This window comes from Salvelinus namaycush, chromosome 37 (genome assembly GCF_016432855.1).
Source record: "Salvelinus namaycush isolate Seneca chromosome 37, SaNama_1.0, whole genome shotgun sequence".
Classification (NCBI taxonomy): Eukaryota; Metazoa; Chordata; class Actinopteri; order Salmoniformes; family Salmonidae; genus Salvelinus; species Salvelinus namaycush.
The window spans coordinates 21,245,517-21,389,695 of record NC_052343.1 but is presented as its reverse complement, the minus strand read 5'-3'; the positions used below and the strand labels follow the sequence as shown (position 1 = coordinate 21,389,695).

Here is a 144,179-nt window from a genome sequence, read left to right as displayed (position 1 = left end):
GCTGCCCAGACTTCATCATGGCTGCCTGGGCTACTGGAGCACATGGGAATCACATGGAGGATATCTGGATAATCCATGTCTTGCTTGTTCCTGAATTAGTGTGTGTGTCATGATGGCATGCTGGAGAGTTGTGTTCAGGGGGAGGGAAGAGGCCTGTCATGGGATAAACATGTCAACATATACAGTATGACACATTGAAAAACAAAAAACAAAAGGAAGGGTAAAATACATAACGTTGGTTTATGGTGTTGGACGTTGGTGTTTATGTCAGTGTGTGTGTGTGTGTGTGTGTGTGCTTGGGTGCGTGCGTGCGCGGGTGCGTGCGTGCGTGTGTGTGGGTGTGTGTGTGTGTGTGTGTCTGTGTGAGCATGTGCATGTGGGCCCTGTGTGTTAGTTCTAGTACTGACAGGCAGTCATAAAGATGTGTGTCCCTGCTCCCTTCTTGTGACTGATATGCTCCTAGCAGAGGCCACATAGCCCTGGTGTGTTTGACATCATTACAGACACTCTGTCTGAGTGTCAGGTTTCTGTCAGCCACAGGGTGACCTGTCCGCTTTTCTGGGAGAGGAGGGTGGGGGGCGGCAGGGCCCAGCCCGGACCCAGGACCGAGAGCTCAGGGTGGGGAGACTGTGGTGGGAGGACAGGGGAACACGGAGACTGCTGAGGTGTTACAAGCTGTAAATTATGGAAGGCTAGTGGGGACCACACAAACCTAACCACAGGGATGTGAGACTCAGTCCGACTTCCTGGGGAGAGGATGTCATCGTGCAGGTGGAAGGAGGGGCTATACGATGGTGCTAGTGGGGGGTAATATCCTTTGACCCCCTGCTCCACTACATCTTTATTTCATGGCTGACAGAGCGCATGCCAACGTGGCGTATGGAATTCTGCCTCTCTGCTGTGATTTATGAGCTTCAGCTGTTTCAAGCCAGCTGGCCCTCAGATGGGCCTCGGACTGAAAGAGGGAGAGAGAGAAGGAAGGAAGGAGAGAGGGACAGAGGGAAAAAGAGGAAGGGAGGGATAAAGAGAAAGATAGATAGAGAGAGGGAAAGAAGGAGAGAGAGGGAATGAGAGATACACTCTTTGAAAAAAGGGTTCCAAAAGGGTTCTTCAGCTGTCCCCATAGGAGAACCCATTTTGGTTCCAGGTAGAATCCTTTTTGGTTCTAGGTGGAACCCCTTTGGGTTCCATGTAGAACCATCTGTGGAAAGGGTTCTTCATAGAACCCAAAAGGGTTTTATTTGGAACCAATAATGGTTCTTCAAAGGGTTCTCCTATGCGGACAGCTGAAGAAACCTTTTAGGTTTTAGATAGCACCTTTTTTTCTAAGTGTGTAAGGAGAGGGAAAGAGGGAGAGAGAGAGAGCTAGAGAGAGAGTGTGAGAGAGAGAGGGAGGGAGAGATGGAGAAAGAGAGAAGGATAAGGAGAGATGGAGGGAGAGAGAAAGATTTGGAGAGAAAGAGAGAGGGAGAGGGAAGGAGAGAGGGAAAGGGAGAATAAAGGAAATTAATAGAGAAACAAGATGAGGAGAGGAGTGCAATAGGAGGCGTAGAGAGAGAGGGATAGAGGAGGGAGAGAAAAACTGCTTGTTAAGAAAGTCATCTGCATTCAGCTCCCATACTCTTCATTGGTCCAAGTGTTGTGTAGGAAACCAAAATGTTTGGCTTGTTTTAGCCTATTAGCTGAGTGAGAGAGCCTATTGTGGGAGCGCTATTGAGCGGCCCTCAGCTCAAAGTGCTTATTGTCGGGCCGCTCACAGCTCAAGAATCAATGGCAGGCTTGGGATCAGATTAGCCAGGTAATCGATGCTGTGCAGTAATATATTAACAGGGTAATTATAGACACTCACAGGGAGGTAAGGATGGAGGGAGGGGGAATACTAATTGTAATTCTATGCTATATAGAAGTTACACTGCAAGTTACAGTATGTGAGGGAAAGACAGTGAGACGGAGAGACACAGACACAGAGAGGGAAAGAGGAAGAGAAAGAAACAGGAGGTTGAAACAACATTAGTTGAGGACAGATAAATGAATCAGTGAGAGAAGCAAATACACATTGAGAGATTTGGCCATAGACTTCTCCATATTTACTAAATATTGACAGAACGCGTTCTCCGCCAACAAGGCATTGTCTTGGAGAGAGAGAGAGATAATGAGTAGAAAGAGAGAATGAATGAGAAGAAGAGCTGCAACTGAGAAAGCACACATGGTCACACACACACACACACACACACACACACACACACACACACACACACACACACACACACACACACACACACACACACACACACACACACACACACACACACACACCCTCTTCCCCCTACCCTACCCCAGCCCGGCTCACCCAGCCCACCCCCTGTTGAGAAGGTGTTAATCACATTACTAATGATAACACTTCACACTCTTGTCATAAAGACATATGCAGCAGTCAGGCTTTACTTCTTAAATCTCTCCCCAGCAATTACTCAATGTTCAGCCACTGTGTGTGTGTGTGTGTGTGTGTGTGTGTGTGTGTGTGTGTGTGTGTGTGTGTGTGTGTGTGTGTGTGTGTGTGTGTGTGTGTGTGTGTGTGTGTGTGTGTGTGTGTGTGTGTGTGTGTGTGTGTGTGTGTGTGTGTGTGTGTGTGTGTGTAGCTTGTAGTACACACACACTGTATGTAGACGACTAGGAGGGAAAAACATTTCCATCTGAAAATGACATTTCTCTGTATCAGCATGGAGTTTAGTCGCACTTCAGTTGGTTTTCAGGCTCTTACCAACAACAACAGGTTTAAGATTCATTTCAGCTTGTTTCATTTCAATCTCACAAAGTGATAATGACTTACCCTCCAAGGGAAGTTACATGAGACACAGAACGAAGGGAAGAGAGTGAGAGAGAATGAGTGCAGAACAACATAAAAAAATATATGTATTTCACCTTTATTTAAGCAGATAGGCCAGTTGAGAACAGGTTCTCATTTACAACTGCGACCTGGCCAAGACAAAGCAAAGCAGTGCGGCAAAAACAACAACACGGGGTTACATATGGGATAAACAAACGTACAGTCAATAACACAATAGAAAAATCGGTATACAGTGTGTGCAAATGAAGTAAGGAGGTAAGGCAATAAATAGGCCAATAGTGGCGAAGTATTTACAATTTAGCAATTTACACTGGAGTGATAGATGTGCAGATGAGGATGTGCAAGTAGAAATACTGCTGTGCAAAAGAGCAGAAAAACAAAAACAAATATGGGGATGAGGTAGGTAGTTGGTTGGATGGGCTATTTACAAAATGGGCACAGTATATTTGCAGGGAGTTCATCTTGTCAATTTTCTCCCTTCAATGGAGTGGGAGTCAGCAGGAGAAGCTGAATGATCTCTGAAAGGTTTTGTGAAGCAAAGCATTCTCAAACACTGATGGTCCAACTCGTCCGACTCCTGTTAACTGGTTAAAGGCTCCCAGATCCTTTGAAGGCCCTGTGTCTTTTGTCCGTGGGTGGGGATGGGCTTAGCGGAGCAGGGACGGCTTTGTATTCTCTCTGAGGCTTTGTGCCTTTGGCCGCCATATGGGAGAGAGAAAACAGCCATATAAGTACTTAAGCAAAGTTTATATTTGCCCAGGAATTTTCGCGGCTTTGCTTTACTTTAGTGGAAAAACAATAACGAGAGGCTGAGGAAGCGATGCTAGCTAACATTATAAGCACTTATGCAAAGTTCATATTAGCAATGGAAATTTCAACCTTGGCAGGAAAGCCCATCCACCATCCAAGAGGCTGTACATAATACACCGTTGGTTTAGAAATCTGCCCTTTTTGTTATTTTCTTTGAGGGTCTTAGAAAAGCGGGTGTTTTGACATTTGGAAATGAGTGCAACGGACGGATGCGAAGCGAAAGAAACACAACAAACCATAATGACGGTTTTCATCTCTTCATCCAGACTTCTGTTTGCTGTTATTTATTTGTCTGTTCTTTCCTCTCAGACAGTAAATAAGTCTGTCCTCATGATGCTTCAGGAAAAGCCTGTGTTTAAGAGGCATATCAAAGAGGCATAGCACAGATTTACAGTATATGCGGTTTATGTATTGGTTGTTGGGAATATATTGAGAATCTGAGATTATTCGGTACACTACACATTGATAAGAATGTATAACAACTTTCATGAAGCTTTTATAAATACTTATCAATGCGTATAAAAGTATTGAGATATGTAGTAGATGTGATTGCATCAGAGCGGACACACTAAGTGCTGTGATGAGTTGGGTAACGTTTTGCTCTCTGATTTCTGCCCTCCTTCCTGACTCTGAGATTGTTGGTGGGCTTTGATTTGTGACTCTGGCATCTCTCTTACCCAGACTGATATACACATCAACAACGATCCATGAAGGGCTTGAAAAACAAACCAACAGCTGAAGTGGGCTGTAAATACGTATAGCATCCTAATAGTAAAGACATTCCTTTTTTCATGTTAGGTAACAATTAATCTTTCTGAAATGTGTGCTTTAACTAAACATCAAGGCCAAAATATAGTTTACTGTACAATGACATCAATGACAAAATGCAGCTTACTGTACAATGACATCAATGACAAAATGCCGCTTACTGTACAATGACATCAATGACAAAATGCAGCTTACTGTACAATGACATCAATGACAAAATGCAGCTTACTGTACAATGACATCAATGACAAAATGCAGCTTACTGTACAATGACATCAATGACAAACCTTAAGTAGTTAGACTGAAACTCTGTAACTTGGAAATGTGGTTGCTGGAAATGTAGTTTTTTGGTACACAACGGTTCCCAACGGTTCCCAACTATAGCGGTTGTTTAAAACATCACCACAGAGACAGACATATTCCCAACCCTGCACTATGATGTCCTATATAATGTCCTATTTACTATCACTTTATTCTCTTTCACATTAGTGGAGTTATTGAAGCTCTTCAAACAAATGCTTGTTGTCTGTGTACTGAACCATCTGTCTGGCACCAGAGCAGAGAAAAGAGAGATAAAGAGAAAGAGAGAGATGACGATGAAGAAAGAGAGATAGAGATCAAGAGAGAGATATATAGAGAGAGAGACACATCCATGGCCTTCCTCCCTCCCTGCCAGCTATAACTATTCATGCAGCTTAACCAGCCGTGAGATGGGCCTGGAATACCAAGTATGCAACCTGGAATACAAGTATTACTCTCCTCCTCTCCTCTCCCCCTATCCATCCTTCTCTGCATCTCTTCCCTGAGTAAACCCAAGGGTCTCATCCCCCCTCCCCCTCACACTCTGCCCATGGGGACCTAGCTAGCTCAGACAGGTTGGTTTCCAGGGCGATGCTGTAGGAGGTCAGAGGGCCTATGGGAGTGGTGAGGGGGGATACAAAGGGACGGGCGATGGGTCCATCTGGACAAGTGACCTGACATAATTAGATATCAATCCTACTCCAAGGGAAGGGGAGGAGGGAGGGCTGAGAGAGAAGGGGGCAGAAGGGGATAGAAAGAGAGAGAAAGTGTAGTTGATTGGGGCTGATAGATATGGGGGAGGGGGGAGAAAGGGGAGAGGGAGAGATTGAATGGAAAGAGAGGAAGAGAGAGAGAGCGAGAGGGAGATGTAGAAAGAAGGGTGTGGGGGGAAAGGGGGGAGAGAGAGTCAGTTTTAAATGCTAAGCTGATTAGCAAAGCATGTGTTTGCTGTTGAGCTGAGGTGTGTGTGTGTGTGTGTGTGTGTGTGTGTGTGTGTGTGTGTGTGTGTGTGTGTGTGTGTGTGTGTGTGTGTGTGTGTGTGTGTGTGTGTGTGTGTGTGTGTGTGTGTGTGTGTGTGTGTGCGCGTGTACATGTGCATGTGTTTGTGTGTATGGGATTAATCTGTCTGCCTGTCTCATATTGACATTTATTGGCCAGGAGATGATTGGAGAGGAGGATGAGGATGAGGAAGAGAGGGAAGAAGAAGAGGAGACAGATGGCATTGGCCTGTTGGCTCTGTGCCAGCATGGCACACTGGTGTCCATCAACACATTTTAAAATACAGGTGTCTTTAACTCTGGTTACATGAAATATGCATAATAAGCAATACGGACGCCTGACTGATATTGACTTACAATCATAATTATCTCTGTCAAAATACTGTACCTCCTCACACTTCTCTTAAGCTCATTGGTGGTGGTGGCATGATGTTTCAAGTAAAGAGTGAAGACATTTTAAGCACTGATGGTCTCATTCAGTCAATATATGATACCATGGAGACTGTCCTCATTTCCCTCAGTTTGATGAGCTGATTTAAGCTATGTCATCCAATTTGGTGACCTGTGAGCCGAGGCCATGTGTGTGTTGTGGTTATGAGAGCGACAACAGGTTGTCTCTATGGGGGATTCAACTATTCATTCACTCTGTCTGGACATTGATGGAGTCGTGCTGCTTTGTTGCTAGTTCCAAACTATGAGACAGTGATAGTCTACTGAAGGTGATGTGTAAGATATATTTAGTGTTGTATGTATCTATATGTGGGGGAAGGGGTGCAAGTGTAGCATAGATGGTTGGGAGCCGTGCCTGTGTGACACAGGAAGTTGGTGCCAGTTTAATTAGGGAGGATGCAGCGGAATTAGTGGAATGGTATCAAATACATCAAACTGTGTGTGATGTGTGATGAGTAACCTTGCATTTGCACCCAGAGCTAATACCAAGGCTTTAGCTCAGCCGGTTAACAGTCTTGTGGCACAGCATACCTGAGTTCGGACATGTTAGCTCATGAACATACAATCTTACATAGATTAAACACTCTTCTCTTGCATAGATTTATAGAGAAGGAGACGCAGAGGAGAGAAAATGAGGCAACGTAACGGGCGAGAGGAGAGAAAAGGCAAGTGTTTTTGTGTTGGTTTGTTGGAGGCTTGTTTTGATGGAAATGAAATGTGTAATTATCAGGAGGAAAAGAGCCAGAGGCGCCTGTGGAACAATGCAGGGCTCTATGCAGGGAGGTAGTGTGAGTTAAGCACTCCCAGCTGTGCTCACACTGTCAGCATGTTTACCCCGCATTCACAACCTGAGCCTGGCCACCTCTCTCTCTCTTTCTCCCTCCCTCCCACTCTCTATCAGTCCCATCTCTCTCTCTCTCTCTCTCCCTCCCACTCTCTATCAGTCCCCCCCTCTCTCTCTCCATCCCACTCTCTATCAGTCCCCCCCCTCTCTCTCTCCATCCCACTCTCTATCAGTCCCCCCTCTCTCTCTCTCCATCCCACTCTCTATCAGTCCCCCCCTCTCTCTCTCCCTCCCACTCTCTATCAGTCCCCTCATCTCTCTCTCCCTCCCACTCTCTATCAGTCCCCCCCCCTCTCTCTCTTTCCCCCTCCCTCCCACTCTCTATCAGTCCCCCCCTCTCTCTCTCTCCCCCCTCCCACTCTCTATCAGCCCCCCCATCTCTCTCTCCCTCCCACTCTCTATCAGTCCCCCCCTCTCTCTCTCTTTCCCCCTCCCTCCCACTCTCTATCAGTCCCTCCTCTCTCTCTCTGAGATACAGTATGTGATGTGTGGGAGCAGGAGTGTGCATATTTACTTTAGAGATAGGTGTTAAATTTCACCTTTACTTGTTAGTAAACACAAGCCATGTACTTATCAGATACTTTATTACCGGCTGACATAATACATATGTCTTCTTTAAGAGAGGGGAGAAGTGATGGGTTGTGAGAAGAGAGGGTGTCTTTAGGGATAGTAGAGATCTATTTAGGATGTGTTTGCTAAGATTAAACACGAAGGTGAGAATCAGACATACCTGAGTGGTCATGTTACTCACTGTGCCGAGGAGAGGTAGGAGAAACTATGATGCCACACGTACGCACACACACACATATGCACACACACTTTTTTTAAATATTGTAAAAGAAGATCCAAACTGGTGACCTAGTCTAGAGCATCTGAGCTGGTTGAACAACACATGCAAGCACTTCCAGCTGCAGACATTTGATGCATTTACATGCAAATGATTTTACATTTGACCCAAACTTATGACCGAACGTTATGTGGGGAATAGCTCCAGTGGGGAATCATTTGAGCTGAGTGGGAGCAGAGGCTACTAAGTGAATCATTATTTTAGTAATTAATCACAGCAGAAGAGGTCCGTGGGGCTCTGTAATGTGGTGAACCATCACAGCTGGAACCGCTGTTTTAGGCTCCCAACTCATGAAGCTTAATTAGCTAGGCTTTAGCCAAGTACAGCAGGCGGCACAGAGCTTCAAGTCAAAGGACTTACAAACACAAAAGGCTTCACAACGTTTCCAGTTAAACAAACAAAAGTTGAAACCAAAGTTTCATTTTTTTTTCTACAGGAATCCAATTCGAAAACTGCTAAGGTCAAACAATTGTCTTTACTGGTTGTGGTCCACCTAGTTCTACCCTCGGCCCTGAGTTATTTTAACGAGACATAATTTACCTGAGGTGATTTGACACAGTACATGGTATCTCTCTCTGTTTTTGAAGGAGAACAGCGGTGTGTGGCGGAGGGAGTGGAGTGGGGGATGGATGATGATATCGTTAGCAGGGTAATTATTAGATCATATGGTCTTTATGAGGGATATCAGAGCCCAGGCACGATCCCCTTCACACAACTGGGTCTGATCCAAATACATTAATTAGCCGAAAGTGTTGAATTCAAGAAAAATATATAAAAGGTTAAGCCTATCTGCTATCCTACTGGACTGATTATTAGTGTTCACTATTTCATGTAAATAATATCTTTAATCACTCGTTGTTGGTCATTAATGAGAACACTGTCAAGGAAAAATAACTGATGGTGTAATTTTAGACTAAGTCCTCGAAACAAAAGGATAATTAAGGTAAAATAAAATAATAAATAATAAAAGGTAAAAATAACGTTTTTATGCTGCAAATGAAAGAAACATGAACATAAAACTTTCACTTGTCATGTTGGATATTTTAATAGCCTTTAATTGTCCACGCCACATCTAAGACTAATGAAGACATAACAGTGGGTAGTAGGGGTGCTGAGGGTGCTGCAGCACCCCTGATAAATTCCCACCAAATTAGTTCACTAAGCCTTTATTACTCCTGTATGAGCGGAGAAAAATACTCGTCAGACAATCTGTAGTTTCACAGTGTGTACAGTGCCTTGAAAAAGTATTCATCCCCCTTGGCGTTTTTCCTATTTTGTTGCGTTACAACCTGTAATTTAAATTGATTTTTATTTGGATTTCATGTAATGGACATACACAAAATAGTCAAAATTGGTGAAGTGAAATGAAATGACTTGCTTCAAAAATATCAAATAAAATGTAATAAATGGAAAGAGTGCATATGTATTCACCCCTCTGCTATGAAGCCCCTAAATAAGATCTGGTGCAACCAATCACCTTCAGAAGTCACATAATTAGTTAAACATAGTCTACCTGTGTGCAATCTAAGTGTCACATGATCTATCACATGATCTCAGTATATATACACCTGTTCTGAAAGGACCCAGAGTCTACAACACCACTAAGCAAGGGGCGCCACCAAGAAAGCGGCACCATGAAGACCAAGGAGCTCTCCAAACAGGTCAGGGACAACATTGTGGAGAAGTACAGATCAGGGTTGGGTTATAAAAAAATATCAGAAACTTTGAACACGGAGCACCATTCAATCCATGATAAAAAAATTTAAAGAATATGGCACCACAACAGACCTGCCAAGAGAGGGCCGCCCACCAAAACTCATGGACCAGGCAAGGAGGGCATTAATCAAAGAGGCAACAAAGAGACCAAAGATAACCCTGAAGGAGCTGCAAAGCTCCACAGCGGAGATTGGAGTATCTGTCCATAGGACCACTTTAAGCCATACACTCCACAGAGCTGGGCTTTACGGAAGAGTGGCCAGAAAAAGCCATTGCTTAAAGAAAAAATAAGCAAACACGTTTGGTGTTCACCAAAAGGCAAGTAGGGAGACTACCCAACCATATGGAAGAAGGTACTCTGGTCGAAAGAGACAAAAATTTAGATTTTTGGCCATCAAGGAAAACGCTATGTCTGGGGCAAACCCAACACCTCTCATCACCCACGAGAACACCATCCCTACAGTGAAGCATGGTGGTGGCAGCATCATACTGTGAGGATGTTTTTCATCGGCAGGGACTGGGAAGCTGGTCAGAATTGAAGGAATGATGGATGGCGCTAAATACAGAGAAATTCTTGAGGGAAACCTGTTTCAGTTTTACAGAGATTTGAGAGGTTCACCTTCCAGCAGGACAATGACCCTAAGCATACTGCTAAAGCAACACTCGAGTGGCTTATTTAAATGTCTTGGAATGAATGTCTTGGAATGGCCTAGTCAAAGCCCAGACCTCAATCCAATTGAGAATCTGTACACCAGCGGAACCCATCCAACTTGAAGGAGCTGGAGCAGTTTTGCCTTGAAGAATGGGCAAAAATCCCAATGGGTAGATGTGCCAAGTTTATAGAGACATACCCGAAGAGACTTGCAGCTGTAATTGCTGCAAATGGTGGCTCTACAAAGTATTGACTTCTGGGGGGTGAACGTTATGCACACTCAAGTTTTAAATTTTTTGGTCTTATTTCTTGTTTGTTAAAAAATAAATAATTGCATCTTCAAAGTGGTAGGCATGTTGTGTAATACAAATGATACAACCCCCCCAAAAATCAATTTTAATTCCAGGTTGTAAGGCAACAAAATAGGAAAAATGCCAAGGCGGTGAATACTTTCGCAAGCCACTGTATGTGTGTGCGTGCATTTGTGCTTTATTGTGTGTGTGTGTATTTGTGTTCATTTATGCATGTGTGTGTGTGTGCACGTGCGTACATGTGTTTGTGTGTGTCTCACAGTATGTGCTTTATCATCCAGTCCCTCCACCGAGTTAGTTATTGTAGCTGCTAAATGCACCATTAAGCAGAGCTGAGTATATCCCAGCACCTGTAAAAGGCTGTTAGACATGACCAACGTGCATAACTGGTGTTCAATACTAATTTCAATCTCACCAAAGACATTGTACAGCCAAAAAACACTCGCTATATGAACACAGACATAGACACATACACAAGTGCACACACACACACACACACACACACACACACACACACACACACACACACACACACACACACACACACACACACACACACACACACACACACACACACACACACACACACAGAAAAATAAGGTACATTAAAGATAGGATCATGTGTCATCAGAGGATAGAGGAAGCTTACAGCAGTGAGTGACATCTCTCATCTCCACAGAGCCAGCAGACAAAAGCCTGGGTTATAGGGATTAGGACAAAACAAAACAGTTTATTCAACTCATCACACACATCCTAAAGGCTACAGACTGTGTGTGTTTGTGTGTGTGTTTATGTATGTGTAAATGTGTGTGTGTGCTTGAATGCGTGTGTGTGTGTTCACCCTTTTTATCTGTCAATCTGGTCTATTAGGCAAAAACAATCTCATGCAATTATACAATGATGAATGTAGACAGAACACAGCAGAAGACCATCCTAACTGCTTTCTGGTGCACTAGTTTGTATCACTCATAACTGTCACATGGCGAGGCTGATGTGATGTGACACATGACAGCAGAAACATCCAACCCCCTGCAGTACCAGAGAGGAGACAGTGTTTGATTCATGTCTGTCTCTTAGAAACATCCAGCCCCCTGCAGTACCAGAGAGGAGAGAGGGCTTGATGCATGTTTGTCTCTTAGAAACATCCAGCCCCCTGCAGTACCAGAAAGGAGAGAGGGCTAGATGCATGTCTGTCTCTTACAAACATCCAGCCCCCTGCACTACCAGAGAGGAGAGAGGGCTTGATGCATGTCTGTCTCTTAGAAACATCCAGCCCCCTGCAGTACCAGAGAGGAGAGAGGGCTAGATGCATGTCTGTCTCTTACAAACATCCAGCCCCCTGCAGTACCAGAGAGGAGAAAGGGCTAGATGCATGTCTGTCTCTTAGAAACATCCAGCCCCCTGCAGTACCAGAGGAGAGAGGGCTAGATGCATGTCTGTCTCTTAGAAACATCCAGCCCCCTGCAGTACCAGAGGAGAGAGGGCTTGATGCATGTCTGTCTCTTAGAAACATCCAGCCCGCTGCAGTATCAGAGAGGAGAGAGGGCTTGATGCATGTCTGTCTCTTAGAAACATCCAGCTCCCTGCAGTACCAGAGGAGAGAGGGCTAGATGCATGTCTGTCTCTTAGAAACATCCAGCCCCCTGCAGTACCAGAGAGGAGAGAGGGCTTGATGCATGTCTGTCTCTTACAAACATCCAGCCCCCTGCAGTACCAGAGAGGAGAGAGGGCTTGATGCATGTCTGTCTCTTAGAAACATCCAGCCCCCTGCAGTACCAGAGAGGAGAGAGGGCTTGATGCATGTCTGTCTCTTACAAACATCCAGCCCCCTGCAGTACCAGAGGAGAGAGGGCTAGATGCATGCCTGTCTCTTACAAACATCCAGCCCCCTGCAGTACCAGAGAGGAGAGAGGGCTAGATGCATGTCTGTCTCTTAGAAACATCCAGCCCCCTGCAGTACCAGAGAGGAGAGAGGGCTTGATGCATGTCTGTCTCTTACAAACATCCAGCCCCCTGCAGTACCAGAGAGGAGAGAGGGCTAGATGCATGTCTGTCTCTTACAAACATCCAGCCCCCTGCAGTACCAGAGAGGAGAGAGGGCTTGATGCATGTCTGTCTCTTAGAAACATCCAGCCCCCTGCAGTACCAGAGAGGAGAGAGGGCTAGATGCATGTCTGTCTCTTAGAAACATCCAGCCCCCTGCAGTACCAGAGAGGAGAGAGGGCTAGATGCATGTCTGTCTCTTAGAAACATCCAGCCCCCTGCAGTACCAGAGAGGAGAGAGGGCTAGATGCATGTCTGTCTCTTAGAAACATCCAGCCCCCTGCAGTACCAGAGAGGAGAGAGGGCTAGATGCATGTCTGTCTCTTAGAAACATCCAGCCCCCTGCAGTACCAGAGAGGAGAGAGGGCTTGATGCATGTCTGTCTCTTAGAAACATCCAGCCCCCTGCAGTACCAGAGAGGAGAGAGGGCTTGATGCATGTCTGTCTCTTAGAAACATCCAGCCCCCTGCAGTACCAGAGGAGAGAGGGCTAGATGCATGTCTGTCTCTTAGAAACATCCAGCCCCCTGCAGTACCAGAGAGGAGAGAGGGCTTGATGCATGTCTGTCTCTTAGAAACATCCAGCCCCCTGCAGTACCAGAGAGGAGAGAGGGCTAGATGTATGTCTGTCTCTTAAATTTGAAGGAGACTTTTACTGCTGCTTCCAGCCCCACTGCAGTTAAACTTCACACCCTTTAAGCACATGTTTTGAAACAGCGGCATGCCCTCAGTGTTTTGACTGACAGGCCCTAGCCCTCCCACTGGTAGACACCAAACATTAGATGTGGAATGGAGTAGGTATGGGGGTCTCAGTTGGTTTAGTCCAACCGAGTCTTTCTCAGGGGGGTGTTTCTGTTCTGTCAGCCCTGGATCCTTACATGGGACATTTCTTCTCTTTCTTTCTGTCTTTATTTTTTCTTTCTTTCCCCCCTCACTCTCTCTCTCTCTCTCCCTCCCCCACTCCCGCTCAGTCTACTAAGATGGACGAGGATTGTCAAGCCAATTAGGACACCGTGACATCACTGGGTCCCTGGAGCCATGGTGAGATGCATTCCTTCCTGGCCTTGGGATTCTGTTTGACTGGTAAATGGAACATGAACATATGAATGTTCATGTTTTTTTTAAAGAAACTTTAACATTCATATGTGACAAGTATGGTTTATTAACAAAGTGAACCTTAATTTCCATTGACATCTATTCATTATAACACTGCCAAACAACACAAATAACCAAAGACATGATTTATCCACACATAAAACCCACATTCTGGATGAATAGAATAGTATGTATGAATGAATGGTAACTGATTAAGTGGGTTGTGGTCAAAGCCATTGGCTGGGCAGTGGAAGGTCATACGTCGCGACTCTGTGAGATGATTCATGGAGAGTTGACCTGGTGTAACCATGAATCCATGTTGGACACGGCCGATCGGCCAATCAGACTGAACACAATCACTTCAAAGGTTCTAGTCAGCCAGCGATCCATCAGAGTCAGGGCACAGGAGAGCCAATGAAACATCCGGACAGGTTTCTGGCTCTGAGAGATCTATCAAAAGAGAAATCTACATTTTTCAGTATTTCTCACTATGCATATCCTCTAGGTCAGGTATTCCCATGTACGCACAATGCCGTCGGGGGTACGCCAAATAAAAATGTGATTAAAAAATACATAAAAATACATTCAAACAGGCTACATTCAAATACATTTTCCAACAGGCTATACATTTGGGTGAGGGTTTTTTTCTCACCTGAGTAGCCTCGTTTCACTGCCCAAAATAAAATTAAACCATCTAGTGTTCAGCGAAATAACAACACAATTGTCAAATACAGCTAGCCTTGTCAAATAATTAACATCCAGTCACATTAACCATTACTCACTCGTGGGAATTCCACTAACGGTCCTTATGTAGCCAAACATAGCTGCTGCTCATTCCATTTCCTTGAAAAAGTATAAATGGTTAAAAAAAAAGTAAGGCCCTCGTCCATAGAGACACATACCAGCTCTACTGGTAGTACTGCTACTACCAGTAGTACTACACCTGCACCTGTCGACAACACAAGTTGTTCTGCTTCCACGAGCACATCCAATGCTAGCATCATTAATTCTACATTTGTTGTTAGCCCAGCTAGCATGGACACTGACAGTTGTGAATCTGATGCAGCCGAAGAGCTACTGCCCCCTTACCTGGGAAAGCACCGAACAACAGACAGGGATGTTGGACCATCGAAGAGGTGCAAATATGATGAGAACTATATTGATTTGGGGTTAATTTATATTGGGAGTAGTGCCTTCCTCAGCCACAGTGTGTTATATGTGCAAAATAACTATCTCACAACTCAATGAAACCTTCACTCTTGCGCAGACATTTAGAAACAAAACATGCCAATTTGAAAAATAAGCCATGGGAGTTTTTTGAGCGAAAATTAAGACGACTTTGAGTAGTAAGACATGTATAAAATCAACAGATACCATTGATAAGAATGGGCTAGAAGCGTCTTATATGGTGAGCTACCGAGTGGCTAGGAAAGGCAAGCCCCATACTATTGTGGCCTTAATTCTTCCGGCTGCCTCGGATATGGCTGGGACAATTCTGGGGGAAAAGGCCAAAAAAACTATTCAGACAATGTCTTCATCAAACAACACTGTTTCACGACGCCTCGGTGACATGGCAGGAGATTACAATTACTGCTTCGCATACAAGCCAGTGAATTCTATGCGTTACAGCTGGATGAGTCAACAGATGTGGCAGGTGTTGCACAGCTCCTGGTATATGTCTGTTACGTTTATGGGGGGAAAATTAAGGATAACATACTCTTCTGCAAACCACTGGAAACCAGGACAACAGGAGAGGATATTTTTAAAGTTCTGGACAGCTTTGTGACATCAAATGGACTTTGGTGGTCAAGATGTGTTGGTATCCGTACTGATGGTGCAAAAGCCATGACAGGGAGACATAGTGGAGTGGTAACACATGTACAAGCAGTTGCTCCTGACGCCACTTGGGTACACTGCAGCATCCACCGAGAGGCTCTTGCTGTTTTCTTTACTGACCATAATTTTCACTTGTCTGACTGCTTGCATGATAACGAGTTTCTCACACGACTGGCCATCTGGGTGATGTTTTTTCTCACCTGAATGATCTGAGTCTAGGATTACAGGGACTCTCCGCAACTATATTCAATGTGCGGGACAAAATTGAGGCTATGATTAAGAAGTTGGAGCGCTTCTCTGTCTGCATTAACAAGGACAACAGGTCTTTCCATCATTGTATGATTTTTTTTGTGTGCAAATGAACTCAAGCTCAAATGTATCACATTTGACAATGTCAAATGTGATACAGCGAAGCACCTGAGTGAGTTGGGTGCGCAATTATGCAGGTACTTTCCCGAAACGGATGACACAAACAGCTGGTTTCGTTATCCCTTTCTTTTAAAATCATTTTTTACCCCTTTTTCTCCCCAATTTCGTGGTATCCAATTGGTAGTTACAGTCTTGTCTCATCACTGCAACTCCCGTACGGACTCGGGAGAGGCGAAGGTCGAGAGCAATGATTCATCTGAAACACAACCCAACCAAGCCATACTGCTTCTTGACACAATGCCCACTTAACCTGGAAGCCAGCCACACCAATGTGTCGGAGGAAACACCGTACACCTGGTGTCCATGTCAGCGTGCACTGCGCCCGGCCCGCCACAGGAGTCGCTAGTGTGCAATGGGACAAGGACATCCCTGCCGGCCAAACCCTCCCCTAACCCGGACGACTCTGGGCCAATTGTGCGCCACCCCATGGGTTTCCCAGTCACAGCCTGCTGCGACAGAGCCTGGACTCAAACCCAGAATCTCTAGTGGCACAACTAGTACTGTGATGCAGTGCCTTAGACCACTGCGCCACTCGGGAGGCCCTCGTTATCCCTTTCATGCCTTGCCTCCAGCCCACTTACCGATATCTGAACATGAGAGCCTCATCGAAATTGCAACAAGCAGTTTTGTGAAAATGTTATTTAATCAGAAGCCACTGCCACTGCCTTGGCAAATCGCGCTGTTAAGACACTGATGCCCTTTGCAACCACGTACCTATGTGAGAGTGGATTCTCAGCCCTCACTAGCTTGAAAACTAAATACAGGCACAGACTGTGTGGGAAATGATTTAAGACTGAGTCTCTCTCCAATACAACCCAACATTGCAGTGTTATGTGCATCATTCCAAGCACACCCTTCTCATTAACCTGTGGTGAGTTATTCACAATTTTCGATGAACAAATAAAGTTTTATATGTAAGATTGCTAAATAAAGAACAAAATTGTAACGAGCCTCCTCCTTCTCTTCATCCGAAGAGGAGTAGCAAGGATTGGACCAACGTGCAGCGGGTTGTGAATACATAATGAACTTTATTAACAAGACGACACTAAACACACGAAGAACACTTGATAATATTACAAAACAACAAAACGAAGTAGACAGACCTGAACGAGAGAACTTACATAAAACATGAAGAACGCACGAACAGGAACAGACTACATATACTAACGACAACGAAACAGTCCCGTGTGGTGCGAACATACACTGACACGGAAGACAATCACCCACAAACAAACAGTGAGAACAACCTACCTTAATATGACTCTCAATCAGAGGAAACGTCAAACACCTGCCTCTAATTGAGAGCCATACCAGGCAACCCAAAACCAACATAGAAACAGAAAACATAGACTGCCCACCCAAAACTCACGCCCTGACCAATAAACACATACCAAACAACAGAAAACAGGTCAGGAACGTGACAGAACCCCCCCCTCAAGGTGCGAACTCCGGGCGCACCCCTACAACTCAAGGGGAGGGTCTGGGTGGGCATCTGTCCGCGGTGGCGGCTCCGGCGGTGGACGAGGACACCACTCCACCACTGTCTTTGTCCCCCTCCTTAGCGTCCTTTGAGTGGCGACCCTCGCCCCCGACCATGGTCCAGGAACCTTCACTAAGGCCCCTCCTACATAGAGGAGACAGCTCAGGACAGAGAGGTAGCTCAGGACAGAGAGGTAGCTCAGGACAGAGAGGTAGCTCAGGACAGAGAGGTAGCTCAGGACAGAGAGGTAGCTCCGGACAGAGAGGTAGCTCCGGACAGAGAGGTAGCTCCGGACAGAGAGGTAGCTCCGGACAGAGAGGTAGCTTAGGACAGAGGGACAACTCTGTACTAATGGCAGCTCCGGACTGAGTGGCAGCTCCGGACTGGGTGGCAGCTCCGGACTGAGTGGCAGCTCCGGACTGAGTGGCAGCTCCGGACTGAGTGGCAGCTCCGGACTGAGTGGCAGCTCATGACTGAGTGGCAGCTCATGACTGAGTGGCAGCTCATGACTGGAGGGCAGCTCATGACTGGAGGGCAGCTCATGACTGGAGGGCAGCTCATGACTGGAGGGCAGCTCATGACTGGAGGGCAGCTCATGACTGGAGGGCAGCTCATGACTGTAGGGCAGCTCATGACTGTAGGGCAGCTCATGACTGTAGGGCAGCTCATGACTGTAGGGCAGCTCATGACTGTAGGGCAGCTCATGACTGAAGGGCAGCTCATGACTGAAGGGCAGCTCATGACTGAAGGGCAGTTCTGGCTGCTTCTGACTGGCTGGCGGCTCTGGCAGCTCCTGACTGGCTGGCGGCTCTGGCGGCTCCTGACTGGCTGGCGGCTCTGGCGGCTCCTGACTGGCTGGCGGCTCTGGCGGCTCCTGACTGGCTGGCGGCTCTGGCGGCTCCTGACTGGCTGGCGGCTCTGGCGGCTCCTGACTGGCTGACGGCTCTAGCGGCTCCTGACTGACGGACGGCTCTAATGGCTCGGGACAGACGGGCGGCTCTAATGGCTCGTGGCAGACGGATGGCTCAGAAGGCGCTGGGCAGACGGATGGCTCAGAAGGCGCTGGGCAGACGGATGGCTCAGAAAGCGCTGGGCAGACGGATGGCTCAGAAAGCGCTGGGCAGACGGATGGCTCAGACGGCGCTGGGCAGACGGATGGCTCAGACGGCGCTGGGCAGACGGATGGCTCAGACGGCGCTGGGCAGACGGATGGCTCAGACGGCGCTGGGCAGACGGATGGCTCAGACGGCGCTGGGCAGACAGATGGCTCAGACGGTGCTGGGCAGACGAGCAGTGCAGGCGGCGTTGGGCAGACAGCCGTCTCTGACCCGCTGAGGCGCACAGTAGGCCTGGTGCGTGGTGCCGGAACTGGTGGTACCGGACTGGAGACACGCACCTCAAGGCTAGTGCGGGGAGCAGGAACAGGGCACACTGGACTCTCGATGCGCACTATAGGCCTGGTGCGTGGTACCGGCACTGGTGGTACCGGGCTGAGGTCACGCACCTCATGGCGAGTGCGGGGAGAAGGAACAGTGCGTACAGGGCTCTGAGGACGCACATGAGGCTTGGTGCGTGGTGCCGGAACTGGAGGCACTGGGCTGGAGACACGCACCACAGGGAGAGTGCGTGGAGGAGGAACAGTGCGTACAGGGCTCTGAGGACGCACATGAGGCTTGGTGCGTGGTGCAGGCACTGGTGGTACTGAGCTGGGGTGGGAAGGTGGCGCCGGATATACCGGACCGTGTAGGCGTACTGGCTCCCTTGAACACTGAACCTGCCCAACCTTACCTGGTTGTATGCTCCCCGTCGCCTGACCAGTGCGGGGAGGTGGAATAACCCGCACCGGGCTATGTAGGCGAACCGGGGACACCATGCGTAAGGCTGGTGCCATGTAAGCCGGCCCAAGGAGACGTACTGGTGGCCAGATATGTAGAGCCGGCTTCATGGCACTTGGCTCAATGCTCAATCTAGCCCTACCAGTGCGAGGAGGTGGAATAACCCGCACCGGGCTATGCACACGTACAGGAGACACCGTGCGCTCTACTGCGTAACACGGTGTCTGCCCGTACTCCCGCTCTCCACGGTTAGCCTGGGAAGTGGGCGCAGGTCTCCTACCTGCCCTAGACCCACTACCTCTTAGCCCCCCCCCCAAGAAATTTTTGGGTTGTACTTGCGGGCTTTTCGGGCTTCCGTGCTAGACGCGTCCCCTCATAACGCCGGTTCCTCTCTCCGGTTTCCTCCGCTCTCCGAGCTGCCTCCAGCTGTTCCCATGGGCGGCGATTCACTTCAACTTTAGCCCATGGTCCTTTTCCTTCTATGATCTCCTCCCAAGACCAGAAATCCTGCTTCGTGCGCTGTCCGTTAACCCGCTGCTTGATCTGGGTTTGGTGGGTGATTCTGTAACGAGCCTCCTCCTTCTCTTCATCCGAAGAGGAGTAGCAAGGATTGGACCAACGTGCAGCGGGTTGTGAATACATAATGAACTTTATTAACAAGACGAAACTAAACACACGAAGAACACTTGATAATATTACAAAACAACAAAACGAAGTAGACAGACCTGAACGAGAGAACTTACATAAAACATGAAGAACGCACGAACAGGAACAGACTACATATACTAACGACAACGAAACAGTCCCGTGTGGTGCGAACATACACTGACACGGAAGACAATCACCCACAAACAAACAGTGAGAACAACCTACCTTAATATGACTCTCAATCAGAGGAAACGTCAAACACCTGCCTCTAATTGAGAGCCATACCAGGCAACCCAAAACCAACATAGAAACAGAAAACATAGACTGCCCACCCAAAACTCACGCCCTGACCAATAAACACATACCAAACAACAGAAAACAGGTCAGGAACGTGACAAAAATGATATATTATTATTATTATATTATTATTTGTGCACTGGTCCTATAAGAGCTCTTTGTCACTTCCCACGAGCTGGGTTGTGACAAAAACAACATTTGAGAATACGCTGACCCTGGTGCTAGAGGGGGTACAGCTGGAGGTTGAATGTTTGAAGGGGTACGGGACTACAAAAAGTTTGGGAACCACTGCTCTAGGTCATGTATTATATTTGTTTCTGATTGTTCCAGTTGGGAAATGTCATTAACATTTTAAAAAGTATTTTTTTAGTTAATACTTGTGAATTTCTGTACTATAAAAAAAAGTGCTACCCAGTTGTCTATATAAATACATTTTAGGTAGATTTACCCAGATTTACAGGTAGAACAGGTTAATCAAATATCAAATGAGGATTCTGCTATCACCCCTTCACTCTGCCACATTAACATCACTGTCAGAAAGGAGACATTGCTCATCAAAATCAGTGAACTGCAATCATAGAAATCCCAGGATTCTATATATAATTATAAGACTACAATGCTCTGTTTACCCATCTAAAGAAACAGTGCTGTCTTCTCATACAGCCACATCTTTCCCCACACTGAAATGTACCCTTCACACATCACCGTCAATGCTTACGATAGTTTGCAAATATCAATGACAGCGTTAGATTGAGAATGACATCGTACAGTCAAAACACATAGCGGAAAAAAGTGATCTGTTTATCACCTTTCACCAGACAAAGACAATGAAGCAATGAGTTTATCCATATTTAGACACTGGCGCAAAGCAGCCGCCAATCTTGGAAATCCACCTCAGTCACTTGGCAGCGTTGCCATGGAAACCCTAGTCTCGGCACTAGCTAGCTGGATCCCATTGCTGATGATGGCACCACACGATCTGATGGGTGCATCGCTAGGCTTTCTGCTAACTGCCTGCTGCTGTATATATTCTACCATATGGCATGGCATGTCTTTGCTGCTCAATAACATACATTAGTCTGTTCAATAGAGGAGAATGAGCCAATGAAGAGGGAAACATAATTTTGTATGGTGATGTTTTCACAGTTTGAATGTTAATTAGTGTAGATCTAGCTCTAGGTTCCATGTCTGTGTCTCTGAGGACCCTTGGCCCTTTGGCCTCTTAGCAAAGGGCCCGAAAGACAGACAGACACCAGACACGCGAAGGGCCATGTTGGGGAGAGAGAGACCCTAAGCTGTCTGTCCAACCTGCACGGTGGAAAATGGAACGCGTGACTCATCAGACCAAACAGGGGATTAGCTGGTAATGATCTGGCTAATGGTTTTGAAATTGTAATTATCTGCCCTGTGCTGCTACGCTTGGATCGGATCTGGGTGGTAGAGACAGAGAGGAGAGAGAGGGGAGTGGGGGATGGGGTGGGAGAGAGAGAGAGAGAGAGAGAGAGAGAGAGAGAGAGAGAGAGAGAGAGAGAGAGAGAGAGAGAGAGAGAGAGAAGGGGCGGAACAGAAAGAAAATGTGGCACATTTGAAGCAGACAAATAAATACCTATTACAATCACTGCTACTTTGCACTTATACTCTCAGGTGTCTCTCCGTCTGTCGTCTCTAGCGGGGAGTTTTTTTGTCCAATCAAGAGCATTTGCAGTCCAAGAGCATCATGTAATTTAGGAGAGGATCATGGGTAATGATATTGCACATGCTGGGTAAAAAGTGTATTCGTGGTGCAAACATGGACATTTGTCCTAATCGGAGATTATAGTATCTGATGAAACCCTCTTAAACCACATTCTCTTTAAGCAACAATGTCTTATGCTATAGGCTTTTACCTGGGAAAATACCTAAAAACAGAACTCAACTGCTTCTTTAGGCCTACACCAAATCAAGTAATCTGCTTTAGCTAAGCCTGACTGAATATTGTCAGAATGTTCAGAACAAGATGTTCATGACAAAAAGGAAAAGGATTTCATAACAACTAGTCAACCATAGTGTCCTGTCACTGTGAGTATCTACTGCCACCTACAGAACACCTTACAGAACAGTGTACCGGTCAACCATAGTGTCCTGTCACTGTGAGTATCTACTGCCACCTACAGAACACCTTACAGAACAGTGTACCAGTCAACCATAGTGTCCTGTCACTGTGAGTATCTACTGCCACCTACAGAACACCTTACAGAACAGTGTACCGGTCAACCATAGTGTCCTGTCACTGTGAGTATCTACTGCCACCTACAGAACACCTTACAGAACAGTGTACCGGTCAACCATAGTGTCCTGTCACTGTGAGTATCTACTGCCACCTACAGAACACCTTACAGAACAGTGTACCGGTCAACCATAGTGTCCTGTCACTGTGAGTATCTACTGCCACCTACAGAACACCTGACAGAACAGTGTACCAGCAGAGAGACTCAGGATCATGGTTACACTGCCACCTACAGAACACTTTACAGAACAGTGTACCAGCAGAGAGACTCAGGCTCATGGTTGTACTGCCACCTACAGAACACCTGACAGAACAGTGTACCAGCAGAGAGACTCAGGATCATGGTTACACTGCCACCTACAGAACACCTGACAGAACAGTGTACCAGCAGAGAGACTCAGGCTCATGGTTACACTGCCACCTACAGAACACCTTACAGAACAGTGTACCAGCAGAGAGACTCAGGATCATGGTTACACTGCCACCTACAGAACACCTGACAGAACAGTGTACCAGCAGAGAGACTCAGGCTCATGGTTACACTGCCACCTACAGAACACTTTACAGAACAGTGTACCAGCAGAGAGACTCAGGCTCATGGTTACACTGCCACCTACAGAACACTTTACAGAACAGTGTACCAGCAGAGAGACTCAGGCTCATGGTTACACTGCCACCTACAGAACACCTGACAGAACAGTGTACCAGCAGAGAGACTCAGGCTCATGGTTACACTGCCACCTACAGAACACTTTACAGAACAGTGTACCAGCAGAGAGACTCAGGCTCATGGTTACACTGCCACCTACAGAACACTTTACAGAACAGTGTACCAGCAGAGAGACTCAGGCTCATGGTTACACTGCCACCTACAGAACACCTGACAGAACAGTGTACCAGCAGAGAGACTCAGGCTCATGGTTACACTGCCACCTACAGAACACTTTACAGAACAGTGTACCAGCAGAGAGACTCAGGCTCATGGTTACACTGCCACCTACAGAACACCTGACAGAACAGTGTACCAGCAGAGAGACTCAGGCTCATGGTTACACTGCCACCTACAGAACACCTTACAGAACAGTGTACCAGCAGAGAGACTCAGGCTCATGGTTACACTGCCACCTACAGAACACCTTACAGAACAGTGTACCAGCAGAGAGACTCAGGCTCATGGTTACACTGCCACCTACAGAACACCTGACAGAACAGTGTACCAGCAGAGAGACTCAGGCTCATGGTTGCACTGCCACCTACAGAACACCTTACAGAACAGTGTACCAGCAGAGAGACTCAGGCTCATGGTTGCACTGCCACCTACAGAACACCTTACAGAACAGTGTACCAGCAGAGAGACTCAGGATCATGGTTACACTGCCACCTACAGAACACCTTACAGAACAGTGTACCAGCAGAGAGACTCAGGCTCATGGTTACACTGCCACCTACAGAACACCTTACAGAACAGTGTACCAGCAGAGAGACTCAGGCTCATGGTTACACTGCCACCTACAGAACACCTTACAGAACAGTGTACCAGCAGAGAGACTCAGGCTCATGGTTACACTGCCACCTACAGAACACTTTACAGAACAGTGTACCAGCAGAGAGACTCAGGCTCATGGTTACACTGCCACCTACAGAACACTTTACAGAACAGTGTACCAGCAGAGAGACTCAGGCTCATGGTTACACTGCCACCTACAGAACACCTGACAGAACAGTGTACCAGCAGAGAGACTCAGGCTCATGGTTGTACTGCCACCTTATGGATTACTATGGCCATACTTTTAATATTAGCCAACTACCATTCCACTGATAAAAAAGTATGCACAGCGTAACTATTTGCTACACTTCTTACCCAAAATGAACAGTCTATTAACTATATACTAAAATGTATTAACTATATAAAACCTGACAAAAGGCACAGCAAGCTTGCATGTGTTTGTGTGTGTGTGTGTGTGTGAGAAGTTGGTTTCGGTTGGCTTGGCCGAGTCTGTCTGTTACCCATCCCATGTCCGTCCTTCCTGAACTCCTGCTGTGTCCAGGTGTTGCTCTCGTCAGCACAAGCTTCCCTCCATTACTGCCCAACTGGCCATTCAGCAGCTCTCTCATGCATCTACCGGATGTGTGTGTGTGTGTGTGTGTGTGTGTGTGTGTGTGTGTGTGTGTGTGTGTGTGTGTGTGTGTGTGTGTGTGTGTGTGTGTGTGTGTGTGTGTGTGTGTGTGTGTGTTTGGAGCTTTGAGCACAACACACCGTGGTCAGTAGTGAATGATTGTATCAGGCTGTTAAGTGATGGGAGCAGCTCACACATTGTTGAAGATGATCAAACACAGGCCTGTTTCCCAGATTAACTTTCTTGCTCATGGTTACCACAATACATTTTTAATCTGAGATTGATTATTATGCATGTTGTTGAATTTCTGACGTACATCAAACCTATAACCCACTGCGCTTTTATTTTGAAGTCACGTGTCAAGAAGAAACTATTCCCCTCTAGGAATCCTCTTAGTGAGATTTGACTAATCAGATTATGTAGGGACGTAGAACTATCCCTGCACTGACGCTGGTTGGTCATATAAATACATTCAAACCGTCTTTTTATATTGTTTTGCAATAGGCCATTGTACCTACAAGGCTCATGTGATACATGGGATAGTCACATTTCTGAATTGTGACAAAATAACTGTAGGCCTATGGACATTATTAACATATTGGGATGTTAAATCATTCCAACGAAGATTCAGAAGAGGACGAGGAGGAGGGAGATGGAGGAAGAGCGAAATATGTTTCTAATGTGACCATTTTTTTCTCTGGTTTCATACCAGGTAGGCTACGTGTACTAAGTTATAATTTAGCATTTTCAAATACTCACATTTATATTGCCAAAAATATACCCTATAAAAACATAAATATGAGTCCTATTTTACCTTTATTTACATCGTCTTCTGAATTTTTCAGAGCGCTTTGTACTGTATCAGAGCGACTGTTGAGATTTATCTTTACACTAGATGGCGCTCTAGGTATTTTGGATACAGTTTTACTTTAAGTGGTTTGACAATTCGTCATCATATTGCGACACCATCTGCAGCCACCGTGGGAATGTAGTTTTTAACAGTGACAACGCCTAATAGGTGTTGATTACATAGTCAAATATTTTTGAACGAACAATGTATTGGAAGTGTCATTTGGTTCGGTCGAGATCTAGGTCACCGGTTATTTCATACGTCTGATATTATGGACATATTTGGGCGTTTTGTTGTGAATTTGCTCTTCCGGGGTGCAAGCCAGTCAGCTAGATAGTTAGCTAAATTACTCAACTAGTGTCACTTCAGGGAAATGTGTTTCTTGTGACACAACGGAAACATAATTTCACAGTGGTTCACACCTCCAAGAGTTGGTCCTTTATTGTCGTGTTAATCGAAGACCCGTCTTATATAGGATTTCTCCGGAATTTGGCCTGCTTTCGAAGAGTCGTGATGCTGAACGTCCCATCCCAGTCGTTCCCTGCAGCCAGCTCTCAGCAGCGTGTTGCTCCGGCCGGTCAGTCCGGCAGGAACAAGGTACTGTACCGGTAGTTGTCGACATGATTGTTGTGTGTGCCTATATATCATACATAATGTTGATGTTCCATCAATGGATTAGACTATTGTGGTCCTACTATGTGAATGTTCTGTAGTCCAATTTTATATTGAGTTAGAAGACCCTGTCTGCAAAGTCAACCTTAAATTGATTGTCATCATGCCACACCCTTTGACACCACTTTACTGAACTGTAAGTGTAAGGCTGTGTTATCATGATACCACCTTTTCTGACTGTGAGGGCTGTTCTTCCATGTTGTTTCAGGTAGCATTGAAGCCTGGCCACAGTCTGATGGACTGGATCCGTGTGGCTAAGAGTGGCCGGGACCTGACAGGGCTGAGAGGTAGACTTATAGACGTCACGGAGGAGGAGCTGCAAAAACACAACACACGTGATGACTGCTGGACCTGCATACGAGGTTACACAAGCTAGCCCTATACTGTACACACACACACAATACTGGTCCTGGTGTTTTTCACGTTTTTGTTTCAGCCCAGTACTAACACGCTCGATTTAACTAATCAAGGGCTCAATGCCTTTCCAGGGCTAGAGTTGGAGAAACTGTGCTATTACTGAAATTGTTCAGGAAAATAAATGTGAAAAGTACACATACACACACAGTAGCCGCATACTATCTGTACACAATTCTGTCTCTTCTCTCCAACTTCCGTAGTCCTAATTGAGTGATTCCTCACGATACCCAGTCAAAACAAATGACATGATTTTGGGGATTTTCATTAAATGTAATCCATAGAATAGTCCTTTCAAGGAAAGATTGTATTTGATATTTGTATCTAAAAGCATAATTGAGAAATAGTTAATCAAAGGTGGCATATTTATTACATTTTGCCTTACCTAGGCCTCCTTTTAATAACCAATAATGTTTAACCTGTAGATGCTGCAATACAACGCAGAAATGTGTTTCATATGAAGCTTTACCACTTGCTCTGTAATATGAGTAGTATTTTGATTTCCCCAAAAAAAATCTTACATTAATTTATGAATATTTAATCATACAACATGAATATAGAAAAAATATAATATAGAAAATATGTTTAAAATATATTGTTGATCATTATATACTCTACGGGCTTATAAAAGTTCCAGACTGGGATCTCTGCTAGTTTTAAAGTTATGGCCCATTTTTTAAATTGGCATAGTTCAGCAATGTAACCAATCACAGCCCTCCTTCTACTTGTATCATTGCACATTCTTCAATTCACCATTTTGAATCAATCTTCACATTCACTCTTTTGTTAATGCTTAAAAATGGGTCATAACTCTTAAAGTAGCAGAGATCCCAGTCTGGAACTTTGCTAAGTCTGTTGAGTATAATATGTTCAATCATATATTAAAACATTTGCCAATTTCAATATCATGTTTATATTTTTCAATATTCATAAGTTCATGTAAAGAAAAAGTTATTCAAATAAAAATACTACTCATATTACAGAGAAGGCAGTATAGCTTCATATGACACCAATGTTTGCTTTGTAGCACCTACAGATGAAACATTCTGGAGTCTTAAAGGAAGCCTAAGTTAGGACAAAATGTCATAATATGCCAACTTTAATAAATCATTTCTCAATTATGGTTTTAAATACAAATGTCAAGTCTATGTCAACAATCCTTCCTCCAAAGAACTATTACGGTGTGTTTTGTTACGTTACAGCCTTATTCTAGAATGGATTACATCGTTTTTTCCCCCCTCATCAATCTACACAAAATGCCCTATAATGACAAAGTGAAAATAGGTTTGTAGAAATGTTTGCAAATGTATTTAAAAAAACAAAAAACAGATCTTATTTACGTAATTATTCAGACCCTTTCCTATGAGTCTCAAAATTGAGCTCGGGTGCATCCTGTTTCCATTGATCATCCTTGAGACGTTTCTACAACTTGATTGGAGTCCACCTGTGGTAAATTCAATTGATTGGACATGATTTGGAAAGGCACACACCTGTCTATATAAGGTCCCACAGTTGACAGTGCATGTCAGAGCAAAAACTAAGCCATGAGGTCGAAAGGAATTGTCTGTGGAGCTCCAAGACAGGATTGTGTCGAGGCACAGATCTGAGGATTGGTACCCAAAAAAATCTGCAGCATTGAAGGTCCCCAAGAGCACAGTGGCCTCCATCATTCTTAAATAGAAGAAGTTTGGAACCACCAAGACTCTTCCTACAGCTGACCGTCCGGCCAAACTAAGCAATCGGAGGAGAAGGGCCTTGGTCAGGGAGATGACAAGAACCTGATGGTCACTCTGAGGAAAACTGGCACCATCCCTATGGTGGTGGCAGCATCATGCTGTGGGGATGTTTTTCAGCGGCAGGGACTGGGAGACTAGTCAGGATCGAGGGAAAGATGAATGGAGCAAAGAGAGATCCTTGATGAAAACCTGCTCCAGAGCGCTCAGGACTTCAGACTGCGGCGAAGGTTGACCTTCCAACAGGACAAAGACCCTAAGCACACAGCCAAGACAATGCAGGCGTGGCTTCGGGACAAGTCTCTGAATGTCCTTGAGTGGCCCAGGCAGAGCCCCGACTTGAACTCGATCGAACATCTCTGGAGAGACCTGAAAATAGCTGTGCATCGTTGCTCCACATCCATCCTGACAGAGCTTGAGAATCCAACCTGCAGAGAATGGGAGAAACTCCCCAAATACAGATGTGCCAAGCTGTAGCGTCATACCCAAGAAGACTCAAGGCTGTAATTGCTGCCAAAGGTGCAACAACAAAGTACTGAGTAAAGGGTCTGAATACTTATGTAAATGTTATATTTCAGTTTTTTATTTGTAATACATTTGCAAACATTTCTACAAACCTGTTTTTGTGTTGTAATTATCTTGTATTGTGTGTAGATTGATTAGGGAAAAAAACATGTAATCCGTTTTAGAATAAGGCTGTAACGTAACAAAATGTGGAAAAAGTCAAGGGGTCTGAATACTTTCCGAAGGCACTATATATGGATTACATAGAGTGAAAATCCTCAATCATGGTATTTTTTTGGTCTGGGTTTCGTGAGGAATCACTTTCGGAAGGAATCTAACACATTTCATCCTCTCGTTTCTACATGTGCGTCATTGAGATTAAATGCACTCATTGGTAGTCATGGAGTGGGTTAATTTGTCCAAGGACATTGAGTAATAAAGCTTAATTGAATTTGCTATGAAGGAAGATTATGCAGGCTTTAGTGTCTAGGACTCTGTCCACTTCTTCTTATTCAGAGCAGAACAGGGGTGCCCTCCCTCCCTTTGTGTGCCTCTCTTTCTCTCTTCCCTCCCTATACCTCTCTCTCTCTTACCCAAACTCATACACTCACATATGCTTGGCACACAGGAAGAACCTTTTTGGACTTAGTTGACAAACAAATAACAGCACCCAGCAGCAGCATTAGGTTGTAGAGAAGAAATGTGGAATTACACAACCGTATGCTGATAACATTATCATCATGTCTCATTATTATTCATGTTTTCAGATTTGTTGATCGCACTCATCAGCACTCCCATAGGGATGTGTGATGAAGGCATTAGCTAACCAATTTAATATCAGTAGGCTATAAGACAGTTATTGGCGATTGTATACACAAATGAAGGTTGCCTGTGGTGTACATACCTTCTCCTCTCATACACAGTGTTTCCTTGCAGCTCTTTCTTTTTTCAGGGTCAGGAAGTCACCCGGCTACAGCGTGGCCATGTCTTTGTGTTGGGAGGATAATGCTGTGTTTGTTGGGATGATGTCTTTGTATTAGGAGGATAATGCTGTGTTTGTTGGGATCCTGTCTGCGTTGGGATGATAATGTTGTATTTGGTGGGATGATGTCTTTGTGTTGGGAGGATAATTTTGTATTTGGTGGGATAATGTCTTTTTGTTGGGAGGATAATGTCGTGTTTGTTGGGATAATGTTTTTGTGTTGGGGGATAATGTTGTGTTTGTTGGGATGATGTCTGTGTTGGGAGGATAATGTTGTATTTGGTGGGATAATGTATTTTGTTGGGAGGATAATGTTGTGTTTGTTGGGATAATGTTTTGTGTTGGGAGGATAATGTTGTGTTTGTTGGGATAATGTGTTTGTGTTGGGAGGATAATGTTGTGTTTGTTGGTATACTGTCTTTGAGTAGGGTATGTCTTTATGTTGTGAGAAGGCTTTCTATAGAAATAATTGGAGGCTGGGCACAGCCTTCAACTCCCCCTCAACACCATACATTACAATGTGTATAGTTCAATCATAGTTTAATCATTCATAACCATTTATTTGAATGTATTGGCTGAATTCACTGTTATATTTGTCGTTGTGAGTGGGCCCACATACATGGAGACTGACTGTACACTGAGTATACAAAACATTATGAACACCTGCTCTTTCCATGACATAGCTTTCACCTGGTCAGTCTATGATCCCTTATGGATGTCACTTGTAAAACCATTTCAATCAGTGTAGATAAAGGGGAGACAGGTTAAAGAAGGATTTTTAAGCCTTGAGACAATTGAGACATGGATTGTCTGTGTGCCATTGAGGGTGAATGGACAAGACAAAAAATGTAAGTGCCTTTGAACGGGTTATGGTAGTTGGTGCCAGGCGCACCGGTTTGTGCCAAGAACTGCAACGCTGCTGGATTTTTCACACTCAACAGTTTCCGTGTGTATCAAGAATGGTCATCCACCCAAAGGACATCCAGCCAACTTGACACAACTGTGGGAAGCATTGGAGTCAACATTGGCCAATATCCCTGTGGAACGTTTTCGACACCTTGTAGACATCATGCCCTGACAAATTGAGGCTGTTCTGAGAGCAAAATGTTGCAACTCAATTTAAGGAAGGTGTTCCTAATGTTTGGTATACTCCGTGTATAAGACTGGACATTAGTTTCTGTCAGCAGAGGGCGCTAACTTGTCACACCTCTTACAGTATTGCATCTTATACTTCAGTTAGGCTATTGGGTGATGACTTTTGGGAGCCACCATCCCTCCAATGCTGGTCATTTCTTACACGAGTTAGCCCTAATATACAGATATTTAATACATTTTTAATTGTGAATTGCTTATATGTATTTATTTATTTTTGTTCCTTTGAGTATTTTGTGAATAAATACTATAATTTCCTGTGTGTGTCTCAGGCATGGTTTATAATGTGAGCCCCTACATGGATTTCCACCCTGGAGGAGAAGAGGAACTGATGAAGGCAGCTGGGAAAGACGGAACAGACCTTTTTGACCAGGTCAGCTCTAATTGAACTTTCCCAAGTTAAAGGACTACCTTGGAAGTTCACATGTTAAAACACACAAGTTCAAAACATTAAAGCACATAATGTGTGTTATGATGCCGTGTGTGTCTAAGCTCTCTTGCTCACTTTCTCCCTGTCTGCCTTTGTCCCTGAATCTGTGGCCATATGAGCAGGTCCACCGGTGGGTGAACTATGAGTCCATGTTAAAGGAGTGTATGGTAGGGAGGATGGCTGTGAAGGCCAGCACTGCTCTCAAAGGTACAGTAACTCACAATCCCTCTGTCTCAGGACTTTAATGCACCGTATTCTCTCTTTCATGCAGGATGTTTTTTGACCCTTTCTAATTTGTCTCCACAGCTCATTCTGTGATAAAGGACAGCATCACTCATTTAAATGGTAATGTACAAAATAACAATAAGAATAGTGCAGAAACAACCCTACGATTGTTCTGTACTGTCTGGTGTTTGTGTGTGGGTGTTCTATATCCTGTGTGGCTGAAATCAGAGTCCTTACTCTTGTCTCTCTCTCTCCTCAGGTCTAGCCCCCCCTCCTCCGCCCACCTCCATGCTCCCTCCTGCTTTCCTCACCCCTCCCTCACCCTCCTCATCACTGCAACCCTCAGCCGCCCCGCCACCAACCCAACCCAAAGACGCTCGGCCCAGGTACGCTCACAAAACAACAAGAACAACTTTTATGATATTGAGAATGGTGACAGACTGGATGATGTGAGGTGTGATAGATGTGAGAAGGTAATGAACATACTGTATCTGTACATTGTTTCTTTTTAGGTATGACTGGTTTCAAACTGATGTCACAGTCAATATTGTGGTTTACACCAAACGGAAGGTAAACATACCCACTTTGCAATTTTAAAATGCAGAGATTTGAGTGAAATGTGAGCCAGAATGGGCAGTAGTTGTTCTTTAACCTCACCCCCCCCTCTTTTCTCTCTCCTCTTTCCCTCTTCTTCCTTTTTTTCTGTCCTCTCTTTTACCCCCTCTCATCTCGCAGCTCCCCAGCTCTGGCTGTACCATAGTTGACCTGCAAGATGGTGTTCTACGGGTGGAAGTTCTTCTGGGGAAAATGTCCTACATACTGCGTCAATGTAAGTCGCAGCTTCCTTTGATACAACATTGTGACTGTCCACTATGCCAGGGAGCTGCTTTCTGACATGAGTTATCGTAGCCGCCTCTTTCAATCTCCTTTCTTTTATCCATCTATTACAGTCAGTCTCTCTCTTTGTCTCTAACCATCCTGTACTACTGGTGTGAACGTTTAAACCAAATTGGCATCGTTAACCGAAAAACTATGTTTATTATTCTATATTTTTCTTATTTCCTCCCATAAAATGTAAATCACAGTGCAGTTATCACAACTAGCACTAACAGGTTGTTAGGGTTGCGAAAGTTCAACTGAGATAGGAACAATAGTACACCTGAACTTGGTTAAAATAATTGTTTAATTCAAAAGTTAATAAATGGCAAATACAATTTCCGTATATACGGGTTCAATGTTTCATCACGCAGGATAAGACAGAGAACTGATTTGTTTCTGACAAAGATATTATATTATACTCTGACAGAGGTTAGTTCCCACTTCCGAGCCGGCCTGTCAGAGTAGAGACTGGGCGTGGTTTAGACTTACCCAGCCTATCGTTGATGTTGGCACACAAGCTGGTCCCAGCTTCTTTGCGCTTTCTGGTGTCCCTTCATTGTTGCTGTGTAGATTACGCTCCTTCACCCCAGAGACTGGGGTCAGACAGTTTTATAACATTGTCTGAGATATTCGCACCTGTATACAATGTCCACTGTTCTCGCTCAAGGCTAACTACAGCTTCCCAGCTTCTTATCTGAGCTAACTGTTACTTCCAGCACACACACACAGACATCCAGGCGCCCAGGCCAACAGGTTGTCAATATCCAATCACATATGATATAGTTGCTAATCACGTTTGTTATAGTATTGGGTTATAGTGCATGACTCAGAACCTCACATATGTTTTTTGTGTGTATAGCTTATCTGTTATTGTCCATTGTACACCTCAGTCAGTAGTCTCATGATTCACCCCCTCCTGTGTCTCTCTAAGATTAGCACAGTCTCGGCCACACAGTACAGCGCCCACACTACTGATACTTTGTTGCATACACACACATATTTCATACAGTACAGCGCTCTCTTTAACACACACACATTTCAGGCTGATATTCATGGTTAGACAGAGCACTGGTAAGAGTAGAGACTAATGGAAAATGCAGGTTCACAAGAGTCAGCAATTCAAACTTTAATGCATAAGAAGCCCTACTAGCTTATAGTTAGTTAAGCATGTCAAAAAACCTTATAAAAACCCCACAATCCCCCGTTTGACACCTAAAAGGTGTCAACATAAACATTTTTGATTAACATAGACATTTTTTATTTTATTTTTGATTCCCCCGTTTGACACCTGTAAGGTGTCACAACCAATAAACATTTCATCCCTTTTTCCATATACTAGGTGGGCTCGTTACCACCCAGGAACTTAAAACCTTCTTAGGGAGAACAGTGTTATTAATAAACCTCCTTTACAGCAAACCATGGGTCATCCTCAGTCAAACCCCTCTGTTCATTGGTCTCGGCATCCTCCCTACTAGCTGCAAGCAGGGGCATCATGCCAGAGGCCTTAGCAGCATCTGCAATAGATTTCTTTGCACAAGGTAAAATGCAAGCAGCGCAACATAGTAGCAAAAGGAACACGACTACTAGGGTCAGAAATCCAGTAACCAACATGGCAGTGTACTCACCAAACCAGCCACCCAGCCAGGAGAACAGTCCACTCTCCTCCACACCTGCAAGACCCTTCATCTCCACAGATAACTTTTCCAACCCACTCAGAGCTTTTGAAATGCTCCCATCCAGACTGGTATTGTTAGGGATAAACGTGCAACATTGTTCTCCAAACATTGTACAAACACCCCCCTGGTTGGCCAGAATCATGTCTAGTGCTAGTCTATTTTGTCTACTAGTTCGAGAGGTGGCATCCAATTGTTCAGCCATCTCTGTAAGTGCTGTGTGGGTGTAGTTAACAAATCATTGTTGATTATAGTAGATATAATTGATCCAGGCATTCTGCTTAGCATCAACAATAGCTGGGCCAATAATGGGCAATAAATGCCACAGGCCATCATTCCTGTTTAATGTCTGGAATTCGTGGGGAACCCCTATTGGGACCCCAACAGGTTGGTGTGGATGTTATCTGTACCCTCGGACCAAGGAGCGTCACGTTTCTGCCGTCTCCTGAGTTGGTCCCGAGCCTCTGTGTCATGTGCAGCTCCCAGGAGGTGGTTAGCTGTAACCTCAATAATAGTCAATGGTGTTATCAGACTGGCCAAAGCACATGTGCCCTGACAGTCTCCTTTCAAAATGGGGGTCAACCGCCTGACAGGTCCACACATCCACCATACATCAGCAACACCTCTAGTTAATAGTGACATTAGTGATGCAGGCAGTAGTAGGGAGCCTCCCATAGTCTATACCCCTACCTGTACCAGTGTTACAGCTGTAATATCCCCCATATGCCTTAACCCCCCATGGTGTCTTCTGGGGAGGGACTTCTGGGAACACAAGACTCAGAGTTTTCCACAGGGTTAAATTTGGCTTATTATAATAAAAACTTTCCAATATGCACATCCAACCTTCCCACTGCTTAGGGCAAATGGGTGAGCAGCCAGAATAGGTCTGGCATGTCCACATACGACACAGTCCTTTCTATTAAGTGTTTTATTAGGCCAACCACATATTCTCCCTTCCCTCATAACCAGTTTCAGTCCCCAATTGGTCACTATCTGAGATGTCTTTCACATTTATTACCTGTACCGGATTGGAGAGCTTAGGTGATGGTGTGGGACTTGGTCTTGAAGTGGTGGAGGAGGCCGGCTGAACCTGGTCTGTTGGAACTGGTGGTGGTTCTGGCAGTACTGTGATGGTAACATCCCCATTGTATCCTAATCAGACAGCTCAGGACTACAAACAGTCCTGTAAAGCCCCACCCTCTCCCAGAGAACACATCATCAGCCAGAGATCAAGCAACACTTTCACTTCTATGAACGTACACAGTGATGAAAGGTCGGGGTCAGGGAATTCTTCATTAAGGAGTTGATCCCCGAACTCTATTAGCAACGGTTCTTCTCCTTAACTCTGTGATCATTCGGTAGTGTCAGTGTGTCTCACCCTCCAAGTGCGATATGCCCCAGGTCGAGTGAATCACCTTCTCCTTTAATTCACCTGTAATGCATAAAATCTTGGACATACAGGTTTGGTTAACAAACAGTTTCTCATTTGTTCTATCTGATTATATATTTAACTTCTATGCCTATTTGTTAGCTAGAAATTTTTAATTTTAAATTAGTTTATTATCCAATAGGCCCCATCCTATCCTAGACCACAATGTACCCCTCCCCCGTTTGATACCTGGCTCTGGATATTAACTAAGTGTCTCACTGTTTTGACTTTATCTAAAATCATGGATTTAAAATAACAACAACATGTCTTATAGTGTCAATCTCTAAAGTCCTTACATAACCTTAATAAACCTGTCTCTATCCTATCAATAATCCTAAATCATCACATATGTCATATACCCCTGTCAATTTTAATACTATTTAAATAAAAATCTTCTAATGGCCAAAACAAATGCTAACCATATAAAATCCTTTCTTTACTAATAAGCTCTCTTTTCCTCCAGGATCACTCCTCTGAGAACTGAAACCTATTTCTTTACATTAATAATGTAAATGTTTATATACTTTCCTGCCCTATCAATAATAGCCAATTCAAAACCTTCATAGCCAATGTTTAAAAACAGAATCCTGACTCCTCAGTGGTTCAAACTACAATTATGTTCAAGAGCTATAAACTCCTTTATATGATTTACCTCAAAACTAGTATCCCAAATGACCACAAATTCTTTATCTTCACTACATCCCCCCGTGGGTGATCAAACCACAGGAGAATGAAATGAAAAAAGGTCAAAGGTCACACCCCTACATTCGTGTTCCATACCATGTCTAGACATACCAAAAGAACCCTTTATCTTAAAAAAGTCCCTTGTCTAAATAAAACTCAGAAAATAAAACTCCTAATATTATCTTGTCTCTCGGAAACACGGAAACCCCTTAACCCAAACGTTTACTACAAAAACAAAACCTAATAATTGTGATAATACCCTCAAATCATTCGTTTGAAATTTCCCCGATGTTTCATGTAACTCATTCACACAACTGTGATAAACGTGTACTGTCCCTTTAAAAACTCCCAGCCAGCCATACCAGTTATGCTAAATTCAAAGTTGTGGTTAAATATATGGATTTGCCAATCATTATCAAATGTTGAATATACAGGTTTAGTAATTTTATCAAATAGATTAGTATAGTTCAAATAAAGATATGCGTTTACTAGCGCTCAACCTGTGTTCACTGTAAATCACTGTTAACTAACTGCAACAGGCAATAGTACGGATTCGATAAACCAAACCCAATTTATCACAAAGGTTGGATCTTGAATAGAATATACAACGTCAATCAACATCTCTTAATCAAAACTATACTGCAAGAAGTAAAGAAAATAGTGTACCTGAACAATGACCAAATCCATTCGAGTAACGTAATCGTGTATCCCCCCTAGTGACGTTGTTCTACGTCGTTACAAAACAAATCATCCTGTCCCTAGCAACGTACCCTGAAAATTAGTAGCATCAAAACTATCGTATAAGTAAAATCAACTTCTCAACTTTCTCTACTCCAAAGTTTAAACGTACCATATACTTCGCTAAATTTATATCGCATGTCAGCCAATCCATAACAACAATAACAGTAGTCTGTAAATTTAACCTAAATAAGTTATTAAATGTATTCTCTCTACTCCGAATTGGTTTTAAGTTTTTCTCTATGTCACCAGCATTCAAACAGGCTCCCCGTCGGCTGGGAGACCGTTGAGTGCTGCAATACTGCCATCTTCTGTCCATTCTCTGCATAGCTTTTCTCCCATCCACCTTTTCAATTTGAGCCATATGAGGTAGTTATTTATTTTTTATTTTTTGCTTAATTTTATCGTTATTTTGTTCTTATCTATTATTACCCAGTAACTAGTGTGTCTGTGACTAATAATGTGAGAATATAGTATGTGGTTAATGTGTAACTTAAGTATATATGATTATGCAATTTATATACATGTCCTTACTTTTCCTTGCATAAAAGCCTGATACAATACATACAGAGGGATACAATCATAAAGCAAAGCAATCATACAGTGTGACTTGTCTTATATCCAACACGTCTTATTCAATCAGTAAACTTGTCTTATCTCCAAAACATTGCCGTTAGATCATTTGCGCATATAACCTAACCTCTCTTCACCAACGCTTTGCCGTTTACTTGTAACAGGGGACATGTCTTATACAGTGAATTGCCGTCGAGGGTCGACCTAGACTTGTCTTATATCCAATTCTTCTGCCTTCCCCTGGACTATGTTGCCGTCCACTTTAACATTAAGCGACAATTTGTCTTATATCCAACATACCATGTAAACACATAAAAATCCGTGAACCCGGTATATTGCCGTTCAATTATTAGAACTTGTCTTATTTCCAATATTCCGCCATTCACGGTGGTTATGTTGCCATTGTCCTCACTCACTTCCCTAATCTTATAGACATTTGAGACAACCCTAGCTTAGATACATACACACACACAAACAGGCTTTTAATATCACGTCATACACATACAGGCATTCCATTGTTATTCTGTTGGCCAACTGAAAATGCATTCGCCATCAAGTAGTACGTAATGAAAATAATACGTAGTTCGTTTTATCCTTACTTTACTGTAATGAACATATGGTTCGAAAATTTAGCAACTTACACCAGTTAGGTTTTCTCACAAAATAAATTTGGTTAAATCCAATATGCAGAATTTCAGTTTTGAAACAATAGGCTCTGCTTACCTGTTTTTTAGTAGACCGGTCTTTTTGTGAGAGGACCCCGTCTGGCGACAGTCTAGGCCAAAGGCTGGATGCCTCAATGTCCAGCGAAGTTCCCTCAGTTCACGGTCGGGGTCACCATTTGTTAGGGTTGCGAAAGTTCAACTGAGATAGGAACAATAGTACACCTGAACTTGGTTAAAATAATTGTTTAATTCAAAAGTTAATAAATGGCAAATACAATTTCCGTATATACGGGTTCAATGTTTCATCACGCAGGATAAGACAGAGAACTGATTTGTTTCTGACAAAGATATTATATTATACTCTGACAGAGGTTAGTTCCCACTTCCGAGCCGGCCTGTCAGAGTAGAGACTGGGCGTGGTTTAGACTTACCCAGCCTATCGTTGATGTTGGCACACAAGCTGGTCCCAGCTTCTTTGCACTTTCTGGTGTCCCTTCATTGTTGCTGTGTAGATTACGCTCCTTCACCCCAGAGACTGGGGTCAGACAGTTTTATAACATTGTCTGAGATATTCGCACCTGTATACAATGTCCACTGTTCTCGCTCAAGGCTAACTACAGCTTCCCAGCTTCTTATCTGAGCTAACTGTTACTTCCAGCACACACACACAGACATCCAGGCACCCAGGCCAACAGGTTGTCAATATCCAATCACATATGATATAGTTGCTAATCACGTTTGTTATAGTATTCAATCACATATGATATAGTTGCTAATCACGTTTGTTATAGTATTGGGTTATAGTGCATGACTCAGAACCTCACATATGTTTTTTGTGTGTATAGCTTATCTGTTATTGTCCATTGTACACCTCAGTCAACAGTCTCATGATTCACCCCCTCCTGTGTGTCTCTAAGATTAGCACAGTCTCGGCCACACAGTACAGCGCCCACACTACTGATACTTTGTTGCATATACACACACATATTTCATACAGTACAGCGCTCTCTTTAACACACACACATTTCAGGCTGATATTCATGGTTAGACAGAGCACTGGTAAGAGTAGAGACTAATGGAAAATGCAGGTTCACAAGAGTCAGCAATTCAAACTTTAATGCATAAGAAGCCCTACTAGCTTACAGTTAGTTAAGCATGTCAAAAAACCTTATAAAAACCCCACAAGGTCCCGATCATCATCATAAAGGGAACATACCTAACGCAACAATGCTGTAATGTTAGGAGGAGATATGCATCTTTCAAATTATTTGCCACGGATATAAGGCGCTCTGAACTTCATCGTAGTTAACAGTTGGAAAAATGACAGGGAAGTGACAGCAGCGAAGTCCTGTTTGGCAATACTTTGAGAAGTTAAATGAGAAGGTGATGAAACGCAAACTTTGCGAGGTGGAATTGAGCAACAGTGGCAGTACAGGTGCAATGCTTAACCGTCTGAAAGGGAGGCACCTTAACACCCAAACCTGCTGGCAGCAGCGCAGGCCCCAAACAACAGGCATTAGACAGGCTCTTCAGTCTTTACACGAAAGAAGTGCGATATTGGACGGAGTGAGAAAATCACAGCGCTGATTACAGAAATGATTGCAGTTGATATGCAGCCATTTTCAATGGTAGAGGATGTCGGCTTCAATGCACATCTAGAACGAGACTACAAGATGCCATATCGAACAACCGTGATGGCCCAGATGGAGAAATTGTACAATGATTGCTCTGCAAGTACAAAACGCGAGCTCTCAAAGTCAAACACCTCATACATGGCATTAACAATATCAAATCAAAGTGTATTGGTCGCGTACACAGATTTGCAGAAGTTATCACAGGCGCAGCGTAATACATTTTTGGACATCTACACGCTGTCTTACATCATCACTGCAACGAAACAACACATTGATGAGAAGTGGGACATAAGGTAGGGATGGGCGGTTTACCATATTTTACTATGCACGGACCGGTTTGGATTTTTTACTTTACCTTCTATAACGGTATTTCAGTGTTTGGTTTGTTAAATGTGATGGGAAACTCTGGCGCGTGTAATGTCAGTTTTGATCGTTTTCTACCTGAGCCATTTTTCTCCCTCCTGATGCATGCCGCTTCCCACACCAAGCCCTGACCCCTGTCACTCAAGGAGAGAGCAGTTGCTCGACCACGTGAGTCACGAGCACTTTCTTGCTATTCATTCTGCTGTCTGCATGGTCAGATAGATGTAACAAGATATTTGTGAAAACAATGCTGCTTTTCACAAGCATTCTATAAGTACACTTAGTTTGTATTTTCTTAGCAAGCTGTGACTAAAATAAATCGTGTTAACAGCTAATGCTAATTGCTAACGTTAGCTAGCTTGCTAAATTTACTAAGAGTCAAAGCAAACGCTATACAGCCTGGTACCAGTAGTAATGTTACGTTTGATGCCGGCGTTCCAAGGCATGCATTGAAATCGCTAAGCAGTGTACTTGGAAGTAATTTACTGGAATTAGCTTTGTTTCTCCATCACTAGGTACCAGTGCTGGTGTTGGCCTAGATAAGCATATTGTTTGTGCAACGTTATCTTCTAAATCAGAGAGGAATAGGTGAAGCATAAATATGTTAGCTAGCTACATTAGGTAAAACAGCTGTGACACACTCTTTTCACGCCACTTCGATACAGCTACGGCCGGATGTGATTTTCTTTGTAGGTTAGTGTAATATTCATATGTGTAAACATACTGAATTATAATTGGATGCATTTTACCGCCATATCATACTGTGCTATGATTGGTTAAGACCACCCAAATGGTTAGGTGATGGTCAGTTTGATCCTGGTTGGCGATACGTGAACATGCCAGTTATAGCTAGCTAATAAAGAGCTACGTTAAGAAATATCCTGTAGTACTGCATTTTATTATTTTGTACAAAGTGTGCAAAACAAGACAGTTAGGAGAGTTTTTTTTGCTAACCTTAACTCTTTTCCTAACCTTAACCTCAGTGTCCTGACCTGCTGCATGAATTATCCTAACCTGCTGCGAAAAAGTCACTATTTGTCGTAGATGTATCGAAGTGGCGTGAAAACGGCGTTTCTCGTAAGAAAACATGTAATGTAACATCTAATTAAAGTCCCCTGGAAACACTGACCAAAGCATTGTTTCCTACTCTGTCAATAATTCCTCCCTGGCAGGCTTAATTTGTTGTCATATCAAACAACAATGTAGTCAAGGTGTTGCCCACTATATTCCAACTATAATCATTCTATTCCAGCAGTTCACCAATTAACTAGGTCTATATTTTTTTGCCCATATCATGCAGCCTTGCATGGCACAGTGTGTAAATTATAACAAAAGTGCAGGAAATGCAGAAATGTATGAAAATGCTAAACATTATTTTTGTTTGAAGTTGGATTGAACAGTATAAAGCAATCAGAATGGAGAAAGACCCATTGAATCACTTATAATTTGTGTTGCCACCCTAGGTTCATGAACTATTCATAAAGCATTTTTAGAATTTGTATTATTCAAAAACATAAAATAACTGCATACCGTCAAATGTGATATGATATTTTGGCCATATCGCCCAGCCCTGAAATGAAGTCCCATGTACTGATTACTGAGAACATGGAGGCACACAGCAGAGAACCTAAAAAATGGCATAAACTACTATCGTTGCTGAGTGGGTGCAGCAGTAAGGTGAGGGCTGTCTGGTAGCCACAGGGGAGAACAACTGCCCCCTCACATTGAGGATTTCAAGTTAAAGGCCGACCGCGATACTGTAGGCATTGTTTCCAGAAAACAGGATCCCCCTTTATAGTGAATGGGGAAATGGTGAACTTTCTGGTCAATATTCATGGTTATAAAAAAAAAAACCTGAACACGACCATGGTACCAATAATTGCTTCTATTTCACCAGATGTATGTCCTTGAACCGATTACTTTAAAATTGCACACAGATGAGTTAGAAGGATAATTTAGTTGCTAATGGCCGCCTGCAGTACCTCGGTCGGCCTTCAACTTGAGATACTTAATGAGAGGAGGCAGCATTGAGATTGCATGTGCAGTTGATGTTGCAGGCTATGTTTCCAAAAAGTCCTCCATGAAGCAAGATGGTGACTTGCTGAAAATACACTTCCTGATCTTCAAATGCGCCACTGAGCATTCTCATAGGAAACAATGGGGTGAAGTCATCTATGGGTTGCCATGACTGCATTAGTTTGAACTGCATTGCCCCCTAGCGGTCATACGCAGCACCATATCTGCGTTGTGAATAGTTTAATGATTTCTTTTTCTCTTATCGTTACATTTTTTTTTTTTTTTATGCAGTTTTTGTTGTGACATTTGTCACAATGCTATCCTGTACCCTAGTTAGGGCTGGCACAATTACATTTACCCTTTAACTGATGAAGACCCCCTTAAAAAATATATGTACCATTTTTATTAAATGTTTTGTTGTGGTGTTGACGAACAGCTGAAAGAAGACCGGACATTTGTGCGGTTGAGTCCATTTCTGGTGTAACATGGACTATTAACAACGTGTTGAAACTTTGTTGCTCCTTGCTGAAACAAGCAAGGTGTTGTAGCAAATGAGTCTTCGGTTGCCTAGGCAATGACCCCCAGCACTACACAGCATGTGCAGTCAGGAGCGGAGATGAGAAGGAGAAAATGTGTGTAAAAAAATATGTTTTTTCTAATTCTTATTATTGTTTGTTATTCAAACGGTTGTTACTGTGACCATGGTCATTTTGACTGGCCAATTATCGTCATTCAGAATTCCATGACCATCACAGACCTAGTCCATTATCAGCTGTAATTATATTATTGAGTGCTTTCAGAGCTTATTTCTCCATCTGTGTTCCAGCCTGCCAGAGGACTTGACACCATTAGTGTCCAGTGTTTATCACTGGCTTATTAATGTTGGAGGGAAATATTGACTGTGTCAACCAGAGGAAATAAACTCTGTGCCCATTTCCACTAAACCCTCTATATCGGTCTATCTCTATCCCCCTGTCTGTCTGTCCCTCTCTTACTCGCTCTCTTTCCTTCTCTGTCTCTCTGTAAATGGGGTGATAAATTTGATTTCTATACATTTCTGGTAAACAACTCACTAGGAGGCTCTCTTTTTCAGGTCTAGCCCAAGAAGTAGATGGAAGCGTTGCTGGTAAGGAGAACATTTATGGTCTGATGTCTTTTCATAAGCTAAAGCTGACTAACTGTTAACGTTTACCAACCCCCTCCCTCGATCCCTCCCTCCCCATCTTTCTCCTTCTCTCCTCTTCCCCCCCCCCCCCTCCCTCTCTCTCTCTCTCTCTCTCTCACTATGCTGGTACAGTCCACACAGCGTGTGCTGTGGGGAAGATTCAAGTCAGCATGCGTAAAGCGGCCAAAGGAAAGTGGGAGGAGCTTGGTGAACCACTGGAATTCCATGATTCTCTTTTCAGGAAGAAAGATCGAGGTATAAATAGGGGCTCTTTTCCAATATGTCTTTCCTTGATTCCTCACTCCTCACCTTCTTCTCAAAACGCTTTGGAGGAGAATGTAAGAGGGGAGGGACCTTGGACTTTCACCTCCAATGCGTTTTGAGGAGGCAAGGAGAGAGGAAGTGAGGAATCGAGAAAAGACGAAAGAAAGAGCCAGAATGCAATTTCAGACACACCCATCTGTCTTATCTTGTCTTATCTTCTGAATTGATTTTATTACATTCCCCTATTAACCAAAATCACATGTTAGTTATTTACTCTCTCTCTTTCTCTCTGTAGCCATCTTCTACAGAGAGTGTATATTAGTTTCTAAGACAGCGGTCACACACGACACCTGGGTGTTCCGGTTACAACTCCCTCTAGGGACACTCATGCACGTGCCGGTTGGGAAACACATCTACCTCAAGTCCCTCATCCAAGGTAAGGCCTAGCCTATAGATCCATGCTAATGCTAACGCTACATATAGGCAAGCTCTAATCCCAAAGCAGCCCATGCGGTCCATTGCTTGTGCTTATGCTATGCTACATTTTATTTTTTTATTTAACCTTTACTTATACAGGTTTTTCTCATTGAGATAAAATAGATTTTTCAAGAGAGACCTGGTCCAACAGCAGCAGGGGGAACAACGTTTCAGACAAAACAACATTGAACGAAACTATAGACTAGAGGTCGACCGATTAATCGGAATGGCCGATTAATTAGGACCGTTTTCATAACAATCGGAAATCGGTATTTTTAGACGCCGATTTTGCAGATTAAAAAATATATATATATATTATTATTTTTTTTTACACACCTTTGTTTAACTAGGCAAGTCAGTTAAGAACACATTCTTATTTTCAATGACGGCCTAGGAACATTGGGTTAATTAACTGCCTTGTTCAGGGGCAGAACGACAGATTTTTACCTTGTCAGCTCAGGGATTCAATCTTGCAACCTTACGGTTAACTAGTCCAATGCTCTAACCACCTGCCTCACGAGGAGCCCGCCTGTTACGCGAATGCAGTAAAAAGCCAAGGTAAGTTGCTAGCTAGCATTAAACTTATCTTATAAAAAACAATCATTCAATCATAATCACTAGTTAACTACACATGGTTGATGATATTACTAGTTTATCTAGCGTGTCCTGCGTTGCATATAATCGATGCAGTGCGCATTCGCGAAAAAGGACTGTCGTTGCTCCAACGTGTACCTAACCATAAACATCAATGCCTTTCTTAAAATCAATACACAGAAGTATATATTTTTAAACCTGCATATTTAGCTAAAAGAAATCCAGGTTAGCAGGCAATATTAACCAGGTGAAATTGTGTCACTTCTCTTGCGTTCATTGCACGCAGAGTCAGAGTATATGCAACAGTTTGGGCCGCCTGTCTCATTGCGAACTAATTTGCCAGAATTTTACGTAATTATGACATAACTTTGAAGGTTGTGCAATGTAACAGGAATATTTAGACTTATGGATGCCACCCGTTAGATAAAATACGGAACGGTTCCGTATTTCACTGAAAGAATAAACGTTTTGTTTTCGAGATGATAGTTTCCGGATTCGACCATATTAATGACCTAAGGCTCGTATTTCTGTGTGTTATTATGTTATAATTAAGTCTATGATTTGATAGAGCAGTCTGACTGAGCGGTGGTGGGCACCAGCAGGCTCGTAAGCATTCATTCAAACAGCACTTTCGTGCGTTTTGCCAGCAGCTCTGCTGTTTATGACTTCAAGCCTATCAACTCCCGAGATTAGGCTGGTGTAACCGATGTGAAATGGCTAGCTAGTTAGCGGGGTGCGCGCTAATAGCGTTTCAAACGTCACTCGCTCTGAGACTTGGAGTAGTTGTTCCCCTTGCTCTGCATGGGTAACGCTGCTTCGAAGGTGGCTGTTGTCGATGTGTTCCTGGGTCGAGCCCAGGTAGCAGCGAGGAGAGGGATGGAAGCTATACTGTTACACTGGCAATACTAAAGTGCCTATAAGAACATCCAATAGTCAAAGGTATATGAAATACAAATCGTATAGAGAGAAATAGTCCTATAATTCCTATAATAACTACAACCTAAAACTTCTTACCTGGGAATATTGAAGACTCATGTTAAATGGAACCACCAGCTTTCATATGTTCTCATGTTCTGAGCAAGGAACTTAAACGTTAGCTTTCTTACATGGCACATATTGCACTTTTACTTTCTTCTCCAACACGTTGTTTTTGCATTATTTAAACCAAATTGAACATGTTTCATTATTTATTTGAGGCTATATTGATTTTATTGATGTATTATATGAAGTTAAAATAAGTGTTCATTCAGTATTGTTGTAATTGTCATTATTACAAATACATTTTAAAAAATCGGCCGATTTAATCGGTATCGCCTTTTTTTGGTCCTCCAATAATCGGTATCGGCGTTGAAAAATCATAATCGGCCGACCTCTACTATAGACACACATACAGTACAACTATTACGTAATGAAACACAAATGTCGTAACTAACTAAAAACCAGCTGTTCTAAAGACAATTACACGCTTCTATGATATTTACATCGACCAAGTGTTTAAACTCCACCAACGTGACTAGATCATCACATTTTTAAATGTTCAGGAGAGAATTCCAGGACCACAGAGCTGAGTAACTAAAACTATTTCTACCATGACCTGTTCTAATTCTTGGTACTGTTAAAAGCAAATGAGAATGTGACCGTAACTGATCTGATTAAAAAAGAACAGAGATAAAATGGCATTTTACCCAATATGGCCTTATAAATCAGTGTATACCAGTGTTTAAGCAAGGTCAATGACGACCAGCCAACAGCACTGTAGAGATCACAATGATGTGTTAAATGTTTTTGATTGTTAATGAACCTGAGGGCCGCATGCTATACTGAATCAATTGCTCTCACGGTAGTGGTTGAGGCTTGCATATATATAACATCACTAAAATCTAAAACCGCCAGTAATGTACATCGTACCAGCTCCTTCCTGGCCTCCAGAGAAAAACAAGCCTTATGAAATGTGTAGACAGTTGGCTAACGCTATATCTGGGCTGCCGCTAATCCCATAGCATCACATGTAATTCATTGCTAATGTTAATGCTATATGTGTAGACAGTGAGGTGGTGAAGCCCTACACGCCAGTCGAGGAAACACTGGTACCAGCTACACTGGACTCCACACAGGGGACTGCAGCCACTGACATCTTCCTCATGATCAAAGTCTACCCAGATGGAGTGTTGACTCCACACCTAAACAACCTCAACATTGGTAAGTCTGAGGCCCCCAGTAAACCTCACTGTTACAGCTAAGTGGGTTGTTCAAATGTTATTTATCACATACACCAAATACAACTGGTGTAGACTTTACATTGATATTCCGAACCATTTCCAAAGATGCAAGAGTTGAATTATTATTATATATATATATATATATACATATATAGTTTTAAATAGTAACGATCAAAAGAGGAATCAAATAAAATACGCAAGAATGGAGCTATATACAGGGAGTACCAGATCAATGTGGAGCTATATACAGGGAGTACCAGATCAATGGGGAGCTATATACAGGGAGTACCAGATGATTGTGTAGAGGTATATACAGGGAGTACCAGATCATTGTGTAGAGGTATATACAGGGAGTACCAGATGATTGTGTAGAGGTATATACAGGGAGTACCAGATCATTGTGTAGAGGTATATACAGGGAGTACCAGATGATTGTGTAGAGGTATATACAGGGAGTACCAGATCATTGTGTAGAGGTATATACAGGGAGTACCAGATCCATGTGTAGAGGTATATACAGGGAGTACCAGATCAATGTGTAGAGGTATATACAGGGAGTACCAGATCCATGTGTAGAGGTATATACAGGGAGTACCAGATCCATGTGTAGAGGTATATACAGGGAGTACCAGATCATTGTGTAGAGGTATATACAGGGAGTACCAGATCAATGTGTAGAGGTATATACAGGGAGTACCAGATCCATGTGTAGAGGTATATACAGGGAGTACCAGATCATTGTGTAGAGGTATATACAGGGAGTACCAGATCATTGTGTAGAGGTATATACAGGGAGTACCAGATCCATGTGTAGAGGTATATACAGGGAGTACCAGATCATTGTGTAGAGGTATATACAGGGAGTACCAGATCAATGTGTAGAGGTATATACAGGGAGTACCAGATCCATGTGTAGAGGTATATACAGGGAGTACCAGATCCATGTGTAGAGGTATATACAGGGAGTACCAGATCCATGTGTAGAGGTATATACAGGGAGTACCAGATCCATGTGTAGAGGTATATACAGGGAGTACCAGATCCATGTGTAGAGGTATATACAGGGAGTACCAGATCCATGTGTAGAGGTATATACAGGGAGTACCAGATCAATGTATAGAGGTATATACAGGGAGTACCAGATCATTGTGTAGAGGTATATACAGGGAGTACCAGATCAATGTGTAGAGGTATATACAGGGAGTACCAGATCCATGTGTAGAGGTATATACAGGGAGTACCAGATCCATGTGTAGAGGTATATACAGGGAGTACCAGATCATTGTGTAGAGGTACGAGCTACTTGAGGTTGATATATACATAAAGGCAAGGTAAAGTGACTAGGCATTCGGATAGATAATAATAAGAGTAAAGAAATATAAGGTTGTTAGTGAGTAGGTTGTGTGCGTGCGTGTGTTTGTTTCTGTGTGTGTAAATGTATGTGTGTGTTCAAGTGCTGTGTGTTCATATGTAAGTGGAATATTCATATATAGAGGTCAAGTTTGTTTTATAACTGGCTCCTACTTCAACCTTGCCATGTGTAGACGTAGGCTGTAAACAAAATCAATTGACAAACTTTTTTTTTCATTGCTTGCGTGTGAGATGTACAGCAGCATACGTCAATCTGTAGGTGGTTTAGCCACGCTGTGGAATACTAAAATCTCAGATAAGTGAGCAAGGTAGGCAACAACACGAAGAAAGAAAATAGCATGTCAGAAACCAGAGAGAAGGTTATTTTTCTTCCAACCAGGATTGATTAGATTACCTTTTGTTTACCATGAACTCATTTACATGTTTTGCTGTTGCATACACAAGTAGACTAGGTGACAGAAGTTCTTGACTCCTGTGTGTCGATTAAAATAAAACAAAACTTAACAACATTTAGTATTTAAAATGCATTACACAAGCATTGATTGTGATTATGATAGGGTACTGCATTTACATGACCGTTAGTAATAACATGATTATGACGTTAACATTCACAGGGAGGACTATACTATTACCATTGTGATTAGGGATATACTTATGATTAATAGTAGCACTTTGCAATTCTATTCTCATTATGTATTTTGAGTATTAAATGTCAGATGTTAGTTAGGGCTAGCACTATTATCGCTTATAATAGTGTAACCAGCAATTATGGACAATTATCAACTTTTATATTCACGTAGATAATAGCATTTTTACATGAAGTGGGTACACTTGGTAGTCATTTTACGAGCAGAATGGCACGGTCGGGAGGAGAAGCTTCATTTCCAAGAGATCCAAGCAGTCCAAACCATTAGTTCTTGAGATAGGGGTGTCACCAATGCTGTTGTATTTAGTAGGTAAGTCGTAGCTCATTTTCAAAGATACGTTACAAGTTCAAAACATTTTTCAACAAAAAAGACAATTATGACAATAACTGGTCATTTGCATGACAATTAATCGTTGCCTAAAATTCTATAATCGTCACAGCCCTAGTTAGACCCTATCTTTTCTCCTCATCTCTCTCATCCTGTATCATTTTGTCACCTCCCTTTCTCTTTTCTCTCCCCTCTCTCTCTCGCTCTCCTCTTATTCATACATCAGCAGAAGTAGGCACTATTCAGATAAATCAATTACAGGGGGAGATTGCTCAGCACCCAAACAGGATTGATGGTGTAATTAGTTTCTATTTAAAAACTCATAAACAGGTTGTTTTTTCTCATCTATCCTCCCGACCCTTTCTCAGAGTCCAGCCTTCTACATAGTCAGGGTGCCAGAATGTAACCCTTCTTTCCTTTCCACCTCCAATGAATCAGATTTCCTGGCCTTTGTCTTGTGTCTTCTCTTAACAGTGGAATCAATATATATCTAAATCCTGACCTTCTTTCTGGAAAAGTAATTGTCCTACCAGTCCATCTGCACAGAAGTGGACAGGAAATATAGAGGCTTCTTTCTTTATCTTTCTGTGTAAACTATGCTCACTGACAGGGCTTCAGGCTATGTAATTGTCCTCATCTGGCCCCCATTACCTGAATATATGCTAGTGTTGAGTGGTGTGTGTGGTTGCCTGGCGATGCAGGCCCAGCTGCAACATTGGGACAGATGGAGGATGTTTATTTCCCAGTCAGTCAGTTAAAGAAGAAAAACATTCTCCATTACAACGAAGACTAGCTGTACAGTACAAACAGAAACATCATGAAAGAGGAAATGGATAACTGATGGTAGGAAATGAACAGACACTGTGTTCTGTTTTCATTATTCAAGCTATCCTGATTTGTAGTCAATTTTTTTTAATGTATTATCTGTTTTTGCTTATTCTTGTGTTTGTGTGGTTTCTCAGCTTAATGGGTTTCCTTCTCTCCTCTTCCCTGGTTGCCTAGGTGACCACCTGTCTGTCAGCAGCCCAGATGGTCCGTTCAGTCTCCGCCTCCTGCGTGAGGTCACTCACCTTTACCTGTTAGCAGCCGGCACGGGGTTCACGCCGATGGCTCGGGTGATCCGATTGGCCCTCCAGGACCTGGGCTCACTCAGGTGAAATACACTGTCATGGCTCCACCAAGAAACAACCCCTAGTATAGCCCCTTCCCCCTAAGCACTTCATGTAGATATGAAAGACTTGGATAGGTATAAGCAGTATGGAAAATATTCTGCCTATCCTATCAAATATACTGCTGTATTGTTGATCCCGTTCTTTCAGATATGTTATGCAGAGTATTTCATTTCTACTTGTGACTGAATAGAAACTGAAGGAGGCTGTACTCTGACTGCTGTGCTATTGCAAGGCTGTCGTTGTTCTCTTTCTGAGGATGTGTATACATTGTGAAGGACAAGGCTGTCATTGTTCTCTTTCTGAGGATGTGTATACATTGTGAAGGACAAGGCTGTCATTGTTCTCTTTCTGAGGATGTGTATACATTGTGAAGGACAAGGCTGTCGTTGTTCTCTTTCTGAGGATGTGTATACATTGTGAAGGACAAGGCTGTCATTGTTCTCTTTCTGAGGATGTGTATACATTGTGAATGACAAGGCTGTTCTGACGGCATTATATCTGTGTGTGTTCTAGGAAAACCAAGCTGATGTTCTTCAACAGACAGGAAAGAGACATCCTGTGGCACTCTGAACTTGACGGCCTCGCAGCTGAAGATGAGAGGTGTGTGTGGTGCACTGTGTATTCATATTGAAGGTGGTCATTATGAGTCTGGCTGCGTTCATGTCAGCAAGACTGACCCTCTGTGGTGAATCTGATTGTGTGTGTGTGTTCTTGCCCGCTCCAGATGTCTATGATGTGTTCATGGTGTGTGAACACTCCCCATCATTACCATATTGACTAGATTCTCATGTGAACCATTACCTGTGAAGCAGCATTAACACATAAATGTTACTGTACATGTTGTCTTGCTGCTCGGCTAGGCAGAGAATGTTCTCTCTTGATCTCTATGCTCACTCAGTGTACAGTGTGTTCTGATGATCCGTCTGTCAATTGGTAAGGCAGAAGATGCATTCGTTTGTTACATTCTATGGTTCCAGGTGGAGTATGATCTGTCAGAGCCATGTGATGAGTTCTGTTATGCTCTATTCTATGGTTCCAGGTTCCAGGTGGAGTATATTCTGTCCGAGCCGTGTGATGGGTGGACAGGCAGGAAGGGGCGGGTTGAGGCCTCCATGCTGACTGACTTCCTGGTTAGGCCTGAGGGGTCAAAGGTCTTTGTGTGTGTGTGTGGCCCCTCAGCCTTCGCCGAGCTGACTGTGGGGTGAGTGACACTCCACACCCCTCTACACACTCCAGTTAGGCATTTAGCCGGGCGGCAAGTAGCCTAGTGGTTAGAGCGTTGGACTAGTAACCGAAAGGTTGCAAGATCGAAATCTATCGTTCTGCCCCTGAACAAGGCAGTTAACCCACTGTTCCTAGGCTGTCATTGTAAATAAGAATTTGTTCTTAACTGACTTGCCTAGTTAAATAAAGGTTAAAATAAATTTAAAAATTAGTAGATTCAATTTAGTAGATTCAAGCTATTTCAGGCTATGTAGTGCAAGGAAGTTAACTTGTATAACATTGGATAACTTTTCCCACCTTTAGGCTTTGTCTGACTCCCCCTCTTACCTTCTCCTTGTTTCTCACCTTCCTCCTTTATCAATCTCCCTCCTCTCTTTCTCAGGTTGGTGAGACAGCATTGTTTCAGTGAAGAGGAGATTCATGTGTTCCAGGGCTGAGTGTCAGTCTCAGACCTGACATATCTCAACCTTACAGCCTGAGGTGCCAATGGGACATTGAGAGAACAACGTGTGTGTGTGTGAGAGAGAAGTGTGTGTGAGAGAGAAAGGAGACACAATTTGTGAGAGAGTGTGGGAGAGAAGAGATGTTATTAGGCTGCCGGCCAATGTGTTTTTTGGAACAATGTCTTTCTATGCACTGATAGATCTGACTCCTGTGGTTAGCAGCTCTGTCTCTCTATTTCTGTGTGTTTCTGTCTCACGCTCTCTGGTGCTTTGAAACACGGATGGACAGTCATTCTCTCTGGACGCCTAGGACGTGACCGCTGGGCTCTCTGAGCTGGTGAATCACACACAACGGATGAATTGCCAATTACCCAGCAGCACTGAACCCTCAGGTCAACATCATCAGCTCACTGTCTGTCTCTCTCTGTAACAGAACTCTTTGAACACACACACACAGAGAGAGAGAGCGAGAGAGAGAGCGAGAGAGAGAGAGAGTGAACCATGTCTTACATACTGTAGCTCACAGACCCACACATCCGCTACATTGTGATGTTATTTTTGCTGTCGCCCCCCCCCCCACCACCACCCCAAAAACAGCAGGACTTTGTGAGCGTTTGATTTTTAGTTCTGATCATTACATCTTCCTTTTGTTGAAGAAGTAATGAGAATTTCCATTATGAGACATCCTCCTACAGAGAGTTATTATTATTCAGATAGTTGTTTTGGCTTTTGCATCTGGTCTGTTCTGCAGCCTGTGGTTCTGTTTGAGAGAGACTGATGGTTAAGCAGACCAGTCTTCAGTACATTTACAATCTCTTTCTCCCTCTCTATATCTCTCTCTTTTATCTCTCTCGCTCTCTCTCAGGTTGATGTTGTAGTACTCACAGTAGGTGATGAATACCAATGGGAATACATTACACAATACATAACACATTTATGTAAATGTATTTAATTAATAAAATGATATTTTTATTATATGTATTTAATTCATTAATACCTCGAGCCCACAGTGATCTGATTAAGTGCTTGATGTTTGATGCCGTTAAATGATTCTAAAATGCGTCCGGGAACCCTGACCATGCGTCCTTTACTATTTCTCACTCTTGTGAAATACATGAGGTTGGTAAGGCACCAACTATCGTGATTTCTCCTCGTGGAAAATCAAACTGCCAGACCGAACTATGTCAATCCTGCAGAGTTGTTCTATGCTAAGAGTGGTAAGATGTAGCTCATCTATTAACCTAATAAGAGGGGCTCTTATCTGGTCGTTTCCAGCTGCAGTCAGTCCATCTGCCTCTTTAGATGTATCCTTTCAGACGTCATTACTGAGTCCATCTGGGTGAAAATGGAACAAAATGTCCATGAAATTGAAGGTGCATTTTCTTGAAATCTCGTAGATGTCGTTTTGGAGGAAGAATCTTTTATATTGGTCATTGGTATCTAGAAAGGATGTACATGAATGTATGTGATCTTGGCCTTTTCACCGTTTTTTTCTCTAATTTGTACTCTGTAGATTGTATGGAAAGTGCCATTTAAAAACCTTACCCTGCGTGGCATTTACTTTTTAATAACATCAAAGTACATGTCATTGACATTTTGTTCCTTTTTCACACAAAATGAATTGCAGCATTTCTTACCACTGAACATAACCATTTCAAAGATCACACCTGTCAACGTAACACACATGGCCAATGCTATGTGCAATACTATAACAGTCAGCTATGGATGAAAAGTACTTGATGAAAGTACCAGTTTGTTTTTGACCGGTGAAACAATGACTGAAATGTGTTGGGTTCTGTTTTTTTAAAGAAATTGAGCTTCACTTGGTTTTGTAGCTCATCTATTCTTGATCTAACCACATCTCTTTTAATGCATATCCAGCTTTGTACATCATTCACATTATAACTAACATGTCAGTCATATGAGCTGTCCTGAAGCAAATTAAAAGATGCACTAAACATTTTTGTTCTGTTAAGATTCAGAGCCCTGGTTGTATTGTGTTCAGTTGTTTCTGGCTGAAATGTACTACAGTTAATTAATACTTCACCTTAGGGAAGAGGCAATTCAAATGTGCAGGGGAATTATATCACAACCACACCAGGAAGTATAGGATTTTAAAGACTTACACTGAAAGACACATATGCAAAGCTGTAATTATCCAAGGAAAAATACACCCTGCAGTCTCTCTCGCTTCACTCTCTGTGTCTGTCTGTGTCTCTTCGCCCCCCCACACCTCCCATCTACCGTCTACACACACACACAGTGTTATCTTAGTAAATGGCATCATGTTGGTGGCCAGTCCTTCCCTATAGGAGTAAAGGTTCCCCACCCACTAGGCAATACGATGAAATTGCATGTCTTGGCAGATGGAAAATCAAAGGTCACCATAGATGAAAAACACTGTGTCTGGCTCTGATTCTCAATGAGCTTTACGGTATCTACCTTCAGGAGGGGGTGTAGAGAGCGAGTCTGTCAATGGGAGTGTAATAGCTTTGGCATTAGGAATTCTCTTTAGAGTTTGATTATAAGTGGACTGACTAGTTAGCATCATTAGAGGGGAAGTGGCTTCGCAGGGCGAGGGCATGTTCTAAGTTGTACATGGGGTACTTTCAAGGGAAATAGTGGAGAGGTGAGGTCACATTGATATCTACATCTGTTGTCATGGCATTATAGCTGCATTTCAGTGAATTTGGTTTTACTGATATGACATATGTAGTGCAAATAGCATGTTGTTCCAGACAGGTGAGAAAGCCCCTATCCAGTCTAGCAGCAGCTCTATGATTGACTGAAAGCTGAGGAGAATTGTGTAGGAGGTGAGGAGAGTACCAGTACCTGACACACTGAGAGTGGTGCTTAACGCTGGAGTGGCACTCACTATCTGTCGTCTCCCACCACCACCACTAACATTACTCACTGTCACCACCTCTAATACCTGCTGCTGCATAGCTTGATCTGGCTTGGGCATTACAAGCCTCCATTCACTGTATAGGTGAAAGAAAATACAAATGAGTGTTGATTCATATCATCAATATCCTATCAGTATCCTGCATATCCTATCAATATCCTATATATCTTAAATATCCTATATATTTTATCAATATCCTATCAGTATCCTATATATCTTATCAATATCCTATATATCCTATCATTATCCTATATATCTTATCAATATCCTATATATCTTATCAATATCCTATTTATCTTATCAATATCCTATCAGTATCCTATATATCTTATCAATATCCTATATATCTTATCAATATCCTATCAGTATCCTATATATCTTATCAATATCCTATCAGTATCCTATATATCTTATCAATATCCTATCAGTATCCTATATATCCTATCTGTTTTTGTTTTATGTGCTTCACATCCTTTTTATTTAATTTGACAAATTTATATAAAATGTTTTTATCACTGCTCCAGGCGACTACCTTGTAGGCTCATTCTCTCTGCTGCAGTGTGGAAACAATGTAGCAAAGAACATGTAATATAGCTTATGGTATGGCCGGTACTTCAATGGTGAATTATATCTGTTTTTCTGGGTTAGAGAGAAGTTTATGGAGAAAATCAATCAATCAATACTGGCCAATCAATCAATACTGGCCCCTTAACATTCAGCTTAGTGCTCCCCAGATCCGTCCACTCCAACGTACAGCTGATGTGACATAGTGGAGAAGAGAAGAGTATCTTTAGAGAGAATCCATTAGACCAGATGCATGTTTTATTGAGCTTCTTCCTTTAATGAGATGTCTGATCCACTTTGGACATATTAAACACAGAATTATTCATCATTTTGAAGTGCACGTCCACCACTCCCCAGTGATGTGGAGCTTGATCCCTGCTTCATTTGTCTTCTATTTGCGATCCCCTCACTGTGTGAATTCCACACAACAGCAGCCTAGCCCCAGTACACATCCTCATCTTCAAAAGAAGTGGCTTTTATCAGAGGAGACAAGAAAGGTTTACTCCTGAGGCCTCCTCCCACTGAGTTAGGTCTTTGACACGACTCCCCCTCTGGCTTAGTGCAGTTGTGACCAGAGGGAGAGAGGCTTTGCTGAAACATTTAAAATGATGGGTCTATAGCTAAAGCAGGTTTTCCTGTTGTTCTTTCTGTAGCAGAGAAACAAAGGAACCCAGAGTAACAAAATTAATCTCATTTCAACAGTTTATTGAATGTATTGTGTTGCAAAGAATGATTCACAATAACTGACAGTAATCATGTTTAACTATGCTGAATGCTTGAAACATTTTACTAAATGTAATGTTTTACTTTTGATTAATAAACCTTGCAATTCGAGAAGCATGGTGATAAGGAAAGGTGACAGAAAGACAAGGAAAGGTGACAGACAGGTTCAGCGAGAAAAAAAAATCCATAATTCGTCAATAACCCCGTCAAGTGCCTGGGAAAGTTATTTGACTAGACCCTAATGGACAGAAGATCCACATGTACACTGTGCTGGATGTACCAGCACAGTGTCCTCCCCCGAATAACCTGGCCGCTAACCCTGTACAAGGTCACCTCATCAACAACAGGCACTAGAGAGAATTGCGAACCGAGACCTACGCAGATGGCTTGGTGTGCCCCCCAGCTTCTCATGTGTGGGCCTGTACAGTAGAATAGCAAAGCTACAACTACCAATCTCATCACTGGTAGAATTCAAAGTGGTAAAGACCAGGCTGGTGATGATCCTCAGGGACTCCAAAGACCTGAAGATACAAGGTGCCATGATTGAATTCAGAACACAAAGAAAGTGGTCTGCCACCAAAGCCGTCAAACAGGTTGAAGCACGGTGACATTTTTGTAGTATATTTTTTTGAACCCTTATTTTACCAGGTATGTTGACTGAGCACACATTCTCATTTACAGCAACAACCTGGGGAATAGTTACTGGGGAGAGGAGGGGGGATGAATGAGCCAATTGGAAGCTGGGGATGATTAGGTGGCCATGATGGTATGAGGGGCAGATTGGGAATTTACCCAGGACACAGGGGTTAACACCCCTTCTCTTACAATAAGTGCCATGGGATCTTTAGTGAGTCAGGACACCTGTTTAACGTCCCATCCGAAAGACGGCACCCCACACAGGGCAATGTCCCCAATCACTGCCCTGAGACATTGGGATATTTTAATAGACAAGAGGAAAGAGTGCCTCGTACTGGCCCTCCAACACCACTTCCTCCACCATCTGGTCTTCCATCCAGGGAGCAGCCAAGACCAACCATGCTGAGCTTCAGAGGCAAGCCAGCAGTGGGATGCTGGGTGGTGTGCTGCTGGCAAAAAGAGGGGAATATCTGCCAATAAAGACAGGGCCTTGAAACAACGAAGACCACATGCTGGGCCAAAGCCAACACCACTGAAAGGAGGCACCTGGTGCAGCAGGAAGTCAGGCAAATGGAGGATCAGAGAAGGGCCAAAGCAGTGAGGTTGGGAGCCCAGGGAGCCTGGAGTGTCTTTGGGTGAGCTGTGGAGGATGGATCCTGACAGAATCCTGTTCCTGTTCAGATCTGTCTATGACGTGCTCCCATCCCTCACTAACTTACACAGGTGGGGCCTCGCTGAAAACCCATACCTATCTCTCTGCAACAAACTTGGCACCATGGAGAATGTTTTAACAGTGCACTCTTGCCCTCTCCCTAGGCAAATTCAGATGGAGGCACTACCAAGTTTTAAGGGAACTGGCCATGATCCTCGAGAATCAACAGAGGAAAAAGAGGACTCCCACCAACAAAGGCCACCACATCAACTTAGTCAGGCCACGGGAAGCAGAAGTAGCCAGACCCAGGAAGACGGCATCCTGGAACAAGCCAGAATGTGGGAGATGCAAGACCGTGGTAGATGCGTGCTGACCTAGACAGAAAGCTGATCTTCCTCCCTGACATGGTTGTCTCCACTATCCGTCCAGACATCATCATATGGGCGGTAAAGGAGAAAAAGCTGGTGACTGTGCCCTCAGAGAGGTGTGTGGAAGCATACCAGCACAAGAAGGGAAAGTATGACATCCTGGCAGATAAGATGCGAGGGAAGGGATGGAGTGTCTGGGTTTACCCAGTTGAAGTCGGCTGGCATGGCTTCCCTGCCTAATCAACATGGAGACTGCTTTCCGCTCTGGGCATCAAAGGAAAGGACAGAAGATCTGCGCTATAGCACCTAGCAAGTGCTGCTGAAAAGGCCTTTTTCTGGTTATTATGGTGGAAAAGATCTGCACCAAGCTGGAAGCCATCCACAGGCGGGCAGTGATTTGGCCAATTACTGTCAATGCATCATGTTCAGGGTGTTCCTGGATAGGAGTTGAAAAGTCCAGTGAGAGGTGGACTGGGCTGATGATGCCTGTGGATCAGTAATCAAACACTGATTGTATCAGATACAACAAAACCCCAAATCGTATAATGAGAGGGAGAGGTCAGAATGGTTACTAATCTGCCTACAGTGTAATCATTCTCTATGTGCTATTGGTCATGACAGAGTATCAGAACGGCCCTGAAAACCCTGATCCACATGTGTTCTCCTGAAGGTCATATTTAACTAGCATGGTTAACAGAGTAGTCTATAACTAGTTATATAATACACCATTTCTTTGTGAATCTAATTAAATATTCAGCTCAGAGCGTACCTACGAGATCCATATCCCTGGTGCATTGTACAATTATATGGTACTGTTGTCCTGTGGTCCAACTAGCTGTAGCAGAGTGTGTGTTGTGTTCCCTGAGCTCTGGTTAATAAGAGCTAAACACTGGCCTGCAGGTCTGGAAGGATGACTCAATAGAACAGCACACCTGACCTACCATTCACACAGCAGATCACACAGGGTTACTGTTAGAGGAATTTGATTCCTATGTTTTCGTTAACCAATTTAATTATAACAAAGCAAACACTCTGTCCGTTTCTAAGAATTTGTAAGGTTCTTATTTGCATAAAATAGACAAAGACCAGCCACCAAATTAATCAATAGCGTTTATTCTCGAGAGCTCTCCAGTGCATATACAAAACAGTTATTTTTATCCCTTCTCTTCAGCTAACGCACATACATTACACACTATATTTGGATTATCTCCTGAAGTCTCACCACAGTTTATTACCACTTAGCTGACAGTTCCAGTCCCCCCAGATACGGAAAACCTGGAGGGGCTCTCACTGTCTTATTTTATCTCCACAGAGTTATAGCTGTGTCGGTTCAAACATCGGTTAACGAGTCTCTTTGCTTTCTTTCGACACATACATACATTCCTTTCTTCCACAATGGTTATCATTTTTAATTACCCCTTGTCCATGCTACATAACCTATTTCTCATGAACTAACATAATTAATCACTAAAGTAAAAATGGTAGAATTCAATTAGTTCTAGTTCTAGTTAAATGTATACATTGTTTAGTCATTTATTCATAAAATCCATAACAATCCACACTTTGACTAAATATTATACTCACAAGCACACATCTATTTTTATTAGATAACAATATCTATGGTTATCCAAAATCAACCTAACACATACCAACATCTGTATTTTCACCGACTGTTCTAGGTCTACATCAGAATCATAACTCTTCTTATCAGGATTTTTGTTACAATCTTCATCAAAGAAACAGTCTAAACATCAAAACAGGAAACAACCTAAAAATCCGAAACATCAAAAATGGTCTCATCCAGCTTAGGCTCCTCGTATGTGAAGGAGCCGGATCCATCCTCTAGGTCTGGGGGCATGTATTCATCATTCCACTGGTCAGAGCTTGGGATCTGTCCATATCTCACCATCTGTTGTGTCATCGATTTCTCCAGAGTCCGAGAAATGAGACCTCTCACGCACGGAATAAAGCAACAGCCTCACAAAACTAACACAGTCACACAGGTGAAGGTAGCCCACAACACAGTGATCATGACATTTTTCCATTTTCCAAACATACTGTCAACCCAATTAGTCAGAGAAGTATCCACCCCAGAATTTTCTGCCAATTCATGAGCTAGGGTGGTTAAACCAGCCAGGGCCTTGGTCACTGATCCGTCCGGAGCTGTGTTATTTGGGATAAACGTACAACACATTTTTCCGAATATCACGCAGAACCCTCCCTTCTCGTCCAATAACATGTCTAATGTGATGCGGTTTTGCCAATCCTTTTATTGCATCTCTGGTATAATTGATGAAGCGCTGTTGATTATAATAGATATAATTAATCCAGTCCACGTTCTTATTGAGAGTGGACCACCAGAAAATGCTTGACTCTAATCCTGCTAGTATCTGATTTCTCGCTTTGAACTCGTCTGGCACCCCCCTTGGAACCCCAATGTTATAAATGTATACTTTATCGTCAAAAGACCCAGATGGAGTACTTCTTTTCTCCCGTTTGGCCAACACCGCATCCTGGTGTAGGATAAGGGTGAAAGGCAGTCCCAAATGCACAAGAGCACATATGCCTGTCCAATTCGTGGGTAGATTTGGCCATAACGTCATTCCCCCGCACAACCACCAGATGTCAGCCCTTGGCCTCCTTATCTTACTGAAATCCCCAGAGCTCAACCAGCCTGCCAGATCTCTCATGGCCTCATCTATTGTAATATTCTCCGTGCTGTTACAAGTACTCACTTCCCCTACGTCTTTCCCATGAATGTTGTACCGGGCCAAACAGTAATAGTCTCCTCCTGTCACTGTGAAGGGAGGGAGCCTAGATTTAAGGGGTACATGTGGATACAAATAGTGCAGATCAGTACAACTGTCATTATCTGGCATTCCTGCTTTCATGAACAGCTTTACCATACAGGCCATTCCCCTAGGTGAATTAATTCCATTGAGTGGAAAAGGGATGGTAGTCAACTTAGGTTTAGCTGTGGCACAGGCATAACATTCTTCTTTAGCTACTGATCTGGCCCTATATTGAATCCATTCCAACCATAGATTAGAATCCCCAAACCCAGTCTCCACCTCAATCACTTAATTAAGGTATTTTGTCTGGACTATTCGTACCGGCCATTGGCCCTGGATGACTATATCAGGAATATTAGTTTTGTTAGGGAGACTGATTGGATTCTGACTGGCCTTGGCATCCTCACCAACTCTTACCTCTGCGACCTGGAATGGCACCATAGTATCGGTCGAAACCTGGTCAAAGCCAATATACCACAACCCAAGATCCTCGGTGTTCACATTCTTGATGGTGAGTCGTACCTTTATATAATACTTCCCCTGCTCCGGATGGCAGTCAAAAACCCTCACTTTTACCATACTCCATCTGTTCCCATATTGGGTATGTGGGTTTACGTAGCCACCCCTCTCAGTGTGAGCTATGACCTGATTCCAAGAATTACATGGTGATTTACACAAATACCTTCCAAAGAGGCCCATAGTTCTGGACTGCCAAGGAGTGAAGGACCCCAGTTGGTCTACATAGAACTCAACTGAGATATCCTTCCCCAACTCCACTCTCATGCTTAGCATACTACTCAGTTTCAGTGACCGTTTGAAATGCTTTGGTAATATCAAATTCTCATCGTCTACACTATAAGTCAGGTTACCCTCTTTAGCCTCCTCGGGGGGTTCATGGTGTATCAGGAATATGGCTCCCACAATCAGACAGCTCAGGACGACCAGCACTCCTGTAAAGCCCCACCCTCTCCCAGAGAACATATCATCAGCCAGAGGCCAAGCCATACTTTCACTTCTATGAATGCTCACAGCGGGGAAATGTCGGGTATAAGGGAATCTTCGGTAGAGAGTTAACCCCCGATTCCTGTTGGTTTCGGTTCTGCTCCTACCCTTGTGATTGTTCGACAGTGTCAGTGTGTCTTACCCTCTTACAATGTGTGATATGTACCCAGGTAGCTCTTTCAGCTATTCTCACCGCGAAGGCTGTTACCAGGAGTATTTGGTATGGCCCCTCCCACCGTGGCTGCTTCCAGTCTTTTTTCTTTAGTGATTGGACCCAGCCCCAGTCTCCTGGTTGTATCTTGTGTGCATCCTCCTTCTGTAGTTCTCCTGTTGGGCATAGAATCTTTGACATACGGGTTTGGTTAATGAACAACCGTCTCATGTGTTCCACCATACTGTTCTCTACTTCTATATCTGCTTGTTCCAATCATCCTAATTCGGGCATTCTATAGGGTCTACCAAAAACCTTCTCAAATGGAGACAGTCCCTCCCTGTCGGGGGTTATTCTAATAGTCATTAACACTATGGGCAAGCATTTTACCCAATTCATTCCAGTACTTAGGTGTGTTTTCCTTAATCTATTCTTCACCGATTGATTCATGCGCTCAATAAGGCCCGAGCTCTGCGGATGATAAGAACAGTGTTTCTTCATGTTTATATTTAATTTCTGACCTATATTATCTATTACCTGATTAGAAAAATGGGAACCGTTGTCGCTATAAATAGTTTCAGGCAGTCCAAATCGCGGGATAATCTCCTGACATAATGCTCTAGCCACTGTCTCTGCGTCTGCTGAGGATGTAGGAAACGCCTCTATCCATTTAGTGTATTTATCAATAATTGTTAAACACCACTTCTTACTTTCGCTTTTAGTTAATTCAATGAAGTCCATTTCCAACTGTTGGAATGGGTACTTAGCCGCAGGATATTCACCCTGCGGTGCCCTCACTTTGCCTTGGTGATTACTCTGTGCGAATATAGCACAACTGTCACGAATCCCGCTTCCTGAGTCTGTTTTTGTCTGTTCTGTCCTGGAGTGTTTTTCCGGTGTCCTGGAACGCACCCTGTCTGGTTGCCGGGCGACGTAGCTAGTTGGGAGATCTCTGATTACCCGCACCTGTATCCCATCAGCTATCTGCACACCTGGTCCTGATCATCACCCCTCCACTTCATAAGCTCTGACCTGACATCCATTCCCTGCCGGATCGTTAGCCATGAACAGTATGTTGTGTCAGCGTATCAGCCTCCAGTTTGATAGAGTTTGTTTTGTTGTTTTGTACGTCTTGCTTGCCTTGAACTTACCTCCGTTTGTTCTGTCTACAGTCATTCACCCGGAACACTCACCCCATTCCTGCCTGGTCGTCGGTGGCTTCTGTTACTCCCTTGGATCTGCCGATTCACTCCCATCAACTCACCTCCGCTGCCCGCTCCGCCACCTGGATCTTTCTACCTCTACGTTTAAACTTGTAAATAAATACTCACCTTCGTCCTACTCTCCTTGTCCTGGTCTGCTTCTGGGTTCTACTTTAGAAAACCGTGACAACAACGTGAACAAAAGTTTTTTAAATAGTTAGTTATTCCATATGCTACGAAGTATTGTCGAATTAAACCTATCATACCCCCTGTTGATACATGGCTTTGCCCATGTAACAATATAGCAACACTTTTAAATAGTGACTTAGGTAATATAGGTGCTTCGCATTTACAAATTGCTACTTTCTTTGGTAATAAAACTGCCTCCAATAAATTCAAGATTAGCTGCGCATGGGTAATGGGTTTACCCGCCGTGGTAACCATGCCCCTGTTTCTCCACTGAGCTGCAAATACATGGGCCGTGTTAAAAGCATAAGCACTATCAGTATGTATCGTAATGCATTTACCCTTCCCCAATTCACAAGCCCTGGTAAGGGCAACAATTTCAGCTTGTTGAGCAGAGTAATTCTTTGGTAAAGCTTCAGCTTCGAGCACCTCAGTGAGAGTCACTACTGCATAACCAGTGGTATTTGAGCCATCTGGGTTCTTTCTGGAAGACCCATCAACAAACATAGTTATTTCAGCATCTGGCAAAGGCAAATCAGTTAGATCTGGTCTGGGGGGGGAACTACTTTCTCCGTCTCCGCTACACAGTCATGGGGACACCCATCGGTGGCTATGGGAATTAGAGTGGAGGGGTTCAAGGTAGTACATCGCTCAATAGTTAGATTTGGCATATTTAACAAAATAATAATACAAGACAAATGTCTAGCTGGTGACATTTACGCCATCTTATGTTCTAATAATAAGATTGAGACGGCATGTGGTACCCTCAATGTCAAATTATGGTAAAGCACTACAGAGGCTGAGTCCTCCACAGCCCGTGCTGCAGCCACCAGTGACTGCAGACACAGGGGCATTGCTTGCGCCACCTCATCAAGACGGGAGGAATAATAGGCCACAGGCTTATTCTTCCCTCCGTGTTTCTGAGTCAACACTGATGTCATGAACCCCTCCCTGCAATCCACCGCCTGTGTGAATTCACGGTCATACCTAGGGAATGCCAGAACAGTATCAGATACCAATAACTGTTTAATAGTCAGAAACTGATTCTCCGCCTCTTTTGTCCATTCAATTTTGTCTTTTGCTGTCATAGCCTTACCATAGATCAAATCACTAAGTAACCCTGTATGCAGTGCGAAGTGTGGGACCCACGCCCTACAATAGTTAATCATTCCCAAGAAACTCATCATCTGCATCTGCTCATCATACCGCTTCTCTCTCCCGGATCCGGGATCCTCCTCATCAAAAAAGCTGACTAGCATAGCCTAGCCTAACGCGACAGGGATATCATATAATATAATTTTCATGAAATCACAAGTCCAATACAGCAAATGAAAGATAAACATCTTGTGAATCCAGCCATCATTTCCGATTTTTAAAATGTTTTACAGCGAAAACACAATATGTATTTCTATTAGCTAACCACAATAGCAAAAGACTCAACCGCATATTTTCACAATTTTTCTACCGCATAGGTAGCTATCACAAAACCGACCAAATAGAGATATAATTAGTCACTAACCAAGAAACAACTTCATCAGATGACAGTCTTATAACATGTTATACAATACATTTATGTTTTGTTCGAAAATGTGCATATTTGAGGTATAAATCATAGTTTTACATTGCAGCTACCATCAAAAATATCACCAAAGCAGCCAGAATAATTACAGAGAGCAACGTGAAATACCTAAATACTCATCATAACATTTATGAAAAATACATGGTGTACAGCAAATGAAAGATAAACATCTTGTGAATCCAGCCAATGTTTCAGATTTTTTAAGTGTTTTACAGCGAAAACACAATATAGCATTATATTAGCTTACCACAATAGCCAAACACACAAATGCATTTATCAGCAGCAAAAGGTAGCGATCGCAAAAACCAGCAAAAGATATAAAATTAATCACTAACCTTGACCAACTTCATCAGATGACAGTCCTATAACATCAGTTTATACAATACACTTATGTTTTGTTCGAAAATGTGCATATTTTGAGCTGCAAACCGTGGTTATACATTGTGAATATGTAGCATCGATTCACCAAATTGTCCGGAGATATTTTGGACACTCACCTAATCTGACCAAAGAACTCATAAACTTTACTAAAAAATGCATGTTGGACAGCAAATGAAAGATACACTAGTTCTTAACTTCTTTGGGCTGCAAGCCCGAAGCCGGGCACAATATGACAACAGCCACTTCAAGTGCAGGGCGCGAAGTTCAAAAGATATTTTTTAGAAATATTTAACTTTCACACATTAACAAGTCCAATACAGCAAATGAAAGATAAACATCTTGTGAATCCAGCCAACATGTCCGATTTTTAAAATGTTTTACAGCGAAAACACCACGTATATTTATGTTAGCTCACCACCAAATACAAAAAAGGACAGACATTTTTCACAGCACAGGTAGCATGCACAAAACCAACCTAACTAACCAAGAACCAACCAAACTAACCAAGAAACAACTTCATCAGATGACAGTCTTATAACATGTTATACAATAAATCTATGTTTTGTTCGAAAAATGTGCATATTTGAGGTATAAATCAGTTTTACATTGCAGCTACCATCACAGCTACCGTCACAAATAGCACCGAAGCAGCCAGAGTAATTACAGACACCAACGTGAAATACCTAAATACTCATCATAAAACATTTCTGAAAATACATGGTGTACAGCAAATGAAAGACAAGGATCATGTGAATCCAGCCAATATTTCCGATTTCTTAAGTGTTTTACAGCGAAAACACAATATAGCATTATATTAGCTTACCACAATAGCCAGAAACACAAGCCATTTACCAGCAGCAAAAGTTAGCGATCGTAACAAACCAGCAAAAGATATATAATTTTTGACTAACCTTGATAAGCTTCATCAGATGACAGTCCTATAACATCAGGTTATACATACACTTATGTTTTGTTCGAAAATGTGCATATTTAGAGCTGAAATCAGTGGTTATACATTGTGCTAACGTAGCATCTTTTTCCCACAACGTCCGGATATTTTTCTGACACTCACATATTCTGACCAAATAACTATTCATAAACATTACTAAAAAATACATGTTGCGAAGGAAGAAGTAAAAGATGTTAGGGACTATAGAGGATAATCCACAGCAATATATAATAAAAATCGAGGTGAGGGCGATGGAAATGCATTTGGCAATGGATCTACTTCAATTCGGTAAATGGCACTGTGTGCTCTTTTCAAAGGATGGATCCCAGTCGGTCCAGGGCTATGGGATACAGGGGGTCGAGGGTGGTCTGCCGGGCATTGGGATGACAACCCAACTCGAGATGAGGGCTTTTAGCGGGTGGAATAGTAGGGACCAATTGGAGGTTTACTTAGTAGAAATGCAAATATCATGGTACAACTATATAGACACTCAATCATTATGTTACTTTTTAATAGGACGTTTACAAACATATATTTTGATAAAAAATAATTGAAAGGTGTGTCTCATTATGGTAAGTGGTGAAATAAGTATAGCCAGTTACAATTGTAATGGCTTAGCAGATAATAAGAAAAGACGATCAGTATTTACCTGGCTAAAAGAGAAGGATTATAATATCTATTGTTTACAGGAAACCCATTCGACAGTTTTAGATGAAGTTTTCTGGAAAAAGAACTGGGGGGGCGAAATATATTTCTCCCATGGGCAAAGAAATTCAAAAGGGGTGATGGTTTTAATTAACAATAATTTTGATCCAAATGTGCAACTTGTCCAAACAGATCCTCAAGGTAGATGGATTATTTTAAATATGTTATTGGACAATAAACATATATGGCTTATTAACCTATACGGTCCGAATAATGATGATCCAAGCTTCTTTGACAATATATATAAGAATGTATCAACTCTACAAGCAACACTAGACTCTATTATTATAGTGGGAGATTTTAATACGGTCTTAAATACCTCTATGGACCGGAAAGGAAATCACACTACAAACTATCACCCTCAGGCACTGAAGGAAATCAGGAATGTCATGGATATATTGGAATTAGTGGATATATGGAGACTTAAATACCCTGACCTAGTGAGATATACATGGCGGAGGCTTAATCAAGCTAGTCGCCTTGACTACTTTCTTATATCATTCTCTCTGGCACCAAAAGTTAAAAAGTGTTTGATAGGGGACAGAATGCGGTCGGACCATCACATAATTGGCATATATATTACTCTTACAGAATTTCCACGTGGGCGAGAATATTGGAAATTTAATCAAAGCCTACTAGATGATAAATTGTTTAGAACTAGGACAGAAGAATTTATAACTGACTTTTTAGACATAACATAGGTACAGCAGATCCCCATATTGTATGGGACACTTTTAAGTGTGCCTTTAGAGGCCATGCAATTCAGTACTCATCTATAAAACAAAAGCAATTTAGATCAAAAGAGTCCATATTAACAAAGGAAATTGAAGGACTAACAGTACAGTTAGATAACAATAAAAACGGTACCATAGAGGCACAGAATAAGTTAGAGGAAAAACAAAAAGAAATGGAGGAACTTATTCAAGAAAGATCCAGTGTAATATATTATAAAAATAAAGCGAACTGGATGGAATATGGGGAAAAATGCACCAAATTCTTTTTCAATCTTCAATATAGAAATGCTACCAAAAAAAACGTATTAAAACTTGTTACAAATGATGGAGTCACGCATGATTCACCAAATGATATTTTGAAAGAGGAAGTAAAGTACTTTAAGAATATGTTTTCGTTTCAGGCTCCTCCATCTCCACTAACTGAAACTAATTGTATGGATTTTTTTCCTAATAATAATGTAAAATTAACATCTGTACAGAAAGACTCATGTGAAGGCCTAATTACAGAGGAGGAACTACTTGATGCAATTGGGGCCTTTAAGGATGGGAAAACTCCAGGGCTGGATGGCATACCAGTGGAAGTATACAATTTTTTTTTTGATATACTCAAAGGACCATTATTAGCTTGTTTTAACCACTCCTATATAAATTATAGATTATCAGACACGCAACAAGAAGGTGTGATATCATTATTACTGAAACAGGACCCAAGTGGTATATATAAAGATCCAGTCCATTTAAAAAATTGGAGACCTCTTACACTTCAGTGTTGTGATGCAAAAATCCTAGCAAAATGCTTGGCGCATAGAATAAAAAAAGTTTTGTCAGATATTATTCATCCTAATCAGACAGGTTTTTTACATGGACGATACATTGGAGATAATATAAGGCAAGTACTGGAAACAATAGAACACTATGAAATATCGGGGACACTAGGCCTGGTTTTCATAGCTGATTTTGAAAAGGCTTTTGATAAAGTACGACTGGAGTTTATATATAAATGCCTAGAATATTTCAATTTTGGGGAATCTCTTATAAAATGGGTTAAAATTATGTATAGTAACCCTAGGTGTAAAATAGTAAATAATGGCTACATCTCAGAAAGTTTTAAACTATCTAGAGGAGTAAAACAAGGTTGTCCACTATCGGCATATCTATTTATTATTGCCATCGAAATGTTAGCTGTTAAAATTAGATCAAACATTAATATTAAGGGATTAGAAATCCAGGGCCTAAAAACTAAGGTGTCATTGTACGCTGATGATTCATGTTTTCTTTTAAAACCACAACTAGAGTCTCTCCACGGCCTCTTAGAGGATCTAGATACATTTGCTATCCTCTCTGGATTAAAACCAAATTATGAAAAATGTACCATATTACGTATTGGATCACTAAAAAATAGACATTTTACATTGCCATGTAGTTTACCAATTAAATGGTCTGACGGAGATGTGGACATACTCGGTATACAAATCCCAAAAGAAAGAAATGATCTCACTCCAATAAATTTTTATAGAAAGCTAGCAAAAATAGATAAGATCTTGCTACCATGGAAAGGAAAATACCTGTCTATTTGTGGGAAAATCACCCTGATTAACTCTTTAATCATATCACAGTTTACCTATTTGCTTATGGTTTTGCCTACACCTAGTGACCTGCTTTTTAAATTATATGAACAAAAAATATTCAATTTTATTTGGAACGGCAAGCCAGATAAAATTAAAAGGGCCTATTTATATAACGAATATGAATTCGGAGGGCAGAAATTATTAAATATTAAAGCATTAGACCTCTCACTAAAGGCATCAGTCATACAAAAGTTATACTTAAATCCAAACTGGTTCTCTAGTAGATTTGGTACGAATGTCTCATCCTATGTTCAAGAAGGGCCTTTTTCCCTTTATTCAGATTACACCTGCTCACTTTCGGTTGTTTGAAAAGAAATAATCTCCAAAATATCTTTATTTTTTAAACAAGCCTTAGAAAGTTGGTTGCAATTTCAGTTTAATCCACCTGAAAGGACGGAACAAATAGTACAACAAATATTGTGGTTAAATTCAAATATAGTAATTGATAAAAAAAACTGTATTTATCGAAGAAATGTTTAAAAAAGGTATAATTTTTGTGAATGATATCATAAATAGGACTGGTGGAGTAATGTCACACATGCAGCTAACACAGACATATGGAAATGTCTGCTCTACCCAAAATTACAACCAATTAATTGCAGCATTACCACAAAAATGGAAGAGGCAAGTAGAAGGGGAAAAAAGTAAGGAACTTGTATGTCGGCCCTATATTAAAGAACATAAATGGTTAAAGAAAAGTGTGATAAATAAAAACATATACCAATTTAATTTAAGGACCAAAAAACTGAAAAAAAAAAAAAAACAGTTGTGCCATATAAATTGCAAAATAGTTGGGAAGAGATTTTCGATGTACCCATTCCATGGCACATGGTTTATGAATTGATACGCAAAACAACGCCGGATTCAAAACTTCGAATTTTTCAATTTAAATTACTGTACAAAATTCTTGCAACTAATAGAATGTTATATATATGGGGGATACAATCTTCCCAGCTCTGCAGATTCTGCTGTGAGGAGGCAGAGTCATTAGATCATTTATTTTGGTATTGTCCGTATGTAGCTCGTTTTTGGTCACAGGTCCAGGAATGGCTGAAGAATTGCAACATTTGCGTAGAACTAACGCTACAGATAGCAATACTGGGGGATTTGAAAAGCCATAGTCAATCAATCAATAATATAATAATTATTTTAGCAAAAATGTTTATTTTTAATTTACAATCCGTGGAAGCTATGAGAATAGGAAGATTCAAATCTTTTGTGAAGCATCACAGCACAGTTGAAAAATATATGGCAAATAAAAATCCGAAATGGATGATGTTGGAAGATAGATGGGAAGGGTTGAGTGGAGCTGAAGGGTGGGACTAATAACAAGATAAACAATGTAGGGCATACGGGATCTGTGAAATGTGTATAGGTGCGGAGTTTTTGTGAAATAGCACAGTTACAAGTGGAAATCAAACTGGATGGACAACAGAAATAGAGGAAGGACTAAGAACAAACAAGAGAGAACTATTATAAAGTAGACTGTGTCTGTAAAATGTGTATAAGATGTATAAATTGAAGGTAAAAACAGAAATGTTTATCAGTTTACTCCAATTGGGGGATCGGTGGTAGGGTTTGCGGGGAATAATAATAAAGGTATATTCTTTAAAAAAGTATGTATGTCTATATAGGTATGTGTATGTATATATGTGTATATGTATGCATACGTGTATGGATATATATATTTACCCCAAAAAATATGGGGGATTGGAAATGATGCAGACAATTACATTGGAAGCAACATTCTTTCCGCAATATTAAGCTGATCCACCCCTAGAAGAAAAAAAAGAAAAATTACAAAAAAAAATACATGTTGTATAGGATATGATAGATACACTAGTTCTTAATGCAATCGCCGTGTTAGAATTCTAATAATAACTTCATTACCGCATGCAGTTTACGTTATGGCGAGAGCGTGCCCAAAATCTGGGCGCAAACTACTAGTTCACATGTTCGACAGATATATGAAATAGCATCATAAAATGGGTCCTACTTTTGATGATCTTCCATCAGAATGTTGTACAAGGGGTCCTTTGTCGGGAACAATCGTTGTTTGGTATTAGAATGTCCTCTTCTCCAGTCAATTAGCACGGAAAGCTAGCAAAGTGGCGCGAAGCTCTCCTTTGTGAACAAACGCAGACAAAGCAACACGCCTAACGTCCCGAAAAAATTTCAATAATCTAATAAAACTATATTGAAAAAACATACTTTACGATGATATTGTCACATTTATCAAATAAAATCAAAGCCGGAGATATTAGTCGTCTATAACGACAGCTTTACAGAAGGCAATACCAGGTCCCTTCTCGCGCATTCCAGAAAACAGGAAATTGGGGTCACGTCATGCCAAGAGCTTTTATTCGACCTCAGATCATGTTATACACTCCATTTCTTCTCTCACTGCCTGTTGACATCTAGTGGAAGGCGTATGAAGTGCATGTATACTAATAAATATCAAGCACATTTATAGGCAGGCCCTAGAACAGAGCATCGATTTCAGATTTTCCACTTCCTGTCAGGAAGTTTGCTGCAAAATGAGTTCTGTTTTACTCACAGATATAATTCAAACGGTTTTAGAAACTAGAGAGTGTTTTCTATCCAATAGTAATAATAATATGCATATTGTACGAGCAAGAATTGAGTACGAGGCCGTTTGAAATGGGCACCTTTTATCCAGGCTACTCAATACTGCCCCTGCAGCCCAAAGAGGTTAATGCAACCGCCGTGTTAGATTTTTAAAAATAACTTTACCATAACAAACAGCTTACGTTATAGCGAGACAGCGCCCGCAAAAAGGGCGGAAAATAGGACTCAACATTTTCCACAGAAATACGAAATAACATCATAAATTGCTCTTACTTTTGCTGAGCTTCCATCAGAATATTGTACAAGGAGTCCTAGGTCCAGAATAAATCGTTGTTTGGTTTTAGAATGTCCTTTTCTCCTGTCGAATTAGCAACCTTAGCTAGCCATGTGGCGCGAACATGCCCATCTTCTCCTGACGCAAAGAAAGGAAAATTCCAAAAGTCGCAATAAACGTTGAAAAAACTGATACAACTCGGTTGAAAAAAACTACTTTATGATGTTTTTATCACATCTATCAAATAAAATCAGAGCCGGAGATATCCACCGTGTATACCGAACGCTTTTCAGAAGCCAATGTTGATGTCCTTCCCGCGCCTAGGTAGAGAAAGGAAATTCTGGTCACGTCATTCCAAGAGCTCTTGTTCGACCTCACATCAAGCTAGACACCCCATTCCACCTTCCACTGCCTGTTGACATCTAGTGGAAGGCGTATGCAGTGCATGCAAATCCATAAATATTAAGCAATTGAATAGGCAGGCCCTGGAACAGAGCATCGTTTTCAGATTTTTCACTTCCTATCTGGAAGTTTGCTGCCAAATGAGTTCTGTTTTACTCACAGATATAATTCAAACAGTTTTAGAAACTTGAGTGTTTTCTATCCAATAGTAATAATAATATGCATATTGTACGATCTAGAATAGAGTACGAGGCCATTTAAATTGGGCACGATTTTTTCCCAAAGTGAAAACAGCGCCCCCTATTCACAAGAAGTTAAGTGGTCCCAAACCACTTAACAAAAAGCTTCTAGAATGGCTGTCTTTCTGGTCGAATTAAGTGTTCTCCCTTCCTGAGTTATAGTGTGTCCTCTAAGACTCTTTCCACTTCCCCTGTGTTTAGTCTGAAACTGGACGCTAGTCCGTTCAAATCTCTCTCAAAACCTGCCATTCCTGTCTTTGGGTGTGGGATTCCTTCTACTGCCTTTTCCATGTCTCTCTGTGTCCAGGGCCGATAGACCCGAACAATAGGTTCATTGTCACCCTCCCCCGCCTGGGTAATTCTATTAGGGGATACAGACCCTCTCTCTCTGCACTGTCTTCTTCATCATTATAATAATGGGAATCTTTCCTAGGCTTATGTCTATTCTTCTTTCCTACATCGGAGGTTTTTCTGAATAGTCCTGATCGGTTCTGATTCGGTAAATGTGTCTGATATTTCCCCCTGTCCAACTTGTCTTTCTACTTCACTGTCTGGATCTCGGCCCATGCCCCTTCTAACCCAGCCTTACTTAATGCTGCCTTAATCAGTTCCTGCTCCCTCTCTGTCTCTCCATGTTTCTCTGGCTCTACACCCTCTTCTCCCCGATTATAAGCGGGGGGAGGCTCAGCCTGGAGCGGCAATAGCACTCTTCTTTGAGCCACCACCACTTCATCATCGGGGTTTCCCCTCCACGCTTGGTCTACTAGAGAAGGATATAGTTTTTTACTCCCACCCCCGCCCAATTGGCTAACTTTTTCGGCTGCGGGAGCGGAGGGCAGCGTTTCTTGGCTCTCTGTTTCTTTCTTTTTCCTATCCCCTTCTACTCTCATTCTGGCTTCCGAAAGCCAGACCCTAGCTATGTTCAATCCTTGTTTATTCAGCTTTTTTACATCCTTTCCACATTCCTTATGTATCTGTTTTATAAGCGATTCTAGCTTTTCCATATCCAGACGCCCATCAAATGTATACTTTTTCTCCATTTTGGACCGAAATCAATGTTTCTTTTATCTCTCTGTTCCATTAAGCGCTCATCTCCCGTTAATTCCGGGACCTCTTTTGAGGATTTACTACCCATGTTTGATAAATCCTTGCCGTTCCTAGTCACTATGGCATTTACCACTATCTATGTGTATGTATTTCTATGATCTATGTATGTGCTGTTTTTACCGTTTCCTAGTTCCTATAGTTATGTTCTATTGTATTATTTACACCCTCTATGTGTATGTAATGTTTAATGTGTGTTTCTCCTTTCTGGAAACTTTATCTATAGCGTTGACTGTCGATCGGACATTAGGTCTTACCTATACAACTATAAGCTATTACCCAGGAGTCATAAATCCCTAGTTAACCTCTTATTTCGGGTTGTGTCGGAGGGCTTTTAAAGTACCCCAATATCTCGTATCTCACTCCGCTACTTTAGGCTTCCCTCTCCTCCTTTTTGGCCACTATCCATGTGTTGAGTAGGTTCTTATCCTGTTAGTTATTATTTGTACAAGACGTCCGTCTTGTACAGTATCCCAGCTTAATCTCGGGCGAACGGGCCTCAGTTATTAAGTTTAGTTTTATTTATGGTAGCGCACCTTACCTCAGGTCATCGCGGACCTGTTACAACCCAGTGTATATTAGTAATACAAAACCCTGTGTATATTGGTCATACAAAACCCCGGGAATCTGTTTGGAATAGCAAAACTCCTATTATTGATAAATTCTAAACATTTTAGAACATCAAATCAAAGATATCTTAAATCATTCCCCCCAAATTCGAGAATAAAGACTACTGACCTGGTCTCGCAGACTGGGAAAAGCAATGTCGGTTGGATCTAGTCACCGTTCCTGTCAGCCTGGGGTGTATACCAGCCTGTTATAGAGCCCCAATGTCAGGGGACAGGACTTTATTTTATGGGACCACGTCCCGCCCGTGCACGGTTCTCGGCTTGTTACCTTCAGATGACAGGAACAGATATTTAGATCCGGCTCGATGGACCAAATGTTAGAGGAATTTGATTCCTATGTTTTCGTTAACCAATTTAATTATAACAAAGCAAACACTCTGTCCTTTTCTAAGAATTTGTAAGGTTCTTATTTGCATAAAATAGACAAAGACCAGCCACCAAATTAATCAATAGCGTTTATTCTCGAGAGCTCTCCTGTGCATATACAAAACAGTTATTTTTATCCCTTCTCTTCAGCTAACGCACATACATTACACACTATATTTGGATTATCTCCTGAAGTCTCACCACAGTTTATTACCACTTAGCTGACAGTTCCAGTCCCCCCAGATACGGAAAACCTGGAGGGGCTCTCGCTGTCTTATTTTATCTCCACAGAGTTATAGCTGGGTTGGTTCAAACATAGGTTAACGAGTCTCTTTGCTTTCTTTCGGCACACACATACATTCCTTTCTTCCACAATGGTTTTCATTTTTAATTACCCCTTGTCCATGCTACATAACCTATTTCTCATGAACTAACATAATTAATCACTAAAGTAAAAACAGGGTAGAATTCAATTAGTTCTAGTTCTAGTTAAATGTATACATCGTTTAGTCATTTATTCATAAAATACATAACAGTTACACACATACAGAATAGCCAGTATAGCCATGTTAGGCAGATATAGTCTATAATCTGCTGGCATATATAAACTGTAAAAGGGGATCAGAGCATTTACTAATTGTATCTTTCATATTGCCAATAGTAACTGTGTTTTTTATACGTGGCTGCTTTGATAAATGTCTCCTTACTGTGACGCACTTAAGCGTAGTGGGTGCGGAGTCAGAAGGAACTGAGTAGTGCTTTAATAGGCACAGGGAACAAACCAAATACACTACCACACACAAACACAGTGAAAAGAATAAGCCCACACAAAGAGCAGGCGGGCCGACCAGCTTAAATAGCCCCACTAAACGTAAACAAGGAACAGGTGTAACAAATAAGACAAAACCAACAGAAAAGGGGAAAGGGATCGGTGGCAGCTAGTAGACCGGTGACGACGACCGCCGAGCACCGCCCGAACAGGAAGAGGAGCCACCCTCGGTAGGAGTCGTGACACTTACTTTCTTTGAGAAGTTGCTTATGTAGGCTGTTGATCATTTCAGACATAGGGATTTCTCTTTAGTCTTGACCCTCTGGGTGATCAATTAGAGGCATGGACAAGTTGCCCCAGGGTTAAGAATGTGTACTATAATGATCAGCCCAAGCCCATTATGGTTCAGCATTCAACATGAAAATTGCTATCTTACTGTAACTGCAATGTGAGTTCACCCAGTGTAAACATATTTTCTTCTAGATTGATCTTTTTCAAATTGTCTTTTTTTTGGCATCTTTTACATGCGCTACAATGATAGGCCTACACCAATGTTAAAGTGATTGTTCCATTTTCAGCTCAAAATATTCAGCTTAATATCTCCAAAAGCCCTTGCTTGTATAGTGTATTGTGCATCAATTCAGTTCATCTTCACCGCCTGGGGAATATTTAATCCCTAAATAAGACAATGATGAACAAATAGTGATGAATTAAATGTCTCTTCTGAAATCATCCCTTTCAAACATCCACTGATTAATTAACTGCTGAACCTTAGATGAATAATAGCCTGGATTCTGCTGCTTTAATTTCACTCTGTGGCTTCGTGACAATAAAATAGCATATGTTTGACCTTTGAACATGATGGATTATTGACAGTATTCCAAAACACAGATCCAGAACATATTTAAAGCCACTCGCGCCTTTGCATAAATATTTTCATTGATGGATAAGATCACTCCAGATCGCAGTCCCCTTTTTCAAAAAAAAAGTGTAGGCCACATATCCTACCTACCGCTCTCCATTTCACCGTCCTCCAACTCATTATTGCTCTGCGCATCCAAGCCAAGCGCACGAGTCCGAAAGCAATACAAGATGATGTCAATGGACAGGCGCACCCTCGTTCCGAATCCAGAGAGAGAGAGAGAGAGCGCGCGCCGTGTAAGCACATAGCTGCGCGTGGTGAAGTTTAGTATACCTCATATAATAACTGTGTTATTGAACGGAGTCAATTCCAGAAATCCTCGCCTACTTCGCTAGATTTATTTTATTTTATTGGTGTTGGGGAATAAAACTGTCTCACTTAACGTTCGCCTTTTTCGTTTTTCTTTAGTCCGCCTGCGCTCTTGGATCTTTTTGGAGATGTCTGAGTTTAACCACTCAAATCTATCAGGCGGAAACGCTCCAGACCCGGACTACAAGTGGACATATGAGTATTACGACGATGATGAGCCTGTTTCGTTCGAGGGACTCAAAGCGCACCGATGTAAGTACAGGATCTCAGTTTACAGTCCTGTGCTCCCCCTCCATCCCTTTCACCCATCTTCTCTGCGTTACGCATGCATGACTTTATTGTAGAAGTGAACTGTGATTAAATCATGTGTGTATGTATTTATACGTGAGAATTGCCATGGCTCATTGCATCGCATTCATATTTGTGGCTTGAAGTTAAAGTTAAGTATAGCAGATATTCTTCATAATGACAAATAGGTAGAGGGTGTGTGTGGTTTATGAGAGCTAGAGAGAGAGAGGAGGGGGGGGGGGCCTTAGAGTGTAAACCCTGCAGAGAAATATAAGCATGTCAATGCTGAGTGTCTGAGTAAGGGAGTTCCTTGTTTAGGCCTGTATGTGTGTCCGCCTTTTAACATTAGACACATACACAATCAATACATTTATTTTTCCTCTAGAATAACATGCACCAATCAATGTCAACCCAGTCTAGACATAATACATTTTCATAACCCTCCCCCCTCTCTCTCTCCCCCTCTTCTCCATCTCATTGTGCTTAAAATACTGTTGTTTTTGTCATGCTGTAGATATAATGACATATAATGACCTACTATACATTGGAACTAAAACATGTATTTGACCTGTCAATCAAGTCTTGTTGTGTTGCAGACTCCATCGTGATAGGCTTCTGGGTGGGCCTGGCTGTCTTTGTCATCTTCATGTTCTTTGTCCTGACGCTTCTCACCAAGACAGGAGCTCCACATCCCGAGTGAGTCTCCTTATCAACCAGCCATCACATGTCAATCAAGTGAATTACTTAGCAATCCACCAACTTCCAGTGCCTCTTAACATGTGCGCAATTATTTTCCACAGTAGGTAAATGGCAGACAGTGTGACTGGTCCATGTTCCACATTTCATGGTGCTTTTAGGACCATGGATAGCACCATGGTGGTTCAGCAGCACGGACAGTTTCTTAGCATGCCCAATTATTTATCACACCAGGTAAATAACATTGGCAGTGTGGCTGTTCATATTCCAAGTTTTGTGGTACTTTCTTTTCAGCACCGTGGACAGCACCAGGCGTGTTAGTGGCAGAGCCTTACACAGGCTGTGGTTAGTTCTGCTTCAGCACCACAGAGAGCGCCTGGTTCAGAGTGTCTCTTGGTTTTCCTCTCTGTAAATGAGACAATTCTCCCTCCCAGTCTCAGTGCACTCTGATGTTTGATGCCATCTTAGTAAAGGATTCTAATTATCAGCAGCCCTCTTCCCTTTTATCCATGGTTGTAGCATATGTCTCATTTGCACACCGTGCTTGCTCTCTCTCTCTCGCGCGCGCTCTCTCTGTCAGCTCCCTCTTTTTTTCTTACTATACGCTCTGCTTTGATCCTTCTTTCTTTCTCCTTTTCAGTCAGAGATCTCTCCCTTGGTGGTCCCCCCCTCTCTTCCCCCTCCCTCAATGCCCTGTTTCTCTCCCACTCCGCTCATCTCTCTCTCTAGCCTCGTGCAAACAAACTGCGGTAATCTGTATGCGTTCCGGTGGAAGTCCAGTCATTTCAATGGTAGGCGAGCCGCGCCGCTGCAGCTCATCTTTCGAACTAGAGCTTTCAACTATGTGTTTATGGGATAGCATCAAGACATTTTCGACAGGTCAATACATTTACTTGAAAAACTACAAGATCAAAGTTTATGATGTTTATACATTTATGCAATTATGTGGTAACGCTTCACTTAACCTGTTTGGCGTGCAAGCCCGACGTCGGTACACTTATGACAACAGCCAGCTCAAAGTGCAGGGCGCGAAATTCAAAAGATATTTTTTTTTAATATTTAACTTTCACACATTAACAAGTCCAAGACACCAGATGAAAGGTACACATCTTGTGAATCAAGCCAACATGTCCGATTTTTAAAATGTTTTACAGGGAAGACACAATATGTAAATCTATTAGCTAACCACGTTAGCAAAAGACACCATTTTTCATTACTCCACCAGTTATTTACTCCATCAGTAGCTATCACAAATTCGACCAAATAAAGATATAAATAGCCACTAACCAAGAAACAAATTCATCAGATGACAGTCTGATAACATATTTATTGTATAGCATATGTTTTGTTAGAAAAATGTGCATATTTCAGGTATAAATCATAGTTTACATTGCAGCTACAGTCAGAAATTGCACCGAAAGCAGACAGAAAAATTACAGACACCAACGCCAAATAACTAAATACTCATCATAAAACATTTCTGAAAAATACATAGTGTACAGCAATTGAAAGACAGGCATCTTGTGATTCCAGACAATATTTCCGATTTATCAAGTGTTTTACAGCGAAAACAAAATGTAGCGTTATATTAGCTTAGCACAATAGCCAGAAACACTTGGGCGCCGGCGACTACGGCAGATATATGAAATAACATCATAAAATGGGTCTTACTTTTGCTGATCTTTCATCAGAATGTTGGACAAGGTGTCCTTTGTCCAGAACAGTCGTTGTTTGGATTCAGAACGGACACTTTCCCTCTTCTTTTAGCAAGCGCGCTAGCCGGGTGCCACGACACTCTCCATGTCAACAAACGGAAGAGAACGGAACACAGCAAAACTCCCGAAAAAAATTCAATAATCTGATGAAACCATATTGAAAAAACATACTTTACGATGATATGGTGACATGTATCAAATAAAATCAAAGCCGGAGATTGTAGTCGCCTATAACGGAAGCTAAACAAAAGGCAATCACACTGTCCAGCTCGCGCTATTCAGAGTACCGAAAATGGTGGACACGAGATTCCAAGATGATGTGTTCCAACTCAGATCGAGATAATCACCTCATTTCTTCTCTCACAGCCTCTTGACAACCAGAGGAAGGTGTATGACGTGTATGTATACTAATAGGTCTTGAGCCCATTTATAGGCATGAAGAAGAACAGAGCATCGATTTCAGACGTTCCACTTCCTGGTCAGGAAAAGTGCTGCAGAATGAGTTCTGTTTCACTCAGAGAAATAATTCAAACGGTTTTAGAAACTAGAGAGTGTTTTCTATCCAATAGTAATAATAATATGCATATTGTACGAGCAAGAATTGAGTACGAGGCCGTTTGAAATGGGCACGATTTAACTGGCTACTCAATACTGCCCCTTGCAGCCATAAGAAGTTTTAACACCCAGTGTTATTAAAAGGTCATAACCATGTCATGATGTCATAAGAGCTGACATAACTTGTCATAACCTGTCATAATATTGTCACAACACTGTCATGACCCATATATTTACACCTGTTATGACAAATATTGTTTTTTTTAATGGTTGGTTATGACACCTACATAAGAGTGTGAAAACCTACATTTATTCAAATTGGTTTTTTTCCTGACAAAAAGTTTCCTTTCATTTGAAAGTTTGTCTCTTAAATCCTTTGTTGTTGTTGTAATGAATTCTTTACAGTCATGTTTTTTTTCATCATATTTTATTTAACTTGTAGAAAATACACTTTATGACACTGTCATGAAGCATTATGACCATCCTGTGTCACTTTACATGGACTAAGACAATACACTTTATGACAAAGTCAAGAAGCATTATGACCATCATAATCATATAAGCCAGATAAGACTATCACTTACGTGTGTTGTCCTGCTCCTGAAATCTGCTCCTGCATTCATCCCTGTAAACAACAGAGCACTGGGGTAGGTGCATGTCTGACATCAATGTGTGTGCAATTACAATAATAATTTAACAACGTTAATAAATAAATATATATACAGTACCAGTCAAAAGTTTGGACACACCTACTCATTCAAGAGTTTTTTTTTGTTTTTGTTTTAAACAATTTTCTACATTGTAGAATAATTGTTCAGACATCAAAACTATGAAATAACACATATGGAATCATGTAGTAACCAAAAAAGTGTTAAACCCAAATATATTTTATATTTGAGATTCTTCAAATAGCCACCACTCTTGTGTAGGTGTCATATCCAGTCATAAAATAACTACTGTGGTAGGTTTTGTGGGTTTTGACACTCTTGTGTAGGTGTCATAACCAGTCATAAAATAACTACTGTGGTAGGTTTTGTGGGGTTTGACACTCTTGTGTAGGTGTCATAACCAGCCATAAAATAACTACTGTGGTAGGTTTTGTGGGTTTTGACACTCTTGTGTAGGTGTCATAACCAGTCATAAAATAACTACTGTGGTAGGTTTTGTGGGTTTTGACACTCTTGTGTAGGTGTCATAACCAGCCATAAAATAACTACTGTGGTAGGTTTTGTGGGTTTTGACACTCTTGTATAGGTGTCATAACCAGTCATAAAATAACTACTGTGGTAGGTTTTGTGGGTTTTGACACTCTTGTGTAGGTGTCATAACCAGCCATAAAATAACTACTGTGGTAGGTTTTGTGGGTTTTGACACTCTTGTGTAGGTGTCATAACCAGCCATAAAATAACTACTGTGGTAGGTTTTGTGGGTTTTGACACTCTTGTGTAGGTGTCATAACCAGTCATAAAATAACTACTGTGGTAGGTTTTGTGGGTTTTGACACTCTTGTGTAGGTGTCATAACCAGCCATAAAATAACTACTGTGGTAGGTTTTGTGGGTTTTGACACTCTTGTGTAGGTGTCATAACCAGTCATAAAATAACTACTGTGGTAGGTTTTGTGGGTTTTGACACTCTTGTGTAGGTGTCATAACCAGTCATAAAATAACTACTGTGGTAGGTTTTGTGGGTTTTGACACTCTTGTGTAGGTGTCATAACCAGCCATAAAATAACTACTGTGGTAGGTTTTGTGGGTTTTGACACTCTTGTGTAGGTGTCATAACCAGTCATAAAATAACTACTGTGGTAGGTTTTGTGGGTTTTGACACTCTTGTGTAGGTGTCATAACCAGCCATAAAATAACTACTGTGGTAGGTTTTGTGGGGTTTGACACTTTTATGTGGGTATCATAACCAGTCATAAAATAACACAGGTCACAACAGGTCTATATATATTTTATCATGACAGTGTTATGATCATATTATACCAAGTTATGACAAGTTATGTCAGCTGTTATTACATATTATGACATGGTTATGACCGTGTCATAACCTGTTATGATGCTGGGTGTCAAATAAAGTGTTACCTATCATGTTTTATGTATTATATCGCTATTGGTGATTTTATTTATAATACAGTTGTGGGATGTAGCCTGTTGTTACACACACCTGGCATGTGGCTGAAAGATAATTAATAACACTTCCATGTTGTGTGATTCTGATTGTGGTGATGCCATGCATAGATTACAACACGTACGGCAATGTGATGATGCAGTCTGTTTGCATGCGGTGTCTGAGTTCTATTTCTCTTGGAGCTTCATCCCCTCTCTCTCTACCACTCTCCCTTTTCTCAACTCTCTCTAAGCTGATTCTTTCTTTAAGCTCAGTTTTCCCCGGTGAACGTTTTATGCTGCTCTCTGAACCACCCTTATCCCTGTGTGTGTGGCAGCTGCCACGGCTCTCTCATTAGCTGCCAGAGAGCTGAGCCCCTGAGTCTGTATGTATCTGTTCCTCTGGAGTGGATCTCTGCCAGGCTCAGCTGAGGCTCAGCTCTGGGATCCCTTACAGACAAACCTCACTGCCTTGCAGACAGACCTCACTGCCTTCCAGACAGACCTCACTGCCTTCCAGACAAACCTCACTGCCTTCCAGACAGACCTCACTGCCTTCCAGACAGATCTCACTGCCTTCCAGACAAACCTCACTGGCTTGCTGATGAAAACAAACAGCCTGCAGGGATCAGTGACTGATCTGCATGCTGCTCTACCTTGATACGTCCCAGGCTCTATCTATTGCAGGACCACAGCACAGGAAGCAGGATGGCAGTTAATGCATTTAATGTGACCAACTAGTTAAGGCTGGAAATCTGTCTCTGTGTGTGTGAATATAACAACAAATGAAAGAGTAAATGATACCCATCAGCCTCCCTGAATCTTGTATTTCCAATTGTAGCCCAGTGTGTGCGTGTGCGTGCGCATGCATGGTTGTATGCGTGTGCATGGGTGTGTTGAGGTCACATCAGGCTTCTCTTCTTTATGGCTACGTTTAGACAGGCATCCCAATTCTGATCTTATTTTCAGTAATTGGTAGTTTTATCATTTAGATCAGCTCTGAATAGGATCTGATGTGAAATGATCTGAAATGATTGGTCAAAAAGCCAATAACTGGGGCAAAATTTTTTAATTGGGCTGCCTGTCTAAACACAGCCTATTAGGCCCTAAGTGAATGTGAGAGCTGATGAGTGCTGGCTGCTGAGTAGAGGAGCTAATTGTCTTGCTTTGTTCAGTAATGGAGGTCAGGGGGCATCAAGGGGCCCCACCAGGGCTAAGCCTGTTAACCTCCCAGGTTTGCTGATCACAGCGCTCCACTGCTCTAGTCCAACGCCATGACATCCATTTACTCAGCTTTCTCTCTTCCTCCCTCTCTTTTCCTCTCTCTCTCTCTGCCTGCTTCAATGCAGCTATATACTGAGCTGAGCTAAAGCCAAAAAATAAAGACACCCGCTAAGAGGATAGAAATATGGTGTTGAGCCAATAGACACAGGAGCGCCAACATACACAGAATTAGCGCACGGACACGGAACACACAGCTCTTTCCAAACATGCATTGATTATTCAATCCAGACTTGTTTGTTTGAGCATGAATGAAGAGTCATATGCCCCAAAAGGGAATACATGATACCCTCTTTTACCTACCATCCATGTCTCTTTCTTCCCTCTCCCAGTCCTCTCTTAACTAACATCCATGTCTCTTTCTTCCCTCTCCCTGTCCTCTCTTACCTAACATCCATGTCTTTCTTCCCTCTCCCTGTCCTCTCTAACCTAACATCCATGTCTCTTTCTTCCCTCTCCCTGACCTCTCTTACCTAACATCCATGTCTCTTTCTTCCCTCTCCCTGTCCTCTCTTACCTAACATCCATGTCTCTTTCTTCCCTCTCCCTGTCCTCTCTTACCTAACATCCATGTCTTTCTTCCCTCTCCCTGTCCTCTCTAACCTAACATCCATGTCTTTCTTCCCTCTCCGTCCTCTCTTACCTAACATCAATGTCTCTTTTCTTCCCTCTCCCTGTCCTCTTACCTAACATCCATGTCTTTCTTCCTCTCCCGGTTCTCTCTTACCTAACATCCATGTCTTTCTTCCCTCTCCCTGTCCTCTCTTACCTAACATCCATGTCTTTCTTCCCTCTCCCTGTACTCTCTTACCTAACATCCATGTCTTTCTTCCCTCTCCTTGTCCTCTCTTACCTAACATCTATGTCTTTCTTCCCTCTCCCTGTCCTCTCTTACCTAACATCAATGTCTCTTTCTTCCTCTCCCGGTCCTCTCTTACCTAACATCCATGTCTTTCTTCCTCTCCCGGTTCTCTCTTACCTAACATCCATGTCTTTCTTCCCTCTCCCTGTCCTCTCTTACCTAACATCCATGTCTTTCTTCCCTCTCCCTGTCCTCTCTTACCTAACATCCATGTCTTTCTTCCCTATCCCTGTCCTCTCTTACCTAACATCCATGTCTTTCTTCCCTCTCCCTGTCCTCTTTAACCTAACATCCGTGTCTTTCTTCCCTCTCCCTGTCCTCTCTTACCTAACATCCGTGTCTTTCTTCCCTCTCCCTGTCCTCTCTTACCTAACATCCGTGTCTTTCTTCCCTCTCACTGTCCTCTCTTACCTCACATCCATGTCTTTCTTCCCTCTCCCTGTCCTCTCTTACCTAACATCCATGTCTTTCTTCCCTCTCCCTGTCCTCTCTTACCTAACATCCATGTCTTTCTTCCCTATCCCTGTCCTCTCTTACCTAACATCCATGTCTTTCTTCCCTCTCCCTGTCCTCTTTAACCTAACATCCGTGTCTTTCTTCCCTCTCCCTGTCCTCTCTTACCTAACATCCGTGTCTTTCTTCCCTCTCCCTGTCCTCTCTTACCTAACATCCGTGTCTTTCTTCCCTCTCCCTGTCCTCTCTTACCTAACATCCATGTCTTTCTTCCCTCTCCCTGTCCTCTCTTACCTAACATCAATGTCTCTTTCTTCCTCTCACAGTCCTCTCTTACCTAACATCCATGTCTTTCTTCCCTCTCCCACCTAACATCCATGTCTTTCTTCCCTATCCCTGTCCTCTCTTACCTAACATCCATGTCTTTCTTCCCTCTCCCTGTCCTCTCTAACCTAACATCCATGTCTTTCTTCCCTCTTACCTAACATCCATGTCTTTCTTCCTCTCCCGGTTCTCTCTTACCTAACATCCATGTCTTTCTTCCCTATCCCTGTCCTCTCTTACCTAACATCCATGTCTTTCTTCCCTCTCCCTGTCCTCTCTTACCTAACATCTATGTCTTTCTTCCCTCTCCCTGTCCTCTCTTACCTAACATCCATGTCTTTCTTCCCTCTCCCTGTCCTCTCTTACCTAACATCCATGTCTTTCTTCCCTCTCACTGTCCTTTTACCTAACATCCATGTCTCTTTCTTCCCTCTCCCTATCCTCCATGATTCTGATTAAGGCAACTTATATTTTTCACTTTAATTGTGAGGTAGTCACACCTATTTCTTTTCTAATACACTCCTGGTCCTCAACTGTCCCCCATCTAGAGGAGCTGAGCCCTGTAAGAAGCGTGTTCGTCTGACCAGCTGTGTGGAGGACCTCCGCCCACCTGCAGACCCTGACAACCGGCCCTGCCTCCAACTGGACTCCTCTCTCAGCCGCTCCCTCTTCCACTGCTACATCAATGAGGAACAGGCCCAGGGGGGGTCCAGGCCTAGAGCTGGAGCAGGAGCTGTGGGAGCACCCAGTGGAGGGCTGGTCCAGGGGCCGGGGCGAGGCAGGTCAGGCAGCCCAGAGGAGGGGGTGGTGGTGGGGATGGAAGTAGGTGTCAGCCGTGCCCTGCAAGGGGCTGCCATGTTGGGGGGGAACCGGACTGACCACAGAGAAGCAATGTCCCTGTCCCACTTCAACATCCCTAACGTTGTGGACTCCGAGCACAGCTCCACCCTGGGGGCAGACGATCTGCTGCTGGGGGAGCCACCAATCATCATGGAGGGGGAGTGTCATCGGCCCCACAGCGCACATCACATGATGGACTAAGGTACCCTCTACTTCCTGGGGAACCACCAATCATCCTAGAGGGGGAGTGTCATTCCCATGGGGTCCATCACACGATTGACTGGGGGAACCACCAATCATCCTAGAGGGGGAGTGTCATTGGCCACGTAGCGCCCTTCAGAAGATGGACTGTCCTGCCATCACATAATAGACTATGGTCCTGCTTACTTCTCACACCCACCTCCGTTAGGACATTATAGATAATTATGAGGACATCACAGGACTCACCAGCCTTATATAGAGAGTTGTGTCAACCGAATTCATGGAGGTTCAAATAAATCCTAATCTAACATTCTGTGTTGTGCCAGTCATGTACAGTGCAAGCTCTCCTAATTAGGCTGTGGTTCCAGCTTCTCACACCACCTCCATTGTGAGGACATTCTGGATTATTCTGGATCCTCCTACAGTAACTGTACCTCCTGACATTTTCATTCTGTTCAGATTTGGTTCTAGCTAAAATACTGTACAGTCAAAATATATAAACATTTAATGTTAATTAACAATACAGAGTTAAATATACATATGTGATATGCCCTACTTTTCAAATCTTTATGTCAACAAGGTTGCCTACGCAGAGCCAGAACTTGTGACGCCACATCTCAACGCTAAACTGGAAGTCCAGCTTCATCAAGTTGATTAGAATGTTTTTTGTATTTAACCTTTATTTAACTAGGAAGTGAGTTAAGAAAAAAATATAATTTACAATGACAGCCTACCCCGGCCAAATCCTCCCCTAACCCGGACGACGGTGGGCCAATTGTGCGCCGCCCTATGGGACTCCCGATGACTGAACCCGGAACTGTAGAGACGCCTCTAGCAGTGCCTTAGACCGCTGCGCCACTCGGTCCCCCCGTATAGTGGTGGAGGCCTTGCAGGAATCAGTTAAGGGGATGGAGACAACAGAAGAGGTAAGGAGAATTTGATACAACAACCAAAATGCACCAGAAAGGCAAGACTCTTCTCTTGGGTTTTCAATTCAACAGCCGTCTGAATGTTGTCCTTGTTCAGTACTAATCGTAGCACACCTGTTCCTCACTATAAACTGTCATAGACATAACTTTTTATATACCATGCTTTGCTCCTGTCAATGCTTTACTTACATGTCATATCAGTCTCGTCTGCCAAGTCTATAGAAGGTTGTGACTACATAAAACTAAACTCAGCAAAGATAATTCGTAAAAATCCAAATAACTTAATAGATATTCATTGCAAAGGGTTTCCCATGCTTGTTCAATAAACCATACACAATTAATGAACATGCACCTGTGGAACGGTCGTTAAGACACTAACAGCTTACAGACGGTAGGCAATTAAGGTCACAGTTATGAAAACGTAGGACACTAAAGAGGCCTTTCTACTGACTCTGAAAAACACCAAAAGAAAGATGCCCAGGGTCCCTGCCTTAGGCATGAGGACTGCAGATGTGGCCAGGGCAATAAATTGCAATGTCCGTGAGACGCCTAAGACAGCGCTACAGGGAGACAGGATGGACAGCTGATCGTCCTCACAGTGGCAGACCACATGTAACAACACCTGCACAGGATCGGTACATCCAAACATCACACCTGCGGGTCAGGTACAGGATGGCAACAACAACTGCCCGAGTTATACCAGGAACGCACAATCCTCCATCAGTGCTCAGACTGTCCGCAATAGGCTGAGAGAGGCTGGACTGAGGGAATGTAGGCCTGTTGTGAGGCAGGTCCTCACCAGACATCACCGGCAACAACGTCACCTATGGGCACAAACCCATCGTCTCTGGACCAGACAGGACTGGAAAAAAGGGCTCTTCACTGACTAGTCTCGGTTTTGTCTCATCAAGGGTGATGGTCATATTCGCGTTTATCGTAGAAGGAATGAGCGTTACACTGAGGCCTGTACTCTGGAGCGGGATCGATTTGGAGGTGGAGGGTCCGTCATGGTCTGGGGTGGTGTGTCACAGCATCATCGGACTGAGCTTGTTGTCATTGCAGGCAATCTCAACGCTGTGAGTTACAGGGAAGACATCCTCCTCCCTCATGTGGTACCCTTCCTGCAGGCTCATCCTGACATTACCCTCCAGCATGATAATGCCATCAACCATACTTCTTATTCTGTGCGTGATTTCCTGCAAGACCGGAATGTCAGTGTTCTGCCATGGCCAGTGAAGAGCCCGGATCTCAACCTCATTGAGCACGTCTGGGAACTGTTGGATCGGAGGGTGAGGGCTAATCCCCCTCAGAAATGTACGGGAACTTGCAGGTGCCTTGGTGGAAGAGTGGGGTAACATCTCACAGCAAGAACTGGCAAATCTGGTGCAGTCCATGAGGAGATGCACTGCAGTACTTAATGCAGCTGGTGGCCACACCAGATACTGACTGTTACTTTTGACCCCCCCTTTGTTCAGGGACACATTATTCAATTTCTGTGGAACTTCTTCACTTTGTCTCAGTTGTTGAATCTTATTATCATACAAATATTTACATGTTAAGTTTTCTGAAAATAAACGCATTTGACAGTGAGAGGACGTTTCTTTTTCTGCTGAGTTTATTTAAAGGCCAGCTAATTGTGTTCATTATATAACCATTTCAAAGTACCTTGGAACCATGAAATAGAGCAAAGTTCTAATTCTGAAGATAAAAACAGGTGGTGAACTGTTTCACGTTTGTTTTTACAGGATTTGAAGACATCCTCCAGCGATTTGTTTTTAACTTTTGAAAAGCGTTCAGTAAAGTACACACTAAAATACATTGAGCAAAATAGTGTTTAGCCAATGGCAAACTTCAGGGAGTTAACAAAATGCTTCGCTGCCATGAATAACTACAGCCACTTTTTTCTTGTCAGATGTTATGGTAATACATGTTAAGGAGCTTTGATGATATGCTAATGTTTAGCAACAACCCACAACTGGAGTCACCAATAACAATCATCTTGGGGATAACAATAGACCAATTTCAAAGTGTGAATTTGAATAATTTGTTAGTCACCTTTGAGATGTTTCATCTTTGTGCCTTACTTGTTACAAATTCACACACACACATAGGAAAAAATTATACAAAAGGTCCTTTATTTTTCTAACACGCATTGAATAACTTAAAATAAATTCCAAATGATCAAGTATAAAAATACAAATCTACAAAAAGAAATAACCTGATTGTTCAGCACAATGATGGGTTCTCCTAAAGGGTGTGTGAGTTGGCTCTCAATTCCTTACAAATCCACCCTCTCCTCCCCTTTATCTACACTGAACAAAAAAATACTTAAATAGTGGAAGCTCATCATTAGGCTGGCTTTCGCCTGGTCAATTCTTTCAGATCAGACAAGGTGAGGACAGATTTGTAAGTAATTAGAAAGAGCCTATGTCCCATGGTTCAGGTCCTCCAGCTGAAGGGTACAGCAGAAGCCCGGTCCGGAGCAGGGATGACCACTCCCTGTCTCTGAAGTTCTCTCAAGATGTCCAGGATAGAGTCCAGTTCCAGACGGAAGACCTCCAGCTCCCGGGTCTTCCCCTGAGCCAGCCTCCTCCAACGCTCCACATCAGACTGCTGCTCAGCCTCCACCACCAGCCGAGTCTGACCTATCACCTGCAGGATGGCACCGTGGGCATGTGTGTTAATGTTCAGTGTTTGGTCAGTGTGTTATTCAGTGAGTGGATTTACCTGCAGCAGCTCTTTCTTCCTCTGTGTGTGTGTGTGTGTTCACCTGCTGGAGCTCTTTCTCCCTCTGAGTGTGTCGTAGCTCCATGCTGTGGATCTTTCTCTCCAGGCTAGTGAAGTGTCGGAGCTCTGGGCTGTGGCACTCCTTGGCCTGCTTCAGCTCCTCCAACAGCCTTGTCAGCTAAAGAGATGAAACAAGCATTAATGTTGTGCTTTCCCCAGGAAATAGTCACCTTGTGTTGTTTCCTTGCTGTGACAACACTAGTGTGTTGATGAAGTTGAGTACCTGGTTCTGTAGGGTGTCCTCCCTCAGCTTGGACACAGCCAGAGCATCCTTGGTCCCCTGCAGTTCCTTCACCTGGTCACGTAAATGCTGCACCATGATCTGAAGGTTCATAAAAACAACCCCATTTATCCAGTTGATACGTTATACCTGGAACACCACCAATAACTTTCAGTTGACATGTGATTGGTCCATTGTGAGCCTTTACCTCCTGCGCGGTCACCTGATTGGTCAGTTCGGCCACTTTAGAGGAGGAGTGGGCGAGGGCATGGCCGGTAAGCAGGCGCTCCAGCTCCCTCTGATGGTCAGCCCTGAGAGAGGACACCTGCTCTGCTGAATGCTGCTGTACCCTGCAGGACAGGTAGATACACCACCATGAATCATCTAGCATCCTCTAACCCAGCGCCTCAGAGGGGTGACTACGATGTTAGCTAGATTTACTCAGGGTTTTCTAAAACTAGCCAGCTTCAGCTAGCTTCACATTCCAGCTCAGGCTTCATCCGTATGACGGATATTGCTCGTCCGCCTGCCACCAACTCTAGCAGGCTTGTAACTGTGTGCATATCGCACGTGGCTAGCCAAACGCTGAACTCTTCATTGTGACAATGCTGAAACATCAATCCATGGGCGAGTCAGTGCCACATTTGATTTATGCAGAGATCAAAATGAAACAAAATTCATCAGGATATGGTGTAAAACAGGCTTTTGGAATGGTGCTACTAATTACCACAAACTGGTACCCAAAACAACCCAAAAGTACACAAAAACAGGCAGCCAAAACAACACAAAACCACCCAAATGATCAGTTTAGGTTCACGTTTCGATGTCAATAATGGCTTTGTCGACTGTGTATTTTAGTGACGCTGATTATAATTCATATGGTGATGTCATGAAACAGCCAGGCCAAGCTGCTACTAAACCTCTGCTGCCCTTCCTTATTTAACACAATACAGCATGAGACAACTGGTATTCACTACCACCTACAAACAGTAACACGCACACACTTTCCTGTTCAACTCATCTTTTTTCTCAAATCCATAGGACATCAAACAAGATGGATATAGATTGAGACATGACATGTATTTTCATGTTTTAATATAGGCTTTTCATATTAAATTTGAAAATCCTGTTCTCAGATTTCTCACAAAAACAAGCATCTCTCTAAAATGTCAACAGAGCGAATACCAAGCTTTTTATTTTCAAAGCCTTTTAATCCAGCTTGGGTAATGCTAATTTTGCGACCCATGGAAACAATTATCCTCTTTCAATGAGATGACCTGTGATTAGTATGTAGATCAGTGTGTCCTGTCTGACGCATACAGATGTTGGTACAAGGTGCTGCCAACACCAGATGGCCAGGGACACTGTCTGTGTTGCATTCAAATGCATTCTGTCATTACTAAATGTGTAATGTCAAGCATTTTAAACAAAAAACATTGCTTAAATATTTTATTAAATCAGTCGTCTTCCACAAAGGAAGGGGATGACGTAATCTTTGCGAGAGGTTGGGAATCTGAATTAATTGATCCTCAACTCGTGGCTCAGACACTTCATTCAGGATAAATGGAGTCAGCCATGAGTTAGCCTGCCTTGGAGCAGGTTCGTTAGAAATGTACCTGGCTAAAAGGGGAGCCCGCTTTCATAGTACAGGTTATCCTGAGTTGAACTCAGAGTTCACCAAAGTCACCTCACTAACTCCTCAAACCAGGTATGTAGTATAGGGCGCTGGACCCTGCAGGATAGGTAGAAACATGATACACCATCATTTATCATCTAACCCTAATCCTCTGGTGGTCAGCACACCCGTGGCCTTACGTACGTACAAAAACCCCACAAAACATGCATTCAGACAAAAGCTGGCATTTACAAAATTAAAAAGTTGACGTGAGAATGTGCTTCCTCGTAAACTTTAGACCATGCGTACACACAATTTATAGTGGTTGAAGTAATGCATTGCAAGGAGGCAAGTAGTATTTTATGCAAATAAGGGATGACACTCATTCATAAAAAAAAGAAAAAAATAGGAAAGTATAATAAGATGCAAAAACATTTGCCATTTCTATTAGAAACCGCTTTGGGCTAATTCCAACAGTTCCAAATGAACTGGGACAATAAGGGTGTTGTCACCATAATAGGTGAATGATTGGCAGTTTCCAGGCGGAGTTATAATGCTTGTTCACGACGCGTTCAGTTTTAGGATTTATATTGGGAAGCAATATTTGTATACGTACGCATTCCTTTCAGAAATGGCTTACGCAAATATTTAGTGCAAAATGACTGCAACGTTTATAAATGAGGATCCTGGACCCCGGAGGTAGTGAACACAACCATACACTGTAGCATATTTAGCATATTACATACCAGTGGAGGCTGGTGTGACTAAAATCGGAGGACTATTTCAATGTAATGGATGGATGAATGGCACGGCATCAAAAGCATGTATCAAATGTGTAGGGATTTTGGGTCTATTTGGGATTGAGAATCATGTTGACATCTCTGAGTGCATTGCAATTATATATTTAGGCTTCAGCTATAGAGAGCCACAGAGAGCCATTTTTGGTGGTCTCGGAAAAGTGCATTAGTGTGGGCTGCAGTTTTCAGCATGGCTGCCAGAGAAAAACAGCTCATTAGGTGCAGGGCTTGACATTCACTTTGTCCAAAAGCTTAGGCCACTTGTCCCCCCAATTCTTCTCTGTAACACCATTTTACTTCACAAAACAAAATGCATTACTATCTTCTTTACCATAGAGTATCAGACAGAAATGTAAGCTACACTCTGCCTATTGGCTTCCTTGCATGTTAAAGCCTGTCTCAAAATACAACACTGCCCCTTTAAGACTCCCCTGGAGGAAGATTGGCCACTCTTGGTAGTTTATAAAATATTGCAACATTACAATTACAACCAAATTCTTTCTATGCCTTTATAAAATAATTCCCTCCAGGGCTTGAAATTAAGGGCGTCCCATCCTCCCTAAAAAATGTCTTCAAAACAGACTCTGGGACGATAGATCCCAAATAAATACAACCGCTGCACATGCAATTTAAAAAGCAATGAGCCTGATGAAACAGATCAGACCATTTAGCTTAAAATGTTGATAACGTTTTATTTCTTCATATTATAAGCTCAACGATGAGCACATGGCTGTAAACTGCGCAGGAATATTCCAGTATGTCTGTATGGAGGAAACTGTGTTCGTACACAATTGTGAAAAGCCTTATAGAAGCTCCATCAATGAACAACATTCTACCAATGAGTCAGGCACCTGTACAACCACTGAACTACTGGAGTCCTTTGTACTGAAAGGTCTTATTGTGGGTCTAAATAAAGGATTCAAAATGAGTGTGTGTGTGTGTGTCTACATACCTGCGCAGCTCGGCCTGGGCCTGTGCGGCTGCAGCCTGCAGTACCACCCTCTCCTTGTCACTCTGCAGCTCCAGCTGCTCCAGACGCAGCCTTAACCCCTCGCTCTCCTGCAGCACCTCTGAGATGTGGCTCCCAGAGAACGCTGTGGGCTGGTAGTCCTTCTCATCTTGAGTGGGAGGGAAGGTTGCGGTCTCTCCCACCGTGCCTCCCCTCTCCCCTGGGGTAGCCACCACCATGGGTCCTTTGGATCCGGCCGCCTGCCGTCTGGCCTCCCCAGGCCCAACACGGCCATCCGATCTGGGGCCAGGGCCACACAGCATGGTCTTCCTCTCCCTCTGGAGTCTCTCCACGGTGCGGCTCAGCTCCTGGACGCTGCGGGTCTTGGCTGACAGCTCCTGGTTGAGTCTCTCTATCCGGACCCCCAGGGCCGTCTCTGCTTGGCGCTGGTGTCGGGACGGGCTGCGTTGGGGGGCTCTCTCTGGCTCGGTGGTAGACTGATTCATTGATTTAAATAAAATACACATGCTCCAGATAACATTACATACATTTAAAACAATTATCCAGGATGAATTATTAAGACTAATTTCCTCTTAGGTGGGCTAAGTAGACAAGAAGGCAGGTAGACAAGAGAGAGGTAGGCCTACCTGTGCCTGTTGTGTGAGCTGCTCCTGTAGGGAGTGGACCTCAGCCTGTAGGGTTCTCTCTCTACTCTGATGGTTCTCCTTCAGGAGCTCCAGTTCCTGCTGCAGGGAGCGGACCTGGGCCTGCCAGACCCCAGGAGACCCGGTCTGGACCTGGTGTTTCTGGGTTAACCGCTGCTCCAGATCACTGATCTGCTGCTCATACTGGAGCTACAGACACACACACTGTAAATTAGTCTACTTTTATATTTAGGGGATTTATTTCCATAGATACAATTTATTGATCTCACAACACATTTCCTGAGAAAAAGCTTTTTCCCCCCCGGTGCAGTGTTGGTCTAATGAAACCTTACATTAAGACTAATGACATCACACATTTGGAAAGGATAACAAATATTATACAGAGGATGAATCACTGACATCCTCAACGTCTCCACCGCGAGTGTCGGACAGAACTGTCAATTCAAGTGTTGTGTTGTACAAGGCTGTTGGAACTTGCCCTCTGACCCCTCTCCAAATAGACATGAAGAGAACTGGGGGAACAGCGAGGACTCATCACCCTGTTCTTATCTTTCCTTTGTGTGAGAGAGGACATTCAGAGTGTTTTGTGTTGAGGATGAACATCTTCAGGTAGTTCTAAGACCCAGTTTGAAGCGGTTGTGTTTACAGCAAGGCCATATACGTCGGAGTAAGTCATCGTAAGTACGTGTAGAGTGCTAATTGGTACAGGACTGTGAGGCCAGTGACAGGGAATGGTAACACAGGGTTGTATGAGTACATAACAGTGCCACTCAGCTGAGAGTATGAACAGACCTTAATCCGCTGGTACTGCTGTTCCATGGCTCGGAGGCTGCGTTTGGCCTCGTCGTCACGGTTCTCTAGTTCCGCCTCCAGCCTCTGGATGCGCCGCTCCAATAGGGCCCTGGTCTGAGTGGGCGGGGAGCTCTTGGCCCCTCCATCCTCATCCAGCGCAGGTGCGTTGGCTGCAGCGTAGATGAGCGCTGGGAGGGAGTTCGGGTTCCTCTGTCTGAGAATCTTCTCCATCTCCTTCACCTGGGAGAGAGGGAACAGAAATATGGCATGAGTCATGAGAGAAAGGAGAGGTATGCCGCTATTCAGGGATACATGCATGCACAGGAAATATTTCTCAACTGACTCACCTGTCGTTCTAGGTCCTGTATCCTCTTAGCGTCTCCAGCTCTCTCTTTAGTCTTACTCTGATTGGCTCTCTTCCCCACCTCCATCTTCAGCTTTTCCACCTGATTGGAGGAGCAAACGTTTCATTCAAAATACTGACGTACAGGAAATGACAGAAATACAATACACACTCTCAAATAAGGTCGAGTTGGTCCTACCTGCTCTGTGCTTTGGGTCCTACCTGCTCTGTGCTTTGGGTCCTACCTGCTCTGTGAGTTTGTGTGTGTCTGCGGTGGCAGTCCTCAGTCTGGCAGAGTCTCTGTCCAGCAGCTCCTGGTTCTCAGCATACCACTGGAGCCTCTTCTTCAGAACACACACCTCCTCCTTATGCCTGTCCTCTGCCACCTGCAGCTCAAAGCTCTTATCCCCTGGCAGAGACAAGGATAATACAGACCACACCGCATAACACAGAGCTCCACTTGACTGTCAACCACAACAATGGGATGTTTTAATGGAGGTTTAAACCACACGTCTGGAAAAGTCACTGGATCTAAAACAGGGAACATTGTCCTTTGGGAGTAGAAACAAGAGGTTTGATTCCACAGTCAAGCCTCCATGTCTCTCACGCACTAACCTGAGGTGTAGACGACCTGCGCTTTGGCCAGGTCTCTCTCTTTCCTCATAATTTGAAGGTCCACCTCCAGGGCCTGTTTCTCCTGCTTCAGCTTGTGGGTCTCCTCCACCAGTCTCTCTTCAGTCCTCTGCACACACACACACAGTCAAAGGTGAGACTGGTCTTTCCCTTTTAAGATGAGTTGATTGTTTCATCTCCAAAGCAACATCTAGGCCTTCCTTTTAGAGGTGGTTGTGTGACGTGACTGAACACTCACCTGTGCTGCCTGCATCTGGCCCAGCAGCTGTGTGATGCGCTGAATATGGGCCACACAGCCTACATTACCCACAGTCCTCGGCGAGTTGCTCATCTGCTCCCTGGGCATAAATAAGAGTCAGTGTTAACATTCAATGACGTGGATAGGTACGCGTCTGTGCATATGTATGAGTCAACTCACTTGGTAAGGGCCAGTTCGTTTAGCAGCCTCTGGTTCTCTATGAACATGGCCTCTTCATTGAGTTTACTCTGAGCCTGAAGAGCCTTCATCTGCAGGTACAACTTCTCATTCTCCTGTTACCCACACACACCGCAAGGAGAGAATCACATTGTCTCAACTATAGGCCATCTGGGTAAATTAGTTTGATCAGAAATACCTGTTCTAGGCATTTAACCTACATTAAATCAAACGTGAAAGGAATATGACTAGAAGCTGTGAGACGAGGGAATGCATTCAGCATGCCTAAATAAGAACTGCTACAGTTCCACCTTGGTGGTGTGTGTACTGTAGCCACTGATTCTAGGAGCTCGGCTGTAGGCTCTGTAATTATGAGAGGTTATCAGACAGTGTTATTGTCACATCTCTAAGCTGGTCACAATCTGGAGGAAAAAAGGCTAACTGTGCTGCCTGCTACAAACCCACACCCCCTCCTGGAATTAAGTCAGTGAACAGAGGAATTCCATTACCCTGAACAGTGGCCTGTATATATAACCTCTGCAGTCACAGAGACTCCGGGTAATTGGGATGGATTCAAAGCCAATGAGTCACCGCCAGCCTGGCGCTGAACAAATGCAGTACATTTAAGTCTTGTTTCCTTAAAACAGACTGGAAGAGAAAAGACCAAGAGAGACGGCCAGACAATCACAGAGTAGACAGAGACAAACAGACGTGTACAGACCTGCTGGTATCCCTGGATGATGGTCTCCTGTTCCTTCACCTCTTTCTCTATCAGTCTGAGTTTGTCCTCAGTGAGGGGGTCCAAGGGCCCGTCCAGACCGAGACCCAACCGGCCCTTCTTCCTGCTGTTGGCCTCCTCCGTACTGTGCAGCTGAAACACAGGGGACAAGACTCAGTACACATCACAAATAACACATGAGTGATGTATGCATCTACTACAGTTTTGAGTTCACAAAATACAGTTTGAGCTAATTTAACTGGCCTTCAGTGGATGGCAGAGATATCTTAGATAACATGCTATTGTTCAATGGAATATTTTATTTTGCTCCTGTGTCAGCTGGGTCCTTCACAACTGCTTTATTCAATAGCTTGAATAACAGTATTACAAAAGTCAGACACACAAAGCAGCTAAATAAAATGAGCAGTGCCATAGCAACAGGAGTGCTGACGTAGGGGTTTTAAACTGTTCCGACATTCATGGAGAACATGTTCTTTTCTGTTACAATAGAAGGATGTAGGAAGTCACAGGTGGCCAAACAGATGGAACTATACTCTTTAGAGACATGACTGTCCATGTGAATGTAAGTGTGTGTGTCTCCCTCTACCTTGCTCTGCAGGAGGTAGTTCTCCTGTCTCAGTGAGCTGAGCTCTGTGTCATGCTGCAGCAGTAGCTCTTCCTCTCTGGTGTGGAGCTCTCTCTCCCTCTGGGCTAGCTGCAGTCTCAGCCTGGACACTAGGGGGCTCTCCTCCACCTCCCCAGACCGGCCCTCCTCCCTGGGCTCACTCTGACAGAGGGGTAACACATGGTTAGAGTCTTTATAATGGATAGTTGCTAGCACTTGAATGTGCATTGAAGGCCATAATATTGCACAAACAAAGATGTTGCGAAATTCGGCACCAAGAAGGCAACAATAATGGACTGCTATATTCATCCAGGTATGAATACACACTACATAAGATCCAAACTGAAATCAGTCAGACTTATGATAGAGCAAGGAGCAATCAGCTGGGTTAGATAACGCAACAAAGTAGAAGTCACACCCCTATCATATGACCAGGTGAACGGAGAAAAATATCATACTTACCTGAAAAGAAATTGCAGCACACTGATGAACGAACTTGATGCACCACAGACTGAAAAACTACTCCAGTATGTTGACTTACTTTCTTCTCTGATGGACACTCAGTCTCCTGAGTCTGGCTGGCTTCCTGTTGACCTTTGGTTTCCCAGGAGACCGTGTGACTGGTATCCTGGCGACCTCTCGTCTCCATCCGATGTTGCTGCTGGAGGAAGGCAGCGAAGGACTGAACCCCTGCCACCAGCTCACTGCTCACCCTCAGACCACCACAGTCTGGATCAGGAGTACAACCACACAGCAACATTAGTCTGGATCAGGAGTACAACCACACAGCAACATTAGTCTGGATCAGGAGTACAACCACACAGCAACATTAGTCTGGATCAGGAGTACAACCACACAGCAACATTAGTCTGGATCAGGAGAACAACCACACAGCAACATTAGTCTGGATCAGGAGAACAACCACACAGCAACATTAGTCTGGATCAGGAGAACAACCACACAGCAACATTAGTCTGGATCAGGAGAACAACCACACAGCAACATTAGTCTGGATCAGGAGAACAACCACACAGCAACATTAGTCTGGATCAGGAGAACAACCACACAGCAACATTAGTCTGGATCAGGAGAACAACCACACAGCAACATTAGTCTGGATCAGGAGAACAACCACACAGCAACATTAGTCTGGATCAGGAGAACAACCACACAGCAACATTAGTCTGGATCAGGAGAACAACCACACAGCAACATGTGGTAAATGTTAGTGTTATGTATTATACTGTAGTACTGTTATGTGCTATACTACTTAGATATAGTTCTAACATATCTTTTTTAAGCACACTTACACTACACCTACTAGCTTTGGTTGTCAATGTGTGAGGAGTTATTTTTCTCCTACCTTTATCTTTCTCTGAGAGGAGGGGGCTGAGGCTCTGGTATGTTGGCTGGCTGAGAGGCTTCCTCTGGGTTAGAGGAGAGGGGGGCTTGGCTGCAGCCCCAGGTCTGGTAGGACCAGATTTCCTAGCTCCAGAGGTCCTGGTGGCCACGGCTGATGGTTTACTCTCCACTCTACCTCTGCCAGGGGCAACATAAGGCTTCCTCAACGAGGATGTGAAGGGACCAGCTACCGTAGAGCGTCCAGGAACCTATGCAAAATATGATATTGTCAATATACAAATCATTGCCATGTCACCGTCTACATTGTAAATGATAATCACCTTTGATGCAAATCAAATGTTATTGGTCACATACACATATTTAGCAGATGTTATTGTGGGTGTAGCGAAATTCTTGTGTTCCTAACAGTGTAGTATTCACTAACAATTCACAAATCTAAAAGTAAAAGAATGGAATTAAGAAGTATATAAAATATTAGGATGAGCAATGTCGGAGCAATGGCTACGTAATGTGGAAACAGTTCAGGTAGGTGTGAAAGCCTGAATCAGTGTGGTTATGTATGGTAGGGTTTAGTGCTTATTAACAAGGGCTCCGTTCCCGTCCCTTACCTGCTGGCTTCTCTTGTTGCTGGGTTTAGTGGTCAGGTCAGGGGAGGAGCTGTCCTGATCCTGCTTCATCAGCCTCTGTACCTCCTCTCTGATGCTTCTGGGACGGGGGCCTGGGGAGGCCGGAGGAGTGTCTGGCTCTGCTGAGCGTCTTGGGCTTGACTCACGGGATCTATGGCATAAGGACTGGCCAGTCTTCTCTGGGCTGAACTGGGTCCCACTGTGAACACACAGCTCATGTTAACATCTATCCACTCCATTCTGTACCTTCCAGAGAGTGTCAGTTGTCCTTCCCTACTACAGCTCTGTGACAGACAGCTGTAGACTCACCTAGCAGGTTGCAGAGTGAAGCCTCTTGTGTCGTCTATGCTGTCTGGTCGGATGGGACGCATCAGCTCCTCTGCAGTGGGCAGCTCTGAGAAAACACATCGAAGTTAATCAATCAATCAATCAAGAATCAATCAGAAACTCAAGTCTATTTGTAACACCTCAACACAAACTTCAAATGTACCATCTTGTCAGATATGAATAAGGATGGACATGTGTGGATCTCCAGTTAGTTACGATTGAAAACCATATTCTATTTACTTGACAGGTTCACCACAGACAGTGTTTGAGACTGACCAACCTGACTCTGTGGTGACCAACCTGACTCTGTGGTGACCAACCTGACTCTGTGGTGACCAACCTGACTCTGTGGTGACCAACCTGACTCTGTGGTGACCAACCTGACTCTGTGGTGACCAACCTGACTCTGTGGTGACCAACCTGACTCTGTGGTGACCAACCTGACTCTGTGGTGACCAACCTGACTCTGTGGTGGAGACTGGTGCTAGTAGTGTTCCTCTGGAGAGCTCAGGTACAGAGGGAGAGACAGGAACAGGACTGCTCTTCCTCCTCCTCTCCCTCCTGACTGGTGATGAAGGGTGGTGATGATGGTCTGAGTCCTCCAGAGAGCCACTGATCTGTCTGTAGGCCTCCTGTAGAGCCTCCATCTCACTGGCCCCACTCTGGCCATACGACTGGGCTACACAGACCACACAGGAACACCACCAGGTTCACCATCATCCGCCACCACCAAACTAACACAGATGAAGCCTAATCCACATAAGTGTCTAGGGGTACATAGCTACATCCAGTAGGACCTGACTGATAGTCTGTCTAGTCTGGTCTCACCTGGTAGTGCCGTCTCTATGGTCTCCTCTGCTCCCTGGTTCCTCCCTGGTTCCTCGTTGGTGTCACTGTCCGCTCCAGGGGGCAGGAGTTCACCGGTCGAGTCCAGAGAATCATGGAGGGATACTTACACCAGGAAATGATGTGATCAGGACAAATAGAATATTGATTTTAGGAGTAGGTCAGTTTCAATACTGTATGAATAGAGGATGGTGTCATAAAAGCAGGAAATTATTCATCAGGAATAAATCACATGCCTGCGAAACAGGGGTACTGTTAGAAGAACCGGAGACACTGTATATACATACTGTGTACACAACACACACTAGTGTTGTCACGATACAAGGTTTAGTATCACAATGCTCGATACCATCACAATAGTCGATACCACAGCAAAAAAAGAAGGTGTATTAGCCAGTCACAAAAAAACTCAACTGGGTAAGCAATAAGATGAAGCAATAAGAGTGTGTGCATGTATTGAGTTATTGAACTTGTTTTGGCTGATTTCATGGGGCTACAGATGAAAAACAATCCGTTTCACTTCCATTTGGGATTTATTTTATTGTACTGATCAACAACATTTGCATTTCTTTTAGAAAAGTGTGGGCTGTCTCTTTTAAGACCCATGACGTCATTCACACACACACACAGTCAGTTCGAGGCTCTATGGAACAGCATTTGGGTCTTTGCGTGTCAAAATTTGACGTGTATCTTTTTTGACACGCAAAGACCCAGAAGGCTTTCCATAAGGCTTGAGCAAAAATGACCTTGACTGGGAGAGACGTGAGGTGGGGAAGACGACGTGAATGAATAAAGTTTTTGGGGAGAATCAGCTTTGAAGCCAGCAATATTTTCATATCACAAACAAGGTACCAGGGTAGTGAATTGTTGTTAGTGTCAGCTGTAAGCTAGCAAGGCAAGTTAGCCTACAAAGCTGAAAGCTACCAGTATCTTCTTGCATTGCAAAGTGTTCTAGCCTGTAAAGGACATTGTTTTGTGAACAGTAATTAACAGTTTCAACATTGAAATTATTTGAGTGTTAACGCCTTGTTGCATTACTTAAGTGTTAACTTCTGTGCAGCATATGTGCAGTGATTCCTCAGAGTAAGAGGAACAGGAACAGTGCTCTCGCTCTACAAGGGAACATCGGCTGTGCTGATAGAAACAGACGTTCCTCTTTCAATCAGTAGACGTCGTGAGACACATTTGACAGAAGTACCGAAAGTAACAAGAATTCTAGTATCGAAAAAGTACCGAAGTTTCGTATATCGTGCAGCACTAACACACACACACTAAAGACTTGCTTCCCAATCGCCCTTGCCCCAAAACACATGTAAATACTAGACTATATTGTGCCTTCCTGTATTATATTTATGCTAAAATGTTAATTCTATTCTACAGAGCCATTTACTTTAGGTTCGTATTTTTCTATTTTATTATTGTTGCTGCATTGTCGAGAAGATAACTGCAAGTAAACATTTTGTTGGATGTTGTAAACCTTGTGTATGCAGTACATACGGCTAATAAAACATGAAACACATACTTGTGCTGTATTAAAAACCCACTCTGACCCAGAAAATAAAAATGGATGTTGGTTTATAATACCTTTGGTGAGCATGGTAGGCCTTTTAGGCTCCTGAAAGAAAAAGGGAGAGAGAACAAACGAGATGAGCAAAACAGAAGAGCCATGCAGTCAGTCGCCCACCACATATTCAGCCAATCACAGACAAGACCTGGCACACCCGCCATTAAAGACCCCTTCTTCTCACTCTACCTCTTGAGAGAGAGCTGGGATAACTGCTGAATGCCTTATTGCCTTTATAAACTGTGGCTTTTTTAACCCAGAGTGATTAGCACGTGAGCAGCACGAACAACTCCTGCTTACAACTCATCATGGGGCAATTCTACATGACGCAATTTACAACCAACTTTCGGTTTAAACCTCTGGTTCAAATCACTCCCTTACAAAGCGTTATTAGAACTAAATGACTACATTTTCAAATCAGACTCGCATAAAATGTAGTCTCACCTCCTCAATGACCTCATCTTCAAAGTCCTCATCCTCGCTGTAGTGGGGGGAGGCTGCAGCAGGCACAGACAGAATGACAGATTCACTGATGAGCTACAATCATGCAGATGAGGTATGTGCAAGTACTTGTCTGACAGAGTGCCACTGTAAATGACAACAGACCTGGGTTCAAATAGGATTTGTTTCCTTTCAAATACCTTAACGGCAATTGATTGAGCTTGCCTGTTGCAACTGAACCAACGGAATCGTCCCAAAAGCGCAAACCCCCCTCAACTTCAAAGTATTTGAAAGAAAACAAAACCTATTGAACCAAGCAGGGTCTGGAGTCATGTGAGCATAGAGATCCTATTAAATGATTATTATAATTCCTAATTCTATGAGTGCATCATCTGTCCTACCTGGGGAGAGTCGGTCAGACTCCATAGCTCTCTCCTCCTCTCTCTGATCGACCCCCGCCACAGCCGCCTCTGCCTTCCTGGAGAAACAGCAGAACAAGTGTCATTCACAGATCACACGCTGGGAGTGACAGTAATGACCTTACCCAGCCACTGTCTGCAACACTGAGGGTCTCCTTGGGACAACCCCAGCAGTGGCTTCAAAAGGCAGCTACAGCTAGACCTGGGGCGACTCGGAGTGTCATGCTCCGGAGTGAAGATGCCCCTAGTTACAGATCTAGGATCAGCTTGTCTTCACAAAGTCCTAACCTTAACCACTCGAAAGTGGAAGCGCAAAACCGACCTGAGACCATTGTGTAGAGACAACACCCCCCTTAGCTCCGCGGCGTGTGGTAGATACCTGAGGGTGGTAGCGGTGGTGGAGGCGCTGGTGGAATCCAGATCTTTGTTGAGTCTGGAGTAGTCTACTGTGGAGGACACACCTCCCTCCAGGTGGGCAAAGAAGCGGGCCTTCTCCTCTTCCTCCTCCAGGCTGTCCATGCCCAGACCAAGACCCACTGCAGCGTTCTGACCTGGTCCGGACGCCATCACAGAGTCTGGGTAGACAAAATCACGGGCAGACACAGACAGACATGTTTCAACCATTGCTACTTTCAAAGAGTTTAAAGTAAAATAGTTTAAAGCTGGCACGTACAGCTGCTTTCATGTCACTACCCTGATGTCAGGTTAGCAATGGATTGAGCTAGATCTGGTGACATCATAGAGTGTATCTATCCGTCCCTCCTGAGCAGACTCACCCTCAGGCTCTAGACTGTCTCTGCTGAAGATGACAGGCTCTGCCCCCTCCTCCTCCTCCGAACCCCTCTCTACTCCCTGATGCTGCAGCTCCTCTTCCTCCTCCTGGATGGGCTGGGATCTTCTCAGAGACTTACAGAACATCTTCTCAGATCTCAGCAATCCTGGAAAACAACAAAAGTAATGGACCGTTCAATTCAGGTAATTACAGGAAACAGAAATTGCTCTTGCTTTAGGCTACTTCCTGAATTGAAAGAGGACCTGTGGTTGTTGTATAGGCCTTATTGTGGTCAGACAGCTCAGCATAGGACTTGATGTAATATATCTTTTTTTAAAGAGCTAAAAAAAAGAATAGAAAAAAGGAGTCCGTCCATGAGGACACCAAGCTGTCAATATTCCAGACCGTGTTTGAAACCCCACTATGGTAATGTAGCTCATTAGCTCTGTGTTTTATCATTCACAGGATATTGACTTCCTGGGGTACACAGGCCTGCAGAGACCCTCAAAGGCCATGCGGTCCAATTAAGAGGGGAACAGCACACACAGAAAAGAGAAGACAGAGCAGTAGAGCTAACTTTGATCTCAGCTCCACAACCACTTGCTGTCAGTCTACTGGAGGGAGGGTACTGTAGAAAAGCTCCATATCCTCATAAATATTCAAATGATTTTGGAATACAAATAGCTGTCAAGATAAAAAAAAGCTTTTCCTCATTTAGTCTCACCATGGCAAAACATGCCTAACTTTTTCATTTCAGCACTGAATGATCATCGTGACATTTACAGAATGGAAAACAAGCACGGGTTATAGTAAAAAAACAAGAGCTAAACTCAGGCTCTCCAGAGTTAGACTAGTTAAAGCAGTTGGGAGTAATTTTACTAGTGAAAATATTTGCCCAAATGAAGCGCTGAAACTAACGGTAAAATAGTTTGCTCGAAGCACAGAATCACAGCTCGCCTCGACACACTGAATTGTCTGGCGAAGATAGAACATGACCGGATTTAGCACCAGTAACCATAACACCTGCCCTTCAGGTCCAGAAAGTTCTTTATTTTTTCCAAAGCTTTTAATTTGTTAATTTACACCGCTCTATTAGCAGAGGAAAATAAAATGAATAAATATGAAAATAAGTGACAAGGAAACAAAGAGAGTAAACAGTATGTTTTAAATCCATGTTTCACAAAAATCATGGTTAATCATGGTTTCAGTCATAAAAACCTTGATTTCCACCTTTGTAATGTGGATACAGGTCTGGGAAGTGTGGCAACACGAGACTACAGTCATACTGATGTTGTTGAATATCCACCTCTAGCCTCTACTTTCTAGTCGACCAGGGCAGCAGGTCTGGATCGGTCTCTAGCTACTATCATTATACCATACTAGTCTAACTACTAGTCTACCAGGGTTTTGGGGATTTGTATCTAGTCTAGCTACTATGACTTTACCATCTTCAAGACCCTGTGAGTCACTATCACTGCTGTGACTGTCCACTGGTGTGTCACGGAGAGAGGTACTCTCCTCAGGACTCCTCTCTCCTGATGCATTACGGGAGCTCTCGTTCATGGGAGGGCTCCCCTGCCTGGCAGAGTGGGAGGAGTCGTGTTCTGGGCTGTTATTTTCCGGCCCCGCAGCAATGTGAGAAGAAGCATCCTGATTGGCTCCATGGACCTTGTCCAGCTGACTGAGCCTATCCAGAGCTTTGCTGCGAGGTTTGGGGGTGGGCCTTGTGGGGGCTTCCACTGTGACAGCTAACCAATGGAAGATAAGAGGGTAGATAAAGATGAGAAAGGAATCATGTTCTGTACACACAAATAAAAGGATCTCAGGGAAAGGGTGATAGGTGAGAATTATCTGTTAATTTGAATGATTAGAATATTCCGCCCTGATACATATAATTGTATGGAAGTGATTAGAATGTATAAAATCATAATCAATAAATGTGTAGTCCTAGTCAGAATTAGGGTAAAGACAATATGTCTTTATGGTATTTTAAACACAGACTGTCTGAGCTTGGTGCCGACCTGAGTAGAGATTTGGGAGAGAACAGGGAGTACGTGTCAAGGACAAGGTCACTAATCTCTGTCGGCTGGGTAGTGAGACAGTGTGTGCGTAGCAGTATGTGTGTGCGTATGGTTTTGTGAATGAGTGGGCGTGAGAAGTCAGTATAAAATGAATTGTTTTGTATTCTTGACTTTAGAACGTTCCCGTGAATAAACCTTTTTGACTATTTTAGCTGGGCCTCCGTCTGTTTCATTCGACCAGGATCTTACAAATTCTGGTTTGCAGACTGAGTAATATAATTAAATTGGGTTATGTACCTTGAGAACAAAATTCTCCTATCAAAGGGACACCCTCAAAGAGTAGGTGGGCAAAAGGAGAACTACTAAATGTGAGCTAGAAATATTTAAGGGTTAGCTTGGAGGAAGAGAAGATCTAAGGCAAAAAAACAAGACAAATATAGCAAAGGAGAGGTTAGAGGGCAGGACTAAAGCTAATGAGAGAAAGTGAAGGTTGGTAGCATGTCAATGTACTAACACCAATGATGGGGAGACAATGTACCATTGGGTGGCCCTAAGAAACTAGGGGGTTACAGTAGTGATTCCTATACCCTGAGGGGGGCTTTTTATTGGGCTGCTCTCACTCTCATCCTCCTGAGTTTTCATCACAGCCTGCTGCTGGGGCTTTTTGGGTTTAGTGAACCTGCGTTTGGCAGCCTCTGCTTCAGACAGGTGGAAGGAAAGAGGAGATGGAAGAGAAAGGAGAGAAGAAGGTGGGGGCCAGACAGCTAGAGAACAAGACTGATATACAAATGCGTCATGAAGAGTCGACTGATGTAAACCAATCAAAGATGAACTCATGAAAGGAGTCAAACCATAATTATCAGGGGAGTAGCAGCAGGGAACAGGTTATGATGGACATGTTATGATGCTGCAATTAAATGCAACAGATGTTCCAGGAATTACAGAGCAGATGAGAAATCAGCACATAGTCACAGTGTCCCTCTAAAGATATAACCTTTCAGCATGTCATGAAACACGCAAGTACAAAGACACATACACAGAGAATGAACCAATGACAAGCACACACGCACACAGAGAGAGAGAATCCTAACTGAACTGAAGCACATCAACCTACACATCCCTGGCTTTGCTTACCTCTGCCAGGTGTCTCTTCGCTGTCCTCCTCCTGCCACCACAGCACAGGGGCAGCTGATGTCTTCTTTGGTGGTGGTTTCTGAGAGGCTCTGCCCAGGCTGTCCAGAACACTGGAGCGCATAGCACTGCCACCCAAATCCACTGAGTCATCTGAGACAGACTGAATACAAGTCAATGGTTACTAGGTTAAAGTAGCCATCTAGCTAGTTGGTTGGGTGAATACATAGTAGTATGGACACAGATGAAAAGGCTGGTTATCAGTATCTTTGGTGTGGATATAAAGAAGGGCCGTCATTAGTGAGTAACTTTAGCTATGAACACCCAGAATTGCAGACATAGTGCTACTATCATGTCTGCAGTAACGTTAAACTCACCTCTTTCAAAAACTGCTCGAACTGTTCATCAAGCTCATCTTTCGTCAATTGATGTGCCATGATTCCAGTCAAAGATGATAGGTAACTAGCTAGTTACCTGTAAGTAGCTAGGGTAGCTACCTGTATCTTGCCGAAAAAAATGGGTGGATAACAAGTGAGACGTTTGCGACCCAACAAGACTCAAACGCCCCTTTAACTTCCTATCTAGCTAGTTACCTAGGCAACCAACGTGGATGTAGTTTTTCACAAGATTGTCGAGCTTGCTTATTTAGCTAGTGTATTTCGCTAGGTAGCTAGCCTTGACAGTTGTAGCAGTTATAAAAAAGATTTGGTTGTAGCTAGCTAGCATGGTAACTAGCTAGCTAAGCTGATTAGCTAACTGGCTTTAGTTAGCGTTAGCCACCTAGCTGGCTTTAGTTAAGTAAGCGTTAGCCACCTAGCTATAGCTGGCAACAGTGTCTTCTAGCTAGCTATCTTATTTACACTCCACCGAAATATTCAATCAGTGTGATGCATGTATAACTAGCTACACATGCATGGCTGGTGGTTTACAAACTGTTATATTTGCAAACGTTAGCTACAGTAGCAGCTAACAAGTGTTTCGTGTTCATAGCTCCATAAAGTTCCCGCGACAACAACCGGGTGAGACCTCAGAGCCCATTGGTTGGCTATTCAGAGACGCAATAACGGAATGACAAATCACCATTATCCTTCTGCTCGCTCGTATTTCTATTTCCCTTTCAATATCCGTCCATTCATAATTAACTCACGCATCAGAAAAGTTATTATTATTATTTAGCGCGGCAATGGTGTGTCATATTTCCTGTCTCTGTCAATCTGAGTGTTTTCCTTCTGAAGGAAAGATGAGCAAAACATTCATACGCAGACATTGAAGTTTCAACCAATAGACCTTTTGATCAACGTAGCAACGCCCACTTCCGCTCAACTTCCTACCCGATACATAGCTTCCTGTCAGCCTGATTGTAGCCGTACAGTACTAGCCTCGTTTTTATCATTACCTCAGTATATTAATATAATCATATTTATATAGCGTTTATCATTCTTGTTGAAAAGTCTGTTTATCTGTTCAGTTAGTGATTTTTGTAATTCGATTGTGTAGTGTCTTTGTCTCTTTAGCTAGCTAGCTAGCAAAAGTTAGTGCTAACGACGTTAACCTTATTAGTTGGTGCGGCATCTTTATTGAAAGTTAGGAAATTAAGATTTCATTGAACCTTCTAGTGGGCTTCGACGTCTGAAGAAGGGAGCAGTACCTTTGCTATTCCAGTGGAATATTACCATGTCAAGGAGATCCTCATGTCACTGATGGGAAGCATCAACTGCATCTGGGCTGTGGCTTGCCTTCTTACAAAGGGCCAAGGAGCAATGAGCTACTACTGCAATGCATCTGTTTTTTTCTTTCTGTGACCATCCACATTGTCTAACACCCTGTAGTCCATTTATTGATAAAACACCTCTGCTTATCCTCCAAACAAAATGTAAAATAATTTTTATTTACAGTGACGAGAACAGAAAAATGTAACTGAATATTTTAAATTATTAATTAATTAATTGCAAAGACAGATATTGGTTTGTTTCTCTTAAATTAATTGAAAGATAAAGGAGCCTGTCCCTTGTTATTTAGTCTTTCCTGCCTAAGAACTTTATTTTGCATGTACACATAAGTAGTACCAGTCACCCTTCTCTAATTAGTGAGGGTCTCTATGTATTCTCTCACCTGAAGAGACTGTGAAGCTGGTCTTCACTGAGCACAAATGTGCAGCCTTGAAAGTTGCTCTCCATTCTGTAGCCATCCAGGGGCAGTGAAGGGAATGGTGGTGTCTCCTTATGGTGAACTATGGTCACGTAGTGATTGGAGACTGCTGGTAAGACAGGAGCCTCCCCACCTGTACCTTTCCAAAGTGGGAGTCAACTAAAAGCTTTTCATCAGACATCCCCATGCTGCAGATCAATGGCTTGGATAGAGGGTCAAAGTTCTTGTATGCCTCTTCTATCTGGAGAACTGAGAGGTTAGGGAACGTTCCAAGAAGGGCACTGTAGAGTGTACTTCTGCAAAGCAGCCGCTGTGGTTAGCCAATCTAAACAATGTACTTGAAACCACCTGAAATTTAATAATTTTATATAGTCTAGACTCTAGAGTGTAATAGGACATGACCACCTACTATACTGGCTATTAGGGAATACTCACCTAATCCCTCTTTCTGCCATACACTTTTTGGTGGGCTTGGTGATGGTCATTTTGCCTATGGGCCCTGGTTTCAGACCCTGTAAAAAGACAGTATAAAGGCACTATTCTAAATCTAATCATGAGACGATTTAAGTTTTCATTAAATCATTTATTAGCATTATGATGTGATTATAACCATATGATGTTGATATGTGGTATAGCTATATAAACATACCCTAGTCCTTGGCTGTATGCCACTGCTGCTTGGTATCTGTCCAGCTGTGCACAGGTGGGACGATTCCCATCTTGGAATAGTGTGCAGACTGGCATAGTAATGCAACTGTGGTTGCATAATGCACTGCCAGCAACACATGAACAGTGATGTTGTGTCATTGTTACTGGCTCAGAGGGCTTCAGTACAACCTACGTGGGGATATAAAAAGAAAATGATTAGACTATAAAATCACTCAACGTGTCACGACCAGCAAACAGAAGTGACTGATGCAACAGCAACTCATTTCATTACAGCAATACGGGTTTAAACTTTTCTATTAAGGGTATATGCCCTTGTTTAAATGTAATTAATGCGTCCAACATAACAGTGCTTACATGAACTAATTCCAAAAAGTTTTGGGACACTAATGTCCATGGAGAATAAGAACACCTCCCAGCTGCCCACTGCACTGAGGCTAGGAAACACTGTCACCACCAATAAATCTATGATAATCAAGAATTTCAATTAAGCATTTTTCTACGGCTGGCCATGCTTTCCACCTGGCTACCCCTACTCCGGCCAACAGCTCTGCACCCCCGCAGAAAATTGCCCAAGCCCCCCCCCTCGTTTCTCCTTCACCCAAATCCAGATAGCTGATGTTCTGAAAGAACTGCAATATCTGGACCCCTACAAATCAGCTGGGCTAGACAATCTGGACCCTCTCTTTCTACAAGTATCCACGGTAAATGTTGCAACCCCTAATACTAGCCTGTTCAACCTCTCTTTCGAATCGTCTGAGATCCCAAAAGATTGGAAAGCTGCTGTGATCATCCCCCTCTTCAAAGGGGGAGACACTCTAGACCGAAACTATTATAGACCTAATCTGAAAACAAGGCTCCCTAAATTTGATCAGCATATCGAATGCGCGACCCGGGCTGGCAAAACCCTGGATCATTGTTATTCTAACTTCCGCGACGCATATAAAGCCCTCCCTCGCCCTCCTTTTGGAAAATCTGATGACAACTCCATTTTGTTGCTCCCAGCCTATAGACAAACTAAAACAGGAAGCGCCCGTGCTCAGGTCTGTTCAACGCTGGTCCGAACAATCGGATTCCACGCTTCAAGATTGCTTCGCTAACATGGACTGGGAAATGTTCCGCATAGCGTCGGACAATAACATTGATTAATACGCTGATTCGGTGATCAAGTTTATTAGCAAGTGCATCGGTGATATTGTACCCACAGCGTCTATTAAAACATTCCCCAACCAGAAACCGTGGATTGATGGCAGCATTCACGCAAAACTGAAAGTGCAAACCACTGCTTTTAATCAGGGCAAGGTGACCCGGAAACATGACCGAATACAAACAGTGTAGCTATTCCCTCCGCAAGGCAATCAAACAAGCTAAGCGTCAGTATAGAGACAAAGTAGAGTCGCAATTCAACGGCTCAGACACAAGAGGTATATGGCAGGGTCTACAGTCAATCACGGACTACATTTAAACGTGTTAACCCGTAGCACTCACTTCCTTCATCATGAAGTGCTTTGAGAGACTAGTCAAGGGTCATATAACCTCCACCCTACCTGACACCCTAGACCCACTCCAATTTGCTTACCGCCCCAATAGGTCCACAGACGACACAATCACACTGCACACTGCCCTAACCTATCTGGACAAGAGGAATACCTATGTAACAATGCTGTTCATCGACTACAGCTCAGCATTTAACACCATAGTACCCTCCAAACTTGTCATTAAGCTCGAGACCCTGGGTCTCGACCCCACCCTGTGCAACTGGGTACTGGACTTCCTGACGGGCCGCCCCCAGGTTGTGAGGGTAGGTAACAATATCTCCACCTCGCTGATCCTCAACACTGGGGCCCCACAAGGGTGCTTTGTCAGCCCTCTCCTGTACTCTCTGCTCACCCATGCCTGCGTGGCCATGCACGCCTCCAACTCAATCATACATTTTGCAGACGACACTACAGTGGTAGGCTTGATTACCGACAACGACGAGACGGCCTACAGGGAGGAGGTGAGGGCCCTCGGAGTGTGGTGTCAGGAAAATAACCTCACACTCAATGTCAACAAAACAATGGAGATGATCGTGGACTTCAGGAAACAGCAGAGGGAGCAGCCCCCTATCCACATCGACGGGACAGTAGTGGAGAAGGTGGAAAGTTTTAAGTTCCTCGGCATACACATCACAGACAAACTGAAATGGTCCACCCACACAGACAGCGTGGTGAAGAAAGCGCAGTAGCACCTCTTCAACCTCAGGAGGCCGAAGAAATTTGGCTTGTTACCAAAAACACTCACCAACTTTTACAGATGCACAATCGAGAGCATCCTGTCGGGCTGTATCACCGCCTGGTACGGAAACTGCTCCGTCCACAACCGTAAGGCTCTCCGAAGGGTAGTGAGGTCTGCACAACGCATCACCGGGGGCAAACTACCTGCCCTCCAGGACACCTACACCAACCGATGTCACAGGAAGGCCAAAAAGATCATCAAGGACAACAACCACCCGAGCCATTGCCTGTTCACCCCGCTATCATCCAGAAGGCGAGGTCAGTACAGGTGCATCAAAGCGGGGACCGAGAGACTGAAAAACAGCTTCTATCTCAAGGCCATCAGACTGTTAAACAGCCATCACTAACATTGAGTGGCTGCCGCCAACATGCTGACTCATCTCTAGCCACTTTAATAATGAAAAATTGATGTAATAAATGTATCACTAGCCACTTTAAACAATGACAATTTATATAATGTTTTCATACCCTACATTACTCATCTCATATATATATACTGTACTCTATACCATCTACTGCATCTTGCCTATGCCGTTCGGTCATCGCTCATTCATATATTTTTATGTACATATTCTTATTCATTCCTTTACAGGTAGTTGTTGTGAAATTGTTAGGTTAGATTACTTGTTAGATATTACTGCAATGTCGGAACTAGAAGCACAAGCATTTCGTTACACTCGCATTAACATCTGCTAACCATGTGTATGTGACAAATAAAATTTGATTTGATTTGATATCCATCCTGCCCTGCCTTTCTAAAGTCTTCAAAAGCCAAATTAACAAACAGGTCACCGACCATTTCGAATCCCACCGTACCTTCTCCACTATGCAATCTGGTTTCCGAGCTGGTCATTGGTGCACCTCAGCCACGCTCAACGTCCTAAACGATATCATAACCGCCATCGATAAAAGACAGTACTGTGCAGCCGTCTTCATCGACCTGGCCAAGGCTTTCGACTCTGTCAATCACCGCATTCTTATCTGCAGACTCAATAGCCTTGGTTTCTCAAATGACTGCCTCGCCTGGTTCACCAACTACTTCTCAGATAGAGTTCAGTGTGTCAAATCGGAGGGCCTGTTGTCCGGACCTCTGGCAGTCTCTATGTGGGTGCCACAGGGTTCAATTCTCGGGCCGACTCTTTTCTCTGTTTATTTATCAATGATGTCGCTCTTGCTGCTGGTGATTCTCTGATCCACTACTACTCAGACAGCACCAATTCTGTAAACATCTGGCCCTTCTTTGGACACTGTGTTAACAAACCTCCAGACGAGCTTCAATGCCATACAACACTCCTTTCTTGGCCTCCAACTGCTCTTAAATTCTAGTAAAACTAAAAGCATGCATTTCAACCGATTGCTGCACGCACCTGCCCGCCCGTCCAGCATCACTACTCTGGACGGTTCTGACTTAGAATATGAGAACAACTACAAATACCTAGGTGTCTGGTTAGACTGTAAACTCTCCTTCCAGACTCACATTAAGCATCTCCAATCCAAAATTAAATCGGCTTCCTATTTCGCAACAAAGCCTCCTCCACTCACGCTGCCAAACATACCCTCGTAAAACTGACTATCCTACCAATCCTTGACTTCGGCGATGTCATTTATAAAATGCCTCCAACACTCTACTCAGCAAATTGGATGTAGTCTATCACAGTGCCATCCGTTTTGTCACCAAAGCCCCATATACTACCCACCACTGCGACCGATATGCTCTCGTGGCTGGACCTCGCTACAAATTTGTCGCCAAACCCACTGGCTCCAGGTCATCTATAAGTCTTTGCTAGGTAAAGCCCTGCCTTATTTCAGCTCACTGGTCACCATAGCAGCACCCACCCATAGCACACGCTCCAGCAGGTATATTTCACTGGTCATCCCCAAAGCCAACACCTAATTTGGCCGCCTTTCCTTCCAATTCTCTGCTGCCAATGACTGGAACAAATTGCAAAAGATCACTGAAGCTGGTGACTCATATCTCCCTCACTAACTTTAAGCACCAGCTGTCAAAGCAGCTTACCGATCACTGTACATATACACAGCCCATCTGCAAATAGCCCACCCAACTACCCCATCCCCATATTGGTATTTATTGTTTTGCTATTTTGCACCCCAGTATCTCTACAAATACTACACTAAGAATGGTTTCATAGACATGGGTTAAGCCTTGTCCTAGACTAAGCAATGCCTCTTAATGCAGATCTACATTGACAGGAACTTCTTAGTCTAAGACTAGGCTTCATCTCTGACTGTGTAACCATTATGTAGTGTCACAAACAGCTGACTGTTCACCCTACACTCAAACTGTGTGGTTTCTCATTTTTCCTCATGGACCTGTAGCAGCTGGCCCTTATGCTTACTTCTCCTGTCACTTTGTCCCTGTTCGAAACTGCTTGGAACAAAAAGAATGAGCAATCATAATGTTAGCTAGCTACTGTAAAAAGCATGTCTTAAACTAGGTTACAGCTTTGAGTAAACGTCCTTGTCTGGTCTGATAGGCAACTTGGCTATACTTACCTTCATAGTTGAAAAGATAACTGGAGACAAAGTTTGAATCCTTTTTCCAACTTGGAGGTCGGTGCTTTGTTACTTGTCTTGGCCAGATGATGTACATCCGTCACTGTTATCTTTGGCAGCTCTTGCAGGCGCATTGAGTAAAACAGTGTCATGGTTGGCAAGCATTTCGCTACACTCGCATTAACATCTGCTAACCATGTGTATGTGACAAATAAAATTTGATTTGATTTGATCTGATAAGGGAGGGGGACGTTGGCTAATTGCTAGCCACCTTACTAGCTAGCACGTTAATAGCTAGCTAGCTAAGAGGCAAAGAAAAGACACAGAACACAATAATCGGATTACAAAAATCCGTAACTGAACGCATAAACAGAATTTTCAACAAGAACGATAAAAAACGCTATAGAAATATGATTATATTAATATACTGAGATAATGATAAAACGATCGACTTCGAGGTTAGTATGGCTACAAGCAGGCTGACAGGAAGCTATGTATCCGGTAGGAAGTAGAGCGGAAGTGGGCGTTGCTACATTGTGCAAAAGGTCTATAACGTATTAAAAACAGATTTGAAGCCACTGGTCGGCCATATTGGCACTCCCTCCATAGCAGGAAACCCTCCACAGGAATGAATAGAATTCTACAGTATTTGAATTAAATGTTTCAAGGACAAAAGTAAATCTATTTAAGTATTTTTTGGTGTTGTGGGGACAGTAACATTATTAAGGAAAATGTATGTATGTATATATATTCACACTCTCTCTATATGTATGCACTTGTTGGCTGCTGTTCCTTTACTCTGCGGTCCAACTCATCCCAAACCATCGCAATTGGGTTTAGGTCAGGTGATTGTGGAGGCCAGGTCCTCTGATACAGCACTCCATCACTCTCCTTCTTGGTCAAATAGCCCTTACACAGCCTGGAGGTGTGTTGGGTCATTGTCCTGTTGAAAAACAAATGATAGTCCCACTAAGCGCAAACCAGATGGGATGGCGTATCGCTGCAGAATGCTGTGGTAACCATGCTGGTTAAGTAAGCCTTGAATTCTAAATAAATCACTGAAAGTCACCAGCAAGGCACCCCCACACCATCCCACCTCCTCCTCCATGCTTCACGATGGGAACCACCTACTCTGCGTCTCACAAAGACACGGCGGTTGGAAACAAAAATCTCAAATTTGGACTGATTCACGCAGTCTCCTCTGAACAGTGGATGTTGAGATGTGCCTGTTACTTGAACTCTGTGAAAAATTGATTTGGGCTGCAATTTCTGAGGCTGGTAATTCTAATGAAATTTTCCTCTGCAGCAGAGGTAACTCTGGGTCTTCCTTTCCTGTGGTGGTCCTCATGACAGCCAGTTTCATCATAGCGTTTGATGGTTTTTGCGACTGCATATTTTTTCTTAAAATGTTCTGGATTGACTGATCTACATGTGTTAAACTAATGATGGACCGTCATTTCTCTTTGCTTATTTGAGCTGTTCTTGCCATAACATGGACTTGGTCTTTTATCAAATAGGGATATATTCTGTATACCAACCCTACCCTGTCACAACACAACTGATTGGCTCAAATAGCCATTTGGATGCATGGCTATTTTACAGTCTCCGGGAATAAAAAAATAAAAAATTCTTCGGGTATGGTTGCAGCATATTAGGGGCGACAGTTTGTTTGGTCTCTGCCAATTCTTCCACCTGGTTAAACTCCTAAAATGTACTTAATAACACTCACAACATTATAGCGGATTTGGGGGGTAGCCCAGACCTGGACTCTCAAACCTGGCTTCCATTATGCCAAGAGGTCCAAACCCCTTGACGAGGTTGCTAGGTGTTGGGGTAAGGTCGCTACATTACCCCCTTTCCTTCGGGAGAGCGTGTCCCCACACTTCTCTATACCAATTCTACACACCTCTCCGATGGCCTCAATTGTACCATCCCACTTCTAACACCAATATAGCAAATTCAGAGGTAGCCCCAAATGGGACTTGAACCCTAGTCTAACAACTTTCAAGCCAACACCTTAACCATTACGGCAAGAGGTCTGAATCTCTTGATGAGGTTGCTAGGTGTTGGGTTAAGGTCGCTGCAATATGAACGGCAAACAGCATTCATTTCAACAGTGGCATTTAAGAACATGTCTGAATCTTTAAGAACCAAAGGCGAAACAGACACTGGCCAAACAATTAACCAAAGCAACGAAAGGCAACTCATCGATACAGGTATGTTGGAGCAACAAACATTAGATTTGATGACTATTCTGAATTAAATTTGTCCTGGAAACAAGGCACCTAACGGATAGAGTTTAACTTTTTAAATCAAATCTCTGGTAGGCCTATTGTAAGTAAATACATAGGCCTCCCATGGCATCATAAATGAAAAGTGATGACTAAATTGCAGTCCAGCCTAATTGTCAGTGGGGAAAAAAGGCCTACTATGTTTCCAAGTATTTGATCTTAGTTCACTCCATTGGAGGGCAGTGTTGAGCTATGAATACTTCTCTGCGTGTCCTCCGAAGTTGTGAATGGGCTGGGCTGTCACCATGAGAGATCAGTGGTAATCTAATAGACTTCCTTAGAGGTCAGGACAGATCCATTTAAACTCTGTTCTCACCTTCCTCCTCTCCTCACTGTCCTTTCTCTATCAGAGGTCAGGACAGATCCATTTAATCTCTCTCTCTCTCTCTCTCTCTCTCTCTCTCTCTCTCTGTCTCTGTCTCTGTCTCTGTCTCTCTCTCTGTCTCTGTCTCTGTCTCTGTCTCTGTCTCTGTCTCTGTCTCTGTCTCTCTCTCTCTCTCTGTCTCTCTCTGTCTCTCTCTGTCTCTCTCTGTCTCTCTCTGTCTCTCTCTGTCTCTGTCTCTGTCTCTGTCTCTGTCTCTGTCTCTGTCTCTCTCTCTCTCTCTCTGTCTCTCTCTCTCTCTCTCTCTCTCTCTCTCTCTCTCTCTCTCGGTCTCTCTCTCTCTCTCTCTCTCTCTCTCTCTCTCTCTCTCTCTCTCTCTCTCTCTCTCTGTCTCTCTCTCTGTCTCTGTCTCTCTGTCTCTCTCTCTGTCTCTCTCTCTCTCTCTCTCTCTCTCTCTCTCTCTCTCTCTCTCTCTCTCTCTCTCTCTCTCTCTCTCTCTCTCTCTCTCTCTCTCTCTCTCTCTCTCTCTCTCTCTCTCTCTCTCTCTCTCTCTCTCTCTCTCTCTCTCTCTCTGTCTCTGTCTCTCTCTCTCTCTGTCTCTCTCTCATCAGCTTTTGTCAAGGATACCAGGTGTTGTGTTTCAGGATGACATGTGTCATTCCAGAGCAAATGCTAACCTTCACGTTCCCTGTTCTAGCTTCAGTGACATTTCCATGCTTAACACACACGTCTTCTGAGAGCAAGGCAGGACCACCTCCCCTCCCACCACGGTTCACTGACACATACTTCTACAGAGGCAAAGTATTCTCACTGCTCAACCCAACAGAGACAAAGACAATTTCAGACAAAGAAAAGCAGAGCTTTTGGGGATGGGGAGACTGTCTCTGCATGTAAATGAGATTACTCAGTGCTCGATATGAGGACTCTGAGGAGGAGAGAACTAAAGAGTCTTAGGAGTGGTTTATTTAGTATAATAGAGGTATATAGCTTGTGATCTATGTTATTTTTTGTCCCTATTAAAGGAACGTATTAATGCTTAAGTGACATGGTTGTTTTACAGGATGGTACTCAAGCTTCAGCACTTGAATCAGGTCATAATATTGCTCTTTGGCTATAGACGTGAGTGGAAATATCAAGTGGCCCTGAATGATGAGTCTCACTATAGAGGCTGGGGCCGGGAGTCACATTAGAGATGATATTATGGTAACAATGCAATAACACATGACCTTAGCAACACCGGAGGCAATCAGAGACGCATGGCATGTCCCTCCCTCTCAGCCCGCTCGTCAGCCATGCCATCTCTGCTGCGTTACAGCCCTGATAGATACTGAGAGGGATGGGTAAGAAGAGAACAGACCAGAAATGAGGGGAAAGCAAACATGCAAGCATGTGTGTGACGCTCATCACTCTCCCCCTGGTCAGTTAGATGAATGTTTAATGCACAGACATCGACATCCCAAGTGCCTTCAGTAAAATCGCCGGACCTGTCTGACCATGATAACTGAGTGAGTGATTAGGAGGGGAATGCTGGTTAGCATGCTACTGAGGCTGCTCTCCTCTCTTTTTGTCTGCCCTGGTTCTGATGTAAATGCGAGGCCAACTCACCGCCCTAATGAAGGCGCTGTCCTCTCCTGTCACTGGGTGACATTGGGATCGCTCTCTCTATCTCTGACTCACACTACTAACTGCACAACCGTTTCTACTGCCCTCCCATGCCACCCTATGCCCCCCACCCATATTCAATCTGATTCATACATAGTCTATTGATTCTACAGATAAGGGGATGTGAAGTGTATGAGGTGTTGTAAGGGACTAGTTCCATCACAGATAATTGGAATGACCTTCACTTACATTTTAAGAGTGTCTTTTTTCTCTACCCCCACTTCCTGTTTTTGACTTATGGAATTAAAATTCACAGAGAATCTATTAGCTTCCCCAGAACTTTGCAGTTTGAGAGATTACAATGCCTCAATCCTGCATGATTGTCCCTGGTCAGAGCACATTTGATTAATGAGATGGCTTTTGGTTACTTCCCCAGGTTGGCCAGACAATGATAGTGTGAGAATCGCCTATGAGCTAAGAGCGAGAGGGAGAGACTTTGCAGTGGTCATCCCAGAAAGAGGGAAGCAGATTGGATTTCCTTTCTTCCGCTCCCACAAAGGTATGCAAGCACACCTTGTTGTGTTGTTTGTTAAGTGTTTTCTAACAAATCAAAACCCTCATAAATTGATAGCAGCCATCATATCATCGTTGGAATGATAAATGATCTAATGACTCATGATTACAACGTCTATATGTGAGGTCTGTATCTGCTCTCCTATCATAGTATGAGAGAGAACATATCAGCAAAATTCCAGAACCAAACTCTCCAGGATGGGTTTATACAGAATGTCATGGAATCTAGTTAAATGTAAATGAAGGCAGACATTAAGCCAGCATGTTAGTATTCACATTGTAATGTACATAGAGCTTTGAAATAAAGGAAAGAGTAAAGAGGAACATGTGACACCTGCCAAAATGTGCTGTGGAGTAATGAGCCTCGTCAGAGTGAGAAGGCTAACGGTCCCTCCAGACGTCACCTCCTTTATCCTCGTTCTAACTGAACGAGCCATGATTGATTAGCTCTCTCTGCCCATCCACTTTGGCAGAGAACACTCAAGCCTGGCGGATTCTCTTCATCATTTTCCCTCTGGGCACACCGCATAATGTCTGCCTACTGCTATCACTGTGAAGAAGATGGTTATAGGAAAACACAAAGGACTGGCTGATGATCCAGTGTGATAAATAGATGGAGATCTCCCTCCAGCCTTGTAATGACAGAGGGTCAAAACATGGAAGAGGCCCGCCCGGCCCCACACACCTACCTACTGTATATCTACAGGGCAGGCGTCCCCTGCCCCTGCACTGTACTGCAGGAGTTCTCAAACATCTACCACCAGCTGTTCCATATATTTGACTTATTCTATAGCTAGCACACCTGAAACAAATAGTAAACTAATCATCAAGCCCTTGACTAGGTGAATAAGGTGAGTTAGTTCCGGGGTCCTCGGGTCTCTGAGATTTAAACCACTGCTACTGTACTCTACAACCCACATAGTAATGATGAGAGATCCTCACATTACTCACTCCATCACATCTCCCCATCGTCACACACACAAATCCAGGACAATCTCTGAAATCCTGACATTTTTCTTCAGATAAACCTGTACTAATCTCTACAGTCTATACTGTACAGACGTGGCCAAAAGTTTTGAGAATGACACAAATATAAATTTTCACAAAGTCTACTGCCTCAGTGTCTTTAGATATTTTTGTCAGATGTTACTATAGAATACTGAAGTATAAATACAAGCATTTCATAAGTGTCAAAGGCTTTTATTGACAATTACATGAAGTTGATGCAAAGAGTCAATATTTGCAGTATTGACCCTTCATTTTCAAGACCTCTGCAATCCGCCCTGGCATGCTGTCAATTAACTTTTGGGACACATCCTGACTGATGGCAGCCCATTCTTGCATAATAAATGCTTGCAGTTTGTCAGAATTTATGGGTTTTTGTTTGTTCACCCGCCTCTTGAGGATTGACCACAGGTTCTCAATGGGATTAAGGTCTGGGGAGTTTCCTGGCCATGGACCCAAAATATCGATGTTTTGTTCCCCGAGCCACTTAGGTATCACTTTTGCCTTATGGCAAGGTGCTCCATCATGCTGGAAAAGGCATTGTTCGTCACCAAACTGTTCCTGGATGGTTGGGAGAAGTTGCTCTCGGAGGATGTGTTGGTACCATTCTTTATTCATGGCTGTGTTCTTAGGCAACATTGTGAGTGAGCCCACTCCCTTGGCTGGGAAGCAACCCCACACATGAATGGTCTCAAGATGCTTTACTGTTGGCATGACACAGAACTGATGGTAGCGCTCACCTTGTCTTCTCCGGACAAGTTTTTTTCCGGATGCCCCAAACAATCGGAAAGGGGATTCATCAGAGAAAATGACTTTACCCCAGTCCCCAGCAGTCCAATCCCTGTACCTTTTGCATCCCTGTACCTGTACCTGTCTCTGATGTTTTTCCTGGAGAGAAGTGGCTTCTTTGCTGCCCTTCTTGACGCCAGGCCATCCTCCAAAAGTCTTCGCCTCACTGTGCGTGCAGATGCACTCACACCTGCCTGCTGCCATTCCTGAGCAAGCTCTGTACTGGTGGTGCCCCGATCCCGCAGCTGAATCAACTTTAGGAGACGGTCCTGGCGCTTGCTGGACTTTCTTGGGCACCCTGAAGCCTTCTTCACAACAATTGAACCGCTCTCCTTGAAGTTCTTGATGATACGATAAATGGTTGATTTAGGTGCAATCTTACTGGCAGCAATATCCTTGCCTGTGAAGCCCTTTTTGTGCAAAGCAATGATGACGGCATGTGTTTCCTTGCAGGTAACCATGGTTGACAGAGGAGGAAGAATGATTCCAAGCACCACTCTCCTTTTGAAGCTTCCAGTCTGTTATTCGAACTCAATCAGCATGACAGAGTGATCTCCAGCCTTGTCCTCGTCAACACTCACACCTGTGTTAACGAGAGAATCACTGACATGATGTCAGCTGGTCCTTTTGTGGCAGGGCTGAAATGCAGTGGAAATGTTTTTTGGGGATTCAGTTCATTTGCATGGCAAAGAGGGATTTTGCAATTAATTGCAATTCATCTGATCACTCTTCATAACATTCTGGAGTATATGCAAATTGCCATCATACAAACTGAGGCAGCAGACTTTGTGAAAATTAATATTTGTGTCATTCTCAAAACTTTTGGCCACGACTGTACATCTAGAATCACCCTCATTTGTACATTTTCCAAGAAAACTGTCTTTGGAATCTCATCAAAGGATTTAGGAATTGTCTCCCGCTGTTTGTTACAGGTCCAGAAGAAAGCTCTGAGCGGAAAACCCGGTCTTAGTATTTCATATTTGATCAACCGCTGAGCTTTATTTTATGGTGCTGTGTATCTGTCAGTGTCTATAGGCACATTTCATTCAAAGCGAGTGGACTGTGAAACTAAACATTCACTCACCTGCACAGTGTGTGTATGTCTGTATGAGTGTGTGTGTGAATGTCTGTGTGTGTGTTCCACCCCTGTGCAGTATGCCCGTCATACCTCTATTTACTCCTGCAACCATATGTAGGAGGTCTGGACTGATGTTTAGAAAATAGTCATCCTCACTTAGCACTGTATTCATATTAAATATTAAATCCAATTTAAATACAAAATTGCCATATAAAATATTAACCGCAGTGTAAATATTTAATGTGAGCCCTTTACCATAGGCTGGTATTAATTACCAAGCAGTATGGGTTTTAATGGTCTTTACCCCAAGAGACGGTGTAGTAGACATTCTCATACTCAGACTGACCTGCAGGGGGAGACAAAGGTCTGCTGCGAGAGGCCTGCCTCAAAAGAGATGGATAGAGAGATTGAGACAGGGGAAAAAGAGAGAGAGACGTAAAGTGTAGAATAGGCTATGTGTGCATCTTTCTGTGTGTGTCTCTCTATGTGTGTTTGGCTCTCATAAATTATAACAATATTTGAATAGGTCTGAAACCCTTTAAAAAGGAACACGTTTGAGTAATACTCCATTTTTCTTTTAAATGTTTTAAATTTGACCTTTATTTAACCAGGTGGGCCAGTTGAGAAGAAGTTCTCATTTACAACAGCGACCTGGCCAAGATAGAGCAAAACAGTGCGACACAAACAACAACACAGAGTTACACATGGGATAAACAAATGCACAGTCAATAACACAATAGAAAAATCTATATACAGTGTGTGCAAATGTAGTAAGATTAGGGAGGTAAGGCAATAAGTAGGCCACAGTGGCGAAATAATAAATATTTTGAAATTAAACACTGGAGTGATAGATGTGCAGAAGATGAATGTGCAAGTAGAGATACCGGGGTGCAAAGGAGCAAAAAAGTAAATAACAATATGGGGATGAGGTAGTTGGGTGGGCTATTTACAGATGAGCTATGTACAGGTGCAATGATCGGTAAGCTGCTCTGACAGCTGATGCTTAAAGTTAGTGAGGGAGATATAAGTCTCCAGCTTCAGTGATTTTTGCAATTCGGCCCAGTCATTAGCAGCAGAGAACTGGAAGGAAAGGCGGCCAAAGAAGGATTTGGCTTTGGGGGTGACCAGTGAAATATACCTTCTGGAGCGTGTGCTACGGGTGGGTGCTGCTATGGTGACCAGTGAGCTGAAATAAGGCAGGGCTTTACCTAGCAAAGACTTATAGATGACCTGGAGCCAGTGGGTTTTGCGACGAATATGAAGCGAGGGTCAGCCAACGAGAGCATACAGGTCGCAGTGGTGGGTAGTATATGGGGCTTTGGTGACAAAACGGATGGCACTGTGATAGACTACATCCAATTTGCTGAGTAGAGTGTTGGAGGCTATTTTGTAAATGACATCGCCGAAGTCAAGGTTCGGTAGAATAGTCAGTTTTACGAGGGTATGTTTGGCAGCATGAGTGGAGGAGGCTTTGTTGCGAAATAGGAAGCCGATTCTAGATTTAATTTTGGATTGGAGATGCTTAATGTGAGTCTGGAAGGAGAGTTTACAGTCTAACCAGACACCTAGGTATTTGTAGTTGTCCACATATTCTAAGTCAGAACCGTCCAGAATAGTGATGCTAGACGGGCGGGTGGGTGCGGGCAGCGATCGGTTGAAGAGCATGCATTTAGTTTTACTTGCATTTAAGAGCAGTTGAAGGCCATGGAAGGAGTGTTGTATGGCATTGAAGCTCGTCTGGAGGTTTGTTAACACAGTGTCCAAAGAAGGGCCAGAGGTATACAGAATGGTGTCGTCTGCGTATAGGGGGATCAGAGAATCACCAGCAGCAAGAGCGACATCATTGATGCATACAGAGAAAAGAGTCGGCCCGAGATTTGGACCCTGTGGCACCCCTATAGAGACTGCCAGAGGTCCGGACTACAGGCCTCCCGATTTGACACACTGAACTCTATCTGAGAAGTAGTTGGTGAACCAGGTGAGGCAGTCATTTGAGAAACCAAGGCTGTTGAGTCTGCCGATAAGAATGCGGTGATTGACAGAGTCGAAAGCCTTGGCCAGGTCAATGAATACGGCTGTACAGTATTGGCTTTTATCGATGGCGGTTATGATATCATTTAGGACCTTGAGCGTGGCTGAGGTGCACCCATGACCAGCTTGGAAACCAGATTGCATAGCGGAGAAGTTACGGTGGGATTCGAAATGGTCGGTGATCTGTTTGTTAACTTGGCTTTCAAAGACTTTAGAAAGGCAGGGTAGGATAGATATTGGTCTGTAACAGTTTGGGTCTAGAGTGCCACCCCCTTTGAAGATGGGGATGACCGCGGCAGCTTTCCAAACTTTAGGGATCTCAGACGATACGAAAGAGAGGTTGAACAGGCTAGTAATAGGGGTTGCAACAATTCCAGTGGATACTTTTAGAAAGAGAGTGTCCAGATTGTCTAGCCCAGCTGATTTGTAGGGGTCCAGATTTTGCAGCTCTTTCAGAACATCAGCCATCTGGATCTGGGTGAAGGAGAAATGGGGGAGGTTTGGGTAAGTTGCTGTGGGGGGTTCAGAGCTGTTGACTGGGGTAGCGGTAGCCAGGTGGAAAGCATGGCCAGCTGTAGAAAAATGCTTATTGAAATGATCAGTTATCGTGGATTCATCAGTGGTGACAGTGTTTCCTAGCCTCAGTGCAGTGGGCAGCTGGGAGTAGGTGCTCTTATTCTCCATGGACATTTCAGTGTCCCAGAACTTTTTGGAGTTTGTGCTACAGGATGCACATTTCTGTTTGAAAAAGCTCGCCTTTGCTTTCCTAATTGCCTGTGTGTATTGGTTCCTAACTTCCCTGAAAAGTTGCATATCGCGGGGGCTATTCGATGCTAATGCAGTATGCCACAGGATGTTTTTGTGGTGGTCAAGGGCAGTCAGGTCTGGAGTGAACCAAGGGCTATATCTGTTCTTAGTTCTACATTTTTTGAATGGGGCATGCTTATTTAAGATGGTGAGGAAAGCACTTTTAAAGGATAACCAGGCATCCTCTACTGACGGAATGAGGTCAATATCCTTCCAGGATACCCTGGCCAGGTCAATTAGAAAGGCCTGCTCGCTGAAGTGTTTTAGGGAGCATTTGAGAGTGAGGAGGGGTGGTCGTTTGACTGCGGACCCATTACGTACGCAGGCAATGAGACAGTGATCGCTGAGATCCTGGTTGAAGACAACAGAGGTCTATTTAGAGAGCAGGTTGGTCAGGATGATATCTATGAGGGTGCCCGTGTTTACGGATTTAGGGTTGTACCTGGTAGGTTCCATGATTATTTGTGTGAGATTTAGGGCATCTAGTTTAGATTGTAGGACGACCGGGGTGTTAAGCATATCCCAGTTTAGGTACAAACAGTAGAAATTCTGAAGATAGATGGGGGGCAATTAATTCACATATGGTGTCCAGGGCACAGCTGGGGTCTGAGGGGGGGTCTATAACAAGAGGCAACAGTGAGAGACTTATTTCTGGAAAGGTGGATTTTTAAAAGTAGAAGCTTGAACAGTTTGGGCACAGACCTGGGTAGCATGACAGAACTCTGCAGGCTATCTCTGCTGTAGATTGCAACTCCACCACCTTTGGCAGTTCTATCTTTGCGGAAAATGTTGTAGTTGGGGATGGAAATTTCCGAATTTTTGGTGGCCTTCCTAAGCCAGGATTTAAACATGGCTAGGACATCAGGGTTGGTGGAGTGTGCTAAAGCAGTGAATAAAACAAACTTAGGGAGGAGGCTTCTGATGATAGCATCCATGAAACCAAGGCTTTTACGGTTACAGAATTCAACAAATGATAGCGCCTGGGGAATAGGAGTGGAACTGGGGGCTACAGGGCCTGGGTTAACGTCTACATCACCAGAGGAACAGAGGAGGAGTAGGATAAAGGTATGGCTAAAGGCTATAAGAACTGGTCGTCTAGTGCGTTGGGGACAGAGAATAAAAGGAGCAGATTTCTGGGCATGGTAGAATAGATTCAAGGTATAATGTACAGACAAGGGTATGGTAGGATGTGAGTACAGTGGAGGTAAACCTAGGCATTGAGTGACGATGAGAGAGGTTTCGTCTCTGGAGGGACAAGTTAAGCCAGGTGAGGTCTCTGCATGTGTGTGGGGTGGGACGAAAGAGCTATCTAAGGCATTTTGAGCGGGACTGAAGGCTCTACAGTGAAATAAAACTGTAAAAACTAGCCAAGACAGCAGTAGACAAGGCATATTGAGATTAGAGAGAGGCATAAAGCAATCATGGATGTTGATCAGGAGAGCTAAGACAACAACAGGTAAATGGCGATGAATGGGCTGAGCGGGTCAGTTAGGACCTGAGTTCGAGGCTGGGGCCGACAGGTAAACAAAATGAGGTACCATGTTATTGAAACAGTCCAGGGGGCATCAGCTGTGTAGCCGAGTGATCATAGGGTCAAAAGAGCAGCAATAGGTGAGTCAGGGTGCTGTTCGGTAGTCACTACTACGCAAGGCGAGCAGGGGACACAGCATTCAGAAAAGCTAACGGGTCGGGGCTAGTAGATGGTTCTTCGGCGACATCGTAACAGAATAGCCTGTTGAGACCACATCGGGCAATCACGTCAGCAGTCCAGTCATGATGGATCGGCGGGGCTCCATGTCGACAATAAAGGGTCCAGGCCAATTGGCAAAGGAGGTATTGTAGCCCTAGAATTAGCAGGTATATGGGCCTAGCTCAAGGCTAGCTCAAGGCTAGCTGGTGCTTGCTTCGGGACAGAGGCGTTAGCTAACAGTAACCACTTGTTTGCAGCTAGCTAGCTGCGATGATCCGGAGTAATGATCCGGTGTAATGATCCAGAGCGGCAGGAATCCGGTGATATGGTAGAGAGAAGCAGTCCGATATGCTCTGGGTTGATATCGCGCTGTGCAGACTGGCAGGTGTTGTCTGAGCTAAGGCTGGCTGATGACGGGGAAAAAGGCGAGGACCGCTAGCCGTGGCTAACAAATCTAGTAGCTAGTTAGCTGGCTAGCTCCTGATGGAAGTTCCAGTTATAAGGAATAAAAATAGCAGAATCGTACCACATTGGGTGAGGCGGGTTGCAGGAAAGTATATTTAGTTTGTAGATAGAAAGTGAGATTAAGATACATACGAAAAAGACCGGCTATTTACACAGGATAAGACAAAGACAGCTACACACCTCCTACTGCAGCGCCATCTTGGAAAATGGAAAAAGTTCTCATGTGGTTTGTGAAGAAACAGAGATGAAAAAGGGAACTGTCTTAGAGAAGGCGATCCAATGACTAGGAGGTCTGCTCTACAATCAGTATGGGGCAGGGTTACACTGTGAGTCTCTCATCAAACCTACCTGCACCGGTAATCTGCACTTTATTTTCTGAGGAGAGAAGTGCCTGACTTACCTCTTTTGTGTCTGTTTCTTGGATTTCGTGTCTAATCGTCAGTACACACTAACCGGTCTTATTCCAAGAGCCCTCACCCATCCTCTGTCCTTCACAGCCTGTCTACCCCCATATCCCCAACATGCTACATGCATATAACTACATCTATGAAATGAAGCAGTCCAGTGCTGTTCTCTCTGGAAGCTTTGTGATAGCTCTCTCACCGTTATGTAATTCGCCCCTTCCTATGGAAATGTATGCAGATCTGACATACCATCATCCCAGTGGATTTCTATTCAACAAAGCAGTTTCAACCTACATGACTATCCACAGCCATCTCAGCCAATATTATTCTCTCACCTCATATCATCCTACCACACATCTCCTAACTCTTCAAGACTCTAACCCATGATTTAACCTATTAAAAAAACATTTATATCACTCCACCTCTGATAGGCCTCATATCTGTGAGACAAGATTAAGAGAAAGAGAGGCATAAGAGTTCTATGAAGGATGAACTTGGGGAAACACAGAGAGCAAGAGGGGGGCAGAGAAAGAGAGAGAAGTAAGTGAACAAAATAGCTTTACAGAGTGACTATAAGAAGGAGGAGAGAGAGATAAAGAGAGAGAGAGAGAGAGAAAGAGAGAGAGAGAAGAGTAAGAGATGCACGGGCACGCAGCTCTTCAGAGGAGAAGAAGAGAGGCACATTAATCATTGGGAGACATCTGTTCATTCCGCCGCTTTAGAATTCTGTCAAAGAGCTGCTCGGAGTCAGACGGACTCCACCCATCTGCCCAGGCAGCTAGTGCAGAAAGAGAATAACCTGTCTCCTGTTAAGCATGGACAGACACATCAGAGCCATGTGCTCCTCCAAGCGCTGCCTTTAATCTGACTTGATTTAATTCTCATTTAGAGAGAACAAAAAGGGAGACAGAGGCACAGGGACGATGAGAGAAGAATATAATATGTAGTACATCACTGATCTGTCTCGTGTGTGTGTGTGTGTGTGTGTGTGTGTGTGTGTGTGTGTGTGTGTGTGTGTGTGTGTGTGTGTGTGTGTGTGTGTGTGTGTGTGTGTGTGTGTGTGTGTGTGTGTGTGTGTGTGTGTGTGTGTGTGTGTGTGTGTGTGTATTTAATTCTGTCTGGTTTGTTTATGGTGTGGACTCTTACATCTCACCAATAAATATAATTCACAATGCATTTATAGGAGCACACAGGCACGCACATACACATGAACACACGCGCACCCATGCGCCTGAGCACGTGCACACACGCGCACACACACACACACACACACACACACACACACACACACACACACACACACACACACACACACACACACACACACACACACACACACACACACACACACACACACACACACACACACACACATAGCCCCATCAACACCTCAACATTTTGTATACACTGAAGCCCCTATAAATCTATCTTATCTGGCCACACTGGACTTATTTACCCATGGCCCTTTTCAGGAGCGCCATAACATTCTCAGTGGGAGTATCAAATCAAATCTGAATTTGGCCTGAAGGAAAAGCACACCTGCAAAATTGCTGTCCTCCCCGTGGCAACAGAGCAGAGCTCAAGATGAATGAGTAGAAGTAGAGGCTTGGCTTAGCTTGGCTTTCTCAGGTCTGGAGATACTGCAGGAGTGTAGGGAGCTTTGGAGGAGAGAGAGAGAGGGTTACAAGAGAGAGAAGGCTGTTTCTCCCTCTTTCTACAATTTATCAAATTACAGTCTTTCTTGTATTGTGTAATAGCAGTCTATAAAACTAGGATAGCGTTTTTTTATTTACTGGGAAGCAACTCAAATGTTGTCTATTAGTAAAATACAGAAATATGTTAAATGTAGAGTTGTGCCAATGTTTTAACTCATCTGTTTGGATCATGGTCAAAGGTCTGTACTGAGATAATGATGGCAATCCACAGACCTGAGTAGACTATTACACTACATATTGTGTACTGGGACATTAAAACAGTCATATGGACATGTGGTCTCACACTAAAACCATTACTCATGGTTGCATCTCCTGCTATCCTTATACATTTCAGTAAACATGCTATTTCTCATCCTCTATAAACAAGTACTTGTTATATCCTTAGCTCTCTCTCTCTCTCTCTCTCTGCACTACAGATAAACTAATGCCACACTAAGATGATTTTCTGAGCTATGTTGGGGAAAGACCATTACTCTCAGGGTGAGTGGAGAAAGTGGTGAATAGAGAAGTGTTAATTTTAAACTTAAGTGGTATATGTCAAAGGAGCTGGTATTATACTGCAAAAGACACACTAGAAACAACACCACCAAAACTTCCCCTTCAGGGTGGTGTCAGGCTAGGGTGAGCACAGAGCAGTGGAGGCTCCTCAGAGGAGGAAGGGGAGGACCACCGTCCTCAGTGAATTTCATAAAAATAAAAACAGTGAAATATTTAAAAAGTCATCGTTTTTAGAAACAACTATACTACATATACTACATTGATTAAAACACGACAGTAGCCTCAACAGCACTCTGTAGGGTAGCACCATGGTGTAGCCGGAGGACAGATAATTTCTGTCCTCCTCTGGGTACATTGACTTCAATACAAAACCTAGGAGGCTTGTGGTTCTCACCCCCTTCCATAGACTTACACAGTAATTATGACAACTTCCAGAGGATATCCTCCAAACTATCAGAGATTTTTCAGCATGAACTGACATGTTGTCCACCAAATCAAAGGATCAGAGAATGAATCTAGCACTGAAAGCATTAGCTACAGCTAGCTAGCACTGCACTGCATAAAATGTGGTTGACCCCATAAGAGCGAGAAAGACAATAGTTGAACAGTTTTAAACAAATGAATTCCTTCAAAAATGAAGGAGAAGCAAGTGAGAGAGAGATAGCTATATTTTGTATTTTTGTTCACTTTCACTTAGTTTGCTAGAAAATGCAGCTAGCTAGCTAGTTTAGCCTACTCAAACACTCGGCTCAAACAGAGAAGGATGCTATGTTACCTAGCTGGCTATGGCTAAGTCAAGGTTAGCTTTTGGTTGTATTAATTTATTGCCACCAGGGCCCACCGGTGTAACTGCTAAACTGCTTGCTACACTGTACTTCATGATTGTAGTGGGTTTACTAATGCGTTAGTTCTAGTAGCTATGGTGTTGACTTGACATTAGCTAATATTGTGACAACGATGTAGGCTGTGTGTAGTGGTTAGCTTTTATAATATGAAGGTTTGGCTTGGTAAGGTTTTTTCACCTGGTCACAGACAGCTGATGTGTTGTGCACTGAAGTACACAAGAGAAGGGAAAAGGTGAGTGGAGGAGAGACGGAATTATACAACGATCTTTATACAACGATCTGGCTGCTATGAAAGTGAACTGCTTTTGAGTGTGATCAGGGGTTTATTCATTCTGCCGATTCTGTTGAAAAACATTTTTTTACGGAAGCAAACGAAACTGAACGGGGATAAACATAGCTGAATTTGTCCATTAGAAACTCTCGTTTGCAACTGTTGGACTAATGGTTACACCCTAGATCAGCTAGATGCAGGCAAGATTGTGCAAGGCGGTATTGAATGTGTCAATGTCTGTCACCTTGAATATTCAAATTTCTCTCGACCTGTGCACCTACGTTGTAAACTTTCATTCATAGGCTAGGTTGTAGCAACCTCATGATGGGTTAAGGAAAATTTGAGTATCATGTAGTAAGTAGCCTAAACCTATCGATGTTACATTGAGCTGGGTGAATGGAATATGAATGACAGTCATTCAATATGCTTTAATAGAAATAAGGCCATGCTCATAAAAAAAAGTATGGTCCTCCCTCATCTTAAAAGGCACCGACCGCCACTGGCATAGAGAACACTGTCACTCTATGATCAACACTTCTAAAATTGTATAAGTAAAGAAGTAGTATGAAACAATCTAGAAAGAAGCAGCAACAAAAATATACCCTCTATTGCATTACGTTCACATTCTATAGTCATGTAAGCCATAAATTGTATCAACATCAATAGGAATGACTGAAGGACATTGGTTAATGTGCTGAACTGATCTGCATTATAGCAGAAATAATTTAACTTGATTTCAGTGCACTCAGAATCGCAATGTTCTGTCTGTAAAAATGTATTTCTCTAGCGTGTCTGTAAAGGAAACAGAAAGTTACAGTAAACACAGCACCAAAAAAATCAGGTTGACATATTACAGGTTTAGTAATGCCATCAGGTTTGTGTCAAGAAAAACAACAGTGAATAGCATAATGTACAGATTTGATTTTCATACTATCACTATCATCTGAGAGAGGAGAGAAGATTGGGCCCGATCATGTACGTCTTGCGTTGCTTGTAGTGCTCTGAGATGTACATCTTCTCCATGTGATTGTTGTTCTGGTTCTACTTCACCAACACCCTGTCCTGGTTGCTGAGGAGGTTGTCCTTGTCGTAGTACCGCCTCACTTCATAGGGCAGGTTCTCTGCACCGTGGGAATGGAGGTTACCGTAGGTGTAGTAGGTGTACAGGTTTTGGTCTTTCAGTTTGGGGAGTAACAGTTTATAGTTCTTGAACATATGGAACCCGTATGCTCCCTCCCTGGGGTCACAGAGAGACACCATGTTGTTGTCGATGCAGGTCTGGACGTAACAGAGGAGTAGTTTGAGGCCGTGGCGAGAGGGTGGGGTCCCTCCAGCTCTTCGGTCGTGTCCAATGTTCTCAAAGCCGAGGCCAGAGCGATGGCCAATAGCAGCAGCAGGATGCATCTCAGGACACTGATGTGATTGGCCATGCTGAACACCAGTTAAGGGTTATCTATGACAAGTGATTACATGTAAAAGTTTATACATTCTTCCTAAACATTGTGACAAAATCAGCTTATCATACATAAAATGGATAACATTTGATTATCGACAAAACTGTAGATATTTCCCCAAAAATTTCCATCTGTTTTTTATCCAGCACTAAAATGTATCAATTGCTCTAGTAAGTTCACTAGAATCTCCTTAGGTCTCTGCTCAAAGGCTGTGGTATAAGGCTGTGTTGGTTGCAATGTTGCACCTGACCCTTACTGTGGCAGAGTAAGACCGGGATCAGGGCTCATGTTTACAGAGCATGCATATGTTAACTGTATGAGAAAAAGACCTGGGTTCAAATACTATATAAAATCTTTCAGATATTATGAGAGTTTGCTTAAGCCTTCCTAGATTGCTGGGTGGGCAGGGTTTGCACTTTTGCGGCTACTCTATTGGTTCCATTGCGCCAAGCAAGCTCAATCAAGCACATCTAAAGTATTTGAAATTATTTCTAATAGCATTTGAACCCAGGTCTATTAAGAAGAGTTGAAAATCAAGGCCAGCTCTTGTGACAGCTGTCTACATCGGCATATACTGTTTCTCACAGGATGCAGCCGCAAACGTTACAGGACTTCCTCTTTCACTTCTACTGATAAACATTCTCTATATGAAAGGACTCAAGGGGTTAACGCTAGAGGTCGACCGATTATGATTTTTCAACGCCGATACCGATACCGATTATTGGAGGACCAAAAAAAGCCGATACCGATTAATCGGACAATTTTTTTATTTTATTTGTGATAATGACAATTACATTAATACTGAATGAACACTTATTTTAACATAATATAATACATCAATAAAATCAATTTAGCTTCAAATAAATAATGAAACATGTTCAATTTGATTTAAATAATGCAAAAAAAAGTGTTGGAGAAGAAAGTAAAAGTTCAATATGTGCCATGTAAGAAAGCTAACGTTTAAGTTCCTTGCTCAGAACATGAGAACATATGAAAGCTGGTGGTTCCTTTTAACATGAGTCTTCAATATTCCCAGGTAAAAAGTTTTAGGATGTAGTTATTATAGGAATTATATGACTATTTCTCTCTATACGATTTGTATTTCATATACCTTTGACTATTGGATGTTCTTATAGGCACTTTAGTATTGCCAGTGTAACAGTATAGCTTCCATCCCTCTCCTCGCCGCTACCTGGACTCGAACCAGGAACACATCGACAACAGCCACCCTCGAAGCAGCGTTACCCATGCAGAGCAAGGGGAACAACTACTCCAAGTCTCAGAGCGAGTGACGTTTGAAACGCTATTAGCGCGTACCACGCTAACTAGCTAGCCATTTCACATCGGTTACACCAGCCTAATCTCGGGAGTTGATAGGCTTGAAGTCATAAACAGCGCAATGTTTGAAGCATTGCGAAGAGCTGCTGGCAAAACGCACAAAAGTGCTGTTTGAGTGAATGCTTACGAGCCTGCTGGTGCCTACCATCGCTCAGTCAGACTGCTCTATCAAATCATAGACTTAATTATAACATAATAACACACAGAAATACGAGCCTTAGGTCATTAATATGGTCGAATCCGGAAACTATCATCTCGAAAACAAAACGTTTATTCTTTCATTGAAATACGGAACCGTTACGTATTTTATCTAAAGGATGGCATCCATAAATCTAAATATTCCTGTTACATTGCACAACCTTCAATGTTATGTCATAATTACGTAAAATTCTGGCAAATTAGTTCGCAATGAGCCAGGCGGCCCAAACTGTTGCATATACCCTGACTCTGCGTGCAATGATCGCAAGAGAAGTGACACAATTTCACCTGGTTAATATTGCCTGCTAACCTGCATTTCTTTTAGTTAAATATGCAGGTTTAAAAATATATACTTCTGTGTATTGTTTTTAAGAAAGGCATTGATGTTTATGGTTAGGTACACATTGGAGCAACGACAGTACTTTTTCGCGAATGCGCACTGCATCGATTATATGCAACGCAGGACACGCTAGATAAACTAGTAATATCATCAACCATGTGTAGTTATAACTAGTGATTATGATTGATTGATTGATTGTTTTTTATAAGATAAGTTTAATGCTAGCTAGCAACTTACCTTGGCTTCTTACTGCATTCGCGTAACAGGCAGGCGCCTCGTGAGGCAGGTGGTTAGAGCATTGGACTAGTTAATCGTAAGGTTGCAAGATTGAATCCCTGAGTTGACAAGGTAAAAATCTGTCGTTCTGCCCCTGAACAAGGCAGTTAACCCACCGTTCCTAGGCCGTCATTGAAAATAAGAATGTGTTCTTAACTGACTTGCCTAGTTAAAAAAATGACCGATGACCGATTTGGCGTCCAAAATGACCGATTTCCGATTGTTATGAAAACTTGAAATCGGCCCTAATTAATCGTTCATTGCGATGAATCAGTCGACCTCTAGGTAACGCAGAGAGAGTGAGAAGAGTAGATACAGAGTAGCCTAGTGTGTAGAAACAGAGTAGCCTAGTGTGTATAGTACTGTATGACTGTGTCCATGAAAAGAGTAAAAAGCCATTCTGAGGATTACAGGTTTTCATGAGTGACATTTCATTCTGTTACTGTATAATCACTCCCATTCTCCAGGTGCCATACTCCATTTTGTCTAACACCTTCAAAGGCCTGGAGGAATTATACACTACTGGCAAAGTACCATTCTACGGGATTAGAATTAACTTTGTGAATATCGCGTTTTATACAGCCCCGTGTTTGTATTTGTGTTTGTTTGCCTTGATAATAGGCCTCCTAATTTGCATTTTATTTATTAATAAATAAACAAATGTGTTAGTGTGGATAACAGTGAGACTGGATAACACATAACAACCTGGCTGCTAGTAGCATTCTACTTTCCCCTGGGGACAGAGAACATGACTGGGGTTGGTGAGTGAGCCCCTCTGTCATTAAGTAATCACTGCATGCTAACCTGCACTGCCTTGTGTACTGGAATCTACGTATGGTCTCCTTGCAGACATTTGTATTGCTATCGTGTTTACTTTATTAATAAAATATCTTGTGTTTCTCTCTATTATTACATTTTGACACAAAGCTGAATGAATATCCCAAAGGGACGAAGTGAGAGTGTGAACAAGGGAGAGAGAGAGGGGGAGAGAGGGGAGAGAGGGGAGAGAGGGAGAGAGATATTTAGTATAGTAAACACTTGGAGCCCCTGAAAATGTGACACAGCATGCTCTCCTCTGTCTGCTTAATCCGCCTTGCTCTGCCATATCAAAGCTTTCCCCACTTCATTATCAATAAATTATACTTTTAAATGATCTCAGCGGTACAAACAAGTGCTTCTCTTAGAGAGAGGGTAGAGAGAGGGAGAGGGAGAAAGAGGAAGAGAGAGATAAATAGAGAGACAGAGAGAAAGAGAGAAGGGAGAAGGGCAGAGAGGGAGACATTAGTCATTTCATTTGCAAAGATTTAACAGAAAATTGTGTTTCTTTTTGCTGCATTTATTTCTTTATTTCTTTAACCATGTTACCCTTCTGCGTTGATCCGCTAGTGAAGGGGCCCGCACAGCGAATCTCCACGGCAACAGGCTATGCTGCTGCTCAGTGCTCTGCAGTGCTTAGATCTGTCTTTGATTCAAATGGAATGTGTTCACGTGACTCCAGGCAGGGCCTAGCTCTCTCCACTCTGCTAGATTGCACATCACTACACTGGATCAGCTGCGGTTCTCTGAAGGAGACAGCCAGGCAGGCTGCAATAAGGAGAGGATGTTCTGCTCTATTGACATGGTGAAACAGAGCTCTAAATGTTAGCATAGAATAACATAGTTACATGGTGTACTTTGTGATGATGTTATGTAACACGTTCGGTGCAGCTGTGTGAATGAATGTCAGGGCTTAGGGTGCTATAGTAGGCTCTCTCTACCAGTGTTAATCTCCTTTGACGCAAACATGAAAGGGAACAACGACTGATGTCTTTACTGTGTGTATGGATAAGTGTTGATCTCTCTCTCTCTCTCTCTCTCTCTCTCTCTCTCTCTCGTATTTGCTTCCCTATACCATTTTTCATATAGCCTATAAGAATTATATTATCCCTAAAATACTTCCAAAGTTGTGGACACAGCAGATTATCAATAAATTGATGGCTAAATGAATGGGTAGAGTGGATGGGTAGAGTGGATGGTAGAGTGGATGGCTAAATGGATGGGTAGAGTGGATGGGTAGAGTGGATGGCTAAATGGATGGGTAGAGTGGATGGGTAGAGTGGATGGGTAGAGTGGATAGGTAGAGTGGATGGGTAGAGTGGATGGCTAAATGGATGGGTAGAGTGGATGGCTAAATGGATGGGTAGAGTGGATGGGTAGAGTGGATAAGTAGAGTGGATGGGTAGAGTGGATGGCTAAATGGATGGGTAGAGGGGATGGGTAGAGTGGATGGGTAGAGTGGATAGGTAGAGTGGATGGGTAGAGTGGGTGGGTAGAGTGGATGGGTAGAGTGGATAGGTAGAGTGGATGGGTAGAGTGGATGGGTAGAGTGGATGGCTAAATGGATGGGTAGAGTGGATGGGTAGAGTGGATGGGTAGAGTGGATGGCTAAATGGATGGTAGAGTGGATGGCTAAATGGATGGGTAGAGTGGATGGGTAGAGTGGATGGTAGAGTGGATGGCTAAATGGATGGGTAGAGTGGATGGGTAGAGTGGATGGCTAAATGGATGGGTAGAGTGGATGGGTAGAGTGGATGGGTAGAGTGGATAGGTAGAGTGGATGGGTAGAGTGGATGGCTAAATGGATGGGTAGAGTGGATGGCTAAATGGATGGGTAGAGTGGATGGGTAGAGTGGATAAGTAGAGTGGATGGGTAGAGTGGATGGCTAAATGGATGGGTAGAGGGGATGGGTAGAGTGGATGGGTAGAGTGGATAGGTAGAGTGGATGGGTAGAGTGGATGGGTAGAGTGGATAGGTAGAGTGGATGGGTAGAGTGGATGGCTAAATGGATGGGTAGAGTGGATGGGTAGAGTGGATGGGTAGAGTGGATGGCTAAATGGATGGTAGAGTGGATGGCTAAATGGATGGGTAGAGTGGATGGGTAGAGTGGATGGTAGAGTGGATGGCTAAATGGATGGGTAGAGTGGATGGGTAGAGTGGATGGCTAAATGGATGGGTAGAGTGGATGGGTAGAGTGGATGGGTAGAGTGGATGGGTAGAGTGGATGGGTAAATGGATGGGTAGAGTGGATGGGTAGAGTGGATGGTAGAGTGGATGGCTAAATGGATGGGTAGAGTGGATGGGTAAATGGATGGGTAGAGTGGATGGGTAGAGTGGATGGTAGAGTGGCCGGCTAAATGGATGGCTAAATGGATGGGTAGAGTGGATGGCTAAATGGATGGGTAGAGTGGATAGGTAGAGTGGATGGGTAGAGTGGATGGGTAAATGGATGGTAGAGTGGATGGCTAAATGGATGGGTAGAGTGGATAGGTAGAGTGGATGGGTAGAGTGGATGGGTAGAGTGGATGGCTAAATGGATGGGTAGAGTGGATGGATAAATGGATGGGTAGAGTGGATGGGTAAATGGATGGGTAGAGTGGATGGGTAGTGGATGGTAGAGTGGATGGCTAAATGGATGGGTAGAGTGGATGGCTAAATGGATGGGTAGAGTGGATGGATAAATGGATTGGTAGAGTGGATGGGTAGTGGATGGTAGAGTGGATGGGTAGAGTGGATGGGTAGAGTGAATGGGTAGAGTGGATGGGTAGAGTGGATGGTTAAATGGATGGGTAGAATTGATGGGTAGAGTGGATGGGTAGAGTGAATGGCTAAATGGATGGGTAGAGTGGATGGGTAGAGTGGATGGGTAGAGTGAATGGCTAAATGGATGGGTAGAGTGGATGGATAAATGGATGGGTAGAGTGGATGGGTAGAGTGGATGGGTAGAATGGATGGGTAGAGTGGATGGGTAGAGTGGATGGTTAAATGGATGGGTAGAGTGGATGGGTAGAGTGGATGGCTAAATGGATGGGTAGAGTGGATGGCTAAATGGATGGGTAGAGTGGATGGGTAGAGTGGATGGGTAGAGTGGATGGGTAGAGTGGATGGCTAAATGGATGGGTAGAGTGGATGGGTAAATGGATGGGTAGAATGGATGGGTAGTGGATGGTAGAGTGGATGGCTAAATGGATGGGTAGAGTGGATGGGTATAGTGGATGGTTAAATGGATGGGTAGAATGGATGGGTAGAGTGGATGGTTAAATTGATGGGTAGAGTGTATGGGTAGAGTGGATGGATAGAGTGGATGGTTAAATGGATGGGTAGAATGGATGGGTAGAGTGGATGGCTAAATGGATGGGTAGAGTGGATGGGTAGAGTGGATGGGTAGAGTGGATGGGTAGAGTGGATGGTTAAATGGATGGTTAAATGGATGGGTAGAGTGGATGGGTAGAGTGGATGGTTAAATGGATGGGTAGAGTGGATGGGTAGAGTGGATGGCTAAATGGATGGGTAGAGTGGATGGCTAAATGGATGGGTAGAGTGGATGGGTAGAGTGGATGGGTAGAGTGGATGGGTAGAGTGGATGGCTAAATGGATGGGTAGAGTGGATGGGTAAATGGATGGGTAGAATGGATGGGTAGTGGATGGTAGAGTGGATGGCTAAATGGATGGGTAGAGTGGATGGGTAGAGTGGATGGTTAAATGGATGGGTAGAATGGATGGGTAGAGTGGATGGTTAAATTGATGGGTAGAGTGTATGGGTAGAGTGGATGGATAGAGTGGATGGTTAAATGGATGGGTAGAATGGATGGGTAGAGTGGATGGCTAAATGGATGGGTAGAGTGGATGGGTAGAGTGGATGGGTAGAGTGGATGGGTAGAGTGGATGGTTAAATGGATGGTTAAATGGATGGGTAGAGTGGATGGGTAGAGTGGATGGTTAAATGGATGGGTAGAGTGGATGGGTAGAGTGGATGGCTAAATGGATGGGTAGAGTGGATGGGTAGTAGATGGTAGAGTGGATGGCTAAATGGATGGGTAGAGTGGATGGGTAGAGTGGATGGGTAGAGTGGATGGGTAGAGTGGATGGTTAAATGGATGGGTAGAATGGATGGGTAGTGTGGATGGTTAAATGGATGGTAGAGTGGATGGGTAGAGTGGATGGCTAAATGGATGGGTAGAGTGGATGGGTAGAGTGGATGGCTAAATGGATGGGTAGAGTGGATGGATAAATGGATGGGTAGAGTGGATGGATAAATGGATGGGTAGAGTGGATGGATAAATGGATGGTAGAGTGGATGGCTAAATGGATGGGTAGAGTGGATGGGTAGAGTGGATGGGTAGAGTGGATGGCTAAATGGATGGGTAGAGTGGTTGGGTAGAGTGGATGGTTAAATGGATGGGTAGAGTGGATGGGTAGAGTGGATGGTTAAATGGATGGTAGAGTGGATGGGTAGAGTGGATGGCTAAATGGATGGGTAGAGTGGATGGGTAGAGTGGATGGCTAAATGGATGGTTAGAGTGGATGGATAAATGGATGGGTAGAGTGGATGGATAAATGGATGGGTAGAGTGGATGGATAAATGGATGGGTAGAGTGGATGGCTAAATGGATGGGTAGAGTGGATGGATAAATGGATGGGTAGAGTGGATGGGTAGAGTGGATGGCTAAATGGATGGGTAGAGTGGATGGGTAAATGGATCGGTAGAATGGATGGGTAGAGTGGATGGGTAGAGTGGATGGGTAGAGTGGATGGCTAAATGGATGGGTAGAGTGGATGGGTAAATGGATCGGTAGAATGGATGGGTAGAGTGGATGGGTAGAGTGGATGGTTAAATGGATGGGTTGAATGGATGGGTAGTGGATGGTAGAGTGGATGGCTAAATGGATGGGTAGAGTGGATGGGTAGAGTGGATGGGTAGAGTGGATGGCTACATGGATGGGTAGAGTGGATGGGTAATTGGATGGGTAGAATGGATGGGTAGTGGATGGTAGAGTGGATGGCTAAATGGATGGGTAGAGTGGATGGGTAGAGTGGATGGGTAGAGTGGATGGTAGAGTGGATGGGTAGAGTGGATGGGTAGAGTGGATGGGTAGAGTGGATGGCTAAATGAATGGGTAGAGTGGATGGATAAATGGATGGGTAGAGTGGATGGGTAGAGTTGATGGTTAAATGGATGGGTAGAATGGATGGGTAGTGGATGGTAGAGTGGATGGGTAGAGTGGATGGGTAGAGTGGATGGGTAGAGTGGATGGGTAGAGTGGCTGGCTAAATGGATGGGTAGAGTGGATGGGTAAATGGATGGGTAGAATGGATGGGTAGTGGATGGTAGAGTGGATGGCTAAATGGATGGTAGAGTGGATGGGTAGAGTGGATGGTTAAATGGATGGGTAGAATGGATGGGTAGTGGATGGTAGAGTGGATGGCTAAATGGATGGGTAGAGTGGATGGGTAGAGTGGATGGGTAGAGTGGATAGGTAGAGTGGATGGGTAGAGTGGATGGGTAGAGTGGATAGTAGAGTGGATGGGTAGAGTGGATAGGTAGAGTGGATAGTAGAGTGGATAGTAGAGTGGATGGGTAGAGTGGATAGTAGAGTGGATGGGTAGAGTGGATGGGTAGAGTGGATGGGTAGAGTGGATAGTAGAGTGGATGGGTAGAGTGGATAGTAGAGTGGATGGGTAGAGTGGATAGTAGAGTGGATAGTAGAGTAGAGTGGATGGGTAGAGTGGACAGTAGAGTGGATGGGTAGAGTGGATAGTAGAGTGAATGGGTAGAGTGGACAGTAGAGTGGATGGGTAGAGTGGATAGTAGAGTGGATGGGTAGAGTGGACAGTAGAGTGGATGGGTAGAGTGGATAGTAGAGTGAATGGGTAGAGTGGACAGTAGAGTGGATGGGTAGAGTGGATAGTAGAGTGGATGGGTAGAGTGGACAGTAGAGTGGATGGGTAAATGGATGGCTAAATGGATGCGTAGAGTGGATGGCTAAATCGATGGGTAGAGTGGATGGGTAAATGTGCATACAAATCAGTGGAGATTGAAATATTCCACTTATGCAAACCGGGTGCAATCAAAGCAAAGTGTATTGATTGAAACATTCTCTTAAAACAACGACAGAAATGCCCTTGAACTGGAGCATTAAAACAAATCTATTGAAAACCTATAGAATATAATAGAATGGAAAGCCTTGATTGTTTATGTAAATACATGTATGCATTAATGTAAAAAGCATAATGAATGTGATCAGCCTCACCCTTGTTTTTCATGTTTTCATGATCATTTATTCCCTCTACCTTCATTGAAGATAAATTATATAATCGCTTCATTGACCAATTTCTATTCCATTTTGGATTAAGTATTATAATTCATGGAAATGGGACGAGAGACGCTGAAAAATGTGTGTGTGAGTGTGTGTGTGTGTGTGTGTGTGTGTGTGTGTGTGTGTGTGTGTGTGTGTGTGTGTGTGTGTGTGTGTGTGTGTGTGTGTGTGTGTGTGTTTATGTGAGTATGAGAGTGAGTGTGTATATGTTATCAAACCTCCATTTCAGAGAAGAGAGTCTAGAGAGGAGGAATCCTAATGGCATTCTTTTGTGTGAAACATTGGTTTTGTGATTGGATGTTGCTTCTACACAACCCATTCACCCTGAGGCCCATGTTTCACTCAGTTTACCTGACTATGTGACCAGAAAGCATAAGGTGAATAAATGTAGGTGATTCTGAAACCTTCTCTTCCAAAACCTATTTAGTGAACTTCAACTGATTGTCCAAATCACCAAATATTTGAATGTGGGAAAGAGCGAGAGCGAGAGCGAGAGAGAGAGATCTACAGTTGCACTTTTTTGGCTCTGCCTCATCTATCTGTGCTTTTGAGTTCCTCTGTTGAGAGTCTGCATCGCGTCAGATTGGTGGTAAAAACTCCCCTATAAGATAGTTTGACACTTCTATTGACAGTCTGGCGCTCTCTCTGTTCCTCATCCCTTCACTGCACCCGGGGCTCTCTCTGTTCCTCATCCCTTCACTGCACCCGGGGCTCTCTCTGTTCCTCATCCCTTCACTGCACCCGGGGCTCTCTCTGTTCCTCATCCCTTCACTGCACCCGGGGCTCTCTCTGTTCCTCATCCCTTCACTGCACCCCGGGGCTCTCTCTGTTCCTCATCCCTTCACTGCACCCCGTGGTTCTCTCTACACCTCATCCCTTTACTGCAGTATCAGCGGGTTGGGAAGGCACTTTGGGAATTTGCCCTGCACACTTGATTTACACTGTGTTTTTCCTCAACAAAATTGGTCCACATGAAATCTACAGCACACGTCATCCTCAATAAGGAATCTAGAATACATCACATCACTGAATTCTCACACTGCATGATCAGGTGTAATATAAAGACTGAAAATCCCTGTGGGGATATTGTGTGTGTGTGCGCTCGTGTGTGTTTGCCTGTGCGTGTGCCTGTGCTTATCCCTGTGTCTGTTCGCACACAGAATAGGAAAGGAGAGTGTTTGCACATGTTTGTGCTATGTGTGGATACGTGTGCGTGTCCTTGTATAATCACCTGTTGTTTAAGTGTGTACATTGTCATTCATTTGGTTTGAGCTCTCAGTATTCAGCTGTGGTAGCCTCTCTCTCTCTTGAGAAACAGACACCTCTATCACTGTTCTCTGATTGTTTATGTCAATCCAGTTTTTATGAGACTTCATGGTCGCCACGCATGCATCCAAATCCTCATCCCTGCCGGCCTCGCGGCCCGGCCCTTAGTCTGCCTGGAGGATTAGCTGTACATTAACGAGGTAATTTATGTATGAGGGCCACTTCTACTGACCTCAGGTTTTCACTGCAGATTGCTGTGCCACTCCTAGTTCATTCTCTGTGTGTGTGTGGTGTTTATTCCCGTCAGAGCACAGACACCGACAGAAACACATACCAGAGACAGAAACACATACCGCTCAAAACAAACACTGGAATTGTACCTCTCAAACAAATATACCTGTAATGAAGAGTAAAAACAGAATGAATGCTTGGAAAACAAGAAGTGCCATTTGCTCTTGTAACCCCCTTCCATCTGTGTGTAGAGTAGAAAGGCATAATGAAAAATACAAAATCAATTTCAGATCCATTTGTTGGTATTTTACTGTGGGCATTTGCATCAGATGGGGAGAATTAAGTAGTGTGATGAAAACAGTGCATTAGAGAGACTGAGTGGAGGTGTGTTCAGTGTACTGATCACTGACTGGTTCTCTGTGTTAGAACAGACTAGTACCCTGAGCTGACAATAATAGTCCTCACTGACCAGGCCACAGTCTCAAACAATCCCACTTTTAGTCCGACTGAGATTTCTGAGAGAGTGTGTGTTGCGTGCCTACAGGCTTATTTGAAGGGGTGTATGTGTGTGTGTGTGTGTGTGTGTGTGTGTGTGTGTGTGCAGAGTCCCTGCCCATCTTCCAAAAACATCTGAACCCTCCCTCTACAAAGACTATCTTAAATAATCCCAAAGCATCTCCCTCAAACTAACACTTGCACTTGACTTTGCCTCTTACTACCTCTGACTTTGTCTCTTACTACCTCTGACTTTGCCTCTTACTA

The 144,179-nt window shown here is 43.4% G+C and overlaps 3 protein-coding genes across 4 annotated transcripts; 2 read left to right on the top strand and 1 right to left on the bottom strand.

The window, feature by feature from the left end:
- Positions 1 to 25,561: 25,561 nt before the first annotated feature.
- LOC120031281 (cytochrome b5 reductase 4) lies at positions 25,562 to 54,083 on the top strand. Of its 2 annotated transcripts, XM_038976961.1 has the most exons (16): positions 25,562 to 26,036; positions 26,320 to 26,473; positions 31,169 to 31,269; positions 31,449 to 31,533; positions 31,633 to 31,671; positions 31,811 to 31,937; positions 32,064 to 32,121; positions 32,287 to 32,380; positions 43,299 to 43,331; positions 43,503 to 43,625; positions 43,930 to 44,070; positions 46,749 to 46,904; positions 50,272 to 50,422; positions 50,955 to 51,041; positions 51,481 to 51,642; positions 52,048 to 54,083. In XM_038976961.1, the coding sequence occupies exons 1-16, from the start codon at positions 25,953 to 25,955 to the stop codon at positions 52,100 to 52,102; spliced, it is 1,650 nt and encodes a 549-aa protein (XP_038832889.1). In that variant the 5' UTR covers positions 25,562 to 25,952; the 3' UTR covers positions 52,103 to 54,083. The 2 variants fall into 2 exon arrangements, with proteins under 2 accessions (XP_038832889.1, XP_038832890.1); XM_038976962.1 differs by lacking the exon at positions 43,299 to 43,331.
- A 22,913-nt stretch (positions 54,084 to 76,996) lies between these two features.
- Positions 76,997 to 86,193, top strand: mrap2a (melanocortin 2 receptor accessory protein 2a). Its single transcript, XM_038976614.1, has 3 exons — positions 76,997 to 77,120; positions 77,753 to 77,852; positions 85,701 to 86,193. The coding sequence occupies exons 1-3, from the start codon at positions 76,997 to 76,999 to the stop codon at positions 86,191 to 86,193; spliced, it is 717 nt and encodes a 238-aa protein (XP_038832542.1).
- A 3,042-nt stretch (positions 86,194 to 89,235) lies between these two features.
- LOC120031056 (centrosomal protein of 162 kDa-like) lies at positions 89,236 to 115,270 on the bottom strand. The gene is made up of 30 exons (XM_038976602.1): positions 114,795 to 115,270; positions 109,988 to 110,175; positions 109,774 to 109,850; positions 107,568 to 109,634; positions 107,194 to 107,353; positions 104,043 to 104,204; positions 103,646 to 103,841; positions 103,249 to 103,325; positions 102,851 to 102,903; positions 102,427 to 102,457; positions 100,825 to 100,947; positions 100,457 to 100,675; positions 99,979 to 100,063; positions 99,652 to 99,868; positions 99,045 to 99,291; positions 98,223 to 98,410; positions 97,664 to 97,843; positions 97,060 to 97,209; positions 96,342 to 96,454; positions 96,162 to 96,261; positions 95,906 to 96,032; positions 95,536 to 95,699; positions 95,295 to 95,393; positions 94,948 to 95,187; positions 94,138 to 94,344; positions 93,494 to 93,987; positions 90,338 to 90,479; positions 90,133 to 90,231; positions 89,893 to 90,027; positions 89,236 to 89,774 (listed from the first exon to the last, which is right to left on the bottom strand). The coding sequence occupies exons 4-30, from the start codon at positions 107,625 to 107,627 to the stop codon at positions 89,562 to 89,564; spliced, it is 4,281 nt and encodes a 1,426-aa protein (XP_038832530.1). The 5' UTR covers positions 107,628 to 109,634; positions 109,774 to 109,850; positions 109,988 to 110,175; positions 114,795 to 115,270; the 3' UTR covers positions 89,236 to 89,561.
- Between the last annotated feature and the right edge of the window lie 28,909 nt (positions 115,271 to 144,179).

Bases quoted from the DNA above. Each gene is read 5' to 3' on its own strand.
- LOC120031056 (XM_038976602.1), bottom strand. From the start codon at position 107,627: ATGGCACATCAATTGACGAAAGATGAGCTTGATGAACAGTTCGAGCAG. The intron at 96,262-96,341 runs GTGAGTTGACTC...ATTTATGCCCAG, and splicing joins AACGAACTGGCCCTTACCAA to GGAGCAGATGAGCAACTCGC. The intron at 90,232-90,337 runs GTAAAGGCTCAC...ATGAACCTTCAG, and splicing joins ATCAGGTGACCGCGCAGGAG to ATCATGGTGCAGCATTTACG.
- mrap2a (XM_038976614.1), top strand. From the start codon at position 76,997: ATGTCTGAGTTTAACCACTCAAATCTATCAGGCGGAAACGCTCCAGAC. The intron at 77,121-77,752 runs GTAAGTACAGGA...GTTGTGTTGCAG, and splicing joins GGGACTCAAAGCGCACCGAT to ACTCCATCGTGATAGGCTTC. The intron at 77,853-85,700 runs GTGAGTCTCCTT...TCCCCCATCTAG, and splicing joins ACAGGAGCTCCACATCCCGA to AGGAGCTGAGCCCTGTAAGA.
- LOC120031281 (XM_038976961.1), top strand. From the start codon at position 25,953: ATGCTGAACGTCCCATCCCAGTCGTTCCCTGCAGCCAGCTCTCAGCAG. The intron at 31,534-31,632 runs GTACAGTAACTC...TTGTCTCCACAG, and splicing joins GGCCAGCACTGCTCTCAAAG to CTCATTCTGTGATAAAGGAC. The intron at 51,643-52,047 runs GTGAGTGACACT...TCTCTTTCTCAG, and splicing joins TTCGCCGAGCTGACTGTGGG to GTTGGTGAGACAGCATTGTT.